Consider the following 111,400-nt stretch of genomic DNA (forward strand, 5'->3'; position numbering starts at 1 on the left):
CAAAATGTCAGAAGCGCCCCTGCTGGGCAACACAAAAGCACCCTCTTTGTCCCACTCTTAGTGAAATCCTTTCTGAACTGGTTTAAGAAGGTATTTTCCTTTACGCAAATAATCCTTTTATGATTGACGCCAGGAACAAAAGCAAGTACTGTGCCCCGCCCATGTGGAGGCCTGCAACTTGTGTGTCCTTAGCAGATCCTAAGCCTGATTTAAATGGTTGAAATGCTGTATCGCCCCGCTGTGTAGTCAGACCTTCCATCTACGGCAGGTTAGGCAGCTCCAAAGCCAGTGACATTGCCTGCCCTCGAGGAAACGTGCCTCCTCTTTTCATGGTGTCTCTGTAAGTCCCTAAGGACCAACCACGCACTCGGGCCCAATAAACATCAACCAGACTCCCCGGGCCCCAGCCTGGCCTCTCAGCACGCGGTCATGCACACCGGGTCAGCCTCAGGCAGGCCTGCCGGCGCTGGGAGGGGTCACGCTGTTGGAGACGAAGGAGGGTGTCCACAGCGGATATGCTGGCTTCTTCAGGACCGGGGACGCAGCCCGAGTTTTCCTGTGTCCGGCAGAGAGGCAGCTGAGAAGGAAAATGGCTGCCAGCCCCGCCCTCCAACACCCCCTGGCTTCTTGGTACTTGCTTATCAGGGAGACGATTAGAGCTAAGAAGAGGGCTAAGTCCACCACAAAATACAAACAAATGGGAGAGAGCGGGAGCCACAGGCTAGAAGGAGGACCACCTCTGGGGAGGATGCTCTGAGTTTGGAGGGATCTGCACCAGGCACTGGGGCGGTTGGGATGCTGAGGCCATGTGGTCCCTCTCACAATCCCCCTCTCAGCCTCCCCGCCGGCCACAGCCCACGGATGAGGCCTGCCAGCAGGCCCAGGACCAGGCGCACGCCTTATCTTGTTTTAGCCCCGTCCTCTTCGGGAGGTTAAGTTCAGAAGCACAAAGCTACGCCCCAAGGCCATACGAGCCGTCCTGGGTGAGGACACACTCCGCACTGCACTAGTCGCCATCACTTCCCACAGTGGCACTGCCGGGATTTAGCGATTCTACATCATAATGGAGTTGGCACCCTGGCTCGGGGGGCGTGTCCCGTGCATCTAAACGGTCACTATTCAGTGCCCAGTCAGGGCACGTGCTCAGGTTTACCGCTGGGACCCCGTACGGACGTGCAGGAGGCAGCTGATCTATGTTTCTCTCTCACATGGATGCTTGTCTCCCTCTACCCCATCTGCTCTCTTTCAAATCAATTGGGAAAATGGTATTTGCTTTACTTTTGAAAACAATGCACCGATAAACTTAACCCATAAACCTGACCCTAACCCTACACTCTAACCCTAAACCCTAACCCAAAACCCAACCCAAAACCCGAACTCTAACCCTAACCCTAAACCTAAACCCTAACCCTAAACTCTAACCCTAACCCTAAACCCTAACCCTAAACTCTAACCCTAACCCTAAAGGTTGGGGTTAAGTGAGAATGAAATCTGCTGAGTCACCCATCTTACCGTTAATAGAGGGAGATGTGACGCTGAAGCTGAGGAAATATTTATAAACACACCTTTTTCCATGTTCCCGCTCAGTCAGTGAATGCTGACTCGCTATGATGAGGACCAATGCGGTATCCAAACCTAGACTCAGCACAAATTTTGGAGATCAGTCTTTTTTTGATTTCAGAGAGGAAGGGAGAGGGAAATAGAAACATCAATGATGAGAGGGAATCATTGATCGGCTGCCTCCTGCATACACCCTACTGGGGATCGAGCCTGCAACCAGGCATGTGCCCTTGACCGGAATCAAACCCAGGACCCTTCAGTCCGCAGGCCAACGCTCTATCCACTGAATCAAACAGGCGAAGGCAGAGATCAGTCTTAACACGACTTAGTCGATTCTTGTGTGAAAGGTAAAACACCGGGAGTTTACATGGCTCACCCTTGTTGGTGTTTCCTGTAGGCCCTAGGCCAGTGGTCGGCAAACTGCGGCCCCTGGAGTGTGGCTCTTCCACAAAATACCACGTGCGGGCGCGCACGTACAGTGCGATTGAAACTTCGTAGCCACACTCAAGGAGCCAGAGCCACATGTGGCTCGAGAGCTGCAGTTTGCTGACCACTGCCCTAGGCCCATGCCATACATATAATAAATTACCAGTAAATGATGTTCTATTAAACCCGATACCTACCCCCTGACACAGGAGTTCAGGTGCCACCTGACCACACCGGTCAATTCCTGGCTCCCAGCACCACCAGACAGAGTTGACGTCACATGATGGCTGACCTCCTGTCTCTGGAAGAGAAGCCGCCATTTGCTATCACCCCCCACCCCCTCTCCCTGCGCACAACCTGCCCCCCCCCCCACCCCACCCCCCCTGCCAACTGGTAGCTCAGCAAAGACGTGTGACAGTCCACAGGCCCCAGGCAGGGATTGCTGAGGAGTGGAGAGAACGCAGGGAGAGGAAGGGTTGGCGCCAGTGGGATTGGGCGAAGGGGGCCCAGGCCTCTGTTCCAGGGGCTTGGAGATGAGCAGCGGGTGCGTGCTGCTGGTCTGCAGGGCCAGCCAAACAGGAAACCGCTAAAATGCACCATGGAACTGCTCACTGTCCGTCTTCACGGCCATGGCCACCTCATCTTCCGCATGTCCCCATGTCCTTGCCCGTCATCCTGCTGGGCAGCCGCTGCTCAAGTGAGGGGGGGCGGGGATAGGGGGCTGGGCCTGTTTGCAGAGCCTTGCAGGCCCGTAGTCCCTCAAAGAGCCCCCGGCCCCACCGTGATGCAGGGTTGAGCAGGCGGCACGCAGCCAGGCCCTGGGAGGTGCCCCCGGTGCGGGGGGTGGGAGGGGGCTGCTGGGGCCTTCAATTCCCTTCCAAGCTCAGGTTCCAGGGAGCCTCTTCCTCAGGTGGCTCCACAGCTGGGCGCTTAGGGGAGCAGGCGGATCGGCGGGGAGACAGCAAATGCTGGGAAACGCCAGCCACTGCGCCGCCTGCTTTGGGGACAGGGGTGGGGGCAGGGGCGGGGGCAGGGGCAGAGGCAGGGGCAGAGACAAGGACAGGGGCGGGGATGGGGACAGGGGCAGGAGCAGAGGTGGGGACGGGGGCAGGGGCAGGGGCAGGGGCAGGGGAGATTCGTGCTGCCTCCGTGGGGACCACGAAGGGCCACGCAGGGCTCCGTGGAGCCCGGGCACAGGGGGGCCTCCAGGCCGCGAGTCGCCCCTCGTGTCCCCTCTGTCCCGGCTCCCGCAGAGGACGCCTCCCCGCTGCTCTGGGGCGTGACTGGTCACGAGTGATTTTGCCAGAAAGTGAGTGAGGGAAGGGCTGGAGAGAAGACGGGAACCACAGAGCCCTGGCCGTGGGGGGGAGTCCGGGGAGGGGGGGGGGGAGGCTTCACCCAGAGCCACGGTGGACCCCGGTCTCCTGGCTGCCCCTCGCGGGGTGGGGGCCTGCCTGGGGCACCCTGAGAGGGGGCTGCCTCACCCTCCGCTTCCAGGACCCGCGCCGGCGCAGGACAACCACACAGCCCTCCCGCCCGGGTCCGGGTGCGGGTCCGGGTGCGGGTGCGGGTCCGGGAAGCGGCAGGGCTGTGGCGGCTGTCTCTCAGCCAACTCAGCAGGGACGCCTAACCTGCTTTCTGCTCCTAACCCGCTTGCCAACGATGGCCAGGCCTGTGGCAGCCTCGTTTGTCCCGAGTGTGGGGTCCTGGGGGAGGAGACGGGCGGGGTCCCGCAGTTCAGGGGCCTCGGGGGGCCACATCTGGCAGAAACACCAGGGGCCTCATGGAAGAGGAGGGGCTTAAACGGAGTCTTGGGCGGACCCGGGCCGGAGAGAGCACTCCATGTGGCTGTTCTGAGCCCGAGAAGGGAGAGCCGGCACCAGGGGCTGCCAGGCCACTGAGCGGAGCGCAGGAGAGCAGGAGGGGCGGTCCAGCTGGGCACCGAGGCCTGACCCTGCAGTGGCCACAGCCTGACCCTGCAGTGGCCACAGGCTGACCCTGCAATGGCCGCAGGCTGACCCTGCAGTGACCTGGCCTGACCCTGCAGTGGCCACAGGCTGACCCTGCAGCGGCCCAGCCTGACCCTGCAGTGGCCATAGGCTGACACTGCAGTGGCCACAGGCTGACCCTGCAGCGGCCCAGCCTGACCCTGCAGTGGCCATAGGCTGACCCTGCAATGGCCACAGGCTGACCCTGCAGTGGCCACAGGCTGACCGGCCACTTGGAACAGAGGCGTCCTGACAATCCCTCTGGCTTCAGGGAGGACAAGCAGAGGGCCCGGGCCCTGAGGCTCACGGGCGGGCGGGGCTGCACCTCTGCTGTCATTTCTCAGGAGACAATGGAGCCCACGGTTCCCCCTTCCCTCCTCACAGGTCTCTCTCTCCGGGTCTTGGATCTCGGCACAGAAATGTGCAAGGCAGCCACTCAGGAAGCCCTGGCCTTTCCTGTCCTCTTCCTCCCTTCGAGGCGGCTCCTCCTGGCTGTCCCACCACCCTGCGCAGGGCACGCCGTCCCAGGGACAGGGCAGCCTCGGCCGGCAGCACTGGGCCCAGTCACCATTGTCCGGGGCGTGCCCGGGGGAGTTTAGGAACAACACACCCAAAGGCCTGAGCTGCGGCCCCGCCCACGGGCAGCCAGGCACAGGGCGTGGACTTCGGCCGCTGAGCCCTGAGGAGGCTGAGGCCACCCCAGCTGACGCCGAGTGACCCGGCCTTGGAGGAAGGGCTGGCCCCTGGCCGGACCCAGGCTGGCACTGGGTGATACTGAGGTTAGGGCTACTCAGGCCTGAACGAACCTGAGCAGGTGAAAGTCCCTCGGCCGAGCCCACAGGAGGGTCTGACACGGAGCCTTTTCTCCCTGGAAAGCTGCTGTTTACTTTATTTTAAATGTATTGATGTGAGAGAAAGAGGGAGAGAGAATTGTTGTTCCACTTAGTTATGCTCATTGGCTGAGACTTGTATGTGCGCCGACCGGGAATCAAACCTGCAACCTGGGCGCACTGGGACGCTGCTCCCCCCGCCTGCGCACGCGGCCAGGGCTGCTGTTTAACCGCCTGGCCCGTGTGCACAGTCACCTGGGCCCAAGGTTTCCTGGGGGGGGGGGGGGACTCTCTTCTTGGATCCCTCGGAAAAGCGCTCCCGGTGGGAGGGGGCCCCAGTCCCGACCAGACTTCACTTGGCCCGCAGGGGGGTACCAGCGCAAGGACCGTGTGGTGCTGTCTTCAAAGTCCCACGTGGCCAGAGGGACGATCACTTCTCCAAGGAACACCCTCCGGGTGAGCGTGCCCATGTGCCACACGGACACCTGCAGCCGCCGGGTCACCAGCTGGGCGAGCTCCACCTGGTACTGCGGACGGAACAGAGAGGTCAGCCTGCCCTCCAGGGCAAACCTGCAACCTGGGCGCACTGGGATGCTGCTCCCACCACCTGAGCACGTGGCCAGGGCGAACGCTGCTGTTTAACAGCCTGGCCCGTGCGCACAGTCACCTGGGCCCAAGGTTTCCTGGGCGTGCCCACGTGCCACACGGACACCTGCAGCTGCCTCAACTTCTAGAGCAGTGATGGCGAACCTATGACACGCGTGTCAGAGGTGACACGCGAACTCATTTTTTTGGTTGATTTTTCTTTGTTAAATGGCACTTAAATATATAAAATAAATATCAAAAATATAATTCTTTGTTTTACTATGGTTGCAAATATCAAAAAATTTCTATATGTGCCACGGCACCAGAGTTAAGTTAGGGTTTTTCAAAATGCTGACAGGCCGAGCTCAAAAGGTTCGCCATCACTGTTCTAGAGCCTCAATTGTCATGGCACATTCCTCAAATCTGGCGGAAGGCGGCTCCTACACCCCGGATCTGGCCCCTGGCCCCAGGATGTGCGACCCCCGCCCCCCCTCCCCTCCCCCGCCCCCCCCCCCCCCCCCCGTGTGCTAAACGAATGGTAATTGGAAATACTGATTTCTGCAGAACTCTTCATGATCTCTCAGCTTCTCCACGCATTTCTGTAAAGACTGTGTCCGGATGCTCTGAATTAGACTAGATTAGGGACACTGATTCTTTTCAATGTCCCCTGGAAGCTTTCCGGCACCACCGGAGCATTCACAATATGCTGGGTAAAACCAACGCATAAAACGTTAGGTGATTCTCTGAGATTCTGCATGCATTTTAAACAAGTTAAACTTTAAAAATCAAATTACACAATTAAATATGTATCTAAAATGTAGTCCATCCTCAATTTGATATCATTTCATAAAATGTAAAATACGCATCTACCTCTCTTTAGCAAAAAACACCTGAGTGAAACGGAGAAGCAGTTTTAGATGTTGACTTGGGAATGTGTGAGGAAACAGATCTTTGCAAAGCCATCTGAAGACCAGTCTCCTGGGATTGGCTAGGAGCGTCCCGGCAGCAGCATCTCAGGCCCCGCCCACACCTGCTGAGTCACAGCCTGCTTTTCTCTGCAGTCCCTTGAGGACCTCTGTGCACATCAGTTTTGAGAAGGACGACTAGTCCACTGTGGGTTCAATAAGCCTCAGTTTCCCCATTGGTAGATGGGAGTCTAACCCTTAGCTCAGGGGGTACATAAAGCACATGGCCACAGCAGGGGCACAGAAAGCAGCAGCATGAATATTTAACAGACGGGACTTTGTGCCAGCTGCCGGATGGCGCTCGCTGGGAGTTGACAAATGCCCCTTCTCAGCAGGAAGCCAAGCCAAGCCCTCCCCTTTCCAGTCCTGGCACCCGGGGTCCGGGGGCTTCTCAGCCTCCATGGATACTTTCCGTGAGTCTGGACTGTCCTTAGGTGCGGGGCCTCCCACACTTAACCTGCGTACCTCACACATCACCCCCTCTCCCTCCTCACCCCCGCTGAGGAGTCTCCCCCACCCCTGCCCTAAACACAAATCATGTTTAGCACCGAGGAAGGTGAAAACCCGAACAACTCCTCTATAGGTGTTGTTTCTTAAGAGAAGAAGAACGCTGGGTTTCCAGATATTGCAATAACGGGCACTTTTGCAGCCGGTGAGCCAGTCGCTGAGGGTACAGGCGCCGGCCTGCGAACGCTCCGAGAGTTACAGAAACTCGCCAGGACGACCTGGTTAAAAGCTCAGGGGCAGCCAGGTTCTTTTCGACCATTTTCTCGGAAATCATTCTTGGACAGTCCTGAGGACTCTGCCCTTCTCCCGCCCAGGCTGAAGGGTGACCGAGCCGTGCCCCGACTGCCAGCCCCGTGGGCATCCGCAGTGTCTGCACTCCTGTTCGACGGACTCAGGGTGTGGAGGAGCCGTCGTGGACTCTGACCCTGCGCCCGCCCAGGGCGGGGAGACCCCGCAGGGGAGCGTCTGTCCCGGGAGTACCTTCAAGGTCTCCTGGAAGGTCGGGTCCACCGTGTTCCTCTGGACGCCCGTCTTGCGTTTGCCCTGGGCCGACCTGTCAGGCAGCAGGTAGGTCTTCACGTACCTGGAGGAGACAGGGCGGGTGAGGCTCGGGGTGAGGCTGGGCGAGGCGGGAGCAGGGAGTCTTTGCCCTGCCTGCTGCTGAGTTGGGCGTTGATAGGAAGGGGTCAGGGGCCACCACGGACAGTGAGCAATGCCATGCTGGGGATGCCGCTTCTGTTTACACAGTCTGCGGCCATCGCCCCTGGAATGGGTCTGGGTGGGTGCCACCTGCAGGCTCTGGGGGAGGGGGGGCTCCCGGGGGGCAAACTCCTGGACTCTGGATGCAGAGGCCACGAGCCAATTGTCCTCCCCACCTGTCACTCCATCCAACCCCCCGCCCCACAGAAAAGTGGAAATGGGAAATGTGTGCCTTACACTTGGCTCTTCCCTTGTTTGGCCTCCAGCCTGTCCTCCTGACTTTCGGACCAGCCCTCTGTGGACTCGGGGCTGCAGCGTAGCTGGCGGGGCAGCGTGACAGGCCACCTCCACCAGCCCTCTGCCCCGCCTGAAACCCTGTTCTAGGCCGGTCCCTCTACCCAGGTCTGGAACTTTCCTCCCTGGCTCCTCTGGCAGCTTTGTCCATGGCAATGACCCCCCTTAACCAGGCACCTATTCGCACAGGCTAGGAACAGGCTCAACTTCCCCAAAGCAAAGAGCAGTCGCCCTCCCTTCATCTGGGTCCCCCTGGAGCTCCAGGCTCCGCCTCTTCTTCCCTGTCAATCAGAGTTCTTGGGAAAGTACTCCAGGTCGCGGGCACCGATCCTCACTGTTCACTTTTAACTTGATCATCATCAGATCCCACACACATGGAAGGGGGTGTATGAGACACACCTGCGCAGCTTAAAGGACTGAAATAAAATCACACCATGCATCTGACTGGCTTATGATGTTCAGTCCTGTTTCCTCACTGTTCTTCTGGCAGGTTGTTCTGTTCTGAGAGCGGAGGATGGACATCTCCAAGGATTACTGTGGAACCGTCCACTCCTCCCTTCAACTCTGTCAGTTTTTTGCTTCATATGTCTTCATGGGCTGTTCTTAGGTGCATAGACATTTATACTTTTTATATCTTCTTGCTGCATTACACCTTTTATTAGTATACTAGAGGCCCAGTGCACAAATTCGTGCATCAGTGGGGTCCCTCGGCCTGGCCTGCAGGATAGGGCCGAAACCGGCTAACATCCCCCGAGGGGTCCTGGATTGTGAGAGGGTGCAGGCCAGGGCGAGGAACCCCACTGGTGCACAATCAGGACCGGGGAGGGATGCGGGAGGCTGGCCAGCCGGGGAGGGACCGTGGGAGGGCTCCAGGGCATGTCCAGCCCCTCTCGCTCAGTCCCAATCGGCCGGACTCCAGCAGCAAGCTAACCTACCAGTCGGAGCATCTGCCCCTTGGTGGTCAGTGCACATCATAGCGAGCGGTTGAGCGGCCTTAGTGTATCATTAGCATATTACGCTTTGATTGGTTGAATAGACAAATGGACGACAGGACCCTTAGCATATTAGGTTTTTATTATATAGGATAATGTCCTCTATCCTTTGTAACCTTGTTGATTTAACTTTGTTTGATACTAGTATAGCCACCCCTGTTCTCTTTGGTTACTATCTGCATGGAATATCTTCTATTTGTTGGATCTACAGTGAGTCTCTTATAGATGACATATGGTTGGATCCTATGTTTTTACCCACTCTGCCGATTTCTGTCTTTTGATTGGAGAGTATGATTCATGCACATGTAAAGTAATTACTAACAAGGAGGTACTTATTATATACTAAAGGCCCAGTGCATGGATTTGTGCACCAATGGGGTCCCTCGGCCTGGCCGTTGGGGATCAGGCCAAAACCAGCTCTCCAACATCCCCCAACAGGTCCCAGATTGCGAGAGGGTGGTCCTTGGGTGACGCACCCCAGGATTGGGCTCCCTCCTCTCTGGCTCTGGGTGCATCATCTGAGAACCGTAGCTGCCAAGTCATCGCAGCTCGGCAGCTCCTGCATTGAGTGTCTACCCTCTGGTGGTCAGTGTGTGTCATAGCTACCAGTCACAGCATCTTCCCCCTGGTGGTCATTGCATGTCATAGCTACCGATGGGAGGGTCGAACAGTTGGATGGTCACTTAGGCTTTTATATATAGAGATTAGCACTTTGAATACATTGGCCTGCTGGCCTGTCAAGTTTCTGATGAGAAATCTGCTGAAGATTTTGAGGATTTGCTTCTTTCTTGCTGCTTTCAAGATTCTCTTTGTCGTTCAAGAGTTTGTTAATACTATGTCTCAGGGTGAGTCACTTTGAGTTCATCTTACTTGGAGTTCAGTGGGCTTCTTTGATGTTTATATTCATGAATTTCATCAAATTTGGGAAGTTTTTAGCTACTTCTTCAAATATTCTCTCTGCCCCTTGCTCTCTCTCTTCTTCTGAGACTCCCTCATGAGATGTTGGTCCACTTGATGGTGGCCCTCAGGTCCCTTAGGTTCTGTTTGCTTTTCTTCCATCTTTTTTCTTTCTTTTCCTCAAACCCAATAATTTCTGTTGACCTTTCTTTAAATTTACTGCTCCCTTCTTCCATCTTCTCATATCTGCCTTCAAATCTCGCCAGTGAATTTTTCATTTGGAGTTTTCAGCTGCAGAATTTCTTTTTGGTTTCTATTTAGGTTCTCCCTCTCTTTATTGATATTTCTACTTTGTTCACACATCATTTTCTTGACTTCCTCCACATCTCCTTCTAGTTCTTTGAGCATCTTTAAGATAATGTTGTAAAGTCTTTGTTTAGTAAGCCTGTCCTCAGATCTTTTTTAGGGACAGTTTCTGTTGATTTATTACTTCCCTTTGAGTGAGCCATACTTTCCTGTTTGTTTCTGTGTCTTGTTATTTTTGTGGAATACTGGACATTTGTGTCTAATAATGTGTTAACTCTGGAAATCAGATTCTCCCCCTCCCCAAGGCTGTCTGTCTTTTGTTATTTTGTTTATTGATCCTGTGCCAAAGATAAGCCTGAGATGTAAACTCAGGCTTTTTTTCTGAGCCTGTACCTTTCCCGGAGCATGCATGTTTATTTTCTAATTTTTCTTGTGATGCAGTTACTTGTGAATGTCCTAGTCTGTAGTGTCTGGCTTCCAAGTGGGGGGAAAAAAAAATGAAAAAGGGAGACCAATAAGGCACTGGCCCTTACAAACCCTGGAAGTTACATCAGCCAGAGGGGGAGACAGTGCAACTCTGGGAGGAGATGAAGCAACAATGGCCGTATGCCTCTCTGTCTGCACCTCTGTGGTCAGAAGCAGCAACCAGCAATCAGAGAACAGGTCCCTGATCTCTGGAGGACAGGATCCTTTCGCCCACCCTGGCTCCCGAAAGCGGAGTGCAAGCTGCTCTAGGAACACGTGCGCAGCTGCCCGCCGCGGGGCTGGAGGTGCAGGATGGGTGGCTGCTACTGCGCTGAGAGCTGGCATTGACTGAGGCGAACTCCAGTTAACCATGGAAGCCTTCTGCTGCAAGGTGCAAGCCTTCAAAGACTCCAGTTACAAAACAGTTGCATCAGACAGATCCGGCCAGTGCAGTTATTGTCTGTGTGGGGAGAGGGATTCCTGATGCTTCCTACTCGGCCATCATTCAGATGACAGGAAGTTCACGGACGGGAAGCCCTGAGTGGCTGATGGTACATAAATAGTTGCTAATCTTTGTTACTCATCAAGGAAATGCATGTTAAAATAACATGACACCATTTCATATCTATCAGTCGGAGAGAAATGTAATCTGTTTACAGATTGTGTGAGACAGGATTTTAATTTTATTTTTCCTATATGGAAAGTCAAATTTTCCAACACCATTTATGCATTGATTTCTAGTAGCCCCTTGATGGTGTGACTTCCCGTAGATGCTCAGGCCTGTGTCTGGACTTCTGATTCTGCTCTACCAACCTGCTTATCTGGCCTCCCACCAGCACACACTGTCGGGGTTACTGGAACTTTACAGTGGCTCTTGACGTGTGTCTTTTTACCTTTTGTTCTTTTCATTACAATTGTGTTGGCTATTTTGGACTTTCCATGTAAACTTCAGAATTAATATGCCCGTCATCTTACGTCAAAACGCAGACAAAGGAACTCACGGGTTGCACTTCTTCTTCCTCTCCTCTCCATAAGCAAGGTTCTTGCAGGCCTGGATGCATATTTCCAAAGAACGGGTTTCGAAGCAATAGCGAATGGCAAATTCTATCTCTCCAGTGACATCAGCGTTGTCAAAATTGCCAATCTCCGTGCAAGTGCTATTAATGCTGATTAAACTTCCCTGAAATAAAAATGAGAAATAAAATAAATTACCTCACAGTTCATCAATTCTTTCGAAGTTCTGATTTCAAGATATCAGGTAAATCGAGATTCACACGGACCTTGCATCCTGACTCACATGAAGTTAACAGCTAGAGTTTGTTCTCTGCCAAAATAAGTCACCACAGATTCTGTTTGAAGGGGATGGGGAACCCTCAGAAGCTCCGGTCCTGCCCAGATCTGGTCTTTGCCTAGCAACAAAGGTTACAGAGTCTTATTCTTTAACACAAATCGTGGGGGCTAAAGCGGACTATCCCCTGTGTGATTCTGCAAAGATAACTCTCAGAGGACAGACAATGTGTCCATGGCAGGAACAGCCAAGGAAAAAGCAGCACAGTGTGGGGCTCAGTGCCGTAGGCGGGGGGGGGGGGGGCGGGAGGGAAAGAGAGATTTGGATGCACCTGCTGGTTCTGCCACTCATTAGCCGTGTCAAAGTCCGAATGGAAAAATTAATACTGGTCTCCCAGGGTTGTGGCGAGGACGAGTGGAACACAGCATGGAAGGTATGAGTCGAAGACAACCATCCATTAAGTTTGCATTCTTTTGGGCACCTACATGAACACCAAACCCCATCCTACGTTAGGGCCCTGGGAGCTGAGATGATGCAGGTGAGCTGCATGGAATGGGACGCCTGTGCCTAGAACACAAAGCAAACTGCCTCATCACCACTGCATGTGCTTAGATACTTGCCGCCCTTTGCATGCAGCCAGTCTCAGCGCTGACTCTGAGACAGGGAGCTCTAACGGCTTTCCTCTCCGAATTCCCAGGTAGCTCCTCCACACTGTGCAACACCCTGGGGAGAAACTGAGAAGCAAGCCTGGGCTTTCTCTCTCACACCAGAGAGAGATAAAAACCAAACCAACTCATTAGAGGGCCCGAGCCTGAGCTAACTGACGCCAAGAACAAACCAACTCCGCCACACCCAGCCTCTGGCTCTCAAAAAGGCCGCCTGCCAACACCCACACCACCGTTCCAATGGAAAACAACTTAAAAATGTCCAGACTCTACAAGGCATGCGTGGTGAGGGCGGGGACAGCGAGGACGACAGCGAGAAGATGGAGGCTAATGGCTGGGAAGCTTGGCCCAGGCGTCAGCAGCTTCGGAGATGCCCGGTGGGCGGACGGAGGTGCTGAGAACTTCTGATAATGAAACTGGCACCATTGCATGCGCCACGTGGGCTGCCAGGCTGAATCGTATTAACCCACCCTTCTGACAGGAGCAAATGGAACTCGGAATGAACCACAGGCACAGCTTGAAGGTATCGCAGAGCCACCGCGTCAGCTGGAAACAAGGGTCCGGGTGGCTGTGGAGACGAGGAGCGCGGTGAGGTGAGCCTGACTCGCCATCCCTCCCCTTTGCGACCTTTGTCCATGTGGGCGCAGGGCAGGGCTGCAAGACCGAATGAAGCCACACTCGACAGCCAGGAGGCCGCAAAGGAGAGGGAGCACTCGGCACTTTCTCTGAAGGTCACAATTTATCTACTGTGACTGCGAGCCAGGCCCGATGCCCTTGTCTTTGACAAAAGCCAAGGCGCCACCAGAACCCACAGCTACACTGAAAACCTCAGTGCTGATCGCCAAGAGCAGCCAAGGGCGCGATCGCAGTGGCTCAGACGGCGGCCGTGGAGCCGACGGCCTGTCAGCTGGGCCAGGAGGTGGGCTCAGGAAAACCACTGGGTTTCAGAGGCCAAGCAATCCCATGGGGTCGCACTAAAAGCCTGGCTCCGACTCACACGGCCCCTGGGGGTCGACTCAGCGTTCTGCAGGTCCCCTCTGAGAGCCTCAGTTTCCCGTTCGTGCATGATAATGGCACCCATCGAGGAGATGCTGTGAGAGGACAGGGAGGTGGAGCACCTAGCTCAGTAGTCAGCACATAGTGGGCTTTCAGTAAATGGCAGCTCCGATGAGGATGAATGCACCTTTCCCACAGATATTTACTGGGTGCCATTGAAGGGCCAGGCACTGCTCTGGCACTTGGCAATTACGACAGATAGTAAACACCAGGTAAGCCAGCTGCCAGCTGTGGAAGGTGATAAGAATGTGAGTGGGGAGCAGGTGAGGACAGGGGAGAGCAGGGGGCTGACCTCCCGCGAAGGTGACCTTGGAGCGAGGACTTGGAGGAAGGGAGTGAAGGAGCTTGGTGCCTGGGAGAGAGCACAGCCCCAGAAACGCCCCAGAGCAGGCGTGAGTCTGACTCCGTCCAGGGCCAGCGAGAGGCCCGTGTAGTTGAGCGGCCATTGTGGGTGGGTCTCTGCCTGTGTGTGGGTTTCCGGGCATAGAGAGCCGTGGCTCTGGCCCAGGGAGGAGCTCAGAGGCCTGTCTGATGGGGCCTGGGCAGTTCAGGGAGAGCTGAGAGCTGCCCCTTGGCTCTCTGGGAAGGTTTAGCCTTGGGGATCGGCTTAACAGGCCCAAGCTGGCTGTATTCCCAGGGTCTCTCGTCACCTCAAAAAGCCACCCTGTGTCTCCCTGTCTCCATCCACACAGCTGCCACCCCAGGAGAGAACATTCTAGAGCGGCTCTTGCCTCCCTGGCCCTCAGAGATGTGTTTCCTCAGTGCCTGGATCTTTCTGAATTATTCTCAAGTATAAATAACGCCTGGTCCTGAAGGCGCTGAGCGTCCTCCAACACAAGCAGCTGAAATGCCCTGGCAGGGCCACCCCAGCTCACAGCCTGGGGGCATCCAAGACGCAGAGGGCCAAGCCCGGCAGCCAAACGCGACCCCTGTGTGTCCCAGCAGGCGACTGCCCTCAGCAGGAGTTGGGAGGGACCCGCCAGAGGACTGTGTGAACCGCATCTGCGTTTGAGAGCACTGAGGCCCTTGTCCAGCGTGGACGCACAGGCGCGTTTGGGAACTGGATGCAGACGTGGGCCTTCTCCCCAGACAGGGCGCAGCATTTTGGATCAGTTCCAGAAGGAGTTGGAATGTGACCCTAGAGCTTGGTTTCTAGAAGCTGAGTTCTTAACCACAGTATCACGCACGGAATCCCTGCTTTCATTTCATTCTCCAAGCAATCCAGTGAAGTAAGAAGAGCAACTCCGCCCGGCTGGCCGGGGGTGCTCAGCAGCTGAGCGTCCACCCTGGAACCAAGAGGCCACCAGTTTGATTCCGGGTCAGGCACAAGCTCGATCCCCAGTAGGGGCCTCGCAGGAGGTAGCTGATGGATTGTATTTCTCTCATCGATGTTTCTCTCTCTCTCTCTATCCCTCTCCCTTCCACTCTCTAAAAAATCAATAAAAACATATTTTTTAAAAAAAGAACAACTTTGATACTCATTTCCTAGATGAGGACTTTGAAGTTTGAAAGTTTTCATGATTATTTCAGATCAGTTAGCTAATTAAAAGGCTTCGACTGTACTTGAGGCCTCAGGACCCCTCATCCATTCCCTAAAATTAACTTAATAAACTTTACTAAAGTTTTAAGTCAACTTTGCACTTTATGTGCGCGCCCGCACGTGGTATTTTGTGGAAGAGCCACACTCAAGAGGCCAAAGAGCCGCATGTGGCTCATGAGCCGCGGTTTGCCGACCACTGCCTTACACCATTCACAACGAGTGAGTTGGATCAAGACCTGTCCATAAAAGCTAAGCTCTGTAACGCTTCTAGAAGAAAACGTAGGAGAATATGTCTACAATTTGTGAGTAGCCAAGACAGAGAAACAGCCATAAAAGAAAAATTTGATAAATTAAACTTCATCGAAATGGAAAACTTCTCATCTGAAGACACCAGTATATGTTACTAATTCCTCTCTGTCTATGTAAACATGTTCATCCTGAGATGACGTAAGAAAGAAACGCCATCAGCGAGAGGGAGGCTTCCCCCAGCTCCCTAAGTCGACAGGACCTCCAGGCGCCATCTCTGCTCCAGTTCATTCCACAAACAGCGCTCGCTCCCACCCTGGCCGACCGAACCAGTTCCACGTGCTGACGGCAACCACGCCCCGTGTCAACGCGATCAGACAGAGACTCACCCGCCTCGAGCCTCCTGAGAATGGAGTGCTGGGCGCTGGGGGTGCTGAGAGACCTCCTTGCTTGGAAACAGCGTTGGTAGAGCGTTTGGGACTCTCCTGGCTGAGCGGCATCAGGATGTCGGGCGCGCTGACCTTCTGGAAAAGGAAACACAGGATTAAGCACGGCGTCCGCATCCCAGTTCACTTTCGTTCAAATGTGGCGACTTCGACGAGTACAGCCCGCATCTATGACCAATGGCCGTAATGGGCAAACCCCAGCAGGCGCACTCCTGGTTGGGCAAATGCCTGCGCGCGCGCACACACACACACACACACACACACACGCAGCCCTGAGCGGACATCACCAAGCCTTGGGTTACTAGGGGTTAGTGAAAGTCTTAAAGAAATGGCCTTCGTAGTGACCCTGGCATTTAATCACATGAAATGTGATATTCACTGGCCAGGCAGAGTTTTAACTCAGAAGAAAGGGAAAAATCAAAATATATCTCTAAATCTTACATGACCACTCTATGAAAAGTGGGTACTTTTATAATGGATACAGCTAAGCTCTCCAATATGGTAGCCACTAGCCACATGTGGCTATTTAAATCCAAGTTCTAACTAATTGATATCAAATAAAATTATTAAATTCAGCTCCTTGGCTGTCCTGGACACATTCCACATGCTTTGGAGCCACGTGAGGCCGTGGCTGGGACGGTCCACTGGACAGTGTGAGGACAGAACAATGAACACAGTGGGCAGATGGGGAAACTCGTCTAGCTGAAGATGCAAAGGTTTCTGAATCGAGACTTTTTTTTTAGAAGTAGAACTTGAAAATACCACAGTCACACCACAGTCATAACTTTCAGGAATGAAAAGCTAAGTGAGAATTTACAGAACAAATGAAGAAAGAGATTACCTCCAAATTACTGTTTTTGCCCTCAACCCCCGGAACATCAACTCGATTGCATCAGACCTGTGTCAAGTAACACCACGTCCAACCCACCACCCTGCGTCCTGGGGGCAGAGAGAGGAGGAGCGGGAAGGGGAAGGGGAAGGGGGAGGACATGCAGAGGCTGTCCTCCGAGGTCTCCCTAGCCAGCAGGAAGTAGACACGCGACGGACATGGAGGCAGGAGCCACGTCCACGGACAGAGGAGGGGGAGGGCCGATGCCAGCAGGGCGGGCCTGGGCGTCAGTGGGACTATGCCTGTGGGTTGGACGGCTGGCTTCCAGGTCCGGGTCCTGGGAAGCCGGTGATGAAGCATCCGTGCAGATGCATATATTTGAAATTATTAGAAAGTTGGTCCTATTCTGAAGATCCGCCTATTTTGATTGACTGAGGAATCCACCTTGACGCGCGGTGTCACCTCCGGCCCAGTAAGTTCTGAAGGACGCGGGTGCGTTTGTCAGGCAGCACCTTCTGAAAGGCACCAAGGCCCCGAGAGCAGCCCGTCAGCATGTTGAGACCGGCCCCCCGGCCCCCACAGTGACTCTGTAATGTATTTCCACAGCTACCTGGTTTGGGGCAGATCACAGAGATGATTGCCCTGCGTGAGGCCCACCCCGCACAGAGGCAAGTCTACCGGTCTATGCCGAGAGACCCATACGCATCAGGCTTGCTTTGACGGAGTGATGGAACCACACAGTGCGTGTGATCGGGATTTTCCTGACCTCAGATAAGAGAAGGGAGAGCAGCCCTCTGCCGCCTCTAAGACTGCATCTAGCGTTGCCCCCCACCCCTTTTTTAAGAATATTTTATTTTATTTTATTTTTTAGAGAGAAGAGGGAAGGAGGGGAAGAGAGAAAGAGAAACATCAATATAAGAGCAAAACATGTATCGGCTGCCTCTTGCACACCCCCTACCGGGGATCAAGCTCACAACCAGGGCACGTGCCCTTGACTGGAAATGGGACCGGCAACCTCCTGGTGAACACCCAGCCCATGGAGCCACACGGCCAGGGCTGAGGGTGGCCTTTTAACATACTCACTCACTCGGGTGCCAGAAATACCCAGGCTGGGCTTGCCCAGTAATATATGCTCTGAGCCCAGCTAAGTCCCAGCTGAAAAGCAGACGCCCTCTCTGGGGCCGTCAGAAAGATCACTGGCCTTCAGTGTCAGGACCAAGTGCTTTAATGGTTGAAACCCAGCGCTGCCGCCTCCCTTCTCTGGCTGGTCAGCCTTCCAGGTGGCGCCAGCAGGTGGGGATGTGCAGGCGGCGCCAGGGCCCGGGGCCGAGGGTGGGGGGGGTGTCTGTAGGTTTCAGGTGTCCATGAGAAACATCACACAGCACCAGTGCACAGAGTGAACTAAAGTCTTCTCCCCACCGCTGTCCTCGGCCCTCTCCTCAGACATAGCCCCTCCTTACAGAGTGTTTCGTCCCTTCCTGGTTAATGGGTCGCCTTTTATGGTCCACATAGGTCACCCACACATCAACAGGACGGACAGTCAGATCCCCTGGGCTGCGCAGGAGCCTCAAGGAGAGGTGAGAGTTCACTTCCTGGAGAAGCCGGCCCAGCTCACAGGAGGGCTCTGCAGGGTCATCTCAGAACATGCAGCTCATGTAAGTGACCTGGCGGGCCTCCCGGAGTCACATGCGGCCTTAAGAAAAGCGGCTCCTGTGTCTGCCCCGCTGTGGCCGCCTGCACCGTGGGCGCCGACAGCCCTCACCCGGAGGGCACGGGCCTGTGTTGGGACGAAATGTGGGCATCACTTCCGTGAGCTCCCAGCCAGGCTGTGTGATTGCCGCCTGACAGGTGTCCTGTGGAAGGCTGTACTCTTCATAGTTTAACCCGGTAATTACTTAGCGTTTATAGGTCATGCCCTGACTGGCACGTACTTGACGAACACTGGCTAAGCTGTCCTCTAAAACATCTGTGCCCTCACCCTGGCCGGTGTGGCTCAGTAGTTAGAGCATCAGCACATGGAGTGCAGGGCCGAGGGTTTGATTCCCAGTCACGGGCATGTACCTCGGTTGCGGTTGAATCCCCGGCCCTGGTTGGGGTGCTTTCGGGAGGTCACCAATCGATGAGTCTCTCACATCGATGTTTCTCTCTCTCCCCCTCTCCTCCCTTCCCTCTCTAAAAAACCCCAAACAAACAAAACAAAACAAAACAAAAAAAACAGCACACCAATGGAAAAAGTATCCTCGGGTGAAGATTAAATAAACAAACAGAAAACCAGCCAGACCCTCACTGTGAGGTGGGGCCAGAGCACGCCTGCAGGAAGCTGTCGGCATGTCAGAGTGTGGGACACTCACTCGCAGGACAGCGTCCACACAGCGGGAGCTCGCAGCCACGCCCTCCGCTGCCTCCTCCCTCCTCCATCCGACAGCCTCGTGATGGCCCGCAGGCTGTTCCAGGGGCACAGGAAGCGGGAGGATGCTGCGAGTGCCGGTTCTATCAGCATCCAAAAGCCCAGCTACGCATGGGGATGCCTGGGAAGCCGCCCGAGGCAGTGACGTCAGGACTGGGAACATGCAGGCCCGCGAGGGGCTGTGCCTCCCCCTGCGGACATGCAGGTGTGGCCCCTGCGCCTGCCCTTCCCACCACCCTACACCCCTGGCATCTCCCAGCCGGGGCCTCATCTTTGATGGGTCAGTGAGAACACAGACCTCACGGGGCTATTTTAAGGATTGAAAATTGAAACACACCTGTAGGGCTTTGCACCGGGAACAGGGCCTGGTATGCCCTTGCCCTTGCCCCTGAGTTAGCATCAGAGAGGCTGCGCCCACCCAGGTGAGGAAGGGCATTGTCTGTGCTTCCAGAAGCACCTTCTGAGCCCTTTTCTTCAGTGGAAGCTCGTTGGTGCCCCTTATGCGGGGCGTATACTGAAGGCGTTAGGAGCTGGGGATTCAGAACCTACGCAGCTGCTCTGCTCCTGGCTCCGCCTTTGTGAGCTGCAATGCTGGGCATGGGGGGGGGGCGGTCGGGGGGGGGGGGTCGGGGGGGTCGGGGGGGTCGGGGGGGACGGGACACGACTCTGGGAATCCCAGGCGCTTGGAACGAGGCTGAGCCCTTCTCTGTTCTGAACTGTTTTCCAGACCGACCTTGAATTTGGACCTTCCTGTGGCTCAGCCCTCCACAGAGGCGCCTATGCTTATGTCTGCAGACTGCTCAGTGCTTTGTTATAAGAGAAAAGGGGTCCCTGGAGGAAAGGAGTACCCTGGTGGTGGCGTTGATGGCAGTGTCACTCTGGCTGCGCCGCTCCGTCCTGGCTCCCGGCCTGGGGCCCGTGCTGAGGAGCTGCTTGTCCGAGGTCATGTCGTTCTGGGACTTGGAGAGTTCTAGAAAACAAGACACAGGAGGTGACCGGCAGGCACGCAGACCCGAGGGGCCCTCCGAGGGGACTCTCAACCACACAGGAGGGGAGGGCCCGCGGCGCCAGGAGAGCGGCTTAATGGAGGGGCAGGGGTGGCGTGTGCCCAGCACCCAGCTCCGGGCCCTGGGGGCAGGGGGAGCTCAGACAAACGGGGATCTCCAGGCACTGCGTGCTGGCTCAGGCCAGAGGACGGGAGCCCTAAAAGGCGACCGCCTGACCCCCCTCTGTGGGCCAAGGGCCGTCGTCAGGGCGGGAGTTTCAGGATGGTCTTCCGACCCAGGTGGCTCTGCCTCCGGCCACACGCCAGGTGTCCGACTGTCCAAACGCGCAGACGGCACCCAGCCGACAGCAGTGTTTTAGGGGGTCCTCCCCAAGACTTTATAACCAGCTACAAGTGAGTCCTTTTTGAAGAGACACGTCCTTGTCACTATTTCAATAAGCAAAACGGGAAAAGATGGCTTTACATGTAGGTTTGCAAGGTAACCGTGATCTGTGTGGGAGAAGGATGAGTCACAGCCGGGAGAGGACACCTCAAACGAGCCCCCTCCCCCCGAACCCCTGCTCCTCCCCAGATCCCGGCCGCTCTCAAAGGACGACCTGGAGCCTGTCTTTAGAGCAGTGGCCCATTATGGCTCGTGTCACTTCAGATTTCCATGTGGCCACATTTAAAAAGGAAAAGGTACCCTAGCCGGTTTGGCTCAGTGGATATGGACTGAAGGGGCCCGGGTTCTGGTTAAGGGCACATACCGGGGTTGGGGGGTTGCAGGCTCGGTCCCCAGTGGGGGGTGTGCAGGAGGCAGCCGATCAATGACTCTCTCTCATCATTGATGTTTCTCTCTCTCTCTCCCTCTCCCTTCCTCTCTGAAATCAATAAATATATATCTTTAAAAAACAAAGGAAAATAATTTAATACTATAATATATCCACACATTGCTCACATATATAACTGATATTAAACTTACTAATGAAATTATGAACTTAGTTTTGAATACTAAGTTTCCAGAATATGGTGTGTTTTTACTCTTAATTCAGGCTCCACATTTCGCGAGCCACCTGTGGCCGCAGCTGCGGCTACCGCACTGGACAGCACAGCCCACGACCCCTCTGGTCTTCTGACCCCTCCCGAGGGGGCGCCCTGTGCGTCCTTATTCCTGGCTATTTATTGGGGTCCCGCACATACTGCCCGAGGCCCATCTCTTTTCTCTAGAGCAGCGATATCTCATGACACACAAACCAAATACTAAAATTCTGCGCTACACCAAAACATATACATCTTTGGCCGATCTGACAAAAAGCTATAATTTTGATCCAGTCACACTGGATGGCTATAGTTGTGTTGGCTGTTGTCATTTTTCTTGATTTGACAATCTAAGGGGAAAGAGGTCAGTGCCCCTGACTGGAGTCAGGTTGCGATCTTTGTTGCGGGCACACGGGGGACAATCGCTGCGCTAGCGGGTACCCCACACGCCCCCAGCCCGGCGCCCACCTTCCCACCAGGTGTGTGGAGCCTGTTCACTCTGAGAGCAATGCCATCCACACGGCTCTCGAGTCGGCCATCCGGGCACTCCGGGGCATCTTTCTACACCTGCAGCTGGAAAGGTCCCGGCCCCCAGAGGCCCCCACAGGCCCCCACAGTTAGTGGCACATGAATGCCTCATGCGGCCAGACCCCAGCCTGGGTCACGGGGTGTGAGGGGCCGGGAGATGTCCCCGAGCCGTGCATTTAGCCCTCACCCCAAAACCCGTTCCTTCCCCTGGTTTATTTATGTTCACAGATGGGGGGCGGGGGCGGGGGAGGGAGTGGGGAGGGGGGGACCGTGTGTGGAATGGGGCCCTTCTGAAGCAAGTCAGGTTCTACAGGCTTCTGATAGGCGTGCAAAGGAGAGGAACAGGAGCCCAGGCGGTCCTGAGCGAGAAGCCTACGTCCCCCTCCCCCTCGGAGCTGGCTGAGGTCCCTGTCCCACTCCGGCTCCGAGGAGCTGGCTGAGGTCCCCAGAAGGGCAGTGACCATAGAGCAGGCGGAGTGACTCATTTCTTCCTGCCGGTGGGGCTGGCGTCACTGGGCAGCAGCAGCCGCCAGAGGCTGTCATTCTGGAGCTGCAACTTCAGGCCACCACCTCCCCCCGCAACCCCGCCCCCAGGCCCCTGCGCCACCAGAACGGGCTGCCCTCCCTAGGCACTTCTGTAGGAAGCCGGCAGCCAAGAGGATCGAGAAAGGTGCCGGCCACATCATCCAAAGCAGGAGAAACACGAAAGACGAAAGCTGCCAGGTGCTCCCTGGCCACCCCCCACCCCCTGAGCCGGTGCGGGAGTGTGCGCCCTGGGCCGTCCAGTGGGCCCAGCGGAAGGACAGGGAAGGGGCTTGGCAGATGGGTATCCCCAGGGGCTCAGGAAGCTGGGTGTTGTGTCCCTGCCTCAGGGTGAGGGCTCGGGGTCCTGTGAGCAGCGGAGCCTGGACAGGGGAAGGGGGTGCGGGTTGGGGGTTTCAGTCCATGTCTCCAGGCAGAGACTAGAGCTGCTTGAGTCCCCCAGGGGTTGCTCTAGCGTCCGCCTGGGTCTGCTTCCCATGTGACCTGGCCACATGGGCACTAAACTGGCAAATCTCAAATGTGTGACACATGATTGGGCAGGCTGTGGGGTGTGAGCCTGCCCATGGCGCCCTCATGGAATCCCCACGTGGAGGGCCATGTGGCCGGACAAGAGGAACTGTGATCCTGCCTCTCCGGGGGTTGGGCTGAGGGACAGCAGGGTCTGAATCAACATTGAGGGGTGTCCAGAGTGGCAGTGAGGGAGGGGTCACATAAGCCACAGGATTTGGGGAGAGGCTGTGCATTTAAGAAGACTGCAGACTAAGCCAGCGGTTTTCAACCCGGTGGTCGCGACCCCTTTGGCGGTCGAACGACCCTTTCACAGGGGTCGCCTAAGACCATCCTGCATATCAGATATTTACATGACGATTCATAACAGTAGCAACATGACAGTGATGAAGTAGCAACGAAAATAATTTTATGGTTGGGTCACTACATGAGGAACTGTATTTAAAGAGCCAGAAGGTTGAGAACCACTGATCTAAGCTATTTGCAACTTCTTTATTCCCTATCTTTTCTCCACCCTGGTTGGCTTGTCTGTAAATCATTGTCAAAATCAAGTAATATGTAAAACAGTCCTTTGCTTCTGGGACCCTTCCCCAAATCCTCTGCGGGGTTCTACATTTCTGCAGAGGTATGGGACAGGATCTTCAGATTTTCTCCATCAAACTTTTTCCTAGCCATCTTCTCATTCCCTCATTCTAACCTGGACCAAGGACAGCTCATTAAGTGCAGCTGGTAATTGTTTTTAAAACATATGTTTTTAGTGATTTCAGAGAGGAAGGGGGAGAGAGAGAGAAAAAGAGAAACATCAATGATGAGTGAGAATTATTGATCAGCTGCCTCCTGCACGGCCCTCATTGGAGGTTGACCCACTGGGGATTGAGCCCACAACCCAGGCATGTGCCCTGACTGGAAATCAAACCATGACTTCCTGGTTCATAGTTCGATACTCAACCATTGAGCCATGCCAGCCGGGTGTAGCTGGTAACTTTAAAATACTTTGATTGTATCCTGGTGATAAGTGAAAGCTATCAATTCAGATAACTGAAAAATTTTAAAAACTATGTTACTGTATTGAGTATATTAGTATACAACATGGCTTGGCTTCAAAAGGCTTAGAACTTACATATTTTGAGTTATCATTTAATATGTTGCCCAAATGGTAATATTTTTTAACATCTTCCCCTTTGGGGAAATTTGTGGATGTGAAGACACGACGTTAATCAAAGGGTGACACACTCACCATGCCAGCAGTGCCTGCTTGTGAGCCCACAATGTGCCTGGACATGTGAGTTTATATGAACTGAAAGGGCTACTTGATTTAAATTAAAGCTTTGGCATTGAAAGCTTCAAAAAAAAAAAAAAAGACTGCTGAGCCCAGCCAGTGTTGCTCAGTGGTTGGGTATCAACCTGTGAACCAGGAGGTCATTGTCCGATTCCTGGTCAGGACACATGCCCAGGTTTGGGGCTCAATCCCCAGTAGGGGGTGTGCAGGAGGCAGCCGATCAATGATTCTCTTCCATCATTGATGTTTCTCTCTCTCTCCCTCTCCCTTCCTCTCTGAAATCAATAAAAATATACTAAAAAACAAAAAGAAAGAAAGAAAGCAGCGAAGTCCGCTGCGTCAGTGTCCGTGGGAGAGGAGCCCCTCTGGTGCCCCAGAGCCTGGCTGAGTGACAGGGTGTTTTGAAACCTCCAAGCTCTATTAGCAAAAGGCCATGAAATTCGGCTGCTCCCCGTTCTGAGCGGAGGGGGACAGACTGTCACATGACACAGTCACTTCTGTGCGGATCTGAAAGCAGCTTTTATTTGATTGTCTTTGGGCTACAGCTCAGAAGGGCTCATGGGAAGTACAGAGGAATAATTAAAACGATAAGCTTGTCTCGGGCCAGGTACCACACGGAGACCAGCACATGCCGCTGCAGAGAGGGCGAGGGGTGGGGCCAGGCAGCAGTGAGAGAACGGACTGGGGGCCCCCAGCCCCAGGAGCCTCCCCAGACGCCTGGCCCGCTCCGGGCACCTCGGGAGCCGAGACCCGGCCTGCTCTTGGATGTATTTTAAGATAAACAGGAAGAAATATCTGAGCAGAAAAAACATTGAAAGAACAAAACTTCTAAGCAGCAGGCTGGGTTCCTTGCAGGGAGCATGCTTACTGCTAATCGAAGAACATCAATTTACCCGGGAGAACAGGAGACCAGACGAGCACTGCAGGCAAAGGCAGGCCAGGGCCCACCCGCCTGAGGGGCTCTGGTTCTGGGTGCACTGGACCCTCTCTCTCTCTGTTTTTGTGTTGGTCCTTGGCAGGAGCGAGGATGAGTACCAGCTTATCATTGGCCTAAAGACTGTACCCAAGCAACCTGCTCCTTTAACCTCATCCCCATTCCACCAGCTAGCTCCTTGCCCCCGGGCGCTGCTGGGCAGGTCTGCCCAGGATGGGAGAAGGGGAGCCTCTGGCAAGCTAGAGGGTCCTCTTCCCCAGGGACCCAGAGGCCTGCTCTGGGGGTGGAGGGTGCAGGACCAGGGGCCCTGGCTTTCCCCAGAAGCCAGAGGCAGAGAGAGAGCCCTGTCCAGCCTCGGCCTGGGCCTTGGTGGCGCAGGTAATGCTGGGAAGAACATGGGAAGAGGCATCCACTTACTTTTCATGTGGGTGGTAACGGACAGAAACAAATTTTCCACGGACTTATTAAATCCTTTAAACTGACCAAGTTCCTGTAACTAAAACAGAGACAGAAGGAGAGAGAGTGAGTTATGATTGAAGACCTGTACGGCCCCAGCAGCCTCCCAGCTGCCAACCCCCAAACGCCGGCAGGTGTGTGCTGTGGGTGCTCGGTGGGTGTGGGTGCTCGGTGGGTGTGGGAGTGGGTGCCTGATGCGTGCAGGTGTGGGTGCTCGGTGGGTGTGGGAGTGGGTGCCTGGTGCATGCAGGTGTGGGTGCTCGGTGCATGCAGGAGTGGGTGCATACATGTCTGGAGTGAGAGGGCACTGTCCTCCTGAGGGACAGGTATCCTCTTTACTCAGCTTCTCTCTGAGTTTTGACACCACATTAAAGGAAGGAGCTTGATTGAGGGGTTGTTGACAAGGTAACAATGACTTCTACGAGATACCGCCTGACATTTCATTGGCTTAAAGATTGTACCCAAGTAACCTGCTCCTTTAACCTCATCTCCACTCCACACAGAGGGGATGCCAACCCGGGCAGAACGCATGTGTCATAGGGGTTGACAGTGGAGCAGGCACAAGGTGACCAGCCTGAAGCCAAGGGTTAATTCTGCCTCCAAAAACTAAAGAAGGAAGAAGGAAAAGGAAGAGAAAACAACAGAAAAGAGATCACTTCCCTCTGCAAGTTTCATTCATCTGTCCGTCCATGCATCCATCTGTCCATCCATCCATCCGCCCGTCTATGCATCCATCCGTCTATCCATCCATCTATATATATATCTGTCCATCCACCCATCCATCCATCCATCCATCCACCCATCCATGCATCCATACATATATCTGTCCATCTATGCATCCATGCATCCATCCATCCATCCATCTGTCCATGCACCCATTCATCCATGCATCCATGCACACATCTGTCCCTGCATCCATCCATGCATCCATCCATCCGTCCATACATCCATGCATCCATCCATGCATCCATCCATCCGTCCATATATCCATGCATCCATCCATCCATCCATGCATCTACCCATCCGTCCATACATCCATGCATCCATCCATCCATCCATACATCCATGCATCCATCCATCCGTCCATACATCCATGCATCTATCCATCCATGCATCCATCCACCCATCCATCCAGTAAATATGTCCTGAGCGCAGTGCTGTTCAAAGATCTTTGGAGAATTTAAAATCTCAAGGAGAAAGTAGAGCAGGATTTTGAAGGTCATTCCAGCATCTCGGTTTGAAATAAAAGAATGTGCATATTTTCTCTCCCCAGAGTGAGTATCCTTCTGTATGTAGATATAGTTACTCCCTTGCATTCACAGGATAATAATAATGAAAATGATCAAGACCATACATCTCCATGGCATGTTAGTTTCCAAGTACGGCATAGGCATTGCATTATTTCATTAATTTCTCACACCGGTCATGGAGGCAAGTCAGATGAGTATCATTACTTCCACCTTTCAGGGGGGAACCCAGGGAGCTCCCCCAAAATCACAGGGTTCATTTGTTTGGACAGAAAGGGCCCTGGTCTACGTTAGCACCTGCCAACAATCAGAAGACACACACACACATTTCTAGAGGCACCCACTCTCGCATTCCTGTAAATCAACCTGCTTTCCCCTTCGACCACGGAGACCCTCAGACACACTGAGCCTCCGCAGACCCCACATCCATGGGACCGAGCACAGTGAGGGGAGAGAGGCCACGAAAAGACAAAAGGAAAGAGATGGGGACAGGCGTGCAGGTGAGGACGTGGGGTGCAGGTGAGGGTGGGGGTGCAGGTGAGGGTGTGGGGTGCAGGTGAGGGTGTGGGGTACAGGTGAGGGTGTGGGGTGCAGGTGAGAACGTGGGGTGCAGGTGAGGGTGTGGGGTGCAGGTGAGGACATGGGGTACAGGAGAGGGCCTGGGGTGAAGGTGAGAATGTGGGGTAGAAGCAGATGAGTCAGTTGTTAATGCAGATGGTCCGGGGTCCCCAAAGCCTGCTGGTGGCACGACACTGGGCAGAGCCAAGCACTTCCCAACTCCCAATCAGCCCTCCATTATCGGCCTCATTCATGACCATTCCAGCCACAGCTGCCTCCCTCTGCCCTGGGGTTCTCCACCCATCCTCCCAGCCCCCCTCTCTCCCTCTGTGTCTCCCACCCTCCTTCTCAGGGAGCCCACAGAGCAGACACATACCCTGCCAGGGCTGCCACTGCACCAGCTCTCACTGAGCGGAGGTGGGGTGGGAGGAACCACGGAAATTTTGCTGCTGAGGAAAAATTCAGGGATAAGAAATGGGTTATAAATGATGCAAGAATTAGTCTTACAAACACACAAGATTCCTCCTCCTCCTGTAACTGAAGTTCTCTATCTTTGGGGTTTTTGTGTGTGTTTTTAACTTCCTCGCGTTTAGCAGAGCCCCACTTGGATGTGCTGCTGGGCGCAGGGCATGAAGTCTGGGATCTGAATGTGGAACAGCAGGTGCGACCTGCAACAGCGGGGAGCTCGGCCCGGCGGGCGGCCTGGCGGCTCTGAATCCAGAAGCCACACGCGTGTTCCCTATGGCGTGGTCCCTCTGGAAACCACACGGGCAGAAGCACCAGAAATGTCATGGATGTAAGAATCCACCACGAGAAGAATCAGAAGCTTGTGTGACAAGCATTGCTGGTGGCGGGGGGGGGGGGGGGGGGGGGGGAGTGACAAGCGAAAAAGTCCTGAGATTGGAAAATCTCATCGTGGCCAAAACATAGCTGCTGGTGGGAGCTTCCAGCAGCGCTTCGGTGGGCGCCGGGGAACCAGGCGTGCGCCTGCCGGCATCCAGGCTGCCGCTGTTCAGAATTTTGTGTAAAGAAGTTAACATCTGCCCGGCTGGCATGGCTCAATGGTTGAGCATTGGCCTTCGAACCAGGTCACAGTTTGATTCCTGGTCAGGGCACATGCCCGGGTTGCAGGCTTTGATCCCCAGTAGGGGACGTGCAAGAGGCAGATGATCAATGATTCTCTTTCAATATTGATGTTTCTATCTCTTCCTCTCCCTTCCTCTCTGAAATCAATAAAATATATTTTCTGTAAAAAGAAGTTCACCCCACTCAGGCCATTATTGACGTCCACCAATGTTTATTCGAAGATATTGGCGGCATGAATGATTCATAAAAGCAAAGACTGGGTTTAGAATTTCATTGAACGTGCCATCAAAAATAATACTTGGTTTCCTTAGGACATTTCAGGAGAATTTAAGAAACAAACAGAACATTTGGTGAGAAAACACCATGCTAGTGTCTAGAAGGCTTTTCATAAGAATCTGGAAATATCTCTGAATCTTTTCCAGTTACTTTATCATTAAAAATAAAAAAAGTTACATTCCAAAGCAGTGACATCTGAAAGTGCAGAGACCTCAGCTCCCAGCGGGTCTGTGTTCCAGGGCGGCCTGTCTGTCTATGACACTCACCTCAGCCTCTGATAAGATTGCAGGAGCTTAGCCCCGGCGGTCTCGCGCCTGCCTGGAGAGATACCAGCAAAGGTCCGTGTTAGTGAGGATATAACTCAGATGATGCAAATGCAAGAAGTAATAAAGTGACTATTTTTCTAATCTCACGTCTTACAACGAAAATGTAAGATTTGGAGGGATAGCAATGCTCTGAAATTAGATTGTGGTGATGACTTCATAACTATAAATTTACTTTAAAATCATTAGATTACGCACTTAAAAGAGGTGATATCTATGCTATCTAACATATATTCCGGTAAAGCTATTGTTACACACACACACAAAGAGACCATAATAATTGCTGGGAATGGCTGCTTTTATTAAAAGTTGATATTGGATTCGATTTTCTAAATCTGGAGAATTTGAAAAATAGTTCAGGCTTCCAAGCTTCTATTTTGTTCTCTGGAAATACTTTATAATTGAATGACTATATTCCCTTTAAATGTTCCTTGTTGTGGAACTTAGATTAATCTTTTAAAAAATGTAATCTCCTTATTTCTAGCTATAGAGGCTAATAATTTCCTAAACAAGAGCATCTAACACAGAGCTCTTTTTGTTCCAAGGAAAGGGGATTTATGAAGTATTAAGACCCCAAGATAGAGCTTCGTGTGGTCAGAGTTCTGTGAACACAGTGTTCCCTGGCCCAGGGTGTGGAGGAAGCCCGGGAGGCAGCCCGACACCAGCAGAGCCACCCGCCTGCCGTCCAGGAAGTCTGTCCAGCTCCCGTCCTGAGCGTTCGGGAGGTTTGACTCCAAAGAACAGCACGTATTCAAATCCTCTCCGTAAGACAGGAGGAAGGGCAGGTGGTGAGAGAAGCAGGGTGGGCAGGGAGGCCTTTGGGAGGGGGGCAGACAGCGTCTGACAGTCAGTCAGCTGCCCCCTGACCCCCAGCCGACCCTGAACTGTGCGGCCCTGGGCAGGGTCCTCCACGGGGCGGGCCTCAGGGAGGCGCAGGCCCTGCCAGCATCTCAGATGCGGAGCCCCCGCCCGCGCACATTTTCCGGGGGTTCGTGGTGCTCACCAGATTCTAACAGAAGTCTGCGCGCCCTCCCCCATGAAGACACACGCCCTGAGACAGAAACGAGCTAGCAAGGCCAGCCTGTAATGGCGAGGCCACATCCGAGGAGCCACCGAGGGGAAAGGTTCCCGCCAGCGGCGTCACGGCGGCTGTGACAGCAGAGAGCAAATGGGCAAGAGGGAGAAAAACAGCAATGTGGCTCTCCAGCCTGGCCCCGCAGAGCCCGGATCCCAGGCACAGTGCGGAGCCCTCCCGCGGTCGGGCTGTCACCTGCACTGCGGCTGCTCTGCCTCATCCTCTGGACCCTGGATTGTTTGTTGCAATAGCATCCCAGGGGCACAGCCACCAGAGTTACAGTCCGTCCCCCCAGATGCGATGCTATCACTCTACCGCCTAAGGCCCCTCAGTGGCTCCCTATTGCCTCCTCCTGCAGTCCACGCCCTGCACAGCATTCCTGGGCCTCCGCACCCGCCCGGCGGCACCTCTCTGCCTGCTTGCCGACACCCTGCAGGCCTTGTCTTTCTGCTCCAGCAACAGAATCGCTTCTGACTGCCCCACTTACCCCGGGCCTTGCCTACTCACTCCTACCTACCCCCACTTCATCTCGTGTTAATTGCCCAGGCATTTCTACCTTAGGCCCATATCATAGCTTCCTCTCCCTCTGCCACATTTCTAATTACCCAACCTGAGGTCAACACTAGCCTGGAAACAGCTCTCTGCTGCCCCCTGTTGGCTATTGCACCCTTGGCCTATGAGTTGGGTGCAAGCTTTCTTTTTTATTTTTTTAATCTATTTTTTTTTTAATACAAAATATTTTTATTGATTTTGAGAGACGAAGGGAAAGGGAAAGAGAAGATAGAAACATCAATGATGAGAGAGTATCATTGATTGTCTGCCTCCTGCATGCCCCCTACTGGGGATTGAGCCCACAACCCAGGCATGTGCCCTTGACCAATATTGAACCCCAGACCCTTCAGTCTGCAGGCCGACGCTCTAACCACTAAGCACCCTGGCTAGGGTGGGTGCACCCTTTCTGTAAAGGTCAACTAGTAAACATTTTAGGTTCCCTGCCATGTAGGGTCTCTGTTCCAAGTACTTAACTGCCCTGTGACAGCAGTCAGACAATATGAAAGAGTGGTGTGTCTGGGATCTGACAAAACTGGACATTGAAACTGAGTTTCACATACTTTCTATGTCACGAATATTCTTTTGACTTTTTGACCATTTAAAAATGTGAAACCCATTTTTAGCTTAGCTCACAGGACATACAGCAGGCAGAGGGCCCGGCTGGGCTGACGGGTCCTAGTGTGCCGTGTCCCTGCTGCCCCAGGTGTGGGCCAGGGGTCCCCCCAGCAGCAGGGGGTGCTCCTCCGCAATGCAGAGCCCCAAGCCCCGCCCTGCAGAATCGGAACCTGGTGCTGGACTTCAGAAGCCTGCCCAGGAGCTCTGTCCGATCTGCCATTTATTTTCAGTTTCCTTCTCTTCTATTCCTCAGATGTTTCTTACACACCATTTCCTTAAAAAGCACCAAATGTTTACTTTTTAAAAAAAAAAAACATATATTTTTATTTATTTTTTATAGAGAGAAAGTGAGAGGGATAGAGAGTCAGAAACATCGATGAGAGAGGAACATCGATCAGCTGCCTCCTGCACACCCCCTACTGGGTATGCACCAGCAACCAAGGTACATGCCCTTGGCCAGAATCGAACCTGGGACCCTTCAGTCCACAGGCCGATGCTCTGTCCACTGAGCCAAACCGGTCAGGGCTAAATGTTTACTTTTTGTTAAAGGAGATAGCGCACAGCCATGACTCACAGCCGATACCTTCCCACAGCGCGAGCATCAGTGAGAGGTGGACAGTCCTGTTGGCAGAAAATCTCTCTCATCTGCGCCTGGTGACACCTGTAACCCGGGCAGGTGCCCTGACCGAGAATCGAACCGCGACCTCCTGGTTCATAGGTCGATGCTCAACCACTGAGCCATGCCAGTGGGGCAATATTGTCATTTTTCTGCTTTAAAGCTCAAATATGAAGCAATAAAAACGTCAGGGCTGTAAAATATACGCAGTTACAGCATGGAGCCAGAAGAGGGCGCTATCTCTATATGCTTAGCAAGTACCAAGGGGATTAGAATAAATGTCTTGTTTCAGGTTTCTGGGTACCAGTGATCTAGAAAATGACCATCCTACCTGTGCATTAGCTTTGCTACTTTCCCGGTGGCTCTCAAACTTGAAGTGCGTGAAAACAATCACTTGGGAACTTGGGAAATACACACCCTTGGGCCCCACCTGGTCCCACCGAGTCAGGAACTTTGAGGTGAAAATAGTTCAGAGCTGACCCCGGAGCCAGGGTCCCAGAAGCCCCAGGAAACACCTTCTGTGCAGATTGCCAGGTGCCTGGCGGCGGAGGGGTGGAGGGGCGGAGGGGACAATACCGGGGTGCAGGCCAGCACCTACGTTCCCACCTTTTTCACGCACCACAGAGAAGCCATGACGACAGCATGTAAGGAACTGTTTAAAGACAACACTAAATATTGAATTATAAAATCTTAGAGGGGGAAAAACAGTCTCTAATCAGAAAAGAAATGAAGGAAAGGAGAATGTTTAAATGCTTTATGTACCATCTCCCTGCAAAATAAGGAATTGGGGCTCAGTTTTCCTGTTTCCGAATCTTTTTAATGGTTGGAGAAGTAGCATAACAAGCTGCCACAATTCATCTCGGTTCTTCTTCTTTGGATTATTACTTACACCTTGCCTACTCCCAAGGACATCTTTGGAGCAATCATTGTAAATGGCACATAGCCAATTAGGTCATTAAAACAGAGGTAAGTAAGAGCATCTGGCATGACGATGGAACTACTCCAACTGGACTTTAAATTTGGCTCGAGGTTTCTGGGTGCCAAGAAAGAAAGGAACTCCGACTTTTCAGTGTTAGGCGCCTACTAGGTGCTAATTCTGACAACGGAAGCTACCACACAGAACATCACATTTTATCTCCAAACAACCTCTCCTTACTTTTCCATTCACGTACTCATTTGCTCACAGCTCCTACCCTCCAAGAACTGAAAACCTGGTTAGGACAGAGGAGCAAGAGTTGCAGGCGGCGAGGGCAGCATTAGCGTGGTGTCCACGGGACCGAGACCCCAGGAGCTCAGGGCTCAGCTGTGCCGATGACTGGCCCTGGGTTATAAGCCAGCGGGAAAGGGGCTGCTGGGAAACACTACTGGGAACACTGGTGATAGGCAGAAAAAATCAGATCAGGCCCCTGACGCCTGGTGAAGACTTAAATGTAAATGAGCTCATAACAATGAGGAGAGAAGCGTGGCCACCGTATCCATGACAGGGTCAGGAAGAAGTCTCTACGCATAAAAGCAAAGAAAGAACTTCTACAGGAAAAGGTGGAATTGAACACAAACAAGAAAAGCTTCTGCATGTCAACAAAGGTGCGCGGTGCAGCATACACGACTGCAAAGGGCTGAGAGCCTCAACATCTACCGAGAGTCAGAGCAGCAGAAACGGTCCGTCGCAATAATTAGGTGATTCCAACTGAAATGACAGGGGAGCATCGGGGCCACCAGAGTGGTTTCACTGTGTTGACAGAGTTGTTTGCTTTTAAGGGGAATTCCTGCTGGTGACAGAGGTGCACGTGTTCCGAGGTGGTGTTCCTAACACCTTCTTTCCTTCTGTTTCTAGAACTCTCCAGAGATGTGCCGAAGACCGCTCTCCAAGGGTGTTCACTGCACTTTATTATTACTTTAATAATATGACAAACTCCCAAAAATGTAACAGCAAAACTGGAAATTCCCTAGCTATCCAACAACAGTGATGATGATATTATGTGAAGAGATATCAGAATACGTCTGTATAGATCATTTGATCCCAATTATATAGATATATTAGTTTGGCTCATATAAAATTTCCTCTATTCATCATTTTTACCTAAAAATGTACATACACACTCACCAATGTAGATGCATATATTCACCAAAGAACAGAAATGATATCTACCCAAAATGTCAACAATAATTCTCAGGGTGAGGTCATTGTATTTTCAATGTTACTCTTTATGCTTTTCTCCATTTTTCCATTTTTAAAATAAATCCTTTACATTCAGAACAAAATCACAAATGTAATTTGAAATCGTGTCTCAAGGGACAGGACTTAAGAGGGCGGCTCACATGCCCTGCCAGGGGGTGCCCGGGCACACACCGCCCAGAGGGGAACTTGGAAAACATCAAAGCCTTTCAACCAGTCATTCTTCTAAGAAGCCACCGACGGACACAGACAGAGACGCCGACGTCCACCACAGAGTCATCTGTGGCGTGAAAGTCCGAGCACGGCCGCTCGCTGACCAGAGGGGCCCGGCTGAACAGTGGGAGCGCATCCCAGCCGTCAACATAGGTTGGGAGAAGTCTCAGTAGCACAGGGACATGCTTATGCTAAATTAAATTATAGAGCGAAATGAAAACCTACAGATAGTCACACGTGGTGACTCCTGCCTCCCGCCCTGCAGAGAGCTGGCCTGTGCAACCTCGGGATGGGGCAGCAATGACGGGGTGAGCTCCGAAGCGAAGCCATGTCGACAGAGACAGACACAGTGGGAGAGAGGCTCCAGGGGCTTTGGGGGAGGGGCTGGGGGACAGGAGTTACTGCTGAATGGGCATGAGAGTGTCGGTGTGGGAGGATGGAAAGTTCTGGAGATGGCTGGCGGTGATGGTTGCACAGCAGTGTGACTGCACTTAATGTCACTGAACCGTACACCTAACCATGGTGAAAACGGTACGTTTAATGTTGCATGTGTTCCACCACAGTAAAAACCGTTGTTACGGTGCCGCGGTGCTCTGTCTTCGTCTCTCTAGGATCACCAGCTGGAAGCCGGCGCCTGGCCGCGGGGGGTCAGCCACCCTGTGGAGGGGTCCAGGCGGGAGGAGCCCCGAGAAAGCCGCCCCTGCAGCCCAGGCGAGCCTTCCGCTGGAGACAGGCGTGTGAAACAATAATGCTACTTAAGCCACCACGTGCTCCCGGCAAAAGACCAGGGGCGCACAGAAGGGAGCCCGGGTCTGAACGTCTGATGCCCTTCGTGGGGTAAACCCGCACCTTGCTTTCTGCCTCTGCGGAGGCTGCGGGGCTGAGAAGGGCCGCGTTCACACCTTTACAACCACAGCACGAGCTGCTGGGCAGATGCACGGCTTTCCAGCTGCCCCTGCTCTGTGGGTGACGCTCAGGTGGGGCGAGCGCCCGTGTCCAAGGCCAGAACTCCAGGAGGGACACCGCAGCCGTCTCAGGGTGTGTGCCTCGCCCCCGGCCTCTGCCCGTAAACAGGCTGGCAGGACATCGGGGGCCACAGGCTCCTGGCCGGGAGCAGTTAAAGGAAAGTGCTGACAAGGCGTTGGGCCAGGAGAGAGGAGGCAGCGGGAAAGGGTTGAGAACCCTGGGCTAGAGGGACTCACACTGGCCGGGTCGGCTTCTCGAGCTCCCATTAGAGGTGTACCCCCGCCCAATCCTACACGCTCGGCAGAAGCACCCCGGGGTCTTGATAAGAAGAGTCCGGAGTGGAACCCAGGGGAGAACCTCACGCACGGAAACAGCCTGTGAGCAGGGCCTTTGATCAGAGCTGAGCGTGGCCGCGCCAGCGTGCGGCCTTTACCCGACGACGCACTGTGGTTGATGCTAAACAGCTTATCTCTCCACCTCAAACCATCACTTTTCCAGGAAAAAGAAAAAGTGTTTCCAGCACCCCGTTCCCACTGTGCCAGTGCAGGCTCCGCTGTGACACAGTGCGGGGGGGGGGGGGGGGGGGGGTGCTGCCACTGGTCAGCACTGCGCACGGGTGCGATGCTGGGGCCCGCGGGCCCCCCTGTAGGTACTCTCCTATCTGCCCCCCTCCCACCCTCCGGCACGGCACCCCCGTAACCACAGCACCGCCAGTTCTCACCACGGGTTCGGGTCCCAGCTGCTGATCACACCGTCACGTTGACTTTGCGACTGTTTTATAAGACACGCCTGGTCTACAAGACACAGACCAACTCCTCCCTCCCACCCCCACGGCCGTGACCGGTGACTTCACAACATCAGCGTCTGCTCAGCTCTAGCCCCACCCACGCCCTGCTCTTCAGTGATTCACGCCATCCTGTCGATCGAGGTTTTGTGTCCTGAAAGAGGTTTTGTGCTTGGGCTGCGAGGGGCTAAGGGGACAGGTTCTGGTGTGGAGAGAGCAAAGTGCGCACATATGGACCCAATCGAAAGCTCTTCCAGCGATTCTGGGGGACACGTGCGGAGGAGGGAGACCTGGTTCCCAGGAGCTGGGCGTCGGGGAGACTACAGGGACACGGGGGTAGAGAGGCAAACACCGTGACCCAAGGTGAGCACAACGGGGGGTGGGGGGGGTGGGGGGGTGGGGGGGGTGGGGGAGGGTGGGTGGAGCAGAGGCAGAAACCGCGAACAGGAGCACCAGGAGGACGGGGTGATGATGTCACCTCGCCCTGTGGAGTTGTTTCTATTCAAAAGCTTTAAACCCAATATTTTAAAATGAGGAATTTATCATTTTCAATTTAGTAAAGATTTTGAGCGCATTTACCTTCAGTTGGAAATTTCTTGGCCCGTTCCTCAAAGAACCATTCTCCGGATTTTATCCTCACGTTTCTGAAAGGCAAGCAGACAGCAGCGTCGGCTGGGGAAGCGGCCTCTCACAGGGAGGTGGGGAGTGTCACACAGTATTAGTCTGGCCAAGGACCTCGGGGTTCAAATGCGCAGCCCAGCCCCTGGCCCTGCCACTCCCCCAGAGCTCAGCGTGGGACCAGTGGCAGGGGTGGGGAGTCTCTGCTTGGGCGTGTTTTACCGTCTGTGTAATATGTACATGTAACACATACACCTCAACCTGTGCATGGGCCCAACGCACGGTAAGTACTCCGTGTTTTCTGAACAAATGTACAAGGGGAAACAAAATTGCCATCAAAATAATCAATTTGATCGAGTACACAGGTGTTGTATTATAAAGCTGTACACCTGAAATTTATATACTAGTAATATATTGACCAACGTTGCCCCAAAATAATTTTAAAAAATCAAGGAGCCCTGGCCAGTATTGTTTGGTGGTTAGAACACTGGCGTGCACGCCGAAGGGTCACGGGTTTGATTCCTGGTCAAGGGCACGTGCCTGGGTTGCAGATTTGATCCCTGGTCCCCCATTGGGGTGCATGTGAGAGGCAACCAATCTATGTGTCTCTCTCACATCGATATCTCTCTCCTCCTCCATCTCCTTTCCTCCCTTCCACTCTCTCTAAAAATCAATGGGAAAAATATCCTTGGGTGAGAAAGGAAGGAAGGAAGGAAGGAAGGAAGGAAGGAAGGAAGGAAGGAAAGAAGGAAGGAAGGAAGGAAGGAAGGAAGGAAGGAAGGAAGGGAGGAAGGGAGGGAGAGAGGATGGAGGGAAGGAGAGGAGAGGAAGGGCAGGAGGAGAGGAGAGGGTAGGGTAGGGGAGGGGAGGGGAGGGGAGGAGGAGAGAATGTTTCTCATTTATGGAGGGAAGCAACAGCATGAGGATACACTAGGAAAAGCATTCCATGAGGCCTCTTCGCTGGGAGGAAGACCATCCAGGGGTCACTTCACCTCGTTTAGGGTGAACCTGAGTTACCACAACATTTACCAAGAGCCAACAGAGAAGGCCCTGCAGGCCCTGCAGTCTGGGATGTGGGGTCACTGTGCTTCGATGGCGGCTTGGGGGCCTGGGTGCTGGCGGAGCCCCTGAGCCCGGGGAGTGGCTCCTTGGCCAGCTGGCCGCAGGTCCTCCCTGGGCTGCAGCTCCCGGTCTCGGCCACAGGGAGACGCGCACGGGGAGCCGCTCGTGTGCTCACCGCCTGAACTCACGCCCCAAGCGTGTTTTACTCTTGACAGTTTCCAAATGTCTGGAGAAACCACCTTCAACCTCCAAGAGCCCCGGACGCGTAGAACTGTTCACATCCTTCGAGGATGTAGAGAGGCAAATGCACAGAAGTTGTCAATTGCTCACACACTTAAAATAATGTGCCACAAACCCGCCAATTCCTTGCTTACGTAAGAAACATGGAAGCTTCGCCTCTCGGCCAATTCTCTTCTGTAAAGCACTTACGGAAGGTAGTTCTCATTCGGTTCTTTTAAGCTGTATATGAACACAAGTGTGTTTCTTAGGGGAAGGCTTATAAATGCTGCTGCCTATGGCCCGAGACAGAGGTGAGCAGCCCTTGCGCCTCTGTCCTCGTCCGGGCCCCACGGGGAAGCCCGCGTCGCAGGAACGGAAGGAGGATTTCCTGCTCATCCCAGATGGCTGACCAGAATGTGTCTATGAAGCTTCTTAGAACAGTTTCTGAGCTCAGCAACAGGCTAACGCCTTTACGTTTCTTGAACAGAACCATGACTTGCTTCCTTAAAACTTCTCAAATCAATAAGTACGCAAGGTTTAAGTAAGAACTAGGGTGGCGGGGTGGGGGTGGGGGTGGGGGGGCTGGAAGACAGAGGCCAGGAGACCTGAGTTCTTTCAGGGTCTGGCCTTTCCACTAACGGCATTCGGGTCACTGTGATTATGACCACGAGCGTCAGTGCGCAGACGCCCCTCATCAACTCCTGCGGGGCCGGAGCTCTGCGGTCGCTGTCACTGCATGGGCACCTGCGAAGTAGCTGCTGAAAAGCGCTCTGCTGATTCCAGCACACAGACGCTCACAGCGAACGGACAACCTCGAGCGGGTCTGACCTCGTCACTGCCAGCCGGCAGGGGGCCGAGCAGGCTGCCGGAGCGCGTATATGGGCACCCCGGTCAGTCACAGCTGAAGGAGGCGACACTGTCCCTACTTCCTGCTCCAGAAACGTCAGCGTGATGACCCTGGGCGGCTCCACTCAAGGGGCAGAGGTGGGAGCTGCTCTGTGCAGTCAGGTTCCTCAAGCGGCTAAAGCGGCACATTCCCGCATGGCCTGCGCTCCCCACAGTGTCCTGATGGCAAAGCAGCCTCCAGCCCCTGGCTCATCAGACCGACAAGCTGCCACACTCCCCGGGAAGGAGTTCACTGCAAACCTGAGATCAACCAACTGCTTTGCCAGCCTGTCCAGCTGCTGGGCGAGTCCCAGCTAACGTGGTCCCGCGTGCTTTCCGCGAAAATCGCTTCACTTCTTGTGTCTAAGATGGTTTTCACTAACAAAGCACAAGTGAGGTTTCTGCACCAGCCCAGGCGATCTGATTTCAACGTTCTCACAGGAAAACAGGCTGATCGCGGCGATTAAATCCTAGGTAACCGGAGCGGAGTGAGGACGTCGAGATGAAGATAAAGAAACGACTTCATCAGGCTGCCACCACCACTTCGTGCGAAGCACTGATAACTCTCCCCAACTTGACCTCGGAGAGGCGAGAGTCACAGCCCCAAGCATGTCGGAGGCCCGTGGCGGGGCTAGGAAGTGCGTGTGGGTTGGGGAGTGAATGACATCCCCAGGGGCAGGGGCACCCGGGAACCGGAGGGATCAGGTGGGACCTGAACCAGGGGAGCCTGAGACAGCGCCCTGAGGTCTCCCGTGCATCGTGCCCTCGGACGTGCCGGCCGCTCACACACTCGGACCCCAGCAGCAGCTGGAAGGGAGGAGAGCGGCTGGCTGTGAGGCCGCAGGGAGGGGTGGGCGCTGTGGCCAATCGGAGAACCCACGCACCATTTCCACGTGGAGACGATAAGTATTAGGCATTCACAGGCCAACGAAACAATGTCTTGGGCTGGCGCAGCCTGCTGGCCATGGCGGTGTGGCTCCCGCTTTTAACCCCCATAACTCACTTCCACCACCCCTTTGTTGAATTGTCTGTCACATTCTCTCTCTCTCTCTTTTATTTTTTAAAAAATATATTTTATTGATTTTTTTTTACAGAGAGGAAGGGAGAGGGATAGAGAGTTAGAAACATCGATGAGAGAGAAACATCGATCAGCTGCCTCCTGCACACTCCCCACTGGGGATGTGCCCGCAACCAAGGTACATGCCCTTGACCGGAATCGAACCCGGGACCCTTGAACCCCGGACGCTCTATCCACTGAGCCAAACTAGTCAGGGCCTCTCGCTTTTTAATGTTTTTATTGATTTTAGAGAGGAAGAGAGAGGGAGAGACAGAAACATCAATGATAAGAGGATTATCGAGTGGCTGCCTCCTGCACACCCCCTACTGAGGATCGAGCGCGCAACCCGGGCATGTGCCCTGACTGTGGGACTCAAACCATGACCTCCTGGTTCATAGGTCGATGCTCAATCACCGAGCCACACCGGCCGGGCTGTCTGTCATTTCTACCGCCACCGGCCTCATCGCCTCGCGCCTGGTTTCACTACCAGGACTTCCACGAGGCCTGTTCCCTTATCTCCCCTCCCGAGTCTGCCTGGCCCCACAGCCCCCTTCTCCTGGTTTCCCTCCGGCAAAGCCCTTATGTCCCCGAGCCCAGCTCTCTGGGCGGCTCTGAAGACCCTGCCCTCGCGGGGGAGCTCCCCGCAGACAGGAGAGGGCGGAGGCAAGAGGGGATGGGACGTGGGAGCCCGGGTCCCAGTCTTTCTGACCTCATGGCCATGGGCCAACTATCTGGTGTCTCCAAGCCTCTGTGTCCTCACCTGGAAGACAGGATCACAGCAGTGGCTGCCCCAGGAGACCGCCTCCAGGTTTAAGACAGACAGTCGGCACCAAGGACAAGGAGCGCTTCGCCCCCCTCGCTGTGGTGGGCGGTCCTTGTCACTCCCGTGTGTCCGTCCCTCTCATCCTGGCCTCTCCCCGCAGCGCTGCAGCCAGGGCTGCTCTGCGGTCCCCTGAGGACACCTGCCCTGAAGGCGGGGCCCTCGCTGCCCCCGGACGCCCCCTTGCAGCACCTGCGAGCTGGGCTTGCTGCTGCCTCTTTGAAATTGAGGTCCCAGAGCTTCTCCTTCCTTGGTTTTAAAACGCGATGTCCCTCGCCGGTGCCCACAGACCCACTGGTCCTCGGGGAGCAGGACTCAGGCCGAGGAAGCAGCAGACAGGAAGCAGCAGACAGGAAGCAGCAGACAGGAAGCAGCAGACAGGAAGCAGCAGACAGGAAGAAGCAGACAGGAAGCAGCAGACAGGAAGAAGCAGACAGGAAGCAGCAGACAGGAAGCAGCAGACAGGAAGCAGCAGACAGGAAGAAGCAGACAGGAAGCAGCAGACAGGAAGCAGCAGACAGGAAGCAGCAGACAGGAAGCAGCAGACAGGAAGCAGCAGACAGGGGAACCCGATGGGGCTCAAACCCGCCTCCAGGCCCCCGTTCAGTGACGAATGTCAAACGTTCTAAAGCGGTGGTCGGCAAACTGCGGCTCGGCAAACCGCGGCTCGCGAGTCACATGTGGCTCTTTGGCCCCTTGAGTGTGGCTCTTCCACGAAATACCGGCTCTTCCACGAAATACTGACTTCTGCGGATGGGCCACGAGGTTTCAATCGCACTGTACGTGCGCATCCGCGGTTTGCCGACCACGGTTCTAAAGGGTTACCAGGCCTTCTCTTTGCGTGGCAATGCCCTCGCCGGTGTGGTTCAGTGGTTAGAGGGCCATCCCGTGCACCAAAGGGCTGTGGGTTTGATTCCCAGTCAGGGCACATACCCGGGTTGCGGGTTGTGGCAACCGATGGATGTTTCTCTCTCACATCGATGCTTCTCTTTCTCTCTTCCTCTCTCTCTCTTATTGAAAAGCATAGCCTCAGGAGAGAATTGAAAAAAAAGAGAGATGCCCTAACCAGTTTGGTTCAGCGGATAGAGCGTCGGCCTGTGGACTCCCAGGTTTGATGCCGGTCAAGGGCATGTACCTTGGGTGCGGGCACATCCCCAGTGGGGATTGTGCAGGAGGCAGCTGATCGATGTTTCTCTCTCATCGATGTTTCTAACTCTCTATCCCTCTCCCCTCCTCTCTGTAAAAAAATCAATAAAATATATTTTAAAAAAAAAGAGAGAGAGAGAGAGGACAGCAGCCCAGAGTGGACCAACTAGAGCAAGAAAGAGCAGAGGGTTTTGAAGAAAGTAGCAGAGAGAAAGTGGCGGGGGGGGGGGGGGCACAGATGTTAGAAATGAGTTAGCTCTCCCGTACGGCACCTGTGTCGGTTCACACAGGGCAATGCAATTACCTTAAGTGTTTTGAAAAACATCTTTATTTCAAAAGAAGGAAGCTGGGGTTATAGAAATCACACTTGGTGTCCTTAGAGGGCAGAGTTTCGACACCAGGGCCCAACGCTGGGGCCGAGATTTCAACACGGCCAGCGCCCGGGCCGCCGCTCAGCCCTGTCCCCCCATTTTGACTTTTTGCTTCTAGTTCGCTACTAGGAGAAAATTGCTGAAGATCCTAATGCCTTACCACGCCATGTTTATTGTTAGACCTCAATGTCTGTGGTTGATTAAAACAGACGAAGAGCGTTCGATCTCTCGAGACGTTTTTGGAATTAATTGCCACCTACCCTCCTGAGAGCCCAGACCTGCACGAGCGAGCACAGGTGCGGCCGGAGGCACGCAGTGATTCTGCGTCTTCCTCTCAAGCCGAGGGAAGCCCGGAGGGCTTGGCTCCCACGAACCCAGGAAACCTGAGGTGCGTGGAGGTGAGTCTGGTAGGAGCCGGTGCTGGAGACGGGAGGTCGGCCGCTCAGGACCACAGACATCGGGTGGGACGGCTGCACTTTTCTCTGGGTGAGCGACTGAAATGCATCAGGCCTTGCGAAGGGACTGGAAATTTAGGGAGATTCGTGCCAGGGCGCCCATAAGCAGCCCTCCTGAGTTAGGGGAGAGGGAATCTGGCCGCTGCATTCACACTGAGCAAGCGGGCTGGCGACTGCCAAGCGAGAAGTGGTTTTAAAACACCCAGGTCTCCAGGCCGCCGGCTCCACCCCTGGGCTCAGAGCAGACACACTCCCTTCCCACAAGGCCCGTGCTGGCCTGGTGCACGCTGTCCCCCAACCACCAGAAACACACTCCCATGGGGGTGCAAGGACCCACGACCAACCCATTCTTGCTTGGAAAAGTGGGAGCCCAAGCCCAACCTGTTCACCATTTTCAAAATGGACAGTTCAAAAATACCAATTCCATAATAAAAAAAATGCTTAAAACCTCACACCACCAAAAGATTAAAATACATTAGATTCAGTCTATCACGAATGGAAAGCATACCTGTTTCTTCTTCTTCTTTTTTTTTTTTAATCCTCACCAGAAGATATGTTTTTAGTGACGAGAGAGAGAGAAGAGGGAGAGAAACATGGACGGGTTGCCTCCTTATAAGCCCCAACTGGGGATCAAGTCTGCAACCTCGGTATGTGCCCTGACAGGGATTCGAACCCACAGCCCTTCAGTGCACGGGACAACACTCCAATGAACCGAGCCACCCGCCAGGGCAATCCAATGGATTTTGAATTACAGTGACCTCCAAGTCTCAGAAGTTCGCTCTGCAAACATTTGCCCACTGCCCTTGAGGCTTGTCTCGGGCCACCGCCCAGGACTCCCGCATCCTCACCTGCCCTCGTAGCACACGGTGCACCTCCAGAGGCGGGTCCTGCTCAGGAACACACGGCACCCGGAGCACACGCAGTGGCTGCAGCCCTGGCACACGGCACCCCGGTTCAGCAGCAGCCCCAGCGCCCGCCGGCAGTGGGCACACGCCTTCTCCTGGTGGCCCTGGCCCGGGCTCTTCCCGCCTTTCCACCGGAGGTGCTGCAGGTGCGCCTTCAGCTTCCTGTGGCCCAGAGAGTCCCATCAGATCCCACCAAGCAGGCGGCAGAGGCCAGACACCCTCCCCGCGGCCCGGGCCCCGTCAGCACCCCCACAGCAAGGGACAAGGGGCTTGCCACCCACGCCCTGGGCCCCCCCGTGGCCCATCCCGAGGCTCAGGGGGTTTCTCAGCTGTGAAACAGGGACAGACCTTACCCCAGGGCTGCTGGGAGGGTGAAGGGCAAAGCATCAGGGAGAAGCCTGGCCCAGAGGAGCGAGCTGCTCATTGTTCTGGGTTTATCCTTTCGTGCCCAAAGGGCATTAAAATAATAGGCAGGAACAGAGAGGAGAGGAAAAATAACACACAGAGGATGACACTCAGTCTCATGTGCAAGGCACGGAAGCTCTGTAACGCAACATGCATGCCCGCGACTGCCATCCGTACCGGTGAGACGGCTTAACTGATGCTCTGCTCGGACACTGCCCATTCCCCGGTGGCCAAGCCCCCTAGGCGAGGCCCTAGGGCAAAGGGCTATCTCGCTGGACCCCAGGACGCTCTTTCTGAAATATCTCTGCGACCTGCTTTTAGAAGAGAGAAGCCAATTCCAAGGCACACACTTACACCCCGCTTTCAGGCTTTCCCCAGAATCGGTAGCCTCAGGTAACTGGCCCCAGGTACACGTTCTTCAATGATACCCAAAGCGACTCTCCTAATCAGGGTCGCCAACCAGTGGTCCGTGAGCCCTGAAAGGCTGGCTACCGCTGGTCTAATCTCGGAGAGATCTTTCACCCTGTGCTCAGCCTGCTGCATTTCTTAGCGGAAGGAAGTGTGAGTCCATTTAGAGAGTCTGGGGACAGCAGGCGGGGATAGACAAAGAGCACGGCACCTTCCAGGTGGCCGGGAAGTCTCCCTCCTCCCTCAGGCACGCGGTGCCCGCAGGTGTGCTCTGGGCGGGTGTTCCCCTTGGCAAACCCTGAGAACCCAGCCCGGCCTGCAGCCCAGCCCTTCACTGCTCTCCTGGACCTCACGTCCCCACAGACGCGGACAGACACAGCATCGGCGTCCAGTTGGCCTTCCGACCCACTCGAGGGGGGCTGGACAGCTGACATGGACACTGCTCTGAAACACCCAGTTCTGCTTCAGTAAATGTTAGCTGACGGCAAACAGCTGTGCAAAGACGGAGGCAAGACGCGCCCACGGGCAAACCGGCCGGGAACAGGCCGAGCAGGTTCGCCTTTCACATCCTCCAATTCCTCACAGCCCAAGTGAGAAAAAAAAGAAGAAGAAAGAAAAAAAGGCAGGAATGGATTCCAGCAGATTTGCTGTTTCTAAGCCGCTTCCTTTCTTTGTGTCTTCAGGTGCCACGGAAAATAATTTAGGAAAACCTTTCACCAGGGGGCTTGCCCCGAGGGGTGCTGGAAGCCTGTCAGCTTCCCTAGAGTTATTCCTGCAAAGTAGGCAAATGTGTCCCCAAAAAGGCACCAGTAAGTAACAAAAGCAGCCGCCTGTGTCCCTTAAGTAAAGGAGATCCCGCCTCCCGCCCCCTGCCCCCTGCCCACCCCCCTGTCCTGGGGCGCTTGTCAGACCAGAGGCTGGGGTGCAGGAGCCATATGCCATGTCCCGGGGCAGCTCCCAGCAGGAAAAGCCACCAGCCCAACGGACCCCCATCGGGGCGGACCCCCATCCGGGGCGCGTACCGGACCCGCTCCTCCTCTATGCTCTGCACCGCCCGGTCCCGGCGCAGCACCCGGAGGACCGCCTCCTGCTCCAGCTCCTGCAGGGTGTCCAGACTGACTTCTTGGGCCATTTCGCCGTCGCTTCTGGGACTGGGACGGGGTGACGTTTCACTCCATGGCCCAGCGCCCGTCGCGCCGCGCGGAGGGGCCGTGTCCAGCAGCCCCAGTTCCTGAACGCGCTCCCGCTCCTGTTCCCGGCGCCCGCTGCCTGTGGCTCTGCCTCTCCTCTCTCCTCTCCCCCTGCCGCACTCCCGGGACAGAGCTCGGAGCCTCGGCCCGGCCCCGGGCGGGCGCTCTGCTCTCACCGGGCCCGCAGCCCCTGGCGTCCGTCGGAGACAAGAGCGTATCTTCCTCTGAGGTCTTGCCAGCGGGCTCTACGGAGGCACGGGGCCAGCACACAGATAACTCCTGCTAGGCAGGCGTATCTCCAATCTGAGGGGTTTAAAATAGCAGCAGGGAGACGGTCAGTGACTCAGAGGCGAACTGTCCCCTTCGAACATCTGCCGGTCGCCGGGAAGGACGGCGGAAAGCCAGCCGGCTCAGCGCCTGGGGAGAGAATAAAAGCAGGTCAGGGCGCCCGGCCCGCGTCCCCGAAGCCTCGCCTCCACACCCCGGGAGCCCTTTGCGTTGTCTGCCCTGGTGATGTCGGAAGGTTTTTAATTTTACTAAGTTGGTCTCGTGTTTCTAAAGGCCTCCAGTTCCCAAACTTGACTCTTTCTAGTCTGACTTCCGCCTCTTCCGCGATCAGAGGTGCGAAAGGTCTGTGTTTAATACCAACCTCCTCATTGAAAACACGTTAGCAGAGCAATGTCCTCGATGCCAGCTGTTGTTTTTACAATTAACTTCAGAACTCAAAAAAGAGTATCCAATTAGGGAGGTCTGGGGAGACGTCACCACAGCCTCAACCCCTCAATCATGTGTGGGCCTCAGTGGTTTCACCAGCTGCCCACGATGGGGTCCTGTTTCTGCTACTGCGAGTCGAAAGGCTCTGCCTACATTGTTCCTGCGTTTGTTCCTCATCAGTGGCCTTGGGCAGCCATCCCCTTCAGCCTGTCCCTCCCCCCAACCAAGAAGGAGGCTGTGAATGGGTAAGACACTGGACAGATGCTAGTGAGGAAATGCAGAGAGTGTAGCCCACGGAGTCAATGCACTTTCTACAATGCCGTTTCGTTATCAGATCTACATGAATTCCTCAGTGATCACACTTCCTTCGAATGCTTGAGAAGCTACACTCCCTCTGTCGGCCTTCTGCAGAAACCCACACCATAGTCCTTACGATCCATATGAATCGGTGGGTGAGCAGTGAATCCGCCCAAGGGGTCAGTCTGTTTAAGCTGTGATTCCTAACCTTTGTTCCTTTAAATCTTTATATTGAAAGATGGGTAACCTTCCATATTTAAATGTGTAAAATAAAATACTTTGAGTGGCAAAGAAAATCGACACCAATGAAGTGACCCCTACACCCAGGCACCACTCGGAAGGAAAGTCCCCAGTCCCCAGCCGCGGGGAGATGCATTTACACCAAACCCGCCATCTCCGCGGAGATCTGGCCGTCAATCTGGCTCCAACACGAATCCAGGATCACCTGGGTCCAGCCCTTCGCGCCAACAGCTGGAACAAAGCAAGGAGGACGCAGGAGGATTCCCCGCTGCCTGTCTTTCCCTTTCCCTTTCCCTTTCCCTTCAGCAAGGCCCAGGCCGGGAGCCACGCCTTTGTCTGGGATTGACAGGGATGCAGGCCGCAGGGGTGGGGGTGGGGTGCCCCCTAAGCCAGCATGTCCTTCAATCCCTGCATTTCCGTTTTGTCCGTGTGCAGTCCTGCCGGGCCCAGTGGAACAGGGGCATCCGGACAAGCACGGGGTTTAGCCCATCAGCCCAACAGCCCGACTTTATCAGCCTGCTCTCTGCCAAGCACGTGGCAGTGAGGATCCACGATAAACAAGACCCAGTGTCCGCATTCAGGAAGTTCCCATTCCACGACCTGTGAACCAGGAGGTCACGGTTCCATTCCCGGTCAGGGCACAGGCCCGGGTTGTGGACTCGATCCCCAAATGTGGGGCGTGTGGAGGCAGCCGATCGATGACGCCCTCTCATCGCTGATGTTTCTCTCTCCCTCTCCCTTCCTCTCTGAAATCAATAAAAATATATATTTTAATAAAGTTCACATTGCAGCCAGAAAACAAGCGACAACATGTAGGGTGAGTATAAAGGCCACGAGCCTCCACAGAAAAGGGGTGCTCACAGGGAGGCAGGTGCTCTCCACAGGACAGTGGAGGTGCTGGGGGAGGGGGGGCCAGGGGGGATTCTGGGGGAGGGGAAGGGGGCTCCCGGGGGAGGGTGTGCAGGGCCACTTTGCCAGTCACGTGCTTGCTTGCTTTCCTCCACCCAAGAGCAAAGTGCTCTTGCCTTTGGCTTTTAGACCTGAGAGAGCTGGGGGCGAGGGGGGGCGGTGGAGGGAGTACCAGAAATGAGAGACTGAGGGGAGAAAGGATGGGAAAGCCAACCATCTACCTGCAGGCTGCAGCACCCCCCTCTCCCCCCATTTCTCCCACCTACCTGCCAGCTCTGAGCAGCGGGCCCTGAAATCAAAGGACAGAAAGACTCCTCCCTGCCGTGAGGGAGGGACTCGACCTGAGGGTGGAAATGTGGCGCCTGGCGGAGGGGCCGGGTGTGGTGTGTGAACGTGTGAACAGGAGCGAACAGGAGCGTCATCACTGCCCGGCTTGCAGGGGAAATGACAACACGTTCTCAGAGCCCCAAAGCCACAGCCTCAGCGCAGGCCACTCGGGGGCTTGGCCACAGCCATTTCCTGGAGCAGCGGCACCGCTGAGAAGGCAGCCTGGCTCAGGGGGAGGCTGGGGGCCAAGGTGACCTGGAGGGGCCACGGAAAACGCCACCCGTGTCTTTTCGTCGTGTGTTTATTCTTTCCGGAGGCCGTGACCGCCCGAAGGCGGCGTCACCCAAGGAAGGAGATGAATGGAGAGCAGCTTTCTGTCTGCGGCTCCCACCCACCTGGGCCCAGACCTGCACACGGGACAGATTCGTTTTTGCAAAGGCGAGGCGACAGGCGTGTGCGCCCATCACAAAGTCTGACCCGAAACGGACACGTGCGCTGATGAATTCCTTTGCTCTGCTGTTACTTCATCAGAGGTGGGTATTCCGAAAGCCAGTGAGCGCCAGCCCTGGGTCCCTCACCCGCACGCCCTGTCCAAGGCCTGGTACCTAGTTCTGTATTCCTTTTCTTGAAGAATTCTCCACAAGCTGCGTAACTGCAGGTCCCTCAAAACTCCATTCGTTATACGTGAGGTTGTGTGTACATGGGCTTAAATCTAGAAAACTCGACACCCACCCAAGGTGAGAAGGGACCATTTCCTCTGAGAGCCCACACAGCGCACTGTTGATCCTGCAGGAGGGTATCTTGCCCCTCCCAGCTCCCCCCCCCAAAAAATATTATAGAATCCGAGTAAAACACTGACACAGGACTCCATGATTTTCATGGCTTATACTTGACATCTTATGGAAGGGTGGAGAAATGAGAATTAATGTTATTATATTGTTATAGGTACTACTTACAATAGTCATTACTACTTACAACTGTACCAACAGCTATGATTTATTTATTTAGTGCTTACTCTGGGCCAGACAGTGTGCCAAGTATTCTGCATACCTCAATCCTCATTTCAACACACAACAAACATGATGGAGTAAGCACACCCATTTTACAGATGAGAAGAGTGAGGCTGGAGTGATTAAGTAATTTACCTGATGTCACATTCTAATCTGGGTCCATGTAGCTCCAAAGCCTTCTGCTTTGTTTGAGCAGAGAATTTAGAATTTCCCACTACGTTGGCCAGATAACCTTTTCTACACCAATTCTAGCTCAATGGAGCGTTAATATCTGCTGTGCATTCTCCTCTCAGAATCTCTCCTCTTGCCAAGAAATTGGTTTGGGCGTTAAGGAAGTTTAATTGAAAGAAATTTAAATTAGACCCCAGCTAATTTAATTTTTTTATTTTAAAATTGTATTTCTGTTCCTCCTCCAAACTGAAGATTATGGCTGATCCAAGCAAACGGAATTTATGCAGCAGACTCAGAGCAAAACAGTAATAAACGATACATACAGTAACTCACAAGCCAAAGAAGCAATTGGACACTCTGTGCCACCGCCTAGAACAATTCACACCGTCTACTTCCTCCATACCATTTAAATCATTATTACCCTGAATTTTAAATGTCTGCTATTCAATAAAGTGACAAGTCACCTTTGTTTAATTTACCATTGCTTTTGTTTCTCATCTTTTAATGTCATCCATCTAAGAAAAGTCGCTGTAGCTGTAATCTCTACTCACCCCGGCCCCCAAATGGCCCAACGCTGTACCTGGATGCCCAGCCTACCTTTGAATCAACTGCGAGAGAAGAGATCAGAGGAGTCTGCTCCGAGGAGGAGGAAGTCAACTTTTCTTCGTGTTAGAACAGCTGACGTATTTCTCCTTCCTTCCTGTTGGGCACGGGGTGAAGTGTGCATTCCCCGCTGGCCCTGAGTGCTCTGTGGCTACCCCACATCCCCAGGGCCCCCGAGAACAAAGCCACCCGAACCACACCCAGGAACTCTCATACGCCAGCAGTTTCCATTTTTGTCTGGAGGGAAGACTGAGCTGGTGCTACTGAAATGTCTCACCCCTATCAAGAACGCCCCCCCCCCGCCCCCGTCCCCCCCTGCCCCCACCCCCCTCTGCCCCCCACCCCCCGCCAAGAGCAGAGGCTCCAAATGCTCAAATGTCCCCACACCTGCAAGGGTTTCACGTTAACCTCAAGTGTAAATGACTACATCCCAAACATCAGCTGCCAACTCAAACACCAATTTAGAACAAGACTGGCATGGACTCCTTTTTTTTGGTAAATTGCATTGATGTTTAGCATACATACAGGAACATGGTACAAATCATAAGAACAGCTTGATGAAGTTTCCCAAAGTGAATGGGTCTATCAAGAAATTGAACTTGCTCGGCCAGTGTGGCTCAGTGGTTGAGCGTTGACCTATGAACCAGGAGGTCACGGTTTGATTCCCGGTCAGGGCACATGCCCAGGTTGTAGGCTCAATCCCCAGTTGGGGCTTGCAGGAGGCAGCTAATTGATGATTCTCCTTCATCATTGATGTTTCTATCTCTCTCTTCCTCTCTGAAATCAATAAAAAAAAAATTCTATTAAAAAAAAGAGATCAAACTTTAACAGCACCCTGGAAGTTCACATTACAGTATATTTTACTAGAGGCCCAGTGCATAAAAAATTTTTGCACTCGGGGGGCTGTCCCTCAGCCCGGTCTGTGCCCTCTTGAAGTCTGGGACCCCTTGGGGGATGACCACCTGCTGGCTTAGGCCTGCTCCCCGGGGGATTGGGCCTAAGCTGGCAGTCAGACATCCCTCTGGCAGCCTGGGAGCCCCCAGGGGATGCAGGCCTATCTGCAGTCGGACATCCTTAGTGCTGCTGAGGAGGCGGGAGAGGCTCCCACCACCACCGCTGTACCGGCAGCCATCAGCCTGGCTTGTGGCTGAGCAGAGCTCCCCCTGTGGGAGCTCACTGACCACCAGAGGGCAGCTCCTGCATTGAGCGTCTGCCCCCTGGTGGTCAGTGTGTGTCATAGTGACCAGTCATTCCCAGTCATTTTGCTGTTAGGGTCAGTTTGCATATTACCCTTTTATTATATAGGATTGTATGAACATCTAAAAAAATTGATCTATTGTACTATTGATGGATGCTTGTGTTATTTATAATTTTTAGCTATTATGAATAGTGTGACTGCAAACATTGTTATATAGTCTCTTGGGTGAGTATTTGTACGTGTTTCTGTTGGTTACGTGTGTAAGGGTGGAATTGCTGTGTCATAGGTCATGTTTAATGTCAGTAGATGCCACCCACAGCTTTCCTAAATGGCTGTACTCACACTCCTACCAGCAACAATTTCCAGTTGCTTCACATGCTCATCCACACTTGATGTCATCTGTCCTTCTTATTTTATCCTTCCTGGTCAACCGGGGGTGATATCATATTACGGTTTTAATTTTCATTTCCCTGATGTTTTGTGTAGCTGAGTTATCTGAGCATCATTTTATATGTTTATTGGTCATTTGGAGATCTACTTTGATGTTGGACTTGTTCAAGTCTTCTGTCTGTTTTCCTATTGGGTTGCCTGTCTTTCTGTTATTGATTTGTAGATGTTCTTTATATATTTAGGACACGAGTGCTTTGTCAGATATTTATATTGCAGATATTTTCTCCCTCTCTGTGAACTGTTTTTTTCATTCCCTTAATAGGCTCTTTTGAGGGTTTTGAACTCACTCCTGAGGGTGATACAGTGTGAACTCTAATTGAGAGAATATGATTCCGGCAAGCCAGCTGATGACCAAGAATAGGGCGTGTTGTGTGGAGTCACTAGAGCTCTCTGAACACTCCTGGAACTCGGTTTCCTCATCTGTAAATGAGGGTCGCTTTGCTCATCACTTTGGCTCTTTGGTTCTGAAATCTCACTCTTCTCTGGCCTGAGGGTGACAACTTGAGATGGTGAATTCCATCAGGTGAGGAGCAGCGGTGGGCAGGAGGTGATGGTGAGCTGTGAAGGGTTAGAATGACTAAAGGGAAGAGTGAATTAAGAGGGCTAACTTTGTAGTGACAGATCTGGGTGATGCTCAGGAAACTGCTTGGCCTCTCTGAGCCTGTCTCCTGGTGACGACCCCAAGGCCTCCCTGGCAGTATATAGTTCATTCAATTCATTCATAAATATTTATTGTGCATCTACTATGTCAGGCGCTGCCATAGTGATCATGGTTGAGGATCCCTGACCTAAAAAGATTCCTAATAAATAGTGACTGCTGTCTGGCCCGTGTTGCTCCGTGGTGGAACCAGGAGGTCACAGTTTGATTCCTAGTCAGGGCACATGCCTGGGTTGTGGGCTCAGTCCCCGGTAGGGGGAATGCAGGAGGCAGCTGGTCAATGATTCTCTCTCATCACTGATGTAATATACCTCTCTCCCTCTAACTTCCTCTCTGAAATCAATAAAAATCAACCAATCAATCAATAACTAGTAACTGCTATTTATTTAGTAGTAATATTACTATTTTTTGTAGCTTAAGGCACTGAATAAATCCATTTAGGAATGTTTGGGGGGAAATGTTTTAGAAATTTGGGTAATCTGGAATAGTTATTATTTTGCTAAGGCGGGTGTAACAGATACCTTAGACTGGAGAGCTAAACAACAGAAATTTATTTCCTCACAATTCTGAGGCCTGGAAGATGGAGCTGTTGGCAGGGCCTGTAACTGACTGTCTCCAAACCATCCTCCCTCTGTGTGTGTCTGTGCCGAATCTCCTTTCCTTGTAAGGACACAGGCATATCGGACGTTATTCTAACTTAACCTCTAGAAAGGCCCCATCTCCAAATACAGAATGCCACCTCCTCAGGTCTTGGTGGTGAACACGTCAACATGTGAATTTGGGGAGGGACACAATTCAGCCCATAACAGTGGGATATACTAAGAAAACTTAGAACTTCCACTTTTTCAAAAGCTAAAAACGTAAACTTTATTGTTTAGGAAATGGATTCATAGTTTAACATATCATAGTTGCAATACACACATTTGTGGGAGACATGCTCAAAAACTGTTCCTGCTCGAGGGGCGTAATTAACGAAGTTTGGGGACCCCTCATCTGGGGCCTCGGGCTACAGTGGGCAGCAGGGAAGAGTCGGCAAAGACAGCAGAGACTGGGTGCTGGGCGGGTATAAACTATTATTATTTTATCCTCACCCAAGGGTATTTTTCCATCGATTTTTACAGAGAGTGGAATAGAGAGGGAAAGACAGAGAGAAATATCGATGTGAGAGAAACACACCGATTGGTTGCCTCCTGCACACGCCCTGACCAGGGACCCAGGCCAGGGAGGAGCCTGCAACCGAGGTACATGCCCTTGACCGGAATCTAACCCGGACCCTTCAGTCCGCAGGCCGACACTTTACCCACTGAGCCAGACCGATGAGGGCTGGGCAGGTATAAATTAGATCACATCTGAAAGCAAAGGGAGCTGACACAGGGCGGGCCCGGGGTTAGACCAGAGGGCAAGGGAAGCCGGGGAGCGGCCGAGTGGCTGCATGGCCAGGAGTCGGCAAAGAGAACGTGAAGATGCTACATACCCGAGAGAAGCCTTCGCACTGTGTGTGGCGGGTGAGAGCACTTTTCCCTTCTGTGTCCCTGCCCTGTAAGCTCAGGCATGGACAAGACACCTGCTCTGGACAACAAAACGTGTGCAGAGATGACACCCGCCACTTTATGAGCAACACCTTCCTAGCCAACACTCGGCCACCATTCTCTCTCCCTCGGTGACTCTGGAGTCACGCTGCTCCACCGGCCTGGTCCCAGCGTGGAGGAGACGTGGGGCAGAGCCACAGCAGACCCTCCATGGGCGTGCAGTATGAGTGACAACACATCTTTGCTGTCCTCAACCACCAAGAGTGTAGGGTCATTTGTTTCTGCAGCTGAGCCTATGCTGGGTCTGTTCCTATACACAGAACTGACACACTATTTAAAAACTATCTCTCGCCCTAACCGGTTTGGCTCAGTGGATAGAGCATTGGCCTGCGGACTGAAGGGTCCCAGGTTCGATTCTGGCCAAGGGCATGTACCTTGGTTGCGGGCACATCCCCAGTTTGGGGTGTGCAGGAGGCAGCTGATCGATGTTTCTAACTCTCTGTCCCTCTCCCTTCCTCTCTGTAAGAAATCAATAAAATAAAATAAAAAAAACTATCTCTCTACATAAAAGGCTAATATGCTAAGTGTCCCTCCACCCATCCTACTGGTCGCTATGATGCGCACTGACCACCAGGGGGAGATGCTCAACACAGCAGCTGCAGAGCTGCAGTGACTTGGCAGTGGCGGTTCTCCGGTGACGCACACCAGAACCAGAGAGGAGGGAGCAGGATTCCTCGTGGGGCCATGCGATTCCACCTTCAGCTGTGGGTTATGTTGTGGTTGGGGCACTGTCGGCCCTGAATCTGGTTTACTGCACACTTGCGTTTGCGTTCCACACCCTGTAGGACAGCAACTTTGCAGAGTGCCCACTCACATTCCAGGACCTCTAGGGGGATGTCGGGAGAGCTGATTTCGGCCAGATCCCCGCAGGCCAGCCCAAGGGACCCCACCTACCGGAGGGACCCCACTCACTCTGCAGACGCCAGAGAGGGACCGTGGGAGGTTGGCTCCAGGGCATGTCTGACCCATCTGGCCCAATCCTGCCCCACTGGCCACCTTCTAATTAATTTCCTTTCACTGTGTATGAATCTGTGCACTGGGCCTCTAGTTATAGCATAAAAACCAACCATCAGAAAAAATAGCAGCTGGAGGTTTCCGTTATGCCCATGAGCTATCCCTTAGTAGTTAATCTGAGGGATGGAGCCCCAAGGAAGGGGCGGGGTAGCCGGGATTGGGAGGAAGAGGGACCCAAGGGGCTCAGAGCAACAGCCACTCCAGTTGGTACTTCAGTCCCACCAGTGCCTGAGTTTCCCAGCGGACAGCATCTCATTAGCATGGAATTTCTCAGCCTAGGTTCTCACTTTAGATATGTGTCAGCCACAGGTTTATTTTCTGCTCCTTACAGCATGAGATTCCTCAGGCTACAGTGTTTTGGCATGACCAGCTTCCTTGTATTATTGTTGTTATTATTATTGACTCAGTGCATCTCAGTAACACACTCCTAGGCTCAGGGGAAGGGATGAAAACTCGGACAGCTACAGGGTTGGATCCGGGTGGTGAAGGGCCCCGCATCACAGACAACAACACTGTGAGACCCCACGGAGGCCGCTGACTTACCAGCTGAGGTGGCATGGCTGGGATTGCTAGGCCTGCACTTGCTAAATCAAGGCACTGGCAACACCAATCCCTATCTCTAAAGAGTGTAGTTAGGAGATGACTCGACGGAAGAAAGCACGCAATACCTGCCAATCTATGGCTAACTCCCAAATGGAAAAGCAAACTCGAGATTCACTCCACTGATTCATTGCGCAGCAACTAAACGGTATTCTAAAATGTGGCTGAATCCCAGAGATATGAGCAGCCATGAGGCTGGTGGACCTGCATTCTTGGGCAATCGGGGTGCTGGGAACCCCGATTGGACCAAATGCCCCAGTGATTGCCCATTCCTCCGCCCCACAGAGTGTCCATCCACTGGGCAGAATGCCAGGCCCTCTCACTGCGTTCTCCCAAGCACTGAACATCACTGAGCCTGGAGACTTCAAACCCCCTAATTTACAAAAAAGTGGGACTATGAATATGGGGGTGATTTTCAGCTACAGTATCCCTAGTCTCTGCCTCACCAATGCTGGATTGGGAAGTTCCTAAAAGGCTGTGGAGCAATAGCTAGAATACGTCCCATACCTCACAGCCCTTAACTGCAGGTGCTCACCTGTTCACTCTGGCTTTGCACATAACCCCGAGACACTCGGCTCCTCTAGGCCACAGCACGGGAAAAATTAGAAGAGAGTGAAAAGGCCCCGTTGGGCTCAGGCGTGTGGGGTCACGTGACTGAAAACACCTGAAATGTATTCTCGGCGGCAGCTGGAATGTCCAGGAGACAGACAAAAACACGCACGGATTGGAATCCCATGTAGACTGAGGCACAAGGCTGAGAACTGGAACAGGCGAGTTGAAGGGAGATCATAGGAAGAGAACAAAACTCAAAAAGAAAGTCAAGTTCAGAATCTGAGAAGCAGAAACCGCGTGTGGGAGAGCACCCTGTCCTTGAGGGCAGGCCTCCCGGCTTGGGCGGGTGTCCGGGCCCAGCAGCAGCGTCTCAGGCTCAGCCCTCCTCCCCTGACCCACAAGAGGCAGGCCATTGCACCTTCCTGCACCCCAGTTCTCTCAGAACCAATGTGTGTGTGGAAAGCATGCACTCATTCAACAGATTCTCACTGTGCACCTACTATGTGCCAGGCACAATGCAAGGGGCAGGGGAAACATCAGTGAATAAACAGATTCCGCTGGCGTGGCAATTAGGATTCTATAGGGTAGAAACAACAAGGGTTGCTGATGGATTGCAGGCGGGGTGGGCGGAGTCGCAGGGTCTTGTAGTCAGCTCTTGGGCGGCGGGGGGCGCGGTGTGGGATGGGAAGTGGGTTTTAGCAACTGGGCTTTGGAGAGGTAAGGAGTGACAGCTTGACTTCAAGGGTGTGGTAAAACCAGAAAACAGTCCGCAAAGCCACACATCTCAGCCTCAGAGTCCATGCAAGCAGGCCCACAGCCCCAGCCCTTCTCGGAGAACACGGCCAGAGCCCGAAACAATTCCTAATTTTCATAAAGACCCCGAACACAAGTCCAGTGTACGTCTAGGTCGTGCTGGTGAAGGCAGCCTGGAAGTGTGCAGCGTTTTACAAAGTTTCCACCCCAGAATGCTTTTTTTTTTTTTCAATCCACCCTTCATTTTATTTTATCAGATTTTAAGAACACATTTTTCAAAAAGCAATAAAGACCTCCATTCGTGGGGCTTCCCATTTCAATGCAAATACATTCTTCCAGTTTTAAGAAACATTTAATTCAAATATACTTCCTCCTCTGTCATTTAAACAAATTTTTCTACAGAAAAGTGGTTTCCCCATATATTTCAGTAACAGAATTTCACAACATAATAGTTATATGCACATATCTCATATATATTAAATTAAAAAAGAGTAAACTTGAAGCACTATTATAAAAGTTAATTTTGGGAAGCATAACAATCTTTGGTTGAAAAATGCCCCTCCCCAGAGATTACAAAAGGAAGGAACACTTTATAGAGTAAAACAGTATTTACTCTGGTCCACTCTGATTTTCCAAACATGTCCCTCTCAGGGCAACATTTCTTCAGACCAATTTGAGTCACTAAAAATAAAAATGTAAATAAAAAAAAACCCTTTAAGAATAAATGAGTTCCTCCTCTTTGCCCTTGGCTCATTTGAAAGAGACCCTGCCAGGTGTGAGGACTCGGAGAGGGAGGGCTCTGGTCCACCTGAGCGTAAAGTGATACCTGAGCTACGTGATTTTTCTCCTCTGCATAGAACCAACAGCCAATGCACAAAGTTTAGGTTTTTGTTTTTTTGTTTTTCTGAAATATGTGGCTTAATGTTTACTCTGCCTTTTAGCAGGTGAGGTGAGACCCACACAATGACTAATTCTGATGCAACTTGGGATATCTGATGAATTTACTCCCTACAAACTACTGTCAGGTGACTTACTGAAGTGCGAGATCTTTTTATTCAAGTCTGGAGAGAAAACCCCCTAGGCAAGAATTCAGAGCCGCATTCTATGTTCTCTCTTAAAGAGGGGAATTCTCCCCAAGAAAACTACAAGGCCACAGTGTCCACTTTGTACCAAGCAGGCATTCCTGTTAGGAGTGTTAGCACCCTCTAACTTTTCACAGAAGCAAGCAACTGAGCCTAAATTGTTATTCTCAGGCTGGTTTGTTGATGTTAGAAAAGGTGAAGAACAAATGCCACACATTAACTTCATGGCTTCTCTAAATCACCAAGAAGTTAAAATATATTTTGCAAAATAGAAATTTATCCCATCCCCTGTAAAATTACTTTCCAATAATATTCTTAGTTAAGGAGGTCAAACTTACTCAAATACCCAGTTTTCAATGATAATTGTTTTTAATTTTTAAGGGCTGAAGCAGTATACACATATTTGTACAGACTTTTTACAATAAACTACAATACACTGAGTTGTTAAGAGTCTTGAAAGTTGGTATTAACTTTGGAAATGAACATTGCAAAATCACATTCTTTATAGATGAAATGTCTCATTTTGAACTATACTTTACTTCTCTAAATATTCAGAGTTTATAAAACACATCATTTCCCTGCCATAATCCAAGGGCACTGTGTTGAATTGCTCAATAAATGCAAATGTTCTTTTAAGGGGTAACAGGCCAGATGTTCATTCCCAAGTTCACACCCATTTCAGAGGGGTCGAAGGATAGTGACTACATTCAAGCGGCGTTGAGATATGTTAGCATTATGCTTTCACAGTTGCATTCACGACAGTGAAATAAACCAGAGAACGCCTTTGTAGATCTTTTCCCCCTTCTAGTTCATTGAGATGTAATTGATATGTAACATTATCTAAGTTTAAGGTGTACAGCATAAGGATTTGATAATAAGTTTATGAGCAAATTTTAGTTACCATCTATCAACACACATAGTTACCAAAAAAAATCTTTTCTCTTGTGATCAGAATTTTTAAGATCTATTCTTTTAGGAACTTGCCAATATGCAATAAAGTATTACTAGTTATAGTCACCATGCTGTACGTTACATTCCAGTACGTGCTTATAACTAAGTTTGAATCTTTTGACCACTACCTTCATCCAATTCTCTCACCCCACCACCCACAAATCTGATTTCTTCTTTGATGAGTTTTTTAAAATAGATTCTACATATAAAGGAGATCACACCGTATTTGTCTCTTTATATATATGACTTATTTCACTTAGCAAAATGTCCTGAAGGCCAATACACATTTTCCTTTTTATTGACTGAATAGTATTTCACTGTATGTGCATACATCTCCCTTATCCACTGATTGGTTGACGGACACTTCAGATTGCTTCCATGTCTTTGTTATTGTAAATAGTGCTGTAACAAACGGGGGGGGGGGGGGGGCAGAAGATTCTCTCTTCCACATAGTGATTTCCCTTCACTCAGATATATTCCCCTAAGATCATAGGGTGGCTCCGGTTTTGATTTTGAGGGCCCTCCATACTGTTTTGCATAGTAGCCATCGAATTTAATGTGGGTCTTTCTTGACATTTTTAAAAAGATGAAGTGGTAGAGCGTTCTGGAAAGCCCGTCAGAGTGTCTACTGTGCTGGAGTGCTTGATTTATTCTGGTATGTGCTGTAGGCAGCGGTGCCTTCTGTTTTCCCTTTCCTCTTCTGATAGTACATCCAGGAGGCGATGAGTGCCAAGGCACCACCCACAACAGCTAAAGTAATCCCAACAATGGCTCCTGTACCTAATGATTGAGATGGTGTTTCATAAGGAGTGGGAAACATTCCTTTAGCACAGCGAGGAATCTCGGGTACCCAGGCATTATTAGCTTCACAGAAAATTTTGCGGCTGCCTTCAAGGGAATAACCCTGGTTGCATTCAAACTCAACTTCTGCTTTGTAGTAATATTTTTTCCCAAATCCTGACACAATATGTCCATCAGGGAGTGACGGATAGTCACATCTGACCACTTTACACACAGGAGGGTCACTGCTCCATTTGTTTGGCCCAGAACAAGTTAGTGTGCTCTCTCCAACAAGTGAAAATTCATCTGGTCCATTGGAAGGTTTACAACGGTAAGTGACTACTTCATTATATTCAAATGTATCCTTGTGGCTATTGCTGAATGTTCCATTTTCTATTTGTTGAGGTGGCTGACACAAAATCTTTTCACACTGTGGGGGGTCACCACTCCAAGCCACATCATTCCTATCTCCAGCAAGTTCACAACGTAGAACTGGTGTTCCAACTAAGTGATAGCCCGCATTACAAGAATAGTTAGCCTGTGCACCAAACTGAAAAGTTCCTTCTATGCGGCCATTTAGGGGCTCTGCTAGCTGTGGACATGATTTTCTTGTACAAGCCTCCCGGAGAGGAGGTGCCCACGTGCCATCAGGCTGACAAACAGTAGTGGTGGGACGAACAAGAGGGACAATAAGCCTGTATCCTGGGCGACACTCATATTCTACTGCGAACCCAGCACTTACAGGGGGCACAGGATTACCCTTGGCCTTCATAGAGACATATGTTGGTATCTTATCACAGGCATCGGTGGATGCGGGTAACCAGAGCGCGAGCGTCACCAAAAGATTCCCAACGAAGTGGCTCCAAGAAGAGAAGGGACGGCGACGAGATGCCCTCCGAGGCCCGCGAGAAGCCGTCATTTTCCGGGAGATGAACGGGAAGCCGTTGACCAGCACCCGACCCAGCAACCCGGAGACTCCCAGAATGCTTTTTTAAATGGTGCTTTAAAAAATAGTAACAAGGATTTACATGGAAAACTTGCCGCCCCAGAGGAAGGTTCCTATCAGAGCCGGTTTCCTAACCCTGATCCCCAGAGGGACTGTAACCAATACCTCGCTGCCCATCAAGGTCAGAAGTCACCAGGTGTCCACCCGTCTGAATATTCAAATGAACCCACACAGGCGACTCTGCCCCCCGAACTGGCTCTGTACACTTATCATATTTCGTTTTTGCTTACATTTGTTTTGTTTTAGCTGCCGTGGTCTAGGCAGTTGCCAGGCTACTCAAACGAGTTCCCGCGGAAACCGCCACCTCGGAGACGAGAGGAGATAGTCCCGAGTCCAGGCCTCGCGCGCCTGCCCGACGGAGGAACAAGGGGAAGGGCGTGGCCCCGAGGGGGCGTGGGCGTGGCCTCGGAGCGGGCGTGGGCGTATAGGGGCGGGGCCCGGAGGCGGGCGTGGCCTTTGGCCGGGCGTGGGCGTGTGTGGGCGGGGCCTGGAGAAGGGCGGGGCTGGAGAAGGGCGGGGCCGGGCAGGCCGGGGCCTCAGTGCGCCGGCGCAGTGCGCTCTCCTCAGGGCGGCGGAGGCGACGCGCCGGGGAAGATGGAAGACTACCAGACTGCGGAAGAGGTAACTGCCGGCCGGCGACGGGCGGGTGGAAGCCGGGAGCCCCGGGCCGGATGGGCGGCGGCAGCCAAGGGCGTGTGGGGGCCCCTGGGCGCGTCTGGACGAGGGCGGCGGCCGTACCCCGCGCGGGCTGACGGCGCCGCGCCCCCCGAGCGCTCCGCGGTGACCCCAGGCGGCCTGCCCGGGTGTCCCCGACCTGCCGGCGGTGGGGCGGCCCAGGGGCTCCCTGCGCGGCCCCCCATGCGCCCCACACCCCGCCTGCGCCGCGCCCACTTGGTCCCGGCCGGGAGTCAGGCCCCTCGGCCCTTCTAGGAGCGATGCGGACCCTGCCCTGCGGGACGCTCCACGCCCGGGTGCGCCCCAGGGCCGCGCGGGCGCCGGCTGGCCGAGGCCGCGCTTTAACGCCGACCCCAGGGGCACGCACAGCCGCAGCTCGCCAGTCCGCCCGGGCGCGGGTTGATGCTCGGGCTGTCGGCGAGGCGCCGGAGTGCGGGTCCGAGAGCCGGCCTTTGTCTGCGGTGCGCACGGTCCCCGCCGCGCTCACCCGCCGCTCGCGCCCTTGGCCGCCGCGCTCGCCCGCCGTGCGCACCGGGCTCTCGCCACCGGGCGTCCAGGCGGATAAAGGCCGTTATTTCGGTTTGGGTTCGAGCCGGCGGTAGGACACCGGCTGTCAGTGGGGGCGGGGGGCACCTCATTGTCTCGATGAAGACACGGGGTTGAAGCGCACAATTGTTGGCGAAGCGGAAGACGGTCATTGTGACGGTGCGCGGTTCGAACGGCTTCCATGTTGGCCAAGGATCCCAGTGGCCAGTGGACGTGGATGGAGAGGTTAAATTCTAGTGGAAAGCCAGCCTTTTGGGTCATGGCGTGATCCCAGCAGACACCAAACCAGAACCCTCCCGACGTCTCTCCCGGCCCCGGACCCCTGAGCGAGCCCTTCGCGCCGGAGTCTCCGTGATGTTTTTCTCGGGAAAAGGAAGGTCCTCACTTCTCAAGTGCTCGTTCCCTAGATTTGCATGCGTCAGTGCTCCATGGATGGGAATCTTTTAAATCCAACTCTGCCCCTGTTCTTCCTTGCAGACCACTTTTGTTGTTGACGAAGTGAGCAACATTGTGAAAGAGGTAAGAGGAGACATGCCTACTTTTAAAATACTCGCTCACTGGCTTCTATGAGTGAAAATAATGTGTTTTAAGCACTGTCTTGGAATGGTTTCAGCCGAGCCTGCCTGTGTTTTGGTATTTCAAATAAGTTTTTTAAAAAATATATTTTATTGGTTTTTTACAGAGAGGAGGGAAGAGGGAGAGAGAGTTAGAAACATCGATGAGAGAGAAACATCGATCAGCTGCCTCCTGCACACCCCCTACTGGGGATGTGCCCGCAACCAAGGTACATGCCCTTGACCGGAATCGAACCCGGGACCTTTCAGTGCGCAGGCTGACGCTCTATCCACTGAGCCAAACCGGTTTCGGCGTCTAATCCAAATTATTAATACATATTATTGACTACTGCCAGAATGATAAAGAACCACAACCTATTTTTGTGAACATCATCAAAAAACAAAATGACTTTGTTCTGCCTTATACATTATTCAGCATTCCGCGTGCTTTTTTTTTTTTAGTTGTCTTTTATCTTTTCCAAAATAGTGTTTCTTAGGGAAGGAGTGGGGGGAGCAGGAAGGTGGGTGAATCACACTGAGCTGTTGGGAACTGGAGTTGGTTATGAAGTGTCCTTTGGCCTCCCTCGTTTTCCGCATTAGCTTTGACTTAGTTACCAGGCAGCAGGTAAGTGGAAGGTAGGCTTCCCAGTCTCCCTGGAAGCATGAGGTAATGTTGTGGTGTTGCCTTCACGTGGTCACCGGCCTCCACAGCTTTGCTTGGTGATGTCCTCTCGGGCTATTCTACGTATTGGGTAGTAGTAAATTTGGGTGGGTCCAAAATCAGAGACAGGTTTTCCTCTGTCCCTGAAGAACAGTGAACTGGGCCCAAAGTGTGTGTGGAGGGTCCTCAGAGTTAGAAATTTAGCTTGATTATTATGTAGTAATCTGGTCCCTTTAAGCCAGGGGCTCCTAAGCCCCCAGCCTCGCTTTATGCAGAGCTGGAGGGGGCCGGGGGTGTGGCAGAGAGTGCAAAGGAGCTGTGATAAAATGCTAAAACGCATGGTGGGGAAGAAGCAGGATGCGGAATGATCTTTGTGTAATGTCAGTACTTGGTGTCCCAGGAGAAGTAGGAATTCCTGTAGATAGAAATGAGGGTGTGACTGTAGGTAGCTTTCTGTTTCTCTAAAGCAAGATCACTGGGCTGTGCCAGGCAGTCAGCCCCTGTCACCAAGGTGCACAACCAGATCCTGGCACTGTTCTCTCGTGCTCAGGACAGAACCTGATGATCACTGAACACTTTTATTTTAGGTTGTAACTGTCATAAAAACTCAAGTTTTCTGGTTTAAGTCAGAATGTTTCACAATGTTGACAGACCCCCATGTAATTATGAATTCTTAAAAACAAATGTAAAACTTATTTAAATATGATACTATTAAACAAAAGGTGTATTTGATCTCATGGATACAAATAAGCTTACATTGTATGCAAACTGTATTTCAGCAGTTCTTAGGGGATGAACTTGAGTACTAACTGGAAGGTGCTGGGTGCCCTCTGCTGATAGCGACTCCTCTGTGCTTTGTCTTCTAGGCTATAGAAAGTGCCATCGGGGGCAACGCCTATCAGCACAGCAAAGTCAATCAGTGGACCACAAATGTCGTAGAACAAACTTTAAGCCAACTCACCAAGCTGGGAAAACCATTCAAATACATTGGTAATGGATTTGCTTCTCGTATATATGGATGCTGGTTCTTGAAATACTGATGAGAGGCAGGTCTGGTGTCAGAAGAGAGTGGTTGTGTCAGCGTGGTGCCCAACCTTCAAGTTCCCTGTAGAAGTGTCACTTGTGTTGTGCACATTGCTTTACTTTAGGTCATAGCTGGCATCACCTGGCCTAGTTGGCTGCTGGAACAGTTGCAGGGCATGCCCCAGGACTTCAGGTCAGATGCTTGTAGACCAGGTGTGCAGTGAAGGGAAGGGACAGGTGTGGTTTGTCAGTGTCATAGGACCTTAATTTTTATGAGCATCAACCACGTGATCAATATACATGTGCTGAAAGTGGGCAAAAAGAAATGTGTGTTGCCAAGTAGATTTGGCTAATGAAAGTTGTTTTCATTGAAGTGACCTGTATAATTATGCAGAAGAACGGAGCGGGACTACACACGGCGAGTTCTTGCTTCTGGGACAGCTCTACTGACGGTACGGTTCTCAGTCCCTGGGTCAGAGTCTGTCGTGGGCATTTTCCTGAGGTGGTGGTGTCTTCTTGGACCTGCTGAGATCTATTGTCCAAAGCCGAGTTTCCTGAACTGTGTGCGTGGGTGTTTCCTGTCTCTGCATGCATGCTCATTAGAGTTACCTTTAAAGCATTTTATAGAAAAGAGACTTGCCAGTCTTTATGTATGTACCACAAAGAGGTAAGGATCTGAGTGTTGGGGCCGGATAGTGAGACATCAACACGAGGTGGCCCATGTTCCTGACTTTCAGTGCCATCTGCCCACAGGGAGCTGCACCGTGCGATGGGAGAATAAGACCATGTACTGCATCGTCAGCGCCTTCGGACTGTCCATCTGACTGACCACCTCATCCCCCCAGGCTCTTTCTCCTCTGTCTCAACATTTCTCTCCGATCTTCTAACCAGCAGCCATGAATTCAGTGGACAGCTTTCCCGCTCTTTGTTTTCTGTGGCACTCAACATGCAGAGAAAACCCAATGACCGCACTGTCCTGTGATCAGCACACCCTCAATCACGGATCGTTCTTGGGCAGTCAGAACTGGACTGCCACGTGTCCGCACTCTGAATATCTCTGTTCAAAGGTGCTAAACACTCAACCTGCTAGTGTGAACCTTTCTCTACTCTCTGAAATCATTCAAACACACTAATTTTTCCATACTTTGTACTTTTATTAGAATAAATTATTCCAATTTAAAGTTTGTTTTTCTTTAGTCTAAATCAGCAGTGGCCAACCTTTCGGACCTCACGGACCACCGGTTGGTGACTGCTGGTCTAAATAGTATCACAAACAAAATCTTCATATTTAATTAGTGCTTCAGCATCTATAAAACTAAAAAGGAAAACAAAAACAAGCTGCAATTTGGCTTTGGTTCTTTCCAACACACAGACTTGCTAACCCATGGGCCAGGCCCTGACAGCTCCGCTGTGTTCTGGTGAGATCTCTTCTACCTCCATCCTAAGGCTCCCTCTCCTAGAGCTCAGGTGGGAAGTGGGCCCACTGACTCTGTTCCCTTAGCCAGGAGCTCTAATGCACACACACGGCTCAGATCTGCAGCACTACGGCTTGTACTCCGTGTTCTCATTTCCAGTAGCAATCACACATACACAAATTTTTTAGTACTTTAGGGCTTGCAAAATGCCTTCACAATCATTCGTTTTTTATCTACAACAATTAACACCATTATTTATAGAAAATGTGTTTGGAGGTTATTGGCTTGATTTAAAGTTACATCCAAGTAAGTAAGGAGCTGGGCCCCAAACCCTGGTCTTGTGACCTCATCTTTGTGCTCATCCTTGGGCCACATTATCTTGGCAATAAAAACACACTCCATGTTCACCTGCTGAAATGAAAAAAACCCTGCTCTTGTCCTGAAAGCACTCCTGTATGAAAGATCAAGTTAACTCTACATGCAGAGCAAACCAACGTAATAAAAAGGATCAAATATTACAAACATACACGTACCAAAAAGGTAGGCTCAGAATGAAGCCACTCCCAAAGTTTGCCATAAATAAACATTTATTCATTTTAACTGATTACAGTGCTCATTCTGTGATCGGGTTTACTGTGCCCACTGACAATTCTAAGCTCTAATTCGCAGCTCTACCCTTTCAAGCTTTAACTCTAGTGTGTTTTATTTTACAAATACAGTCGTCTTGTAAAAAGGCAGTTTTCAGTAGCAGAAAAACCCTCTGTATTTCAGAGTATGGTATAGTTACCAGTATATCTAAAACATGTGAAATCAAGATAAACAGGATAACAAGATGTCACAGACTAAAGCAACTTCCCTTTGGCCTGGGGAAAAGATTTTTTTTGAAAGTCTAACCTCTAAGGCAACTGCCTTCTAAAACCCTTAAAATACCTAAGTATACTTTAGTGTTTGTAGGCATCCCTTTTAATCATCCCTTCGATTGGAGTCTGTGTTGTTCCTTGTGAAAAGGATTCCAGGACGTAAGTTACTGCCCACATTATAACCTATTTACCATAACTATACCTTTAGTAAATACTTCACAAAATTTAGAGGCTGGTGACATTTGTCTTATAAATCTCCCCATTTAGTGGGCTGGTGTACATAATGTATCTAAGCTTACTACAATCTGTAATCCTATACAGGACTGACCTTGAATCCATTTTATATATCGCCTTCTCTAGCCTTTCAAATGGGGCTTAAGAGAGAGAAACCACATCACTTCACTGCAGTAATGATTTAATAATAAATCAAGAGGAACTGTTGTCCACAGAGATAATGACAGTCTCCCGAGGAAAACTGAAATACCTGTGGTCATCTTCCAGGTCGCCCTAAATGGGACCAACATAAAAAGTTACCCAAAGATGATGCTATTCAAGCGGTTACCATGGAAGAACTAAAGTTAGCCCTTTGACTTTATAATTTAAATTTGCAAAACTTTGAGGCTCCAAAGAAAAAATAATTTCTTGCTACTGTTTAAAGTTTCTGGCAGACGTTAGTGTCTTAATCTAACACCTAGGGCACATATAGTATATGCTAAATATACTTTAAGCAAAATTTTACATGGAGTATATAATCTATATATATAAAACCCTAAGCGACCGGTTGACTGTTTGACCAGTCACTGATGCACGTTGACCAGGGGGCAGACACTCAAAACAGGAGCTGCCCCCTAGTGGTAAGTGTGCTCCCACAGCAGAAGTGCCACTCAGCTGACTGACGGGCGCCAGACACCCATGCTCATGGCTGGCGAGCGCAGCTGTGCTGCGAGCTGTGGCAGGCACAGTGGGGCTGGGATGAGCAGGAGTAGTGCAGGGCCCAGCCAGGGCTCGGGCTCCTCCCTGGCTGCCTCCCGCTTCGCACACTACTACATCTCCCAAGGGGTCCCGGATTGCGAGAGGGCGCAGGCCAGGCTGAGGGACCCCACTGGTGCACAAACCCGTGCACCGGGCCCCTAGTATGTTGATATGTATGATACACCAGGAAGGGAAATTGAAAATGCGTGATTTGTTTCCCTTAAGGATTTTCTTTTGTAAGTTTTTTCTTGTTTCCAACTTAGTTACACAAAGTAAATAAATATGCCCATATTGTTCCTTTCCTTAACTTGACACCATGATGAATCAATATATGAAGATATCAGTCATCAGTTTATGGTTACAGTACAGGCCAAAAAAAAGTTCTAAGTTATGTGACTAAATGCCTCAAATTTACACTTACTGATAAATAACAGTGTTCCAAATTATGGACAATTATTTTATAATTAAAATGTAAACTGTATCACATACTAGGATACATTTATTAAACAAGTAAGTTTTGTCAATTTACATAACATTATTTATAGTTAGTCTTAATAGAGGTTGTAAAATTTGGTAACAAAATTTTTCCCAACACTTCTGAGCACACAGAATAAAAAAATGTAACACACCATTGCAAATATAAAAAACCATGTAAACCTGAATTACCCTTGCAGTAATACAGTTGTAATCCAAACATTCATATTTACAGAGCTTTAAAAACATAAATGGAATCCATATTAAAGGTATGTTATCACTGATGTTTAAATTAAAAAGGAAGGTCTGAAGTGATGAGCAGTCCCTCCTGACCTCTAGGCGGTCCCAGCACTGCCCGGAGTGGGCAGTGCTCAGCGTGAGGTGAGCTGAGAGTTCATGCACAGGGGAAGGCCGTGCAGGACCTGTTTGCACAGCGAACAGCCATACCCAACCTCTGCATCTGCCAGGAGGCCAATCGGTGTCTGCCACGAGCTTGTTAGCAGTTGGAGACCTTTCCAAGCATGTCACAGCAGAAGCAAGGGGTGTCTACCAGGGTGCTCGGTGGGACAGGAACGGCGGCCGCCAGGGGACTGACCGCCAGGCGAGACATTCCCAACAAGTTACCTTCTATCCAAAGAGGTTCTTCCATAAACCATCCAAAATGCTTTGCTTCCTTTCATCTAGTTCCAAATAAGAAACTAAAAAGCTTTTGGCAGTAAAGAAGTGAGGAGCCATTGAAATGTCACATGTCAATCATTTGTTTAGCTTTTATTAAAAAAATAAAGCTCTACTGGGTGTCCTCATAGCAGAGCTGCAGAAAGTGCTGTTCCTTGGACTTGAACGGACACCTCTTCCTGCCCCAACCACAGGGCCATCCCTCCAGATCCATGGATGTGACCATCATACACACAAATGCACACATATGCACACAACCCCTGGGAGACGTATGGCAGCCAGACCTTTCCCACTAGAGCCGCAACTTGTCAGTTACCTGCTCTTCCCTTGGAAACCCTATCAAACCCTCCTCGAACGCCCCAACACCGTTCTGCCCTGGTGGGTGAAGGGCGGGACCTGCCACCCACCTTCCCCTCCTGAGCCATTACTTCCTATTTCACATTAACAGGAGCTGCTGTCCTGGGAGAGCGCCAGCCACTCACTGGGGAGAGACTGCCCCCGAGAGGCAGCGTGCACACAGGCTTCCCTGGAGTTCAGTCAGAAAACGCACCACGGGCAGGGGAGGGAACGCTGCCATGCGGTGGGCCTGCAGAAGGGCTCCCCACCAGCGTGGGATTAGTAAATCATCTTAAAGTAAGTACATAATTCTCTCTTCTAAAAACAGGAGTCACTCCCTTCCTACCACTGAGGACAAGCTCTCGCTCATCTGAAATCTCTGAAAAAGAATTTGGCTGTGTCAGCGCCTCTCTTCCCAAATAAATGCAGCCACCCTAACAAGAAATTTGGCCCAACGTTCAACTTGGTCCTCAGTTTTGGTTTTCCTCTAAAAAATATGTAAACAAATAAGAACCCGGAAATCTCTGCTAGAAGACAAGTCGCACACAGGCAGGTGCGGGAGGGCAGGTGCGGAGGGCAGGAGGCCACTGCAGGAGGCCCCCACGTCTGCCCTCCCAGGGCTCAGTCGCTCTCAGACTCCTCCTTGTACTGGGCCCGAATGGCCTGGCCGTTCTGCAGGGGCATCTCTTCATAGTCACTCCTGTTATAAAAGAGACCTTCGCTACTAATACGCTTGGGACGGCTTCTTTCCCGCACGACACGCCATTCTAACAATATCTCATAGCTTCACTCGCTCCCTTTCTATCGCCAATTGAAAGCGCCCACTCCACACCCCCACCATCCAGAAAGCACTGGCCTCCTGTGGTCACCACTGGCTGGGTGTCGAGTAAACGGAACACCATTCAATCTCAGCCAGGATAACGTGGGAGCAAAACCACGTGACACCGCCAGCTATAGCATGTGCTAGGACACCCTGAAAATCATCTGAGGCTGACTGACACCTGCTCGGTACGCGCACGCAGGCCCAGGCTGAGTGCCCCCGGGACAGCCGTCAGGTGTCGTGCACTCACCCGTAGATGACATCGTCATCCGAGTCGTTGAGCATGGAGAAGGCAGGGTTGTCTTTCAGCTGCGACTCTGAAAACAACCAGAGCATTTTCTAGGGCATTAGCCCGGAGAGGATGCCGTCCTAGGTCGGGCTGAACAGAGCTGGGTTCAAGCCCAGCTTCCACCACTACTATCTGTGGGAGTGGGACAGTGTTCTGTGCCCCAAGCGTGTTTCTCACCTGCCCGCCAGGGCAGCAGCACTGCTGGGCACCCGGGAGCCCACAAGCGGAGGGCGCTGCCTCCCTCCCGGTCCTTCCCCTAAGTCAGTGGTTCTCAACCTTGGCTGCACATTAGAATCACCTGGGATTCTTTTTAAAATCCTGATTTCTGGGCCTCATCCTCTGGAAATTCCATTTCTTTGTTATGGGATGGGGCCACAACATTAGTAACAAAGAAACAATTTCCGGAGGATGAGGCCCAGAAATCAGGGTTTTAAAGATTCCCAGGTGATTCTAATGTGCAGCGAAGGTTGAGAACCACTGCCCTAAGTGCACAGGGAGCAGGGGGCCCACCTGCCCTCCCCTCCGTCCCTGGGCCTGCAGCAAACGGGCCCAGCTGCACCTTTCTCTACAGCTGCCGTGAAGCTCAAACAAGCCTCTTCACGGAGATGCTTTGAGAACTCACGGGATATAAGAGTCAGGTGTGGTCCTGACACACTAGGCCAGCCGTGGGCAAACTTTTTGACTCGAGGGCCACAATGGGTTCTTAAACTGGACGGAAGGCCGGAACAAAAGCATGGATGGAGTGTTTGTGTGAACTAATATAAATTCAAAGTAAACATCATTACATAAAAGGGTACGGTCTTTTATTTTTTTAATTTTATTCATTTCAAACGGGCCTGATCCGGCCGAGGGCCGTAGTTTGCCCACAGCTGCGCTAGGCCCTGCCCCGGTTCCAGAAAGCTCTGGTCCTGTCCACTCCCATGGGCCGGCTGCCCTTGGCTCTGCTTCCCGGGAGGAGGGCTGTACAAGTGACTCTCTCCTGGGGGTCATGGCACTAGCATTCAACAGACTATGGCCTGTGGCAGGCGGACAGGACGCTCGTGCTGGCACCTCACACACGCTTTTCACCTTGTGCTTGACCACACACAGCTGCCGTGTTCCGAGTCGCAGAGCTCACACTTAAAGGGACCTCCTCTCTCTCTGCTCGGGAAGGAGGGAAAGCCGGGAGATGGGCCCTGAACTTCCAGCGTCTGACTCGGCGGCTTACCGTACAGGGCGGTCTTCGATGGAGAGTACACGAAGGCGAGCGTGTAGAGGTAAAAGTTCAACAAGCCATAGAAAGATAAGAACTCAGCTGGTGGCACCGTCAAGGGAAGCAAGCAGACCTGGAACGCTCCATATCGGGCGGCGGAAGGGTCGGGTCTGTGCTGTCAGTCTGTCTGCTCCTTACCCACCAGCCCTTTCTGCCACTGACCGCCAGTACCTGGGCCCCCTAACCCAGACCTTGGCCACCACAGGACAAGCCCATGGCCAGAGGTTACAGCAACCTTTCAAGGTTACCTGCAAGGAACAGGTTACCCCCAGAACCTCCGAGGAGGCAGGACCCGTGACCCAGGGAAGGGCGGGAAGGCCACACAGGTGAATCAAGAATGAAATGGAGAGGTGGAAACAGCCCTCAAAGCAGTCATTCTTACCCCTTTTCTGGATGACAGACGCTTTGAGAAGCTGATAAAAGTGTAGTGTGAAATTCAGTCACAAATACCGAATGGGAAACACACCTAGCCTCACGCACCTGACAGTTCCCTGCGGAGGCACGGCCGCGGGCACCCACGGGCACCCACGCAGGAATGCAAGAAGGCCTCGCAGGTTTACAAGCCCTCCCTGGAGACAGGTTCAAACTGTCCTCATTACCAACAACACGGACTGCAGCTGGAGGCCTCTGGGTGGTGGTGAGAGAGGCCAGGAGTGGCTTGAATCCACCTGGTGACTGGGGCTGACTTCAGCCTGCGAGCCTGAGCTGCAGGGCCAGGCAGGCACACCTCTGTCCCCTGCCGCGAGGGTGTGGCCTCAGGTGCAGGGGCCAGCTGCTGGGACCCCAGGCGCCCCAGGCAGTACAGGCCCAGAAGGTGACCTGCCTCTGTGGTGCTCAGAGACCTGACTGCTAACCACTCCATCTAGAAGCACTGAGCCCGAGGAAAAGGATATAATTCTGGTAGTGAGTTGACAGCTCAGCTACAAAGTTGTCTTGTAATACTTGTGCTCCGAACCTCAAGTAAAGGATGATGATGCTGGAAAAAAGGAGGGAAATATGTAAGATACAGGAATAAACAGCACTAGCTTCGTGTAAGTTGTTGTATTCGCCCTATTAACAGATACAGTCTCATCACTACTGTTTCTGCATGGAAACTTGTCCCCTGCCGCGAGGGTGTGGCCTCAGGTGCAGGGGCCAGCTGCTGGGACAGTCAGCTAACCCTGACGTTGGCCATGGCACGGTCTTGAATCGGGGCCTTGCAGGTCACCTTCAGCACATCCCCTCCTCCTCTCACTCCCTGGGTTCATGTTTTCAAGATCATCTCCTAATGACCGGCTCCCCGAGGAACGTCCGCTCCTCCATAATCACATCCCTGGGCAGTGATTCCCTGTCAGACACCTGCCCTGACAAGTGGCAACAGAGGTTCTGCTAAGGTGAGCCCCACAGCCAGGCTCTGCCCCTCCCCTCCGTGGGCTCAATTCTCCACAAGCAGCCCAGCCGGACAATTGTTAATGAAATTGTAAATCGGGTCCCTTCGCCTGTGGCCTCAGACCCTCCAAGGGGCCAGTGCTCTCTGAGCTGCAGAGCACATCTGATGGGAGGATGCCAGTGAACCGTCACAGGGGAGAAAAGACACCACAAGAGTAAGATTAACATGCACAGTTTGCTTCTTTGAGAAATAAAGTTTTCTTACCTAATGACAAGCACTACGAAAGTCAACGCAGTCAAAAATTTTAACCTGAGATCTGAAAAAGAAAGGAACACCCCCATGAAACCCCCTGGAAATACATTCCACTTCCGTCTCGCCCGGAAATAAAGCGCAGCCCTGCACAAGAGCCCTCTTCCCTCCGATCTGAAACCTGCTAGTGCCGAGCCAGGAGTGATGCTGGGGCCAGAAGGCAGGCCCCGGCGAGGCCATGGCCACATGACTTGTAACAGATGGGGGATAGGACCCCACGAGATCGGTGACTTCCCGACTCAAGGACTAAGAAACCGCCCCAGCCGGGCCCTCCGTAAGGTGCCTGCTGGAAGGATCCAGGCAGCTCCAACCCACGCTCTCCCAGGGCCCAGCTCGCTTCCAGCCCACAGGCCTCCCCCAGCGCTGGCCAAGGCTCCGTCCCCATGGCCCAGAGTGACCCATTCAGCCGTCTGGCTCCCAGGGACCCTCTGGATCTTCCCCCTCCAGGTCACTTGCCTGGTGGCCTCCAGCCACTCCTCCCTGACCACCTCGCACTGGGCACTTGTGAAGTGGCGCTCACCTACGTAAGGCATGTGTCGCAGCTCCGAGCAGGCCCGCACGACCAGGAACAAAAGGTATAGGACATACACAGCAGCCACCACCATGAAGAAAACCTTCATTCCCTGGAACGCAACAACACGGCACTGGAGTAGGAGCAGGTCTTGAGGCTTCGCCTTCCAACCGCAGGAGGAAAGGACCTGGAGCCCTGAAGGTCGCCCCACAACACAGAACAGGAGCGCTCCCGCTGCTCCGACTGTCCCTGCCCAGGCTCAGCCCTTGCCCTCTCTGAGCACAGTGGCCCCACGAGGACCCATCCCTTGCTGACCAGCTGAGGGAGCACCCAGACTCCTTCCCTTCCACGCGGTAAGCCCCGCACACACGGGGCTGGTCGCAGCGGCGCTCAGCAGATGTCAGCAGTCCTACTTCCGCCCTCCGGATGGAGGCCTGGCTGCCTGCCCTGCCTACAAAGGTCATGGCACGTGTCAAAGACAGACAGAATCCCTCAGGCAACTCTCATCTCTCTCGACCTGGGGCGGAAGGAAGTCGTCTCGTTAGGTCTAATCCACAATTCTGTAGTTTTGTTGCAGGAAAAACAAGAACACTTTGTTTTGAGGTTAGAAGCTGCGGTGGGGAGGCAGGCGGTGAGGCCTGGCTCCGCAGGGTGGGTGGTGCTGCTCCTCCTCCAGCTCTAAGCCCCCCCCCCCCCCCCCCCCCCCCCCCCCCCGCCCCGGCCCCAATCTCCCTGCCCTTTCCTCTCAGGGCCAGCACCCCCCGCCCCCAGGTCAAAGGCCTGCCAGTCAGGAGGCCAGGGGGCTGCTCTGCCTTCGTCAGAACTGTGACTTTCGTCTGGGCTTCGTTTTCTTGTCCATAACATAAAGGGATTCCACGAGATCGGTCATGGGTCTGGAGCTTTACTCAGCTTCCTGGAAGTCTGACCAGTGTTTCCTTGGTAACAGGAGCCTGCCTGACGCCGTCTCCCTGCTGGGCATGGCTGTCCCCACGTGACCCGGGAACAGTGGCTTCCCTGGCCCAGAACGCCTCCCCACTCCAGCTCAAGGTGCTGCTCTCCCCATACACTTACTAACGTGTCCGCAGGCTGATTCAATGACAGAAAAAGGACAAAGCAAAGATGCCACCACCCTCGTCCCTTGGGCCCACCGTCCACAGGTGGGCACTGAACCCTCAGCAATCCGGCCTCTACTTCTGTGCTTTTCTCCTCACAAGGTCACCTGTCCTCGAGGGCAAAGGTCATGGCATGCTGTTCGTAAGGCTTACATTCAGTGACCTTCAGAACTCCTCACACTGATCCATTATTGACGGGAAAGGCCACTGGCACCCCCACTGGGTTCGAGTGAAGAATCAGATACTCACACTCCTTCCTTCGAGTCTCCACACAGGTTTGCCACCTTTCCCACGGCATCACCCACTAAACTGCTCTCTTTCTCTGTGGCCACTCCCACAAAGAGCTTCACAGGAAGCTCTGGAGGGAGTGTGCCCAGAGACATGCTAATGCCACCCAAGGTCAGCTTCGGCTCCGTGCCCCTGGGGCACACGACTCGGGGACTCTTAGAGGCGCCAGCACGTGGAGCCGAGAGGACACACTCAGGCTGACCGTGAAAGTGAAAATGCGTGGGCCCTGGTTCGAAGAGGAAAGATCTCAGGACGGCGCCTCCCGGAGCCGGGCCCTGCCGCCACTCTCCCGCTGGAAACCTCCGCATGAGAGAACAAATGAACAGAACCTTTCCTTAGTTGTCCCACGGTGTCCCTACAGTCAGACACTTCCTGGCCCTGGAGCTTCAGCCATAAGCCAAGGACCGGGAGTAACAGCATAGCTTTTAAAGAGTTATTTTTCAGACTACTCAAGCACATTTTTCAAAATTTTCCACATGAATTTCCTATAGCCCTTCCAAAATAGCTGGTTAGCAAGTTTGTGTCAACAGCACAATTTAAATTACAAAATTCAGTCATTTTTTTAAAAAATGGCATTTAAAAAAAATCCGCAGGCTTCATTAGCAATCCTTACCTGAAAATTTCCTGTGTCAACGCGATATTGGTACATTGGATCATGCAATTCATTAACTCTAAAAATATGTTATAAGAAACCATAGATTAATAATTAGTTCACTTTTTATTTTTATATTTTCACTTAGATGAAGGCTTTTGAAAAAGTAATCCTAAATTTCTGAGGAATCCTAACTCTCATGTAGACAATGCAGATGATGCTGCTAGCATAACTGTCCACAGTATCACCATGGAAAAGTTGGAGTGTTTTTCGTTTCGAAAACCCCTATACTGTTATTACTCTTGCAATTTTAAGAGCTGTTTCCAGGCACCTTTCAGTGATAAATGGGCACCAGGAAGCAGATGAGTCCACACAAAAAGCAGTAAAGTAACTGTAAACTCCCTGCATCACTGGAAAGTGAAACTGGGTTGCTGGAATGACGGGCGGGCAGGGAGAGGGAGGGGAGAAAGTGTGAGCTACGAAGTCTCATGTGCCAGGTGCCAAAATGGAACTAGTTTCTGCAGAAAACCCACAGGCTTCTGCAGTGGTACAATTCTACAGAAGCACAGAAATACCTAGAAACACGGGAAGTTTTCAGGGTGCAGCCAAAGGAGCAGCTAAGACACCTGGTTGGCGTGGCGAGCCAGGCGCGACCTGAGCGACCTGAGCGCCACGCCTACAGATGACGCCTTGGCCTCTCTGGAGGAGGCCTCCAGAGGGACACGCCTCTTCCCTTTCCCATCCCAGGTTAGAAGAATCGTGGATCTCTCCACATGCCATTCTAGCAAAATGGAATCCTCAGGTCAAGTCGCCCTACTGAGTCTTGAGACTGGGTGACATTCCTTTCCGGATGCTGCACAGCACACAGTCAGACTTCAGATCCATCCACATGCCAGCTGCTGTCCAGGACAAGTTTCACGCGTTATAAAAATACTCACGTCTGCCATATTCCTAGTGTGACCGAAGCCAACCACAGGAGTCCGACAATGCAGAATTTAGGCAAATAGAAAGTCAAACACTTCCTTTCTCCCTAAAAAGCAAAAAAGAGTAAGAAATAGAGAAATTAGTAATTCAGCAAACCACTAACCCTAAGAGGGCGCCACTGGGTCGCACACACTGAGACCATTTCTGCATGGGTGCATGCTTCTCTTGACCGCAAGGCTAGAGATAGGCCCCCAAGGCCAAGTTCATCCGGGGATGACCACCAGCGGCCGGCAGGGATGACCACCAGCGGCCGGCAGGAATGACTGCCGGAGGCCGGCAGGGGTGACCTACGGAAGCGGGCAGGGATGACCACCAGTGGCCGGCAGGGATGACCACCAGCGGCCGGCAGGGATGACCTACGGAAGCGGGCAGGGATGACCACCAGAGGCAGGCAGGCATGGGCAGAGTCCTGGCCCCCAGCAGTGCTAGGGCAGCGGCTCACCTGCACCCGGATCCCGTGGTACACACACAGCCAGAAGAGCAGCAAGGCACACAGGAACAGGGACTGGAAGAGGTCGTCCAGCGTCCCCAGCGCCCAGCTGTTCACCAGGAAGGAGAGGGGGAAGAACGGGTCTGCAAGCAGAGGCAGGGATAGAAGGGGGTACACTAAAGGCCGTTTTGTTTTTCAAAAAACCTAAAAGCCAACGAGCAGATGGGCCCTGTGATGGTTACAGAACGCCGTCTGCTCCCGCCACCCGCGCCTCCCGCAGGCCCAGGAATCCCGAGGTGCAGCTCTGGGCAAGGGAAGAGGAACAGACGGCAGGGCTCGCAGCCTTCAGCCAAGTCCCAAGGAGGCCGTGTCTGTAGCCTGTCCGAGTTGCACTCACTCATTTGTGAAAGCTCCAGCATCTTCCGAATCCTTACAGCATCCTTCACATGCTGGGGGCGCTGCTGCCTGTGCCTTCGAGGCATCCCCCTCCTGACTCCCCCTCCCCCCCCCACTTAGGGGGACAGACCAGCCCACCTCGAGGATGCCTCCCAGCCCTCCATTCTAAAGGGGAAAGCCCGGAATAAAAGCGCACCTACCGTTGTAAAGTAGCAGCAGAGGCAGGAGAATGGACATCCACTTGTGCTCCATGCCCCAGTCCCTCATGGAGAACTTGCGGAGGGAATGTGCGAACAGGCACTGCCAACGGAAGCGGCCTCGTCACTGCGTGCCTGCTCCCGCTGAGCACCGCCATCTCCCAGATCCATGGTCCCGGTCCAGCCAAGAGCTCGCAGTCAGCCCTTGTTGAACTCACTACTGAGACCACCAGTGACAACTGCGACGAGATGGTAACTGCTGCAAGGGGCCCAGATCGGATGGGCAGGAGGGGGCAGGAGGGGAACAGAGCCACACAGAGAGCTCCCCCGGGCACAGGCCACATGCTCCACGCAAGGCAACACGACAGATGGCACTGGGTTCCCAGAGGAAAAGCCAAGGGAACCAGGCCTACACCTGAGGTCAGAGGATGTGTTTATATCTTCAAAACCCCCAACGAAGGTGCAGTGGCCTGTGGGAGAAGCCTCTTTGACCTGCTTTAAACATCATGTAGTGTGTGAGTTAGGGCCTGGGGTATTTCTGTTTTGTGTTTCCTACAATGTCATACAAGCCAATCACATTCTCACAATGTGGGCTCCTGGCCGACAGGCATGTCCTCCAGTCTGTCTGTCAGGCCCAGGCCTTTTCTCTCAGGCCTGTTCTCTGGGCCCAGACTGTGCAGCAGAATCCCAGGTACCAGAGATGCTTCCAGAAACAGCAAGGGTTTCTGACTGACCAACTATAAGTGGTGGTTTCTGCAGTCAGTCACGAAGGAAGCCCTGGGCGTGGCCTGAGACCACAATCCCCTGCTCTGCATATCTGAGTGGCTGGGTCCTGGCCACACCCAGGCCCCAGCCACTGTCGCCTGGCACTCGCCTCACGTCCCCCCCACAAGCTGTGTCCTGCTGTATGCGCCTCGTCTGCAAAGCACCAAGTGTTCCTGGGTGGCACCTGGGGTGGACACCACCGCACAGCTCCCTGAGTCACACGCTCTGCCAGCACAGGGCCGGCAGCCAAGGGGCACGATGCCGCCCTGCAGACGGCGCGGTCACTGCGTGAGGCACACGCCCTGCTCCATCTACCCACCCCACCCCACTGGCCGGCCGCCGGGGGGTTGCCGGTGTGGAAAGGGTAGGCATTTCCCCCGAAGTCATACTGTGCTGTGGACACTGAGCTCAGATCCCAAACCAGCCCAAAGCCTGCACCTCCAAACCCGCTCATTTGGGCCTCACTCCCGAAAAGCCCAGGACGGAAAGGTGAAAGCCGTGAAAGCCAGGAATGGCTGCACCTGCACTGAAAGGTCACGCAAACCCGGCGCCTTCCTGCTGCACGGGGAGTGGCACTGGTCAGTGCCCACACATGCGGGTCTGCCTACAGGTCAGCGCCCTGGGATTACTGTTCCGACACGGACGTCCTTGCCACAGAGACCGCATCACCGCCCGCACTGCGCACCCGAGCACACATGCGGCGCGTATAGTGTGTCAGAGCTCAGAGAAACTGCCCGTGGGGTCTGCACTTGGATGACCAAACTCACAAACTGACTCTGCTCTTGTCAGAACCTGGCGTGGCTGTCAGGTGAGCGGTACTTACAGTGACAATGAAGGTGAGCACCACAAAGACGAACCGGAACCAAATTTCCATCTGGGAAAATGCAGGGTCATAAGTCTTCCACTAAAATGGAAAGTGAGGAAAAATGCATCTGAAAGGAAGTGCTCCACAGCGTAGGGCATGCAGCCACACACAGTAATGACTGTGAATGTGGGCGAAGACGGACAGGAAATGTCAGGGAGACCGCTCTGTGAAGTACGTGTCTACCCTCTATGATGTACACCTGAAGCTAACACAGAATAACTAACACTCAATGTCGGCTGTAGTTGAAAAATAAAATTAAAATAATAAAACACAAAAAAGGAAGTACACCAGATTATTAATAATAGTTATCTGTAGCCCTAGCTGGTTTGGCTCAGTGGATAGAGTGTCATTCGAGGACTGAAGGGTCACAGGTTCAATTCCGGTCAAGGGCATGTACCTCTCAGTTTCAGGCTTGGTCCCCAGCCCATTGAGGCGCATGCGGAAGGCAACCATCGATATGTCTCTCTCACATCAATGTTTCTCTCTGTCTGTCTTTCCCCCTCCCTTCCACTCTCTCTAAAAATCAATGGCAAAATATCCTTAGGTGAGGATTTAAAATAAATAAATAAATAAATAAATAAATAAAATAATCTCTAGGTATGAGACTGTTAGGTAATTTAAAATGTTCTCTTTCCTTCTACTTTCTTACATGTTCTAAAATTTTAACACATTACATTTTCTTTTAATATCAAAGAACACAGACTTTGAAAATATTAATGACCTAGATCTGAAAATAGTTTTTCATTGGTGTTATACTAATGATGAACCTGGCAGATAAATTAGTCTATAATCATAATAAGAGCATTTGGCTTTTAAATCTCATATAAAAAACAACACTGTCAATCTCTTTATTAGAGAACACCAGCTTTCCACGAAAAGAAACAGATTTTTAAAAAGATGTAAACTGTGAGTAGGTAGGATGTTCTAAAAAAGACTCAATGAAACATAAAAATATGCATCTCAAACCAAATAAGTACCGTGGAGTCAGCCGTAAGTTCATCTCACTCCCGCCAGGTGTGCAGGGAGCTGAGCGGAGGACACAGGCACCACGTGCTGACGTGGGCAGGAGGCAGCCCACCCAGCCAGGGCCACGGCCAGTTCACCAGCAGGCCCAGAGCATGGCACTGGGCCACAGAGCCCACACGCAACGCACTGAATTAAAGTCGTCTGAGGCGTTTAAAACCCACTTCAGAGCAGAGAATCTTCGACACTAGATTTAACTCACTTGCCCGACACACTGAAAGGTACACACAGACACACATACTACTGAAGGCACTGGACACGAGGCAATGAAACTAAGAAGGAAATAAGTAAAAGGAAATAAACAGAGTAAAATCCCAGCAAACACTCAGGCTGCAGACCTTTACTCTGACTTCTGAAGACCCACAGGTCTTTTCCTGGCTCACCCTGTCATTCCGTGAATGGACACGTGGAACAAGGCTGACTTCATGACCTGGTCACTTCTCCCTAATTAAAGCCTACAGGTTTCGGTCCAGTTCCTCCATTCAGCATTGTTGAGCACCAACTCTGACCGCATATCAGCAAATACAATGTCAAATCTTGTGCAGGCACAGAAATTAAACTTAAAAAAATTAACCAGTAAAATGCCTCCAGGAGCCCAGCCGGTGTAGCTCCGGGGGTTGAGCGTCAACCTATGAACCAGGAGGTCACAATTCAATCCCAGTCAGGGCACATGCCAGATGATTTCACTTATTAATAATTAATATGTATTAATTATTGTATTATTTTCCATATGAACATCAGTAAGTCTACTTTTGCCCCACCTTGTATTGTAATAACTATGTATAGTGAAAACTAAAAAATTCTTTAAAAAAAATTTGTGGTTTTCTTGTAACTTTTTAAAACTGTACATGTCTTTTACAATCTAAAATAACATAACTTCAGTGCCGTGTTATTTCAGCCACTCAGCAGAAGAATGGGCGAGAAACGAGGGAGCCCAGGAGCCTCTGCGTCAGCTGGCACACTTACTGTGAAGTTCACTTCCTTGAGGGGCAAATCGAGGAGGTCCTCAAATCCCACCGTCACCGTGTACTGCGTGTAGTTCAGGTAGCCCAGGTGCGCCACGATGATTTCTGCACACTTCTGCAAACGCACAGGGAGGAGCTATGTCTTTAAAGCAAGCAAGCCTCACTCTCCCACCCAGTGACCCATGAAGTGGCACATTTCAACAACAGATGATCACAACGGATCATCTCCAGGGAACTCGCCAGAAGCCCAGAAAAATTCAAGTGCCAGCCAACCACAGTTCTTAGAAAGAAAGACCCAAATGGGTATTTTTGGAAACAAAAATGATTTACTGTCCTTAGACTCTACTTTAGATGACTCATCATATGCACCTGCATAAAAAAGTTCAGTGTAACACAACCCTGACATTTCCACAAACACACTCGTGCACAGGGGAGTGTAAGCTAACACACAGCCCATCAGACCCCTCAGCCTCACTTTCCTCCTCGGCCCACTTCTGCAATTGCCCCCAATGACCCAGCCCCTTCAGGACGTGGTTCTGACCATCTCAGGATCTCCTAGAGGAGCGGTTCTCAACCTGTGGGTTGCACTCCCTTTGGGGGTCGAACGACCCTTTCACAGGGGTCGCCTAAGACCATCGGAAAACACATATATAATTACATATTGTTTTTGTGATTAATCACTATGCTTTAATTATGTTCCATTTGTAACAATGAAAATACATCCTGCATATCAGATATTTACATGACGATTCATAACAGTAGCAAAATTACAGTTATGAAGTAGCAACGAAAATAATTTTATGGTTGGGGGTCACCACAACATGAGGAACTGTATTAAAGGGTCGCGGCATTAGGAAGGTTGAGAACCACTGGTTAGAGGCACCCACAGAGAGTGATCACCGCCACTGAGCAGGGGCTCCCCTACCTGCATACTCCCGCCCAGGACGAGCAGGCCGAGTGTCCCGGGGCCATCCACCAGGCGTGTGCGTGCGTACTGAGGGCACAGTCTTCGGGATGACAGAGCATCATTTTCCCCAGAACCTCACTGAAAAGGCTGCAGTAACAGCTCCTACTGAAATCCTGGCCCCTTTCCTCAGCACCCGTGTCACTCTGGCCCGTGCTTTGACCTCAGACTCTGAGCCTCGGTTCTTCTTACATAAAATGGGCTCTGGTAACAGATCCTGCCCCGTGGGCCCGCTGGGAGGACTGGAGGAGAGCACCTGGCACGAGGCCCAGCAGGAAAACCGCTCTCCTAACTCTAGACCAGTGGTTCTCAACCTTCCTAACGCCGCGACCCTTTAATACAGTTCCTCATGTTGTGGTGACCCCCAATTTCATCGTTACAAATTGAACATAATTAAAGCATAGTGATTAATCACAAAAACAATATGTAATTATATATGTGTTTTCCGATGGTCTTAGGCGACCCCTGTGAAAGGGTCGTTCGACCCCCAAAGGGGTCGCGACCCACAGGTTGAGAACCGCTGCTCTAGACTCAAACACATGCTCGTCTTGGTGCACCTCACGCTTTCCATGCCACCACGGCGTCCTGATGTCCTCTCCTCACTCAGGAGGGACCTGGTCTGACTCCTCTGACTGACAGAATACGGTGCTAACAAAACTAAGAGTGAGGCTCCTTCCCCACTTGGGCCATCGCGTTTCCCATCCCACAGCCACACACTGCACCTGGGGTACCTGCTCAACAACAGGCTGCTCTTCCCAGCCACAGTCCACAGACACACCAGGCAGCAAGTCACACAACAGCAAAAGTAGGTACCACATATACTCAGGGTATGTGCGTGCATGTGAGTGGGTTTGTGTACATGTGTGTGTATTTGTGCATGGGTGTGCAGGCATGTGTGTATGTTAATAAGCATTTATAAGGGTATCAGTATATAAAGGTAGATGGTTTTTCCATACCCTCACTGGTATGAGCTTTTTTACTTAAGAAAGCAAGTCTGTGATGGTGTGGCATGATGAGTAATCACGGACCGGGGAATGCTCACCTCTCTACACGAGAGGGTCCTTGTCCGATTGTGAACTTTGTTATGAATGAACATGGTGGTTCCATCTCGAGCTACGCCATCCACTTTAACGGTCATAAGGAAGTTTTTCTGAGTAGACATTTCTACAAAAGAAAGAAACTCAGTGTCAGGGACCACGTCAGGCACTCACATCGACAAACATGCCTGCCTGGCTCTGTGACAAGCCAGGAGGGTCTCACCCACCTCGGCCTCAGCATCTTCGAGAACCCCTGGCTCGCCAGCAACGTAAAGCCTTCCTATTAGCTCTACGTGCAACCCTTTCCCAGGGCCCATGCCAAGGCCTGTTTCAGATCCATTAGCTTCATTTCATGAAAGGACAAATAGTTCACAGCTAATGAATTACTTTTCTATCCCACATAATTTTTTAATTTAACTTTATACAAACATAAAAATAGATTTATTTTTTCTGATTATATAATTTTTCTGATTTCATGCTCATTGTTTTAAAGAATCAGAGAAAAAAAAACTATGACGGCCCTAGCTGGCTTGGCTCAGTGGATAGAGCATCAGCCTGCAGACTGAAAGGTCCCAGGTTCGATTCCGGCCAAGGGCACATGTCTGGGTTGCGGGCTCGATCCCCAGTGCGGGGCATGCAGGAGGCAGCCAATCAATGATTCTCTCTCATCATTGATGTTTCTAACTCTCTCTCCTTCTCCCCTCCTCTCTGAAATCAATAAAAATATTGAAAAAAACTATGACGACGGCGTTATACACTATAATCCCCCCTAGAGAGAACCAAGTTAACATGTACATGCCCATCATCCAGACCATCTTCTAGACATACAAATACACAAGGATATCAAATTTATCTTCTTAAAATGTTACAAGAAAAGGAGTTGATTTTTTTCTAATATGCATTTTCAAGGTTTTTTTTCAAGTTCCTTCTCAACCAAAGCCCCTCGTGTGAACCACGGAACACTGAGCTCGTGTGGTGGCCCCGCCTCAGTTCTCCGGACGGTCCACGACTAGTGCCATCGTGGTGAACGGAGCCGATGCCCTGGGCCTGGAGGTGCTCTGGGCAGGTCTTCCAGCCTTGGCACCGCTGGCACTGTGAGGCCGAGGATCCTTTGCTGTGAGGAGCTGGCCTGTGCTTTGTAGGTGTTCAACAGCAGCCCCGATCCCTACCCACTGGACACTAATAGCGCCCCTTCTCCAGAGTTGTGACAAGCAAAATGTCACAATGTCTCCAGACACTGCCAAGTGTGCCTTGGGGCATTGGGACTTCATTTTCCCCAGAACCCCACCAAAAAGGCTGCAGTAGCAGCTCCTCCACTGTGCAGCCACCGAGCTGAGCTGACCAGCACTCCCGAGGGGTCACCGACCCTCCCTGGGGGGTGACCTGCCCTCCCCGGGGGGCTGCATAACAGTGTGGAGGACACCGAGGACACTTAAGGGGCTTCGAATTTGTTGCTATTATAAAGAATAAAGGCCATCCCTGTAATTCACCTTTGAAAACACTTTAAAAGGTCTGAAAGCTCTTTCAACTTTTACAATATGGTGCTTTGTACAAAGAAAAATCAGACCAAGGTCAGGCTTCATACCTTTTGATTGATTCAACTCAACAACACATGTCAGCCACAGCTGCTGATTGTATGTAGACAGTGGATTTGAACGTATCTGAATTGGCTTCAACTGAGGGAAAAAGAAAAAAGTTAAGTAACCCATGTGACCTTTCCATTGCAGCTACCAAATACCTCACCTTAACATCCAAAACTGACATCCAGCCATGAGGGCTGAGCACTGGTGCTGGACCAGAAACAGCACGGTTTCTTTGACAACAGGAGTGAAATCCCGCCCTCCATAAGAAGAAAGGCCTAACTCTGCTACAATTTACATCTGTCTCTCATGAACACCTCCAGGAAGGCGTTCCCACCACCCGCAGCCTCGGCACAATACCCATACCAAGAAAAGGCCATCTCGGAGAAAGTTAAAGTGCATGTGATGCGACGTATGATAAGATAATAAGGGTACCAAAGAAGGATGTTCCTAAGAATCTTGATTTAATATCAATATACCAGACATGTCGCTGTCTGACATCTGTTATTCTCAGCTTTAGAAGAGTCTTAACACCCTGGGGGAGAAAAATTAGCGGGGACTCCATTGGCAATGATACTTCTGCGGTGTCTGCTGAAAAACCCAGTACCGGTGTCTACAGCAGCGGCTACAGAGAAAGCTGCTCCCCCCACCCCCCCACAGCTCCGAAGAAAAGCACTGTTTGCATGCACAGTCTCTGAGAGTGAGCGTGTGCCTTCTGTGTCTTCATGCTCTGGCAGGTCTCCATAAAACCCTGACCAGAGCTGTGCCCAAAAGCCACCTACGAGATGAGATCTCTTGGAGGGTAATCTGTCACCTTTCAGAAGTGAGATGGTCCTTCAGAAGCAAGTCAGCCCTGTGGGACGGCTGCTATTTTCAGTGTCAAAAAAAGACTGACATCTTAAGACAGAAAATTTAAAAGGCCAAACTACAATCAGGAACCTCATGGCTACGCCTCTTCAAATCAGGTGCTCAGTCTAAGAGTTAAAGAAAACAGGGAAATGCGAAGAAATAGGCTACACAGGAGACTCTTTCAAGCCAACAGTAGCAAATAGGAGAATTAAAAGGTATAAATTTTAGGATATTTTCTCCTTTTGACTTTTTGAAAACTGTTAAGAGTGGACCCGTAGCAGGGAGCTTAAAGAACAGACAAGTTAATATTTGGGGTCAATCAGATGTTATGGTGTAATGAGAATGCAAGACAAGTGTGTTCAGTTTACAGATAAAGATTTCATTTGATACACAGCAAAATAAAAGTGTTTAGTTATTTGGGCTCTCAAAAGTTAATATTTATTAAAGAACTAGTGGCCTGGTTCACGAAATTCGTGTGTGTGTGTGTGGGGGGGATGTTCCTCAGCCCGGCCTGCACCCTCTCCAATCTGGGACCCCTCGGAGGATGTCTGACTGTAGTCGGACATCCCTCTTGCAATCCGGGACTGCTGGCTCCTAACCGCTCACCTGCCTGCCTGCCTGATAGCCTCTAACCACTCTACCTGCCAGCCTGATTGCCCCTAACCGCCTCTGCCTCGGCCCTGCCACAATTGCTTTGTCCAGAAGGTCTCCTGGTCTAATTAGCATATTACCCTTTTATTAGTATAGATACCAAAATTCTCCAATTGGAAGGACTTTTGTTTTTATCTAAAGATGGCAAAGAATTGAGGAAAATTAAAAAAAAGAAAAGAAAAAAGGATTTTCATTTAACCTGAGTTCATGCAAAGAATGCCAATCATTAGAAAGAACTGTTACTGCTGGAAACCGAGCATGGAGACCACGTTTTATCGGGCAATAGGAAGACCTGCAGACATGAGGAGCCAGGACGAGTCACCAGCCTTTGGAAATGAACTGCTGCTCTAAGTGTTAACACCACCAGCCTGTCTCGCACTGAGGCATTTATTATAGCAGAAAACATCATTTTGTCAAATGAGGACCCAGAGGCCAGCCACTGACAGTGTTGGCTGAGAAGCAACCTGCAGGACAAGGTGGGCCATTGCTAGCGACCTGGATGCTTGTATGCCCCATCGCCTGCCACTCAGAGACCCAGTCTTACCTTTTTGCTATTATTTAGTGAAAAATGAGCTTCAGAAGTCTGGATCACTTTGGGTCCTAAAGTGTAACAGAAGGAAAAAAGCAGGTTATATCCTACACTGATAATTAATTTATTGACTTTTGTCAAATGCCAAGAAAGACATACATTATATGGCGGTGATCTTATTTTCTTGGTCTGTCATCAGAGGTTGCACATGTATGTAAAACACATAGACACACAACATCCACTCCGCTGCATGGTGACCTCCTGGTGCAGGTGAACCCCATGATCGTCACACAAGGTCCATCATTCCCGAGGTTTTCTGTCCATGCAGAAACCTCTCCCCTGCCCTCAATGAGGGCTCTCTGCACTGCAGACCCGAGAAAACACTCATGACACAGGCAGCATCTACCTATTCTATAAGCATAAAGATTTCTGCCAAAAAATTAAGACGTTTGTCTATTCATCCCATTAATCCAGTCTTCCAAAAATATTCAGTAGAGAATACAAAAAAGCATACTTGCTAATATATACTCAAAGCTTTTCCTGAAATAACAGATATGCAACCTTCACAAACTCTTACACTGTAATTTTTTAGGACTTTGGCCTTAAAAGAAGTGATCAAGTCTCTTCAATAAATGGTGTTGGAAAAATTGGACAGGCACATGCAAAAAAATGAAACTAGACCACCAGCTTACTCCGTACATAAAAATACGCAAAAGTAGATCAGAGACTTAAATGTAAGTTGTGAAACCATAAAAATCCAAGAAGAAAACACAGACAGTAAAATCTCAGACATCTCACATAGCAATATTTTTACCGAGACATCTCCTAGGGCAAGGAAAACAAAGGAAAAAATAAACAAATGGGACCACATCAAACTAAAAAGCTTCTGCACAGCAAAGACACCATCAACAGAAAAAGGGAACCAACTGTTTAGGAAAACATATCTGCCAATGATACATCTGATAAGGGGTTAATTTCCAAAATGTATAATAAACTTACACAATGCAACACCAGGAAGAAAAAAAATCCAATTAAAAAAATGGGCAAAGGACCTAAAAAGACACTTCTCCAAAGCAGATATACTAATGGCCAAGAGACATATGAAAAAATGCTCAAAGTCACTGATCGTCAGAGAGTTGCAAATTAAAACCCCAGGCCCTAGCCGGTTTGGCTCAGTGGATAGAGCGTCAGCCTGAGGACTAAAGGGTCCCGGGCTGGATTCCAGTCAAGGGCACATACCTTGGCTGCAGGCTCCTGGCCCTGGTTGGGGTCACGCGGGAGGCAACCAATCGATGTGTCTCTCTCACATCGGTGTTTCTGTCTCTCACTCTCCCTTCCACTCTCTCTAGAATCAGTGGGAAAAATGTCCTGGGGGAGGATTAAAAAGAAGAGGAAAACAAGATTGGCTACAGTTGCCATTGCCACCATCATCATCTTCAGCAGCAGCAGGCAAAGGGCACTGAAATAATCGCCCTCTCTGCCCAGCTCCCTCAGTCCATTCACCGACCCAAGACTCAGTTTAGGTTAAGAAACCTGTCTTTTGCCGATTTTAGCTTCGAAATTGCCTTTGAAGTGGTCCCATCCAACCCCCTTTCTCAGAGATGGAAAACTGAGGACCAGAAACCCATTTCTCTCCGGGACCGAAAGGCACCCGGGGCCCTGAACTCAAGGCCAAAGCCACCTACAGGCTCCCTCCTGCCAAGAGCTTGGAGCATCATCAGAGCAGCCTCATGCTGCCAGCATCTCACGCCCTCCCCACCACTCGCTGCACCATGGCCTGCCTCCCACGCCAGCCAGCAAGCTCTGGATTCCCCAGGGCCCAGGAGGGATCTTGGCACACAAGACTCTCCAGAAATGTTGGACTTCCCAACAAAAGGTACAAGGTCAAGGCCATCCAGGGCTGCATGCTAAACTCAGGCCCTGGCTGCTGTGTGGGGCAGGACCAGGGTCACCCCTCCACCCAGTGGGTGCAGAGAGAAACCGGCTTCCCCCTCCATGACAGGCCTTGATGGGTGAGAGCAGGTGGATACAGCTGGGGGGGCGGGGGGGGCGGGCTGCACCAAGGTAACTGTACAGGATAAAATGATCAAAACCTGCACCTACCGCTGATCCCGATGAAGACGGTCAGGCCAAAACAGACGAAGAAGACGACAAACACGAGCACGAAGTGGCGCTTGGAGAGCGTGTACAGCCGCATGGGCGCCAGCCTGCGGAGCAGAAGCCAGTGGGTGGGGGGCAGGCAGGAAGCCGCTCGGATCGCAGGAGGCCCTCCTCACCTGCAAGCCCTCACCTCACAATCGAACCTACTCCGAACCCAGGCGACCCACCTGACAAAGCAGTCTCCATGACCTCAGGGCCGGGTGACGCTCCACTCTGCTTGGGGTGAAGCCCTCCGAGAAGAGGCCCTGCCATGCTGGTCGGCACAGCGCCAGCTGAGCCCCACTCCTCGGGGCAGGACAATGTGCTGTGGCACCCATGCCCATTCAGGGCACATTCTGCCACTCCACGTGGGGGGCCAGACCCCTCTACACACATCCCATCTCCAGCTGCCAGAGTACAGCCCAAGTGGGGGAGGCCCCAAGTCACTCACACGCAAACACGCAGCTTTAACTGTCAGCTGTCACAACCCAGCCGAGACTGGGAACGCAGGTGCCACCAGCATCACCTTCCCTATCTGTCTTCCCGCCAACCCGTTTTGTTTCCTATCCAAGGTTCCTCACGGTCTGAGACCCTCACTGGCGTCACCCATGGTGGTGAAGCTCCGCCTGACCTTCGCTATGGGGTCTGGTTTTGATGCACTGAGCGAGCTGCCTGCAGTTTTCTGTGCTTTAATACCAATATGGAACCCTACCCCTAACACTAACCCTCTTAGGTGCCCTCCTCGTCATCCCTACTTTGTCCCTTAGTCAGGAGACAATGGTGGAGGGGTAAGTGTCACTTCTTTTTAGAACTCCTTCCATCAGCGGCGGGCAAACAAGACAAGTCTGTAAAGGACCAGAAGACAGGTCTGAGGCTTGGCAAGCCACACGGTCTCCAAACAGTGCAGTCCCAGACACCACGTAAACGCCAGTGTGCGAGGCAGTTCCAATCAACCCCATATGGAGAGTGGCTGACCCCGCCTCTGGGACCTGAAGAGGAGACCCATAAACCCAAAGAAAGGACAGCGGGATGGGGGTGTGGACTTGGGGGAGGGGGTGCTTTGCTTTTTACTCCTCTAGCATTTCCTGGTCTCAGGAGCTGAGGCAATTTCTCATGCCTCACAGACAGGTAAAACACACACCTCCGGGAGGGGGAGGGACAGCTTAAACCACCAGCAGAGAATAAGGTTATTTGCTTTTGTGGCACGAGGCTCACGTGGCTCTGTGTACACACACCCTGCCCCTACAAGGCCAAGATTCCAGCTCCTCAGCAGGAAATCAGCTGGAGCCTATTCCAGGGCAAAGGTGGGGCCCACAGCCACCACGGCTCTGACGTGGCTTTGCTGATCCAGGTCCGCTCTCTCCAGCGGGACCTGCCAGGCCTTTGGGCCAGTTACTGCAGACCAGTGTCACAGTGAAGAAATAAAGGAATCAGTGCCTCGATCTTTTCCTTTAGGACTTGGGTCCAAAGGCTGAGCCACACGCAACCCTGCTGTGCGTGAGAAGAAACAACTAACTAGTGGATTCAGTGGCCTGAGCCCATTAGATTTTGGACCCAGAGATTATGAGACCTGAAAGCCCTGAAATATTAGAGCCAGAAAGTGCCTCAGGGAGGAAGCCCAAGCCCTTTGACTTGTATATGGGGAAACTGAGGCCGAGAGACAGCGGGACACCTGCCCAAGATGTCACAGTTCTTGGCCCTTGGCAGTAACTGCCGATCCCTAGGGAAGGGCTGAGGGACCCCACTCCCTGAGTGCCCCCGGGAGAGCCTGTGGAATGCGGGCTGGGGAGAACAGGTCTCCTTTGTCCCCTGTCTGCTCCCCCAGGTGCCAAACACATGCCTACACTCTGCAGAGGGGAGAGGTCCGGGCAGCTGCACGGGGCCGCTTCACGCTGAAGCCTTCCTCACAGCGCTAAAGGGAGGAGATGCTGGGGGCTGCGGTCAGGAGCTGACAGCATGGCAAGCGCTGAGCCCTGGGTTGTGGTGAGTGCGTGAGGGGAGCGGGGAGAAGGGTGTACAGACACTCCACACCGTCCTGGCCGCTCTCTGTAAATCCACGGTTGTTTAAAAAATAATTATACAAGGTCACACATGGCACTCCATTCTGCGGCTCTCAGGTGACCTGCCCCCCACGGGGCCGAGGCTCCGAGGGGTAGGCTCCCAGCAGACGAGGAAGCACAGAGAGTGCACTTGGCAGCAGAGAAACACAGAGTAGGACGGTGCTGCTTAAATTGTGATTTTTAAAACACATCAATGATGATTATAGAAGCAGTTATTCAGCAGATGAGAGGGATGAGGAAGAGACCTAAGGAAGGGAGGGCAGCACAGGCCTCGTCCCACAGTGAACAGCCCACCCGGTGTTTCCCGTTTTCCCGAGGGCTCCCAAGGGCTCTGTCACAGTCTATCATTTCCCTTCCTTAAAGCTTCCACTTAAAGTGATTTTATTAGAAAGTTTCCTGGTTCAGAAAATTAGAAATATTAGAAAATCAAGCATCACCCAACTCAGAAAAAACACACAGAGAAAGCAAAAAAAAAAAAAGCCCCTGCTTGAGAAAATGCCGCCGGCACCACCACCCCACCGACAGGCAGGAACCCTGGCCAGGCACCCTCACTCTGGGAGGGCTGGGTGTCCTGGGCCAGGGACAGCACCACAGCGCAAATCCAGGTGACGATGCCCCCGGCCATGGTTATGCTCCCCACGGCTTGTCTGAACGCTTTGAAGCATGTCACCAAAAACTAGACTCTGATGCCTCAAGGACACTGCCCACTCCAGACAAATGACAGGTCCACACCGTGATTCCAACTTTTCATCTCGGCATCAAGAAGGCCTTCGAAGCACAGCGAGACTCGGCCCTCCTCCCTCCTCCGGCCTGGCCTTGCCACCTTCCACGGGCCTCTGCTTCCACCCTTAGCACCCACACTCTGTTCTCTGCCCAGCCACGCCAGGGACAGCCGGGGGTGTTTGTTCTCAGTTCAAAACTCTCCAGTGACTTCCCGGCCACTCGGAGTGACAGCCAAGCCCTTCGTGGTCCTGACATGCCTGTTACATGTTTACGGGTGTTTGTTCCTTTGGACAGGACTCTCCCACAACCATGCCACTTCCTTCTAAAGAAGGAATAGGAGCCACGGAGAGGAGGGGTTTTCTTTGGGGCAGGACAGAAGGTCCCCCGCCACCCGGTCCCCTGCCAGTGAGACCAGCCTCCCATCACAGAGGCTGACTCCCACCTCCCCAGCCTTCATCCCCTCCAGGGCTCAGGCCCTGCAGGAAATCCACCAGGTGCTGCAAGAAAAGGCTCCCCTCCCAGTGCAGAGCTGGAGGGCACGGAAGCCTCCTCGCCTCCTGGACCTGACTGTGTACTGAGTGCTGCCCGAGTGGCTGCAGCCACACTGCACGCAGGAGGGTGGAGAGCCTAGAAGCAGAAACCACCCAGTCAACCCCAGAGGTGCCCGGCTCAATTCCTGGATACCCCTGTCATGTAAGCCACTTTTCATGACATATCCTATCAGCATCAAATGCTTCCTATTGATACACACACCCAGACAATAAAACAAAACTAAAATGAAACTCAATCTAAGTCGCACAGGCATGGGAACCCCCCTGGTTGAAGGCCCCTGGAACGTGAGGCAGGCGCCAACCACCGGTCACCACATAGTGCCATTCCTCCTCCCGCCACCCCTCTCTCCAGCCCGCACCCACCCACCCTTCCCAGCCCAGCCGAGGTCCCACCTCCCACCACTGGGAGAGCAAATGGCTCCTGGGCTGCAGGAAGGGGCACCCACCCATGGCTGGATTCCATCTTGGGTGACAACCGTTCACACGCTTTCACGCCTCTCCAACGGGGAGCTCCCTGTGGCTCTTGGGGCCCAAAGCTGTGCCTTATGAATGGCAGGCGTTCAATAACTATTGACTCCTTCCATTTCTATGCCCTCTTCCCTGGTTTTACTCTGCTCTCCTATGTTCTATTATTTTTCCTGCTATGATCAATTATCAATCACTGAACTGCAAAGTTTAACTTTTTTCTCTCAATGTTGTCTTTTAATGTTTTGGGGACTCTGGCCTTTGCCCTCTATGCCAGTAATCTGGCCACTGCAGCTCCAAGCACATGGCTTCCCCAGCAAGCAGCCCTCCAGGCCACATACCCTGCCACACGGGCCCCCTCCCTCTCCTGCAGCTGGACAGCCAGGGCCCAGGAGGATGGCTGAGTGCCCCAGAGCGCCAGAGCCAACATTAGTGTTCCCTCTAAGCACTTCTCCCTCCCACACGGGCCCTTAAGAGTTCATCAAACAGCACTAAGAAGTGGGCAGGCGAGCACGCCGTGAGCCTCCTCATGGGCCTGCAGCAGAATGACCACAAATGGAGAGAACTTGGGTGAGCAGAGGATGCGAGAAAACACCTCCAGGTTGGTCCTTGGGCTCTGTGGGGAGATAGGAGGGCACACCAGCATCCACAGCGCTGCCTTTCACAGACACCAGGGGACAACCAGCACACAGCAGGGCCAGGAGGCCGAGGGTTTTCTAGTTACTCATTTTGTCCTGTCTCACGGAGTTCCCACTTAAGAATTAAAAATTAGAATCTGGGCAGTGGAAAGGGGCTTTCATTCTCGGTCCCCTCCCATTTTAAGATTTTATTTCTTCTTGTAATCTGCATAATTTCTTCTGTGGCCCAAAGCACTGGCTGGGTGCTGGGTTAAAATCCCGGGCCTCGGTGTCCTTATCTATAATCAGAGACAAACAATACCCAGAGGGCTGTTGGGGGCGTGAATGAAATAATGAAGCGCTCAGAACAGTGTAGGGAGCATAGAATTCAATCACGTTAGAAGCAGTGGTAGTTGTGCTTTCCCCTCCCCCTACTTTTTCTTTTTTTCATCCTATCAATATCCCTGAGACCCGGTATAAAACCTTGCCCCTCGAGCTCAGAACCCGGCCAACGGAAGGAAAGGGCAGGAGCAGCTGGCATTCCCTAGGCACCTCCTGGGTACCAGGCAGGCGCTCCCCTGTGAAGCAGGTCTGATCAGCCCATTTTTACAGACAGGGACACAGAGGCTCGGCAGCGATTGCCTGCCGAGGACCCAGGCAGCAGGCGGTGGAGGTGGGATTTGAACCCACATGGTCAGGAGCAGAAAGGTGGCCTACAACTCCCCCACACTCACTCCTTGGCCTCCTCACCTCAGTCTTTCCTTTTCAAACCTGGCATTTATTGGGTTTCAAGAAGAAACTCTGAGGGAAGGAACAGAACAAGAACTCTGACATTTCAATCAACCAACTTGCATATATTACAAATAATTTATTTTTAGCTACTCAGAAAAGCCATTATGCAAGTAGCCAAGGCCCAACAACCTCAAAATGTATTTGAATGAGCAAACCATGAATTCACGTGTATGCCTCCTAGGCTGCAAACCCAGTGTCTCTCGCCCAGGAGTGTGCTGGTTAGGCCACAAATACCCTTGCCAGGGCAAACAGATCAAGGAAGCAGGCCACACACTGGTCAATGCAGGACCACGGGCGGTGCAGCCCAGTGGTTAAGAACTGGGATCTGGAGGCCCACTGCCTGGGCTGGAAGGGCCTTCACCACTGACCAGCAGCGTAACCTGGGGCACTCCCTTCATTCTCTGGTTCCCAGATTGTAAAAGTGAGGAAGCTAAGGGAGCCTGTCGCCTAGGGTTGCTGTGGCAAATAAACGAGTTACAACATGAAAGCCCTTGCTCAGTCACTGCCACTGTTAACTGAGCAGCAACAGAGGATAATATGTCAGGGGTGGGCTCTGGAGCTGATACTCTGGCTTCAGTCTCAGCCCTGCCCCTTACTAGCTGTGAACTTGACTCCCTGACTTCTCTGCACCTCAGTTCCCTCATCTGTCAAATGGGGATAAGAAAAGCTTCCTCATGTGGAGGGTGGCTGTGAGGACGGCATGAAGTGATGTACACAACGTGGCTGGTAGCTGACCACAGTACCTGGTACAAGTGAACACTGTTATCTCTCATTAGTTCTAGAGATCACTGTGGTTCAGAAAAAACAAACCTATTCTAAGAAACACAATCCCTAATAACTATGGTTGCAGGGCCAGGACACTGACCCAGGCCTGGTGTCCCCCCGCACCGGGCCACGGAGGAAGCCTGGGACCCAGAAACCACAGCGGGGCTCCACTGCGCCACCCACCCCTTCGCTGCTGCCAGAAGGGAGTCTAATTGATACACCTCACACTTAAATGCCCCAGGATGACAGAATGTAAAGTGCACTCCTTAAAAATGGGTGGTAAATACCAAGCGAGACCCACACAAAACGCCAACCTTATTTAAGTCTGCAGAGAAATGCTGCAGTGAGAGCAAAGCAACCAATGGAACCTGAGAAATCTCAGCTCCGTGCCGTCGGCAACCCGACAGGAAGTTCCGAGGGCTAACAACTGAGTGGGACTCGCCCGCCGCCTCTCCTCCTGGCATCTCACTTCCCAGGCACCGTCAGATAAGGAATGGAGTGTGCAGGAGGCGTGAGCGTAAATCTTTAAGAACTGGAAACTTTTTATTCTGACTGGTTTGGATGGCGCTCTCTCCCGTCCTTTTAAAAAGAGCAGGCTGGGCCGCATGTGAGCAGGGAGGTCCTGGGACCGGGACCTGCATGCCACCGACCCCGCCCGGCTCCCCCTCCATCCTCCCTCACCCCATTCTTTCTCCAGCTTCTTTTCCTGTTCCTGTAGCTTGTCACCCTTCTCGGAACTGGGCTCTCAGTAGTCACATCTGCCAACAAGAGCACTTTGACTCCACCAGGCACCTAAGTCCCGCACACACTTCGGATTTTCAGGCCTGTTTTCGCCTAGGATTTTTATTCGCAGCCAAACACTTTCTCTGATTCCCAGGTCCGTGCCATCCTGGATGCTGGACGGTGGTGGCTTGCTGACCGCCAGATAACACATCCACCTCCCAACCCCTTGCTCAGCAGAGCCTGACACACGGCTCCCAGGAGCACCCGTGCTGCCTACGGCTCCAGCACAGCGGACGGACTGCCACCAAGTCGGGTAACAGACAGCTGGGGTCCAGCAGGAGCCCTGGACTGGGTCTTGGTAACGCCCACACCACGTCAAGCCCTCTGCCTCTCTGTCCTATGTAAAGGTTTACCGCCAGCACACACCACGCGGGGCTGCTGTGCGGACCCCAGGAGGCAGATGCGCAGGGGACAGAACCCCCGGCGGCGTGCGGCGGTCACTCTGCCACAACACCAGAAGGCACCCTTCCCCCAGCATTTCACGGGGTGCCAGTCACAGACCCCACAAGTGAACGGGGCCCCCGGGGGCACAGAGGCAGTAAGGCTGACACCCCCCCCACCCCCACCTGGGCCTACAGAGCGGGGAGGCTGGATGCCAGCCTGGCCTCCCACGCTGCGCTCAGAGCAGACTTCCCCCCATCACACCCGTTTGCACCTGGGCAGGTGCCTGGATCTCACTGCCCTATGTCCGCGGTCAGAGATCAGCAGGGGCCCCGGGCACACGGAGCAGCACAGCCCTGTCTGAAGGCCGCCCTGGATCGTGGGACCCGCCCTCGGGCCCCGGGCGGGCGGTCCTTCTCCCCGACTTTCTGCAGCTCGGGTGCTCCGCTTCCTTTAAGTTCCCTCCCCTTCTCTGGACGCCCCGAGGGCACCCGGGTGACAGCTGCGTCAGAAGCAGGCCTGGGGTGGCGTCCCTGGCCCCGGACGGGTCTTCCTCATTCAAAGTCCGTAGCTTCTCTGAGCGACGAGGCCCAAAGTCAACAGGCGGCACGCTCGCCGGGCCGGGCATCCCGCGACCGGAGGGGCTGGCCGGCTCCCACGCGCCAGCATCGCCAGACGCCTCGCAAGCACCTCGCTCCCCGCGCGGGGCCGCCGACGCGAGGGGCCCCGGAGCCGGCCACCGCTCGGGCACCCACCCGGCTGCCTGGGCAGGTCGGGCCCGGGGCCCCTGGGCGAGCAGGGCCGGGGCATCCTAGGGCCTCCTGGGCGCGCTCGCCGAGGCCGCTCCGGACCCGGACCCCGTCTCCACGGCTCACCCAGCCCGGCGGTGGAGCCCCTCGCCGAGCCCCCCTCGAAGCCCGGCGGCGCCCCTTCCCGCGTCCCCGCGCTCGGTGTGGGCGGAGGGCCCCGCGGCAGGGCTCCCGGGAGCGGGACGCTGGAACCCCAACTCCGGGCCCGGGAGCCGGGCACCCAGCCCCCGCCGCCTATCCTCCGTCCTCCGGGGCCCGCACTCACGGTTCCATCGCGGCCGGCGCCCGGGGTCCGCGCCCGCCCCGCGCCGCTCAGCAGCCGAGGCAGCCACAGGCGCAGCCCGAACGACAGCGGCCGGAGCAGCGGCTCCCGGACTCGTCAGAGCGCAACGCGCGGCGGGTCACGTGCGCGGAAGCGGCCGGAGCGGCGGTGGGAGGGGCCAGGGGCGGGGAATGGGGCGGGGCCAGAGGAGCGGCAGGCGTGAAGGGGCGTGGCCTGGAGGTGAGGGGCGGGGCCGGGGAGGTGAGGGGGCGGGGCCGGGAGTCTGGGGGCCGAGCTCGGGGGTGGGTCTCCCTCCTCTGCGCCTCCAGAGCCCAGAGGCGGGGCCAGGGCTCCCGCAGGAAGGAACCAATGAAGGAGTGATGCACGAATGAATGAATGACATGACCCTTCCTCCGGGTCCTTAGCGGAGGGCGCCACACGATAATTCATCCGCACCCCTGCTGCCAGGACATCTTAACGGGGCATCGAATGGAATCTGAAAGACACTGTGGTGTCTGCATTTTTTCTGGGGGAGAATCCACAACTTTCCGTATTCCCGAAGAGGGTTGTGACCTCGAGGAGATGAAAGGCGGGGGTGCCCTCTGACACCGTGAGTGATGAAGGAGCGCTTTCCCCGCTCTCCTAGTGCCTCTGCAAACCCTTTCCTAACAGCAGCCCGACATGCAGCTTTCCGTCCCCAGTACCAGCGCCCACAATGTCGCTGTTGGGGACCATCCCTGTGGCTGCGCTTCGCACGCTCTCGGGGCGAAGACATCAGCTGACCAAAAGCACTTTCTTGGTTCGGGATCTGGGCCCACGGTTCTGCATTTGTAATCTCCAACAGTCGAGAGCCACTGACTGGATACTTCCGAGATTTTCCTTTGCAGCATCGGTCAAAATGTCCCCTGTCTCCAGGTCCTGTGGGTTTAAAGTCAAACCAAACGAGGAAAACAAAAGTCTCAAGCTTCCTTCCTAATGGATCCGCATTCACGCACTAAGCTGTCAACAAGCTTGGAAGGTGGGAAGAGACCAACAGGACTAGGATACAGTTCCTGCCCTTCCTCAGCAAACTCAGGGCAAAGTAAGTTACCGCAAGCACAGGTCGCTCCAGCAGCACCAAGGAAGGGCCCCTGAGCCACCCGGGGCTTGGGTGGACAGGACAAGGTAAGCAGAAGGCACGATGTTTGGGCTGACCTCAGGGGGAAGGGGAGGTGGGGAGGGTTGGACTTTGGAGGGAAGGGGCAGGGCAGGGTAAGCAGCAGCCTGAACATGGAGTACATCACTGTGACAAGAAATTCCATCAGCACTCTGAATCATAAACCTCAACTCTCACAGGAGCCATAACGAAAGGTTATTTCTCAGGTTCTTTTCATAGACACTGGAGAGAAAAGGCCACAAGACTGGGGAACAGAAGCACCAGTGCGGGGACAGTCAGGTAATGAGATGCGGGTCAGGTGGGTACCGTGAACCAGAGAGTGAGCAGCGTGTAAAGGGCGGCTGTCACTCAGCACTTTGAAAGAGCCTGACTTCAAATGGGACTTTCATGCGATACCTTATGATTCTCAAATGTTAGAAACAAACTCAAAAGCTATTTTAGACTCTGAGAGGACGAAACCAAACGCAGAGACCGCCAGGTTCCCCCTCCTGCCTGAAGCAGCCTTATCTGGTGCAGAAACACCTGCCCTGAAGCAGCCTTATCTGGTGCAGAAATGCCTGCTCCGGGGACTGCGCCCGCTGCTGGGCCACTCCTGGGCCGCTCCTGAGAATCCCCACAGACCCTCAGACCCTCGCTGTTTCCATGCGACTCTGGGTTCTAAAAAGAGTTGACATCTTTGAGGGCCAAACTGCCTCCTGGTAAATCTCCTAGCTGCTGCTCTCCTGAGCTGCTGTCCAGCATCACTTAGATCACGCTGTTTCTCGTTTATTTTTTCGTCCAGCGTTAACTGTGATGGAGAGGGAAATGGAAAGGTGCTGTGACCATGTACAGGAAGAAGGGAGAGGGACCCAACATATGCTGGGGCTCCAAGAAAGTTTGATTCATCAACCATGCCTCCCATGAGGTCCCTCCCCTCCCCTCCAGGCTTCCCCACCCTGAGCTTGCTTCTGTCTGTCTGGCAAGCTTCCTCTTTAAGCTCAGAATGGAACACATTTCACATGCGGTCCAGATCAGCCCTGAGAAGGAGTTCACATTTTGGCAGCGTCCCCCCATTTGGCCCCTACTCCATTCTCAAGACGCCTCCTCAGCTCTCTGCTCAGGGTCACGCTGTCCAGGGAGAATAACCAACAATTACCAAGCACCCGAAAAGCCTAAGGTCTGAGCCAATGAATCACCTTAACAACTTGATGAGTTATCAGTGCCCTTATCCCCATTTAATACATGAGAAACAGTGTGGACTTGAATTTAAATTTTGAATCTCACCGGAGTATTCTATGTTCTGAACCATAAAGCTTATTGAGAAATGTCCCTGAATCCGATCTGGCTTTAAGACACTGTCCCAAGGCCAAGACAAAGATCAAGAATTCTCTGAAGTCATGGAATGACCTGGAGCAGGCCCTGATGCCCTAACTATGGGTTCCTAGGGTGACATAGATGCAACTCCGCCTCCGGCCTTGGGGGGTGGGGGGGCTATGGTCACCATCTCCTTTTGACCTGGAAGGTTGCCGGACAGGTAACAAGAGCTGCTATGTCTGGTTCATATGTTACAACCTTTCTCAATTCACCCACCGGTACTGCGAGGAGGGAAGAGTTATCTGTCATACATCTAACCCATCTGACAGGTGTGTGAGGCAATAAACAGTAGTGTTCCCAACTACTGTTGGGGATATTTAATGCTGTGAATCACAGTGCTATGGCTTCAGGAAGTCCAAACAGGAAGAGACTCTATTGAAGAAGCTTCGCAAGCATGTAGAGGACAAGGCGGAAGGAGAACACGAGAGAAGGGCGTCGCCGGCCCTGCAGGAACAAGGCAGCCCAGCTCCGGTCAGCTCCTCAGACCCGCAGAGTGCGCGGGTCCGAAAGGGGTCACTGGGCTTGATGTGTAGAGGCCACCGGTGATGTGGGCAAGAGCAGCTCCAGGACCCGGGTGGTGAGGTCCAGGGTTCCGAGCTGAATAAGAAGAGACGGGACCCCCAGTGTTGCACAACAGTGGGTGGCACTTGGACCGGTTGCCTAGAGGGGGAGGTTCCTCTCCGCAGGAGACCCTCCGGACTGGGTGGTCAGGGCCTCCACCCAGAAGGGGAAGAGGGACGGAACTCCCACAGGAGAGGGGAGCGGGAGAGCGGGCCTCTGTGGCCAGTCACTCAGCAGCAAGGTGAGAAGAGTAGATGGCAGAGCTCCCAAGGGCAGCAGCAGGTTGGGGGCCGTGACAACCATGGGCTTTGTTGCGGCGATGGCAGCAGAAGTTGGGTGCTGGTTCAGCGGTACGCAAACTCGAAATGGCTAAAACATGCATCCTGTGCCTGCGTTTACTGCAACGGGTGTGTGAGAACTTGAGTCAGTCCCCGGTGGGAGTGAGTGGGACAACGTGAAATAAGTGGAGAAACAAGCAATGTGGAGCCAATATGCAGGGCCCACCGCTACCTCATTTACAGGGCAGCAGGGTGGGGGGCCAGACCCACAGGCATTGAAGAATTTAGTGTGGTGGCTCCTGGAGGCCGGGCTGAGGGAACTTTGCAAACAAATGGGAGGAGTCAGAATTGAGACCTGAGGACAAGTGGGGACAATTGTGGGGGAAGATCCTAGAGGGAGAAGTGAGGGTCAGGAGTAGGGGTACTTCCTGGGGAGTTGAGCAGGGATAGCGCAAAGACAGGGATGGATATGTCTTGGGGAGCTGACTGTGCTGGCCCCTCACACAGGTGTTTGCTCAGGCCCTCGGACCCTGGCCCGCCCGGGGCCTGTATCTTGCTGCAAATGGAGAACAACAGCACCAGCCCCCCTCGCAGGCCAAGGTGTGGCTAACACTAAGCTGAGATCCGAGTATTCAAGTTTAATGAAATTCTTTGTCTACCTTTGAAATGATGGAGATAGAGAAGCTGGTTCTAAAATCACAGTATCGTCAGGGACACTTATCACTCTTCCAACCAAAACAGAAACGAGGACACAGAGAGAGGTCAGGACTCCAGCTACAGCGGGTTGTCTCCAAGACCTTGAGGACAAGGAGACAAGTTCGCCCGCTGAAACCTGAACAGCCCATCAGCACGGTGGGTCAGGGTGGAAATATGCAGGCTGCCGTCACCAGGAAAGTGGTTCTCTGACCTTAAACCTGACTGTAACCTGACCAGGTGTGTTCATCTGAAACGGGAGGTTGGGCAGCCGGGAAGCGCAGAAACGGGAGAATCAGCCGAGGTGGTCACTGACAGTGGCCACTGAGCTGTGTGGGGGACAGGGCCCTTGGCTCCTGACTCCCCATATTCTTGTCTGCAGAGGAGTGGGTGCACCAGGCTCCCTCCGCCTGATGCTCTAAACATTCCTCACCCTCCTGGGTTCTCCATCCTGGCCAAGACCCAGCTGGGGCAAATGAAATCATAATCCTCCAGGGCAGGGCCTGGGCATTTGTGTTTTAAAAGCTCCCCGGGTGATTCTGATGCATGGCCAGCATTAAGAACCCGTCTCACCAGTTGCCCTGCCCTGATGTGGTGCCACCGGGACTCGTGTTCTCATGGGTCTGCACCGGCCAATTGAGTAAATGCTGTGAAGCCGTCGCTGAAAACAGCTTTTCCTGGACGTGCGGTCTAAGATAGGCTGGTGAGACTGAGGGCCAGCCCCCAGGGCGATGAATTCACCCAGGGGACGAAATGTTGCTTCCGGAAGCCTCTTGGGTGAGGACACCCTGGGTATCACGTCACTGGCCAAGAAAAAGCAAGCCCATCTTCGCTGCTCATGTATTTTGCGAGGTAAAGTAATCACACAAGAAACCACGTATGGTCAGCAAATGGCCAACCACAAATTCGTTGAGAACTGAGCTCTAGGGGGACTCATTTACTGTCCCTCCCCTTTGTTTAACTCTCTACCGTTTGTGACATAGACACAGCCAATTGCCCACCTCGCATCCATTACCCACATCTAGTTCCTAACAGAACCCCCATCTGGTTCAGCCCTGTGCTCCTCCTCCCTTGGTGGAACCAGCTCTACTCTCAGTTCCTGGGCCCCTGGTTTGTGGAAGTCCGATTCCACCCCCTTGCCAGTATGTGCTCAAGAGAGGGCAAGGGCCCGATGTCATCAATGAGACACCGGAGCTAGTTTTCTTTTCAGCTTCCTATTGAAGCATCATAAACATACCGAAAAGTGCACACATCATGCGCACAACCTGGTAAATGCTCACCATTAAATGTACCCGTATAACCGGCACCTAGATTAAGAAGCAGAACATTACCAGCCCCCAGAAGACCCTCTACTGCTCCCTCTCATCCACTGTCCCTCCAGGGTAACCCTACCCTGACTTCTAACAGTGGAGACATTTTGCCTGCTCTATACGTTTTTATTTAAGTGGAATCAAAGTGTAGGTACTCCCTGTGTCTGGCTTCTTTTGCTCACAGGATGTCTGTGAGGCTCATCTTCGTTGTTGTGTGTTGTTTTAAGTTGTTTACTTTTATTGCTGTACTAGAGGCCCATTGCAGGAAGGGTTTCCTGAGGCCGGAGCTCCCTTCTCCGCTGCCTCAGCTCTGCTCCCGTCTCCCCTTCTCCACCACCTCGCTCCCTTCTGCAGCACTTGGCTTCCTTCTATGCTGTCTTCAGTCTTCGCTCAGCGCCTGTGTATGCAAATTAATCGCCATCTTTGTTGGGTTAATTTTCATATCACTCTGATTGGCTGGTGGGTGTAGCGGAGGGATGTTCAATTTGCATGGTTCTCTTTTATTAGTGTAGATAATATTCCATTATGGAACAAGCTGCTTTTACTCATTCTACTGCTGAGTGTTTGGCTGGTTTTAGTTCAGGAATATGACAAATCGTGGTACTATGAACATTTTAGTACCTTTCTTTTTTTAAAAAAAAATTATTTTTACTGATTTCAGAGAGGAAGGGAGAGGGGGAAAGGGATAGAAAATCAATAAGGAGTACCACTGATCGGCTGCCTCCTGCACACCCCCTTCTGGGGATCAAGCCCGCAACCTGCGCATGTGCTCTTGACCCTTCAGTCCACAGGTCAATGCTCTATCCACTGAGCCAAACCAGCAAGGACTGGAAGCATTTCCAGTGTTATCTCCATAAAGTACTTGAGCTTCACAACATCTTTGCTTCATTTTTCCGACGTGCAAATTGATCACCAGTGAAATTCGATATTTTCCCAAGGCAAAGGGCAGAGTTGGGACTGGAAGCCAGGGTTCCATATGCCCAGCCCATGCCTTTCCACCTGCACCCAGCAGGCTCCCCTGTCCCTAGAAGGCAGTACAACTGTCATCTCTCATTTGGTGAAAATGACTGTGAGCCCTCTGACCACATAGCTGCCGGTTTTCAGTGATGCCAGATGATGCAGCTAATATGCAAAGAGCCATGCCAGCTAACAGAGCATTAGCGGCTGTCTCCTTGCTTCGCCCTGTTATGAGGAAACTTGGCTACACGAGGCTAGTCCCTGGGCCTCCAGGGAGAAAAGGACCGGTGCATGTTAATCATAGATCGCTAATGGGAAAGTGAAGATGGTGAGAAGAGTAGGAGCAAAAATTATAGTAGCAAGCTCGCCTTCCAGCCAGCCAGATGCAGGAGCTGTAACTATCAGCTTCTCAACTTAGATGCCCAAGAGTGCTTCTCTGAGCTCTGTAAGGGCGCAGCCCACTGACGGATAGACACGCGCAGTGGAGCCGTGGAAGACAGTTCAGTGACTGTCTCCCCACTACAAAACAGCCTCTGATTCGGCCTAACCGCGCTGCCGGCACGCCACACTGTAGAGCACTCTGCAGCAAGCATTCCCATGGCCGAGGGCAGCATCCTCGGTGCCCCTCCCGCCCACGGCGGAGTTGTCTTCAGGAGCCAACATAAATGAGCTGCTCCTGGAGCAAAGATTCCAGTGCCTGCTGTAGGACAGGCAGCCAAACGGCTAGGGTCACTTTCTCCACCCCAAACCCTTCACTGGCTCCCACAGGAGCTCCATCACACCATCGGTCTGTCCTTCCAGGCCTTTTATGACCTGGCCCTGACATTTCCAACCCCGAGTCCCAACACGCTGGTCTGCAGTCTGTTCTGTGACCACTCCATGTTTTTATGGTCTCAGGGGTTTGCACTTGTCCGCTCTTCTCCTTTCCTCTCCAAGCTCATTGTCTAGTGAGCAACTCATTCTTCAGTTCCCAGTCAATGTCACCTTCTCAGAGAGACTTCCTGACCCCTTCTCTGAGGTAGCACCCATCACGCTGGATCATGGCACGTGGTTCATTCTCTTCCCAGCACTCATAGCCACAGGTCACCACTTGCTTATTACCCTACGCCCCAGGAGAGCAGGTACCCTGTCTGTCTCGCTCACCCCAACACCGAGAACCACAGCAGAACCACAGCAGAGGCTCAATAACTATCAGTGGAATAAATGGCTGAGTGAATAAAGCACAGTACAGTAGTGGGTTAACCAGTGGTGTGGCTTTGTTCTTTCTTCTGCTACCTGCATGAAGACCATTCTGCTATTCACTAACTCCCAAGAAAATAAAATATAGGAAAAATAGAGTGGGGGGGGGGGGGGCTGGGGGGGGAGGGAGAGATTCATGAAAAGGAGATTGGAACGTACGGAAAATAAGATGTGAGACTCTATGGGGTGTAGGTTTTTTTATCCTGTCCCCCAGGACCTGCAATAGAAAGATTTTTGAGGCGCACCCAAAAGCTACACCACATGACATTTAAAACCCCCTCAGATACACTGTTCAGTAACAGACAGTGGATGAGCCCTGGGAAGCCTTGGGCTTCCGGAAAGGCGTGACGGAACTGTGACACCTGTCCTCCGGGTCCGGCGCTGCACCCCTCCCTCCATGCTGGACACTGGCCATCCTTACGCATGCAGTGAGCAAGGTGTGCTTGGAAGCCTCTGGAATCTCTGGTTTTCAGGAACCTCTGGTTCAAGCTTCCCGTTTTCCCGAGGAGGAAGCTTGAAGCGCCGTTAGCAGGCAGCCTTCTCGAGCCGCGGAGCCAGTTCGGGCAAACTCCATCCCGGCTCCAGGCTGCAACCCCTATAGGTCCTTTGGCACCAGGCGCACCAGGGGCGCCAGCCACTGGCAATGGCCACACTTGCCCCCGCAGAACAGCACAGCGCAGGGAGGAAGGGGCGGGCCTCACCAGGGTCTGTGGGCTCACAGCTCTCCCCTGGCTTCAGGAGAGGGATGCAGAGACGAGCACAGAGGAGCCCAAACCCACCGCTCCTGTGGGTGCTGACAGCGGCTCCCCACAGCCTCTTCGCCAGGCGCTGCTCAGCCCGAGGCAGCTGCCCCACCCAGGAGCCCCCGGCCTCAAAGACTCCCACCGCAGCCCTGGGGCCTCGGACCTCAGAGGAGAGGCAAGGCCCTCTCCGCTGGACGCTGAAGGGGAGTGATCACGCCCCCAGACCAGGACTGAGCAGGCGGTGGGGGGCACAGGGGGCGGGAAGCATGACCGGAAGAGAAGGAGAGAGGGAGGAGCGCAGCAGGGACGCAGCCCTTGAGTCCCGTTCTCGGGATGCACGAATCTGGGCTCAGGTTTCTAGGCGCCGGAAAACAGCGCCTCGCCCCTCCCCCGACCTACCCTAGACCCCCAGAATGCGGGCGCCCGCAGCCAGCACCCAAGCACCTGCTGCCCCGGCCCCCACCCAAGCACCTGCTGTCCCTGGAAGGGGCCGCCGGAGCTCAGCCGGTCCGGCAAGGGCGGTGGGGGAGGCCGAGGCCCGGCGCCGCGCCCCTCCCTGCAGGCCCACGCGCCCCTACCTGTAGTAGCGGTCATCCTTGAACGGCGTGAGGTCCTCCTTCAGCTCCCAGTACGCCTCCTGCAGCCGCTTGCACAGGTGCTTGAGCTCGCTGCAGAGCGGAGGCTCGAAGGCCGGGTACTCGGTGTCCATGCCCGCGGCGCCCTCCGGAGCCCAGCCCGGCGCCCCTCCTCCTGCGGCTCCGCCCTTGGTACCGCTTCCTTCGCCCCCTCTCTCTCCCCAGCGCCGGGATCCGGGGCTGCCAGCGCGCCGGGGCGGGACCAAGGAGGAGGAGGGGGAGGAGCAGGCGGCTGGGAGGTGGGGAGGGGGCGCGGAGGGAGGTGGGGCCCGCGTGTTCAGGGAGCCGCCGAGATGACTCGGGGGTGGGGTGGGGATAAGGTCCCCAGAGTGGCCTAAGGAGGGGAGGGTGCCGCGCCCATCAGCCGCGCCCAGGCAGTCGGAGAAGGGGGGCGGTGAGGGACTCCAACCCAAGATCATCTGCCGCCTGGGACAGAAATATGAAGGGCCACTCTCGCCGCTGCTCGTACTGGGAAAGAGGAGAAACTGGCGGTGAGAGCAGAAAGGAAAATGGGGCTGGAGGGCGGGTGGAGAGCCCTTTCTTGCGGGAAAGGTCAAAGGCTGGGGCCGGCTCCCCAGTTCAGCACCACGGACAGCTGCCGGGATGTTCCCCCTCTCCCCTCTTCTTGGGCGCCGCTTGGCCTAATGCAAGAAACACTTAAAATCAAGCCCATTGTGGTTAGGCCACAATAAACATTATTGTTAACGATAAAAGAGTGTTCCCAAATGAGATGTCTCTTCCACACGTTCTGTAGCCACCAAAACAACAACAAAATCTGGGCAAAGCTCAACCTCAGCGTGTAAAATAAACACTCACATCAACACGCCCTTCATGGACGACTTACCCGGAGATGATGTCATCTCCTTCTATGAATTTTTCCAATAATAAGCGGAAATAATAATTATTGGAATTTTTCCAATAATAATCAGCTGTTCCAGGTGATGTTGGTGCATTTCCACCTCAATTCTGGACAAGCTTGTATGCCGGCCTGATCTTGTATCCATTGCAGGAACCTTTTACAAATATACATTTTGGGGGCCAACTTACACTATTGAATCTAAATTACATAACATGGGTCCCAGGAACCTGCAATTTTCAAAGGTCCCCAGGTGAGTCTAATGATCACTCACGTTTAGATAGTGTCAGGTTTCCCACATTTTCTGCTATCTTTACCTGTGGAATAATTTCACTCACTCTTCCTTGCTCTTTATTTTTATGGTCATATTTTATTTATATTTTTATTGATTTCAGAGAGGAAGAAAGAGATAGAAACATCAATGATGGGAGTCATTAATTGGCTACCTCCTGCACCCCCCATCCATGTAGCCATCATCCTTCACCCAACTTCAGTTATTAACATTTTGCCATTCTTGTTTCATCTATTCTACCCACCATTTTTGCTGTTGGGGTATTTTAAAGCAAATCCTAGATATAACATTCCACTCTAATACTTTAGTATGTTTCTCTAATAGTGAACGACTTAAAACATGCAAACAAAATGTGTGGAGGCCACCAAGGTAGGTGCCTACAGGTGAAGACTTGCCCAATCTCAGGTCCTCCTTTGGGAAGCTGACTCCCTCTCCAGTTCAATCTTCTCTGGCAGAACAGACTCAAGGCGTGTGAAGCAGCTGCTGTGAACTCCTGCAGCCAATGGGTGCTCGGTGTTTGTGACAGCTACTCACCCAATGAGAGTCCTTAGGAATGGTCTCGGGAAGTCAAGCTTGCTCAGCAGTTAGCAGCCCTGAAGGTAGGATACATCGGGCAAGGCCCCAAAGTCTTATCCTGTTCTTTTTTCTGCCATGCTGAGCACTTGGCCCTTGGCAGTATTGGGAAACGGAAGTTACAGGGCGAAAGATTTGACACCAAACACGACCTCTACTCAAATCCAGGCATTCGGCCGCACTTTCTAATTCATAGTGGGATTTGGCTGAATGAGACATTGCTTGTGACGAGTGGTCTCGCACATGGTCTTCAATAAGCCCTATTTATGATAGGGATTTTATATACACGGAGACCTCCATGTGCCGGGCATTTGGCACACTCATGGAGTTCACCGTGCAGATGGGACATCCACTGTCACAGGTTCATCCTAGTGAATGTGTGAATACAATGAGGACATGTGCTCCAAAGGAGCGTAACAGGAAACTTGCTCCAGACTGGGGTGAGGGAAGGCTTGGCTGTGGACACGGTCTTGAAGAAGCTCTGAAGGATGAGTTAAAAGTGAAGCAGGGTGGGCAGGGAGATGAGCCTGAGCCAGGCCAGTGAGGTCAGAACTGTGTGGAGAGGGACTGGGTTCTGGAACACATAGTAGCGGCTGGAAGAGTAGGCAGGAGCATGCCGTAATCGGTTTGGCTTAGTGGATAGAGCGTCGGCCTGCGGACTGAAAGGTCCCAGGTTCGATTCCGGTCAAGGGCATGTACCTTGGTTGTGGGCACATCCCCAGTAGGGGGTGTGCAGGAGGCAGCTGATGGATGTTTCTCTCTCATCGATGTTTCTAACTCTCTATCCCTCTCCCTTCCTCTCTGTGAAAAATCAATTATATATATATATATAAAAGAGTAGGCAGGAGCAGGTAAGAGGCTTGGCCTTGGTATAATGATGAGGATGACGATGCATTCTGAGCACTCACATATACTAACTCTTGTAATCCTCAAAAGTCGCCTATAGTCGCCTATTCATTGGCAGTATATCATCCTCATTCTGCAGGTGGGGAACCAGACACAGGGCTGCTGTATACTCTGGCCCCAGTCACCCAGCTAGTGAGGGAGCCACATACCCACAGGCTGGAACTGGAGGTGATGCCTCTCATTATCATGTTCAACCACCATTACAAGTTGTAAAGCTAAGGAATGATATAAAAACAGGGATTTTATTTTTAAAATAATCCCTCTGGTTGCTGAGGAGAGTGTGGACTGGGAAACAAGGAGCAGGAAGAGCAGTTAGGAGGCCCCTGAAGAAGTCTAGGTGAGAGGTGATGAGGGCTTTACCAGGGTCAAGGCAGCTGAGGTGATTAATGGGAGGGATTGAGAGCTCTGGGAGGAGAAAGGGGCGGGACTTGGTGGTGAATTGAGGCAGGGGTCAAGGCTGATTCCTGGTTACCCCGCACAACTGTGAGCCCTTCCACTGGGCTCCAGAACTCTGGGCGTTGAGTGGAGAGGATGAGTGGACCTGGCAGAGAAGGGGCTCAGCAGAGTCTAGTACAGTGATGGTGAACCTATGACACCTCTGACACGCGAACTCATTTTTTTGGTTGATTTTTCTTTGTTAAATGGCATTTAAATATATAAAGTAAATATCAAAAATATGTCTTTGTTTTACTGTGGTTGCAAATATCAAAACATTTCTATATGTGACACGGCACCAGAGTTAAGTTAGGGTTTTTCAAAATGCTGACACGCTGAGCTCAAAAGGTTCGCCATCACTGGTCTGGTAGGTAGGGAACTAGCTGGGACCACTCCCTCCGCGAGGCAGGGCTGTGTCTATTTGTGCATATCCAGATTCCTTGCTCTACAGGCACCTTAGTGATTGGCATATAGTAGACACTCCTTAAATATTTGCCAAATTAATGGGAAAACGACATAACCTGTATCCTGAGCCCAGTAGCTGAGTGAGGTGAGTGGAGCACGGCCCGCCTACGTTAAACACGCCCTACCTGGCCTGCACGCAGTCTGAGCCCGGCTGTGCTGTGCGCTGAAACACCCACATGGCAGCGATGTGCTGGTAACCACCGTCTTCTGACAGCCTCTGGTTAACTGTGCAGGAATCCTGAGAGCTGACTGTTAACCACAGTCACTATTAAACATTAAACTGCATCTTACTGCATATCTCCTCCCAACGCCTCATTCAGCAATATTATGTTGGGTGCTTGAAGCTGTCTCTGGCGGGAATATTCACACCGTGGAAATCAGCAAAAGCCCCAAATTGAGGGCCGATTTACCTTTGTTTATGGTTTCAAGTCTAGACTCTGGACTTAAGCAACAGAGGCAATGTTAATAATACAGTTTAAACTGAAAGTGTACCATGTCTGTAGCCATGACATCATGAAGAGCACCAAAAAAATGAGGAAAATTTCTTTCAGTATTTGAAAACTATTATCCACTGTAGCAACAAAATCACTCATGTCATTAACACGCGGGTAGAGTTCTGCCGTTTCACTGAACATACATCTCTGTTGTTGCACCTCTGTCTTGCTCATAAACATAAATGAAAATATCAACCAATGTTCATGTCAGCTGTAACCACAGGCTGGCTACCGATACATGCGTTTGGCAAATATCAACAAAAACATTCTGTGAGGCTCGATAGGCTATATGGAATCAGAAGGAAGGGTACTGCATATTTATTATTTGTCATCGCGTCCTTTAATCTAACGCCTTTGTGTGCAGACGGATGCATTCCGGGTTTGTGGGTTTCTGGAGAGCTGGTTGTTAAACACTGACCAGCAGCCCTGTGTTCCACCCCTCGCTCCAAGTATTGTTCTCCGAAGGAGGGAGCGTGAGGTGCCCAAATCAGAGAGCGCTGAGGGGGCAGTGCAAGGGCAGGACAGGCTGAGTCATGTCCGTGGGAGGCAGAGAAGTCGGAGTTCCGTGGAGCTGCCATGGAGCTCGGCTTGCAGGCTCGGCAGAGAATGAGATGCCCTGTGAATTTCTGACATGTGGGCTTTAACATTCCGGTGCTGTGAGATCTCCCAAAGGTGTCTGCCACCAGCCTCCCTTCCCCAGGGGCCGAAATCCACCTCCTCCTCAGGGTGGTGTTATGTACAGGTGGGAGGAGAATTCTTATTTAAACCTTTCAAAAGCAGGCGACTTAGTAACTAATAGCACAGCCCTGTCAGGGGTTAGCACATTTCCCTGAACTAATCTCTGTTGGTGAAGAGGCATTGTTCCAACTCTGCCACAGGAACCCCAGCTTCCAGGCCTCCCCTAGAGCCTGCGGGGCGGTTCTGTGCTCCTTGGGGCAAACTAAGGCAAACTATGGAGTGAAAAGGAGGCTTGCAGTAAAGTGTTACTCTGACTGGAATATGAGCTGCAGAGCCTTTCCTGGTGACCTGGCTCACATCACTCCTAGTGGCTCCCGAGGTGTTTTTGCTCTTGTGGTTATTTCGGGATGTGCCCAGTCAGCACGCCCTTTTCCTGCTTGCAAGGTCAGAGTAGAAACTGCGGTGAGATGCAGGTGTCTGGACAGCACTTGTTTCTTCTTGTGCATTAAGGGTATAATTGTGCAATTGTCAGATATTCTTACTGATGTCAATTAATTCATTGTTCGTGGGGGGTAGGCTGGTTTCATTCTTTTGATGACAGAATTCAGGAAAATTGGAAATGTGCTTGTTTAAACTGAGAGACTGAATATACAAATGGACAGTGGCTAGACCAGGGGTGGGCAAACTTTTTGACTCGAGGGCCACAATGGGTTCTTAGACTGGACCGGAGGGCCGGAACAAAAGCATGGATGGAGTGTTTGTGTGAACTAATATAAATTCAAAGTAAACATCATTACATAAAAGGGTACGGTCTTTTTTTTTTTTAGTTTTATTCATTTCAAACGGGCCGGATCCAGCCCGTGGGCCGTAGTTTGCCCACAGCTGGGCCAGACCATATATAAAAATTCCAAGCTACCATCTACTGTCATCAGCCCAGGAAGCCGGCCTGTCAGACTTACAGGAAACCAGACTGCTACCTCTTCCAACAACCCAGGAAGTCAAACAAAAGCTTTGAAAACAATTGGCCCCAAATGACCAGGACATGATTACAAACTGACAGCTTCCCTAATTTTTGTCCCTCCTTGCAACTGAGAACCAACGGAAGAAAGCCAAACAGACGCCCTAACTGACCACAGGGAGGCCCACCGCTGACCAGCTGCCTCCAGTGCCCATGCCCACAGCTCCTCAGGGCACACCTGGGCCAGGCCTCTCTCCTCTAAGAGCTCCCTCTCCTGCCTGCCTTGGAGTCTCTGCCAAACACACATGAT

General features: G+C 52.6%; 3 protein-coding genes and 1 pseudogene across 7 annotated transcripts; 1 reads left to right on the plus strand and 3 right to left on the minus strand.

The window, feature by feature from the left end:
* Positions 1-4,846: 4,846 nt before the first annotated feature.
* SYTL3 (synaptotagmin like 3) lies at positions 4,847-49,615 on the minus strand. 3 transcript variants are annotated; one of them, XM_070419177.1, is made up of 12 exons: positions 49,555-49,615; positions 45,122-45,706; positions 43,230-43,448; positions 36,328-36,392; positions 28,695-28,746; positions 27,443-27,512; positions 25,223-25,301; positions 19,840-19,961; positions 15,699-15,833; positions 11,516-11,694; positions 7,342-7,444; positions 4,847-5,331 (listed from the first exon to the last, which is right to left on the minus strand). In XM_070419177.1, the coding sequence occupies exons 2-12, from the start codon at positions 45,229-45,231 to the stop codon at positions 5,056-5,058; spliced, it is 1,410 nt and encodes a 469-aa protein (XP_070275278.1). In that variant the 5' UTR covers positions 45,232-45,706; positions 49,555-49,615; the 3' UTR covers positions 4,847-5,055. The 3 variants fall into 3 exon arrangements, with proteins under 3 accessions (XP_070275278.1, XP_070275277.1, XP_070275279.1); XM_070419176.1 differs by having other exon boundaries at positions 27,443-27,515; XM_070419178.1 differs by lacking the exon at positions 43,230-43,448 and having other exon boundaries at positions 27,443-27,515.
* A 7,025-nt stretch (positions 49,616-56,640) lies between these two features.
* On the minus strand, positions 56,641-60,112 carry LOC139013001 (membrane cofactor protein pseudogene; annotated as a pseudogene).
* A 613-nt stretch (positions 60,113-60,725) lies between these two features.
* On the plus strand, positions 60,726-64,833 carry DYNLT1 (dynein light chain Tctex-type 1). The gene is made up of 5 exons (XM_070417400.1): positions 60,726-60,814; positions 61,892-61,933; positions 63,496-63,619; positions 64,027-64,104; positions 64,406-64,833. The coding sequence occupies exons 1-5, from the start codon at positions 60,788-60,790 to the stop codon at positions 64,474-64,476; spliced, it is 342 nt and encodes a 113-aa protein (XP_070273501.1). The 5' UTR covers positions 60,726-60,787; the 3' UTR covers positions 64,477-64,833.
* Positions 64,834-68,115: 3,282 nt separating this feature from the next.
* TMEM181 (transmembrane protein 181) lies at positions 68,116-105,537 on the minus strand. 3 transcript variants are annotated; one of them, XM_070417397.1, is made up of 17 exons: positions 105,377-105,537; positions 88,265-88,368; positions 86,177-86,232; positions 84,138-84,228; positions 82,558-82,679; positions 80,553-80,666; positions 78,522-78,602; positions 76,937-77,036; positions 76,353-76,483; positions 75,865-75,956; positions 74,948-75,005; positions 72,944-73,046; positions 72,379-72,430; positions 71,639-71,721; positions 70,701-70,790; positions 69,455-69,521; positions 68,116-69,084 (listed from the first exon to the last, which is right to left on the minus strand). In XM_070417397.1, the coding sequence occupies exons 1-17, from the start codon at positions 105,505-105,507 to the stop codon at positions 69,006-69,008; spliced, it is 1,554 nt and encodes a 517-aa protein (XP_070273498.1). In that variant the 5' UTR covers positions 105,508-105,537; the 3' UTR covers positions 68,116-69,005. The 3 variants fall into 3 exon arrangements, with proteins under 3 accessions (XP_070273498.1, XP_070273499.1, XP_070273500.1); XM_070417398.1 differs by lacking the exon at positions 105,377-105,537 and adding an exon at positions 96,512-96,611; XM_070417399.1 differs by lacking the exon at positions 105,377-105,537 and adding an exon at positions 88,489-88,509.
* Between the last annotated feature and the right edge of the window lie 5,863 nt (positions 105,538-111,400).

The sequence above is a fragment of the Myotis yumanensis genome, unplaced genomic scaffold, assembly GCF_028538775.1.
Source record: "Myotis yumanensis isolate MYYU_CA2020_CCGP unplaced genomic scaffold, mMyoYum1.0.hap1 SCAF_6, whole genome shotgun sequence".
Lineage (NCBI taxonomy): Eukaryota > Metazoa > Chordata > Mammalia > Chiroptera > Vespertilionidae > Myotis > Myotis yumanensis.

Excerpts from the sequence above, each read along its gene's own strand:
- SYTL3 (XM_070419176.1), bottom strand. The coding sequence starts at position 45,231 with ATGGCCCAAGAAGTCAGTCTGGACACCCTGCAGGAGCTGGAGCAGGAG. Across the intron at positions 28,747-36,327 it reads CAAGAAATTTCCAACTGAAG|GCAGGCGCGAGACCGCCGGG; the intron begins GTAAATGCGCTC and ends GTATCTCTCCAG. Across the intron at positions 7,445-11,515 it reads AGGAAGAAGAAGTGCAACCC|GTACGTGAAGACCTACCTGC; the intron begins GTGAGTTCCTTT and ends TGTCTCCTCCAG.
- DYNLT1 (XM_070417400.1), top strand. The coding sequence starts at position 60,788 with ATGGAAGACTACCAGACTGCGGAAGAG. Across the intron at positions 60,815-61,891 it reads ACTACCAGACTGCGGAAGAG|ACCACTTTTGTTGTTGACGA; the intron begins GTAACTGCCGGC and ends TCTTCCTTGCAG. Across the intron at positions 63,620-64,026 it reads AAAACCATTCAAATACATTG|TGACCTGTATAATTATGCAG; the intron begins GTAATGGATTTG and ends TTTTCATTGAAG.
- TMEM181 (XM_070417397.1), bottom strand. The coding sequence starts at position 105,507 with ATGGACACCGAGTACCCGGCCTTCGAGCCTCCGCTCTGCAGCGAGCTC. Across the intron at positions 77,037-78,521 it reads TGCTCACCTTCATTGTCACT|TGCCTGTTCGCACATTCCCT; the intron begins GTAAGTACCGCT and ends TTCCGTTGGCAG. Across the intron at positions 75,957-76,352 it reads ACCACGGGATCCGGGTGCAG|GGAGAAAGGAAGTGTTTGAC; the intron begins GTGAGCCGCTGC and ends TTTGCTTTTTAG.